Below are 136,528 nucleotides of genomic sequence, written 5' to 3'. Positions count from 1 at the left end.
CGGGACTGCGGGGGTTGTGCTGCAAACCCGCGCTGCCCCGCTCTGGTTTTGAACCTGAGGGTTGAATGGGTGCCTTGAACCTCACAGGAAAGGCCGTGGCAGAGGCCGCTGGAGAGGCCACTGAGGGATGGCTCCTTCCAGCCTTGGCAATCACGGGCACTTCCTCTGAGCGGGAGCCAAGCGCTCCGAGCAGCCCCAGGACTGGCTCCCCAGAGCTCCTGACGCACGCGGCCCCGGCCCGGCCGCCACGTCACGCTGACACGAGGCAGGAACAGCAGGAATTCTGTCCTTGGTCAGGTTCCTGGCTGCTCTGTGTGACCCTGGGCCGTGCTGGGGACACTGTGACAGCACTCAGGGCACGCTGTGAGGAGCTGAGCTGGCTCTGGGCCGGGCTGTGCGATCTCTGCACAACCTGTGTTTCCCAAGCACTCACAACTCCATCTCCTCTTCCTGCCTGCAGGTCAGAAATGGGCTGCTGGATGCTGATGGGCCCAAGGTCTGGGTTTGGAATGACTGTGTGCTGCTGGCCTGACAACAGGAGAAAAGCTGTGGAGCTGGGGAGTGAGCAGGCAGCAGCAGTGGAAGTGCTGCTGACGAAGCCCTGAGCTCGGGGGGGTTTCTTGGCTTTCTCCTCTCGCCATCATTTCCCCTTCCTGCCCCTTTCCTGCCATTTTCTGAGGGATGATTTAACAGGGTCAACCAGCTGGCAGCGGGGAGCACCCTGAGGCTGCTGCCAAGTGGGGTGTGTGGGGAACAAGGCACTGGGGTGTCACCCTGCAGCCCAGGGACCCGGCACAGAACTCCAGGCTGTGCCTCTGCCACTCACCTGGACCTGGCTGAGCTGAACTGGCGTCTCAAAGACGGTCCAGATGACACCCCGGTAGCAGTCAGGGGTGGTGAGGGACCCCTGATAGCGATAGTACCTCCCAAGGTCTTCCTCAGGTGGGAGGAGAGAGCTCAGTGGCAAAGGATCCACCTTTGCTAATTGCCCTGGAAAAACCACGGGGGAGGGAAAATCCCTTGTAATGCTTGTGGCTGCAGGTGTTGCCCACATTTATCCTCACCCCACACGGCTTGTGAAATCCCTTACCTTTGTATTTGATATTCTTTAATTCACTCAATAGAGTTTTATAGTTTTTGTTTTCTTCGTCAACCTGAAAGGGAAATATTTTCATTCCACGTCGTGTATTTCTCTACAAGTGGTTGCTTTTAATCAGTGGTGAATTTAACAGAAAAGGGCCACAAGAAGAAAGAACAGCAAGCAGGATGTAGAAAAGGGTAGAGGAACTCAGTGCTGGCTGAATGCCTGCAGAAGATAGGGAGGTTCAATCTTGGGCTACTGTAATATTGACAGAAACATAAAATATTGACATAAACAATCCCTCAGCCAAACTGCTGGCTGAGATTTGAGAGGGGCCGTGGAAAATTTCCCTGCCTACCTTTACAAAGAAGGCCAACACAGCCAAACCGTCTGGTTTTGTCTTGGCTTCTGCCACATCTGAAACATCTTCTCTTATGTGGACGATATGAAACTGGAACACAACAGCCGAGGACAATTATTTCCACCCTCAGACCTCCCCAGGGGAACTAGCCAAGAGTTTTTCTGAGCAGGATCTCAGAATTCCAGAGCTCTGGAGTGAAACCCGTGCTCCACGCACGGTCCCACCTACCTCCATGGGGTATTTCTCTCCATCTATGCTGTGCTCCGAGCCAGGGATGATTTGTGGCTCACCCAGGACTCCCCAGTGGAAATGGAATTCTACTGCCTTGTATTTTCTCTCCAGGCCTCCTCCTCCGATTTTAGGAGTTGTGTCTAGTGCCACTTTCACTGGGGAAAAAAGCACAAACTGTTTCAAAGGAGAAGAGCAGCTCCTGCATTAGCAGTATGTGAGAGCAGGGGTGTTCTGGAGATTCACATTCATCTCATTTATCTTCGAGTTCTCGCTTGGCTTTTCAGACCCAGCATTCCAGAAATTCTGCTCTGCAGAAACTGAACTCTCACCAAATCATGGCTCAGTTTAATGTGAGATTCATTCTAACCATTATGACCTCTGGAGTCAGAGCTTCTTGTACCTCTCAGAAGACCCTATATTCCTTCAGTTTTTTTCCTTTTAAAAACCCCTCTATCAAAGTAAATTTGATCCAAATTTATTTGGGTTTTAACTACAATTTTAACCTCCAGTTTTCTGCACTGTAACACTTCCTTTGGGCAGGGTTTAAAGATATCCTGTTTTAATTTAGAGTAGTGCTGCGATGTAAGCCTAAATCATACATATTTGAGATATACTTTAAAATTTTCCTTTTTGCGACCCCCACGTCAAGCACAGCACTTCTCTTTGCACAGGAAAATTCTGGATTGCAGCCCCAGAGATTTCATTTCTGTTCTGAATTCCAAATGAACTTGGAGAGTGCATGAGTCATTTAGTTCCTTTGCTTTTTAATCTGTAAATGGATGAGTCAGATGTCTTTGTGGGCTTTGTTTATTTAGCTTAAGACCTTTGAGACAGCGACCTTTGCTATGTGCCCATCACGGAACATAATGAGGGTCTAATCTCACCTGCAGCCTCTAATTGCAGCTGTAATTTAAGCAATAACCTCCTCATTTAGTACCGGAATTGGTGCCTTCGGAAGGGAGAGACTTTAAAAACCCAGATTAAACCCCTAATCCTTATGCGTGGCTGGGGAAGATGAGGAGCAATCCTCGTAAATATTAATTTTGATGTAAAAGGGACTGTGATTGGACATTCTGGAATATCACCCTGTAATGGGAAAGTCATTAATCCACATATTAATGAAAAGCCAAACCATTCCTTTTTCCGGTGGTCTGCCACGACATTAAAATCTCCCCAGCTGCCTTCCCCCCTTTCCCTTTTAAATCAGGAAATATTTGCCACTTGCTGCTTTCTGCTTTGAGGATTTGGCAGTTCAAACAACCCATCCAAGACTTTAAAAACACCTACAGGTAACTTTAACAACAACAACAAAAAATTGACTACATGTTTATTTTTAAAGTTGAAGTGATTGAACATAAATTTTTTTTGGAGCAGCATCCTCAGTATTGTGAAGGAAGGTGGAGGAAGTGGAACAGTTCTAAATGACTGTTAATTGATTCAAGGTTTACTGATTCACTAAGTGGCTGATCAACATCAGATAACTTCTGTGTGCAGAGAAAACAGGTCTGAATCTGAGAAGAATATAGCTCATTATTTAAAGGACGAATAACACACAGCTCTGGGAATGACTTTCCCACAGCAGGCTTTTCTCCAGCAGGATTCTTTGTGCAGGGGCAAGAGCTGGAAAGGACCAGCCCAGGAATGAAGTGGTTTCAGCAGAAAAAGATAAAATTCTGCCCAAATTGTTGTCCTGGACTCTGGGTTGGGGGGTTTTGGTTTGGAGCTCCTGTGACACCTCCAGCTCTGCTCCTGCACAGAAATTCCTGCTGAGATGATCACAAACCACGTCCACAACCCAAAAGCTTTGTCATTCCCACAAACCTCCTAAGAACATTTTGATGCCAAAAAGGTTCTGGGAGCTTCACTTTGAAGCAGAGGGGTGGGATCCCATCTGTGCCTCCCTGCTGGCTCCAGGGAAATCCCAAGCCCATCCCCAGGAGCAGCCTGGGCAGTACTTGCCTGTGTGGCCATTATTTTCCAGGTCCCACTTGGCAGAGCCCTTCACATCGTACCCTTCAAAAGTCAGGGGCTGGAGGCTCTTGTCATACACCACATTTCGGGTGACAATGTTGACAGGGGACTGTCTGTCCTCTTTGCAGTCCTGGTATATCTGATGCCACTGGGCAGGACCTGCTCAGGGATGAAGAAAATGGGTTTATTTTTTCCCCTGTAGACAGCAAATCCTCGAGGAAGCCAAACCACCCAAGCAAAACGGGGCATTTGAGACATCACCCCAGCTTCTGGGGTGGTTCTTACATTTGTGTATTTGATTTTTACACTTGTGAGTTTGATTTTTACGCTTGTGTATTTACATTTTTACATTTATTTGTACATTTCTACATTAGCCTTGGCTGACACAAAAGGAGCAGTTACCACGAACACCGAGGGCTTCAAAATAAAATACCCTGTTTGGCAGTGACACAAACAATGTGACCATGACCAAAGGCTGAGTGCTGTGAATTTTTTGCATTATTTCTCTCAGCAGCCCCTTTGCAAAGCAGAAGAATCACCAATGTGATTGGAAAGAGAAATTGCTTGGCAGTACCTTTACACTCTGGCAGCTCACACTTCTGGGACTGATAGCACCAGTGGCCCACTAGAAAACAATAAATAACACAGGTGAATGAAAATCTGTGCAAAACATGCCCCCAGAAAGCAGCAGGGAAATGGATTGGCAGCTCTGCCCTCTCTAGATCTCCTCCTGATCTCTCATAAACCACTTTCTAGCCAGTAATATCCCCCCAAAACCTGTGCTGGCAGGAATCTTTGGGACACCAGAATTCTGAATGGGTTGCAATGCCAAAGAATTTGATTTTCAGACCTTGGCTTCCTCAACTTCTTGAGGCAAAAGTTCCACATTTGAATAGATGCAGTGTTAAAGTACATTTCCTTTTATCAGCTCTGCACTTGCCAGCCTCTCGCAGACTTGTAAATTCACTTATGCAAGAGGACTTATCTCAGCCTGTTCCAGGAACTCCTTTGAAGGTTACCTGGGGAAGAATTCTGAGAAATGAAGGATCTCACTTCCTGCAGGATCCCAGGGATCCTTGGGCTAACTCAGCTGGGCCCTAGCCCACAGGGATGGATGCAAAGTTCTTCAGCAGAACATCTGAATTTCACTTTTTCATTGTTGAAAGAAATACAAAATTCAAAGGACAAGAGCTGATTTAACCTTTTGTGTTTGTCTAGTTAGGACAGTCGGGTTGTTCTGTTTATCCCAAGGTGCTTCAGTGGCTCTTGATTTATTCTAAACTTTAAATTGACTTTGACAGGGGTAGTTCTCTTTGGCCATTTCACTTCAATCCATAACAATTCAAACCCTCTTATAATGATGATTAATACCACACCTATTTGCTTGTGATTAGTAAATTATAGACACTTTTATAAATGGCTAATCAATTTTAAGGATAATTATGGAAGAGCCCTGTCAGTTGCCTGGTAATTACCTTAATTTGTAATTTATAACACTCCTGCTGGAAGGCTTTAACACCTTTATCTTGATATCAGTGGCATAACAATGCATCCATCTATTAAGGATTTAGAAGTTATAAATAGAGAATTGTTGTAGAACCTGAGCAGCTGTGACACAGAGGGAGACCTCGTGGCAATTAATATAACCTTCAAAAAATTACAGTTTCGGTTTTTCTTTCACAAAAACAAAATTTCTGCTGAAAACTGCAAACAATGTCGCCTCACTTTGTGCTTTAGCAAGACTGGGAAGAAAAGCAAATTTTGTTTTTTTTTTTTTTTTTTTTTTGTGGCAAGAACTGCAGGGATTTCTACGGTGTTGTGCAAAAACTGGGGTTGACGAGGTTTTATCCTTTTGGCAGATTTTTAACACACACAAAACTTCACTTTCCAGCACTGATTGTTGCTTTTTTTTATCTTTCCAGGACAGTGGCACCGAGCTTTTCCTCATCCCCACTGGGAAGCTGCAGAAGTTCCAAGCACAGGATGTCACCGAGTGCCTTAACCGATATTTTAATCAATGAATTGACATGATTAATTTAAATTTAGTGCCGAATGCCAGCGGAGCTGATCTCCACACCGCCTCCACGTGGGTTTTCACACGGATCACAGACTCCAGGTGTGTTTTTGGCAGCTGCCCTGGGGTCGGTGTGAACTTTTAACAATCCCAGCAGCCTGGGACCGGGAGTTTCGTGGCGATTTACACACGAAGGAACCTTCGGGTGTGAAAAACCCAGCAGGAATAACCTGGAAGGATTTGCTGCCAAATCTTTGGGATGGAAAGCAGAGGGGGAAGGTGAGAGCTCCAGGCTGGGCAGTTCCAGGGGGTTTCACATGGGAGAGGGAGCATGGCCTGGACATCAAAGCAGTTCTGCAATGAAAATCCGATTTTCCAGGTCTGAGGCACAGCTGGGAGCCAGGGCAGCAGGTTCAGGGCTGTGGAGATTTAAAACCTCTGCCGTGGAAATTCAAACAGAGCCACAGGGAGAAGGGGAATTATCCCCAGATTGTGCTGGTGCTGAACCAGGGGGGATGGAAATGGGTTATGTCCCACCCTTCTCAAACAAGAATCACTGAGTTTTACCCCCTGAACAGGTGTCTGGGAAGCTGTCTCAAATAAACCTGTGGGTTTCAATCACCTCTCAGTAAAATGACACTTGAGCACACCACAGATCTTCCACCCTGGGCATCAAAATGATGGGGAGAAAAAGTTGAATAAACTAAAATTTAATTTTGAAAATGCTGCCCTCAGTGGCTACAGCTGCCTCACATCCAGCTCTCAGGAGTGTTTAGTAATTATTGCCTGATTTTTGTATCTTCCCACCAAGTTCCCAAAGTCTCTGAACAAGGTAAGGATTGTGTTTTCTACCAAGTCCTTACCACGCTTGTGGTTGGATAATATCAGCGAAGTAGAACAGCACATAAATCCAGCATTTCATAAGAAACATGTCCTTGAAGCTGTTAAACCTTAAAGAACGAGCTAATTAAACATTACAGAATGCCTGAGCAAACAGTGGCTTTATGTTTAGTGTGAATTAGGGCTGGTTTTTTGGGTTTTCTTTTTTTTTAATTTGATTGGCAGCAGTGGAGCATTGGGGAACAGGAGCCTTTGTGTGGGTGCTGCTCAGGAGGAACCATTTTTCAGGAGGAAAGTTTGCATTTGGATGTGATCTGAGTGGGACGGGAGCCTCCCTCCCCGCAGGGACCTCGCATCACAATGGCTCTGTCTTCCCCGGAGCTTTGGGGCTTGCTTTCCGAAGCAAAAGGGAAGATCCTAGTCACATCCAGGCAGCTCTCGTGCTTTCAGGCAGGATTATGCCCTCAGGCACGCTGTCCGGGCCACTTTTAATTGTCCAGAGGCTCCTGCCACTTCCCTTGGAAGACTTTTCCACAGTGCATTAGGCCCCGCTGTCAGGAAATGTTTCCTATTTAATAGCTTACATTTTCCACTTCCTTATCTGCATCCCATCACTCCTAGAAATATCACCGAACCACCCCAAACAATTCTTTTCCCTCCCTGGTGTTTACAGCATCCAAACAGTTCCCTCTTCGTCTGGAATTCCTGTCCTGGCTTCATTCATCTTTTGGCCCATCTGCCAAGGCTGCCCTTCACCCTCCCGCTGTCCCCTCTTCCAAATCCCCCTCTGAACCCCCTTTTTATGGGGTCTGCGACCCCTCAGATCCCACCCTGCTCTGCTCTTCCAGCCAAACCTCAGCTCCCACGCTCTCTTCCCTGGAGCTCATTTTATTGCTGGATAAACACAGCACAAAGTGGGGTTTCAGTGTTCTAGGGATGGTTTTTTTTAGTTTATTTTTATGGTTGAGGTGCTGAAATCACTGCTGTGATTACAGATATAAAAATATATAGACACAGATGTAGATGATATAGATATGCACTCCTGGACTCGCTGTATTTACAATTATATCTGTCTCTTACATTTTATTATGGGTTTATCCTTGATTTCAGTGGTTCTGTACCATCCCACAGGTGTCACCTTGACTTTATTTGGTTTCATTTAGAGTAGGGCTGGACAGGGCTGGCTCTTCCTCCCCAGAGTTCAGGACAGTTCCATTTAGGGAGTCTCTCTTGGCAGGTGAGCAGTCCCACTTATCTCTGCCTCTTCCTCCTGGAATTTACAACTGCTTCCTGCCAAAGCTGCTTCTTGGCACGGCGGTGGCCGAAGCAAACAATACAAATTACGTATTGTTTTCATTTTATTGCAAACGTTTTCAATTGTTTTCGCTATCAAGCCTCGCTCGGAGGTCGAGGCAGAAAAAAATAAATTAAATATTGCTGCAGTTGAGACCTCCCTCTCCTGCCCAGCGGGGCGGGAGGCGCTGCTGGCCGGGGCCCAGGCTGGAGCAGCCCTGCCAAGGTGCTATTGTGAGATCTAGGAAAAGACCCTTCGGCTCTTTGGACCACGCTCAGAGTGTCCGAATCCCATGAAAGTTCCCAAATCTGCGTGCTGGGAATGCCATTCAACCTGTGTGCTCCAGGGACACTGGAACAGCCTGAACTGCCTCAATTCCTGCTCTGGCACAGTGGCTGTGGCTTAGCCAGCTTCTACTTTGCCTTTTTTATTATTCTTTTGCAGTTTTTATTATTATTTTTGCTGGTTTTGTTAACAATTTTGAGCCTCTGCGAGTGTCAATGACCTTTTTGCCCGGGACACCAGGAGTGTCCTGGGTTGATTTTTAATTCAAATCCTTTCTCTCTTTCACCTGAGTCCTTGGTTTGTCCCTTTAGCCTCCTGTCCCCCTTGCAGCCATCCTGCCTGGCCATTCCCTTTCTCCTGGTGGTCCCAGTGCCCATCCCAGAGCCCGGGGTGCCCCCAGAGCTCTCCCTGCTGTCCTCAGTCCTCGAATCCATCCCCAAAACCTGCTCTCATCTCTGCATCCTTTCCCCCCAAAATGGCAAAAGCTGGGTTTACATGGGATTTATTTTTAGGTTTGGCTTGTGTTGGGCTCATCCTATTTTTAGCTGGCTCTGTGAAACTTTCTATTTTTAGTGCAAAAGACAAAACAAAAGCAATTGTTATCTAAGCCTGTCTTTCTAATTAATGGGATTACTGAGCATAGAGGCATGAGGATATTTCTGCCTTCTGAAGCATTACACATCCTCAGGAAGCCCCAGTCACCCCTTGGACAGACAGAACCAGTTCCAAAAGTTCACCTCGAGATCTGCGTGTCTCTGCAGCATTCATTGCTCTTCACTTTTAACCTTCATTGGGTTTTCCCCGGGGACACACATCCTTGTGCAGGCATGTTGCAGGAGATGATGGGGAGTTAGCCCTGAAAATCAGCTTCGCTGGGTGGTGCAGCCTGGCAAGGCAGCACATCTGATGTTTATCATTTGCACACATAAATCACGGGCTGGACGAGGCCTTTGGAACAGACACAGAGGGACTCGGGGATTCTGGATATGCCCTGTTAACATCTGCAAACGACTTCCTCTGTGTCAGAGAGCAGGGGAAGGTTTTCAGCTGTGACCTGTGATACTCTGCTGCAGATAAAGTGCCCTCAGAAGTGCCCTGTGTCAAAGGCAGGGGCTGTAACAATAAACGAGCATCCAGGGCTAAGGTGATTTCCTCCTGTGAGGGGTTTTGCCTTGCTTTCTGCAACAAAAATGCAATTCAGAATTATTTATCTTAAAGTACTTTTAAAATTTAATTCAAACAAATCACTCGGTAGCTGTGCTGGCCTTTTGCAGCCTTTTACGCCGAGCTTCTGGTGGCTGATCCTGTGGCTAAAAATATGACTAAAAATCTAATAACAGGCCACTGGGCAGATGCTGGAACACAACAAAGCATCTCCTGCCACGCCACAAGCAGGGAAAAGAGCCTGCACAGAGACAGGCTCTGGACCTGGCAGCTTTTCTAGGAGACCTCAAGGTTTCTGCTGGCTTTTTTCAAAGTGCCAAAGGTTTTTCTGTTCCAGCATCCCAGTGGAAGGGCCAGGAGGATCCGTGGGGAGATCTTGGATAAAACTGAGCAGGATCATCCCTGGGGAAAGGGCAGCTTGGATTCTGACCTGATGGAGACTCCAGAGGTGACCTAGACCCCTCACATGGGTAATTCCATCATCCCTGTGGATCACTGCCTTTTCTCTGCGTTCCAGGTCTGACATTGCATTTATTATCCTTCCTTTCATCAGCTGAAAATGCAGCTTTTCATCCCAGAATGTGTCCAAGTGCGCCAGCATCCCAACTTTGCCAGCTCTAAAACGGATTTGGAGCCCAACCATAAACCTGTGTGCAGTCCACACCATTAGAACTGCAAAGGGAAGAAGTCACAGCATCTTTTTTTTTTTTTCTTTTTTTTTTAAGCTGCTGATGGAGCTCTCAGGGGTATTTTGTACCTGAATGGCCCTGAGGAAACCCCAGAGTGAGAATTGATGCTGACGTCAATGTCCACATGGTTATGTAAATGTAATGTTTGTGAAGGGTAAAAGCATGTGAGCAGAAATATAGAAAATTAGAGGCACCTAATCTCATCTAAATTAGAGGAATGTCCTATCAGGCATCAATCTTTCGGAGCAGCAGAGCATGGACTGCGGGAGATTTGTCTCCTCATGGCTGAGTCTGCTCTGTGATAAAGCAAAAGGTTAAAACGTGCTGGGGTTCATTCCATTCCCCCTGAAGAAAATTAATTTCCAGTGACTTGGCTGTAACCCCACCCCAGAGCTGCGGGAGGGAGGGAGGGAGGGAGGGATGGATGGATGGATGGATGGAGAGAGGGATGGATGGACAGAAGGAGGGATGGGTATCTCTCACTCTCAGGAGGTTTGGAGCATTCCTGCTGGAAATTGCAGACACTTTGTCTCTCTTTTCCCCCCAAACAGCACCAGAGGGTCTCTGAGCTCTCAGAGCAACCAGACAAGAAACCTGAGGTGGATCAGAGCAGCTGTAAATGGAACACACTGAGGCCTGGATGAGGAGCTGGGGGTGATGGTTTCATGCTGGGCAGGTGCCTGCACCAGCGTGCCTCAGTTTCCCTCTCCTACAACAAGGATAATGCCCCTCCCTTCCTTAGAAAGGCCTCTGAGGGCTGTAAATAGCGATTTAACCACAGGTGCTCTGCTGTTCAGACAAGGCTGGCAGCAGTTCCAGATTAGCAATCAGGCATTTGACTGTTTCAGGGTGGTGAGTTATCAGCTGCCCAGGTGGAGCTGGGCTCAATGAGCTGATCAGAGCCAGGCTGGTTCTGACAGGTGGCAAGACAGGAGGGAAAGGTTTATTCCTTTAAAAAAGATTAGATAACAAGGAGGAATACAACGAGAAGGAATTTCAGCTGATTCTTCGAAAGTGGAGTTTCTTGAAATGGGTAACTTTTAACTTAGTAAATTGTATCCTGTGGAGCTGCTGCCTGAGGAAAGTCTGAAGAAGAAGGTGCAGAGAGCACGTTTCTTGTGTATTAAAGACTGTGGAATTTGGTCCACATTCAGGGAAAAACGTGCAAACAACCAGGGGGGCCAAAAAACGCCCGCAAATTATCATTTCTGCATTGCCCATGTTACTTCCTTCTGATAGAGAGGCAAACCCTAATTATTGACACCAATCAAGCCACAAGGGTTTTCTAGATTGTGTTCAGGTTTGCCCAATGAAGCCCCTAATGGGGCAGTAAATGTAGCACAGTGCTGACAGCCGGGAATCAATCGGGAGCAAACACCGGGGGCAGGCTTTGGAAAAGCACAAGCTCTTTGTGTTTGTTTGTGTTTGTTTTTGTTTGTTTGTGTTTGTGTTTACCTGCCCCAGGTGTGGCAGCCCCTGCAGGGAGAGCAGCCCTGCACCAGGGGCTGAGCAGAGGGAAGGGCTTGGAATGCCAGCTAAGAATCTGGGAAAGCCAAGCTGCTGAGGGACAGGGAATTCATTGGGAGCAGAGGAATAAACGCAGGGAAACCCTTCAGGACTCTCGGAGCAGCTCTGAACCTTGATCTGCTTTACCAGCATGTCCCTTCAGCAGATCTCGGGGCAGCACTTCCCCTGATAATGCTGGTCCCTTTTCTCGTCCCTGCACTCTGCTCTATTTCAGTGCAAACAATGGACCCTTCGTCACTCCTAAGAGCTGCAGTGTTTAATTCCGAGGCTCGGTGCTGGTATTTGCATAGGAAAAGGGATTTGTTCAGTGCTGCTGAGTGAACAGAAGCAGGGGGAAGAATACCTCCCGCATTTTTCAATACTAATTATAGATCACTATTTCATTGAGCCATCCTAAGTGCACAGTGTACTTATAGTGCCCAGGGAGCAAAAATAGATGGGGCTGCTGGGCTGATGCAGCAAAGACATATTGTTCTTTCTCCCTCAGCAGAATTTCATCTTGGATCATACACAGCAAAGCGAAGGGAGCAGAAATTTCAAACAAGCAATTTCTTTCAAGTTTAAAGGGGTTTTAAAGATAAAGAAATGAAGTTTTGGTATTTTAAATGCACGCACATAATAAAATACAGAGATCAAGTCAAAGCTCATTGATTTTCCTTGGAGGAGGAAGGCAGATAGAATCTCTAAAGGTGAAAAGAAACCCCCAAAGCACTCATTCATTCATGAGAAAATCCTGTCCTTGATATTTTAACACAAATCATAAAATGCAGAGAGATAAATGAATCAATCATCCTTCATTTACCAGAGAGAACAGTCAGAGAGCCTGCACTGCATGTCCTGATAGTCAGAAACAAATCAGAAATAAGAGTAACCTTAAGGTGGGGTGAGAAAGAGCAGGGAAGGACTCACCTACTGCCTCTGTCTTGAGAATGTGCAGGCAGAACACAGCGAGGAGCAGCAATTCCATTCTCTAGTTTAAATAGGCTCAGTGTTGAAACCAGGATTGATTAGACTCCTCAGGATGTGATCATATTTCTGCTCTCAGTTTTATACTGGAGTAAGTAGTCCAGGACAGACCTGAAAGCCATAGCAGGAAGGTGAACTCCTCCCCTTTGTAATTTCTCCAGATTTGCCCTGCTCCTGATTTGCCTGAATTTATTCATTCTCCAAAGTGGATGGCAAAGGGAGTGAGGCTTTCTGGCACCGAGCGAGGAGCCTCCAGTGAATAACTGAGGTTTTGCAACCTGCACAGGTTCACAGCCCGACTGAAATGCTGCATTTTTATTTAGTGGGAGTTTTTCTCCTGGCAGCCTCATGACATTCAATTAAATAAGTGTGTTAATGTTTCCTTAAAAAAAAACAAACCCGGGAGACAAATAAAACCCCAACTCCCCCTCACTTCTGCCCCACAGCTCTCCAAACAGGATTGGAGTTGATTTGTGGCACTGGAAAATGGGAATTCCATGTGCAGCAACAGGAAATGTTAATTAGGTGACATACAACACCTTACGTATGTAATTAAGCAACAATACATTTTTTTAATTATCCTTTTTCTCAACTTTCTGCTTCTGCTGCTGTGGAATGATAAATACACAGATTTTTTTTTTATTTTGGACCCCTTTGTTTTCCCATCTAATTTTTTTTTTTTAAATTAAACACGATTCAGGGGCAACTCAGACTTTACATTCAACAAAGAAAAGCGACACAGCTTTATCAGACACAGCACCATCTCTGGGATTTTTGGGGGTGGGTTCTGATCCAGCTGAGGAATACAAACGACACAAACTCCTTCCCCAAATATCCGTGGGGGTACAAGCCCAGGGGTGGGTGGGAGGAAGAGCAGGATGCCCGTGAGGGATGGGCAGAGCGGAGGGATGTTATCCCAGCTGAGCTGGGCTTGCAGAGTCATCCAGCAGAGGCTGCATTCCAGAAAAGGGAGCTGAGGAAGCCCTGCCTGCCCTGCCGCTCTCAGGTGGGGTCTCAGGAGCTGCAGGCACCCCCAGAGCAGCTCCTTTATTGAGAAAAACGGGCTGGAAATAACATTCCCACCGTGCAGATCAGCCGGGGAGGGTTTCCCCACCCCGCACGTGGTGATGAGGTAAATAATTCCTGCAGGGGAGAACAATGAGGGCTCGGTGGCGTTTTGTCCCTCCCGGGTCCCTGCGGGGCCAGGTGGATGCTGAGCAGCTCTGCAGCTCCAAGGGCATCCAAGAGACAATTCCCCGCTGGGCTCTGTCCTTCCCTGGCTGCTCCTCACCGGGGAGCTGAACCCACATCTCTGTGTGCTTTTCCTGCTCTGTTTCCTTGAAATCCTCAGTTCAGGACTGAAGAGCTGAGGGTTAGAAATTCTGGTCTTGAAAATCAGGATCCTTGATTTATTTATTTTTTATTTTTCTTGCCTTTTTTTTTTCTTTTCTTTTTTTTTTTTTTCTCTTCTTTTTTGTTTCTAAGCCTTCCAGCCTGTCCTTATCAAAGTGGTAATAAACAGCACTGCAGTCACGTTAATTAAGCCTTCATCTGAGCTCAAAAGTGGAGGCAGGCTCAGGCAAAGGCATCCCTTTCCTTCTAAAGCCTGTCACCTAAAGAAGCAGGGCTGGCATAATTTGATCTCCTTATTTTTATTTTTTTTTCCTAAGGAAAGTCCCCTGACAGGTGCTTGGGTATCAGTTCTTGATGGCATCGCTGCACTTCAGGGCAGTTCTGATTCCTTTCCAAAACCAAAGCTGAGATGCCAGGATGCATTTTACACAAAGACTTCTGGACACTGAACCTGAAAACGTGAGAGCGTCCTGGTCAGAGGAGGTGACACAAAGTAAAGCAGCTCTCAATTCCAGGCTGGTTTTTCCTGGCAGTTACGGGGCAGGGAAGGCCAGCTGGGAATATCAAATCCAGTAAAAACTGCACTTGTTTTGTGGCCTGGAGAGCCACAGCAGCAAGGGCTGAGAGGGGGAGGCTGGCTGGAGTCCAAACCCGGGTCAGAGATGAGCTGACCCCGCAGGGATTGCCCTGCAGGGGACAGGGAAGCGCTTCCGAGGGATTTAAAACCCAGATGGGTTTCAGGATTAATGAGTGGGTGATTGGGAATCCCACCCTGCAGGGTGAGAAAAAACAGAGTGCTCTTCACTAAGCTGTGTGTTCCCATGCCCCTGAACAGGAAATCTGGAATTTCAGAGCTCTGGATGAAGCAGAAACATTTCAGCTTCATCTTCCATGGGCTGGCTCTGACTCTCCTGCGTGCTGCCCTGGGATCTGTCCCGGCACAAGGTGGAGCACTGGGAGCAGGGTTGGGATGTGCTCTGCCTCCCTCACACCCAGCTGATCCGGGACAGCCTTTGCTTGCCACACACCTGGCTCCAGGTGTTTGTCCCCCAAACCTGGGAGGCAAAAACTCCTCCAAGAGAGAGGCTGGAGCGGGGAGGAGCAGAGCTCTGTGTTTTCCAAACAGCTCCGAAAAATCTTGGCCGGAGATCACACACCCCCTTTGTGTCTCCCTCTCCAGAAAGGAAGGCTTTAATCTGCATTAATTGAAACATAAATTAGATAAATAGGCTCCTTATTTGTATCACTCCCTTTCCTGAGTGTTTCTTCCTCGCAGGCCTCGTGATGCCCATGGAGAGCCGGGCACAGGGACACTGTGATCCCACAGCTCTGCTGAGGGTCACGGCACTGAAACTTGGATTCATGGAATGATCCTGCTGAGCTGCTCACGTCATTTGGCAGTTTTTGGCCCAGGTTTGGTGTCTGCAGTGTGGTGACAGTGCAGAGCTGAGTGCAGGGACAACGGGGGGAAAGCAGAACCATCCCAGTTCCCAGGACCTGGTGTCAGGAATGGAGAATGTGACAGGGCAGAAGGCAGGGCACTGAAACCCCTCATCCTTTCTGGATTGTCCTGCGTGCGCATGGCCTGTGCTGCATCCCTTCTCCTCCCTGAGCTGTGGCACTCCTATTCCATCACAAGGATGCAGTTTTTCTCTGGAGTTCCAGCACAGAGGACACGGGGCTGCAGGGCCTCAGCCCAGCGTGAGGGTGGGAGCTGTCCAAGGGCTCCTGGGCAGGGCTGGCCTCAGCTCCTGGATGAATTCCCTGTTTTGGGATCAATCTTGGTGTGTCCCAGCTGGGGTCTTTCCTTCTGAGCCCTTGTGGGTCCCACTGGAGGCTGAGAGCTGCAGCTGGGGGCAGTTCTGAGGTTGCGAGCTCAGCCGGGTGAACTTGGGTTTTCCACACCTGAACCATCACTAAAAATTCAGCCTGAAGCCTCTGCTGCCTCTTTCTCAGTCTCCCCAGCCTGGTCAGTGGTTATTGTCTTTCCCCACAGGCACAATCAACAGATAATTCCACAAAATGAGGCCATTTTTTACACGTACATCAAAATAAATTGGGCATTCAGATAAAGACGTGTCAATACAATCACAGAACTCAAAGAGCAGCAATCACAGAACTAAAACAAAGTGTTACAGAAGGTGAAATCTCGGTAAATGCAAATCTAAGGCTGCCCACAGCAAGGCACAGTCAGCGTTTGAGGTGTCAGCCTGAGATGCTGGAGATTAGATTGAGCTCCCTGGAATCCTGTGTCACCTCAAACAAACAATGGGATTGTTCTTTCCCCATTTATAGGATGCAGATAACAATTCCTCACAATCGTATGGTGAGGTAAGCACAGGGAATGCTGCACAGTTCCTGGAATACAGGAATAGAAAAACATCCTTGGATTGAGGTTGTTCCATGAAGAGGTTGGGCTTTAAATTTGAAGTATTTTTCAGCTGGTTTTGGGAGCCCCAGCTGCATCACAGAGGGTTGGAACATACAGATCTGGGGGTTTCTGTGTGTTAAAGCCCACTAAAAAAGCAGCTTCCACACTATTGTCTCCCTTGATCCAGCAACATGATGGTAATTTGTATGCAATTCTATTAGGGAAATCAGATTACAAATCTTTTGTGGAGAGCTATTTATACCACTTGATATTACTTTAATTACATTCTGATCTCACAGCGTTTAGCGTTTGGTGCTCGAGCACCAAATTTTCAAATTAGAGCAACTCCAAGCAGCATTTTCAGGAATACCTAGAGCCCCCTTTGGAGCCCAAATTCACTGATAAATTCTTTTTAGCCACCGGGGTATTTTCAGGACCGTTTTGCTCTGCGGGTGTTGTGTCTGTGGGTGTCCTGTGCCCACCTGGGCTGTGCTGCCACCTCTGCTGGGAGGGAGAGGATTTGCTGGGCTGGCTCAGGGGTGGCAGAAATAGTGGGGCCCTTGTTCAGCAGCAACCTCACACCTGAGGTGTGGCTGCCAGGGCTGGCATTACAAAGGGAGTTTTATCTGGGACACTGGGAGAGGAATATTTTGTAGGGTGTTAATACACCCCCAGGATTGGCTGGTCAATTCTCAGCCCTTATTTCTGTGTTATCGTTCCCCTGTGGCCATCTGAAATGCTTATTGCTCTCTTAGACTTGTATAAAGTGCAATAATCACACTTAAAGAGTGTATTAATTAATTATTAAATATTCCTGGTACACAAAAATTGGGGATGCTGCCTGCATATCAAACTGAACATACTTTCATACACTTCAATGGGAAAAAAAAGCCCTAGAATTCCCCTTTTTAAACTCAAAATTGCAGCCTAAATTTCTTACATTTTAAATTTGGCAGGGCTATCAGAGCTCACAGATTCCCACCCCCGGGGCTGGAATTGCTGCTGTAATGCTCAGTGCTGAGTGTGGGAGCCCATAAATTCAGCTGAGCTGCTTGGGAAGGCCATGGTAGAAAACTGTGACCAACGAAGGTGAATCCTTTGTTAAGGTAACAATAAAGTAGGAATTGAATCAGAATAAATAACGTGGATAAACGGGTAATTTACCTGGGTAATTGTCCTGCTCACCTGGACTGCTCAGCTGGGTGAAATCTCCCTGCTGCCTCTGTACCCTGTATTTTATTCCAGCAGTGCCCTCTGCTGAGAGCATGGAATGTGCATCCCCTGAGCTTTTTCCCCTGCCAAGTCTCAGGTATTTTCAATCTTAGATCACAAAAATCATTTCCATTTAAAAAGATGGAGGAAGAGAAGCTACCCTGGTGTTGGTACTGGTTTATTAATGACCGAGCCACATGAAACAAACACAAAACATCCTGTGGCAAAGGCAGGGGTAGTGGTGTTGGCTGGGTTTCAGCTGTGTTAGCATGAAAGGATTAAGTGGGAAAAGGCATTTTCTGGGCTGCTGGGGTCCAGGCTGGAGACACAGCACTGATGTTTTATTTCAGCTCCCTCAGCCCTCCAAACCCACAAAACTCTGCTCCCCCTTTCCTGGCTCTCTAATCCTTTATGATCTAATTAATTTGTGAGTTCAATTGATTCACTCCCCTTCATTTGAGAACACCCCTGAAGAATTTAAACTGTAGGTGTGCCCACCCATCTCCCCAAGCCCCGGGCAGGTTTTGCTCTTGCCAAAGGTTGCTTCCAGCAGCTCATCCGTGTGGGAAACGTGTTCTGCAGTTTGGGCTATCCTAGCAACTCCCAGGGATCGGCACAGCCCCCAGCTGGCAACCCAAATATTTAAAAACACACCTGGTTAAAGTTTAACCCCTGTGCCGACGATGATGTGGCAGCAGGAGCTGCGTGTCGGGAGAGGATCCGCGCCCGGGGACCGAGGTGGGAGCTCCTGGGGAGAACGGGATGAGCAGAGCCGGCCGAAAGGAGCATTTCCCACCATGAATGGGCTCCTAAACTGCTCTGCCAACCACACCAAGATCTGGAGTCACTACTTGGTGCTGGCCCTGGGCATCCCCCAGCTGACCATCAACGTCCTGTCCATCATCTTCAACTGCACCGTCATCTTCACCCGCCTGGCCACCAGGGACCTGCACAAGCCCATCTCCATCCTCTTCTGCAACCTGGCTGTCTCCGACCTCTTCACCAGCTTCTCCGGCTTCTGGATTTCCATGCTGTTCATCACCAACCCCGACATCACCATCTTCGGCTCCCAGGACATGCTGGCTCCCTACTCCCTGTACACCACGTCCATCCTGTCCACCATCTACAACCTGGTGAGCATCGCCATCGAGCGCTACCTGGCCGTGGCCGAGAGCATGAGGACGAGGTTCAGGGTGGCCAGGAACCACTCCATCGCCGTGGTCTTCATCAACTGGGTCCTGGCTTTCTTCCTGGGCTGCCTGCCCCTGATGGGCTGGAACTGCCTGCACGCCGAGAGCAACGTCTCGGTGCTCTACAGCCCCTTCTGCGTCAACTACCTCGTCTTCATCGCCATGCCCAACGTGGCCGTGGCCTTCCTCGTGCCCCTCTTCACCTACCTGAGGATCATCATCATCCTGAGGAAGAGGAAGCTGAGGATGCAGGCGTGCGGCCAAGCCACGGGCACCTACAAGTCGGCGGAGACGCAGGTGGCCAGGACCAGCATCTCCATCTGGCTGCTGGCCCTGGTGTCCTACGCGCCGTTCCTGGCCGGCGTCGTCTTCGACGCGGCCAACCGGCGCTGCCACGGCGAGCTGTACCCCGGGGCGTACATCTTCAGGAACTGCACGGCCGTGCTGATCACCATCACCTGCCTGGGCAACCCGCTGCTCTACACGCTGCGCCTCCGGGCGCTGGGGGCCCGGCTGAAGGCGCTGCGCGGCCTCTGGGCCTGCCGCGCGCGGGCCTGCGCCGGCGGCCACGTCTGAGGGGCCCGGCCGCCGCCCCGGGGTGGCTTCGCCGTGCTTGTGTCCCCGGCTGTGTGCCCCGCTCGGGCTGGGTGCTCTGCTCGTGCCTTCGGGGCTGGTTCTGGGAGAGGAGGCAGGGAGGGGAAGCAGCAGGGGTTTGCCATCAGCCGGCGCTCCTCTGGAAGCGACGCTCCTCCACGCTCTGCGCCGGGCTGGGCTGTCCGGGACGGAGCAGAACACGGTGCTCCTTTGCTTTTTAGTTAGTTCAGCTAGCTGAGGCAGAGTTTTCCCTGGACTGGTTTTTTTTTTCTTTCCTTTTTGTTGGAACCTGCTGCAGACTGGGGAGCACGGAGAGCTGTCACTCTGTGGCCAGGGGGCTCTGCTCTGGGCAGCAGCCATTCCCGGTGCCCAGGGGCTGAGGACAGAGCCACCCCACAGGAGAGGCTTTCTGAATCTGTCATCCCTTCAGAGCGGCCGGTGACTTTTGTCACCTGGTATTGTTCATTTCGTGAGCAGGGGAGGGCTGTGCCTGTTAAATAAACAGGTTTGTTCCACTTCTCTCCGAGGAATCCTTCCCGAGCCACCCGTGGGGAGCGGCTGTGTGGCTTTGCTTTCTGGAGGGCCCTGTTGGAGTTTTCCCCCAAATTTGCCCTAAAGCAGGACACCAGCACTGAGCAGACACTGCGGGCCCCCAGCCCCACAGCGGGATGCCAAAACCCCTGCAGGGCGTGGGGTGGGAGCCTGGTGGGATCTCAGAGCTCCTTCCCAGCCTCGGCAGCTCCGTGGGTCCCTCGTGGGGAGCAGGTGAGGGATGGACCCTCCCAGGGTCCCTCACGGGGAGCAGAGCCATTCCAGGTGGGTTTGATCCTCCCAGCAGTGTCCCCAGGTCCCCCAAGAGGAGCAGGTGGGTTTGACCCTCCCAGCAGTGTCCCCAGGTCTCCCATGAGGAGCAGGTGGGTTTGACCCTCCCAGCAGTGTCCCCAGGTCCCCCATGAGGAGCAGGTGGGGACAGACCCTCCCAGCAGTGTCCCCAGGTCCCTCATGGGAGCAGAAGCTCCATCCCAGGTGGGTTTGACCCTCCCAGCAGTGTCCCTGCCGTTTGGAACTCCAGGCTCTTTCTAGCTCCAAGGTCAGGGTGAATAAAACTCAGGAGAGGTTTCTGAAGTCTCACCCTGAGGTTTGTTGTCCTTATCTGTCACAAACTCAGGAGATGGGAGCTCTCTGTAACCAGCAGAGAAACGAGCTAGGATGGTGTCTGCTCAAGGCTGTTTGAGTCCCAATTACCCAATGAACAGTTCACATCTCTATTATTTACGTTTCTAACTCGATTATGATCACCCCAAACCCACAGTGAGGACATCTTTCACCCAATTAGGAAAAAAAAAACATTCAGATTCCTGAAGAAGAAGGAAAAAGGTGTAAAAAAGACATCTAGCCCACCCCCCAAATTCTCCATCTCCCCTCCCACCTATCACCATCTCCCAAACCCCCAAATCTCAGTTCTTCCCCCTGTGGGAGCACACAGCACTACCCAAAGCACACACACACACAGGTCCTGTGCTCCCACTCCATTTCTGGAGCCAAACGAGCTGCTCTCTTGGGGGCTGGCACCCTTGAACCCAGAAAGCTCCAAGTTTGCAGCCGGCAGAGCTGCACCTCCCCGTGCTGCCCCTGGCCCTGGCCCTGTCCCCGGGGGCTCAGTGGCAGCTGAGCTGCTGTCCCCAGCCCCTCCAGCAGCCCCGCCAGCTCTGTTTGCCTCTGCTGGGGCTGGGGAGGCTGGGGCAGCTGGGAAATTCCCAGGGATTTGGGGAATTCCCAGGAATTGTGGGGCATTCCCAGGAATTTTAGGGCATTCCCAGGAATTTTAGGGAATAACAGCATTTTACTTTCTTGTCTAGTCAGTCAAATGGTGACTTTTGGCTGCCGGGTGAATCTTTGTCAGCAGGGGCAGCCAGCAGCGTCTCCCTGCTGTAATTTTAATTGCTGGATGAGGTGGCTTTGTGAGATATTTTGGCTGTATGTTTCTGTTTCTGCTTTTAAGGGCACTCTCAAGCCCCTGGCTTGTGAAATTGGTGCTGCTCCAGGTGAAAACCTTGGCTGGGCTCTTCAGGATCAGAGCTGCACTCAAATTGCCTGGACAGAAAGAAGTAAAAATGTCAAGACCAGATGTTTAGTAAAAGAAAAAAATGGCTTGACTCCTCCCTCTGAAAGGAAAAAGAGTTGGTTGCTGGATATTGATTTAGCAGATATTATCCTGTCAGGTCCCACGGGAGATGGAGGCTTGCTCTCGGTTACACTGGGACATTTCCCAGAGCAATCTCCATGTTCAGACTCCTTTGGGAGCCTGGGCTGGACAGATTTTGTGACAGCAGCTCACGCTTCTGCTTCTGCACTGCTCAGCTGCTGCTCTGTGGCATTTCATGGCACAGCAAGAAAGCTCCGAGGGAGCCCGCACAGCGATGGAGTTCTGACATCCGTCACACAATCCCAGCCACCCGCAGCTTCAGGGACTTCTTTGCAGTTTCTTTGCTTTGTTGCTGTTTCCTCATCTTTATCTCTACCTATATTCCCCTCTAACTCCACATTTCTCTATTTATTATATTTATTTATTTATTTACATATTTATTTATTTATTTTCTATTTCTATATTTTATATATGCCCATATCTACCCCTAACTCGATATATACATCTCTCTCTCCACTCCTCCTTCTTCCCCCTACACAGCGCTCTCTCTATATTTATTTATACCCATATATCTCTCTCTATTTATTTATATCCATATATCTCTATTTATTTATATCCATATATCTCTCTATATGTTTATACCCATATATCTCTATATATGTTTATATCCATAGATCTCTATATTTATATTTATATTTATATCCATATATATCTCTATATATATTTATATCCATATATCTATCTATATATTTATACCCATACATCTCTCTATATATATTTATATTCATATATCTCTCTATACATATTTATATCATACATCTCTCTCTATATATTTATACCCATATATCTCTCTCTATATATTTATATCCATACATCTCGCTATATTTATTTATACCCATACATCTCTCTATATATATTTATATTCATATATCTCTATATTTATATTTATATCCATATATATCTCTCTATATATTTATACCCATATATCTCTCTATATATATTTATATCCATACATCTCTATATTTACATTTATACCCATACATCTCTCTCTGTATGTTTATATCCCTATATCTCTATATTTATCTATTTATAGAAATATCTCGATAAACCGCCCTGGCTGGGGCTGCGCTCGGCGGTGGATTCACCGCGCCTGGCTGGCGGCGCTCGATTGGCAGCCCTGGCCGGTGGAGCGGAAGCGGAAGCGGAAGCGGAGGCGGAAGCGGAAGCGGAGGCGCGGCCATGCGGGCACCGGGGCCGTGCGCGGAGTGCGGGGCGGGGGGCGCGGCCCGGTACCGCTGTCCGCGCTGCGGCAGCGCTTAGTGAGCGAGGGGCGGGCTGGGGGGAGCGGGGGGCACGGCCCGGTGAGCGAGGGGCGGGCTGGGGGGAGCGGGGGGCACGGCCCGGTGAGCGAGGGACGGGCGGGGGGCGCGGCTGAAGGTACCGGGCTCATCTCTCCCGCCGTTCTCCCCGCAGCTGCTCCGTGCCGTGCTGCCGGAGCCACCGCGGTGAGTGCGGGCCGGGGCTGGCGGGGCCGGCCGGGGCTCCCCGGGGCTAACGCGGCTGTGCCCGCAGAGCGCTGCGCGCCCGGCGCCCGGCGGCGGGAGGAGGCGGCGGCCGGGCACGGAGCCCCCGCGGGCGGCACCGGAGCCCCGGAGGACATCCCGAGCGAGGAGGAGGAGCAGGACCGCGTCCCGCCGCAGAGACTGCAGCTGCTGGGTGAGAAGCGCTCCGTGTGGGGCTGGCCCCGGGCGGGTTGCAGATGAACGCCGCTGGGCTGGGCTGGGAGCTTTGCCGCGGCCATCTCCTTCAAGTGCTGTGTTCATCTCTTTTAAGCAGTTTAACGCTAAATGCAGTTTTTAGGCTATAGCATAATGTTGAAATAGAAACTCTGCCGCGTGAGGTACTGCGTGTAGCCAGCTCAAGGGATGGAAAAGATAATCAAGGAATTCTTTGCATGATCCTCTCTGGGTGGAGATAACAGACAGCAAGATCCCAAGAGGAGAATTACTGCCTCCCTGTCGGGAAAGCTCGGACTTTGAGCAACCAAGAAAATTGATTTACCAGAAGGGGGGGAGCTGGAATTGAGCAGAAACACCCTCGGGTGAAAGGAATGTTTGAATCCTGGCCGAGATCTGTGACTATGCAGCAGGCTGTTGCTTTAGGGGGTAATCCTTTGTCAGCAAGGGGGGCTTTGTGGCAGAGTGGGACCTCTGGAATTCTTTGCTTTTTATTGTCTCTTACTGTCCACATCCTGCCTGTCCAAATCCCTCTTCTCCTTCCTCCCTCTTCTCCTTCCTCCCTCTTCTCCTTCCTTCCTCTTCTCCTCCCTCTTTTCCTCCCTCTTTTCCTCCCTCTTTTCCTCCCTCCTTTCCTCCCTCTTCTCCTCCCTCTTCTCCTTCCTATTTCTCTTACTATTTCCATTACCATTTATTTATCTCCATTACTATTTCCATTACCATTTATTTATTTCCATTACTATTTCCATCCCTATTTCCATTCCTGTTTTCCTTCTGGCATTCAGCACCAGTGCCTGGGTTTCCCAGGGAGCTGATCTTTCCCCGGGAGCGCTGCCGGTGTCCCGGGGCGGGTTTGCCGGCCCCCGGCCCGGCTGGAGCCCCGTTTTTCCTCCCTCCCCGCTGCAGGAGAGTCGGCGGAGCTGCGGGAGCTGCTGCGGAACCCGCACCTGCGGCAGCTGCTGCTGGCCCTGGAGCGCGCCCGGGACAAAGGCTCCCTCCTGAGGCGGCTGATGCAGGAGCCGCTGTTCCTGGAGTTCGCCGACTGCTGCCTGGCCATCGTGGAGCCTCCCGAGGAGAAGGAGAAGGAGAAGGAGAACGTCCTCCCCGCGTGAGCTGCCGGGGAATCGGTCCGGTTTCATTTGCCCTGCACGGTTTTATTCTGGGAGCTTCGCCAGTGCGTGTGCACTGTGCTGTGCCCGTGTGTCAGGGAGTGCAGCCTGGGGCTCACAGACAGGGGCAGGGCTGTGCTGGGACTCGTTTTTACATCCTGGGGGTTGGACTGGGAGCTCTGTGGAATGCTTTGTTAGCACAGAAATGCTGGCAGCCACGGGGAAATGTGACTTCACAGTGACAATATTAAATACATCTGCATTTATTATAACCCACGACTACTCTGAAATGGTTTTGTTCACTAAAGGGTGCTGGGAAGGGTCAGACACCCCGACAAGGCATTGAGCAGTTTATTTTGAATATTCAGCAGTTTATTCTCCCCAGGAGGAGGAGAACATCCTCCCTGTGAGCTGCTGGGGAATGGGGCTCCTGTCATTTCTCCTGCCTGTTTTTATTCTGGGAGCTTTGCCAGAGCTGCTGTGCCGTGTCCTGGCCCCTGTGCCCGTGGTGTTGGGGCTCTGAGTGCAGCCTGGAGCTCACAGACAGGGGCAGGGCTGTGCTGGGACTCGTTTTTACATCCTGGGGGTTGGACTGGGTGCTCTGTGGAATTCTTGCTGTTGGCACAGGAAATGCTGCTTCACAGAGTCAGTATTAAATACATCTGCATTTATTTTAACCCACGACTACTCTGAAATGGTTTTGTTCACTAAAGGGTGCTGGGAAGGGTCAGACACCCTGACAAGGCTTTGAGCAGTTTATTTTGAATGACGTACAAAGAGCAGCTGAACATTTTCAAGATCCACGAGCAGCAAAGGGAGGGTTCAGAGCACTCCTGGTGAGCCCCTGGGCAGGGTGGTGCTGTCTGGGGAGCTCTGCACACACCTGGCAGCTGGGAGAGCTCACGGATTTTGGTCCTGTAGATAAAAGCAAGAGCCCAGCCTTGCTTTTCCCTGAGACATCTGCCCCTAGAGCTGCAGCTGGCTGCTCCTCACCCCCCTGGGGTCACTCGTGGTCAGTCAGGACGGTTGCAGGAATCAGGAATATTTATTGGCATTATTTGCTCGCTCTGCCTGCTGCAGGCAGTTCAGTTCAAGTATTCATTGCTTCAAGCACCTGATCTGTTGGAATTGATTTGTTCCCATAGCGTTGGTATTTCCTGTAACGTGGAGGGGGAGCAGGAGCTGCCCCCACCCACAGCAAATGCAATTTAATGTTAGTGTAAGGTTATTGTAATGTGCATTAGAAGGTGGATCCCTTTCCCTCTTGTTGTATGTACAAGGCAGCACTGTGGAAGCTCTGAGGTAGCAGCACGAGTGGACACTGAGTGATTGGGAAGCAGCAGCTTGCAGAGAGCCCCCCTGGAGGCCACAGGGGCAGAGCTACGTGGGCAGGAGTTGCTGTCTGTCCAGCAGGATCTGGTTGAGTCCCGTGATGGAAAACGCCTCCGTGTGGGGGCTGACGTTGGCAAAGTGCAGGGGGGACCTCCTGCAGTGGAACTTGACAGGGCCCTGCAGGGACAAGAGGGGCAGAGTTCAGCCAGATGTGCAGCTGGTTCTGTGCTCACATTTAGCTCTGGAGTGTACGAAGCACGGGGGGATGAGGACAGAGAACTCCAGAGGAGCCCCCACAAACGGACTGAAATGGTCACTAGAGAAAATGCCAGCACTGTGAGCTGGACTGAGATCAGCTCAGAGCCTGGAGGGTGCAGTGCTCAGCACCAGACCTGGCACTGTTGGCAGCACCCGAGTTTGATGCAAACACAAAAATGCTCCCCCCCAGCCCCAAGGGTGATTTGCGAGTGCACTTTCTGAGGGAAGGCAGTGCCAGCCAGTGGGAGATGCTACCCCAGCCTGTTCCCGAGCTGCAGCCAGCAGGGAGGGGTGGGTACCTGAGGGAGGGCTCTGATGGAGGTGATGCCACAGCCCGGGTGTGCCCTGGGGCCCTCCTGCAGCCCCCTGAGGCAGCCCAGCAGCGCCAGCGCCCGCCGCGGCCCCGCGGCCCCGCCAGGGCCGGCAGCCAGCACCAGCCCCAGGGGCCACAGCTGCACGGCTGCCTGCAGGGGCCACGCTGTGGCTGTGCCCACACGACAGAGAGCTTTGGCCAGGGCAGCTCCAGGGGCTGGCAGCTCCTCGCCTTCCCCCTCGTCCAGCTCCGCTGCTGCCAGCGCGGCCGCTTTTGCCTGAAAGACACAACAACAGCGTTGTCAGCTGTGCTGGGCACAAGTGAGGACTGCAAAAGTGAGTCTGTAGGAGTCTGGAAGGACAGCACTCCCCGATTTCCATGCAGGTAAGGAATGAGTTTATGCTGCAGCAGCAGCTGTACAGGACTGCCATCTGCTCTTCAGCTGGAGAAGGGTTTTCTGGAGCACTGGGTTTGTAGTTCTCAGAGTTATTACCCTTTCTCAGACCCCAAGAAGCCTCGGGCTCCTTGCAGTGCTGTCCTGTCCCCAGACTCACCTTCCAGCTCCTCCAGCCCCGCTGGACGGCGCGGGCAGCCCTGCGCAGCCTCTGGAAGCGCCTCTTGGCCAGCCAGGCACGAACAGCTGGGGAGTGGAGGAGAGAAACCTGAGTGCAGAGAATCTCAGCAGCTCTTGTACACTCTGGGAGATGGCACTCAGCCACTCGTGCCACTGGAATCCCCCAGAGTGACTGGAAATGTCCCCTGCTCTGTTATTTCAGCCCCACCCCACAAGTCACCTGCTTGGATGAGAGTTGCAGAGCGTTTCTCCTTTGCTGTTTTCTTCTCTTTAAATCTTCTCCAGCAGCACTGGATGCAAAATGCCTTCTCATTTAACACCTCTGCCCTCCTGGCTTCCAGGAGCTCCAGCTGCAGTGGGGAACAGGAGCCTGGAGTTAGGGGTGGAATTGTGCTCACAGCTCTTCCCTCTTTTCCAGCCTCTTGGTGTTTGCCAGGGGACCACAGCCTCATGCCAGTGTCCTGTGACTGCTGGATTGGGCTTGGGAGGTGACAGCACTTCACTGGTGCTTTTCAGGTGACATGGAAATGAAAATGAAGTTCTTGGGGAGGAAATTGGAGCCTCCCAGAGTCCCAGCAGCAGGTTCATACCCAGCTGCACTGAAGGGGCTGCTTCTGGGGCTGCATCCTGCAAGCTTGGCAGAAGTGCCTTTGACTCCTTCCTCTCTTTTTCCCAAGGCCTCTTGGAGCAGCCAAATGTGTCCTGTGGAGCTAAGGACAGCTGCCATCTTTACTGGGATTCTGACACAAGTGCAGCTCCTCGTCCATTGCACAAAGTGCTCTGCAGAGCTGCATTCTGATGGCTGCTTGATTGAGTTCAATAATTGGATGGAAAATGCCCAGTTCTGGTCACACTGGCTTGGCAGGAGCTGTGCCTCTGTCTGTGCCAGGATGGCTCTGAGCGCTCCAGAGGCATCAGCCAAGGAACAGCACTTACCAGGGAATTGGCCAGGAACACTTTGGTTTTGCCACAGAAGACTGAGGGGGTTCCTGCTCCATTCCCCGCTGCCTGAGCAGGGCTTTGTCCCCTGACAGCATCCTGAAGGATCTCCAGAACAGCAGCACGTGGTGCTTTGTCATCACCCATCGCTGCAGTCTCACCTGGAAGCAAAACATTGAGGAGAAGGCACCACAAAATTTGGAAATGGGGGCCAGGGCTTTGTCTTTGCACTGGGATTTCTTGGCCACTTAGAGGGGAAACACCTGCAGCAAGAGGGGATGGCCGAGAGCACTTGATCTTGCTGTGCTCAAGGCCAAAATGTGGCAGCACAGATTCCAGCAGGGGCCAGCCAGCAGAAAAGCAGCGTGGGGTGCTCAAAGTGGGCTGTGGCTGGGTGCTGCCCTCTCATCTGTTACCACCTCTGCTCTCCACAGGTCAAACTGTCATTTGGGGCAGATCTAGAGTGAACCACGGAGGCTCAGGTGTTCTCCCATTCCAAGCACCCCACGTGGAAGCAGGGGAAAGCAGCAATGCCATCAAGAACAGACTGAGCAGCTCAGTCCTAAGAAAATCCCGTTAAATACTCGAAACTCAAAGCTGTGGGAGCAAAGAACAACAGGCAGGGAACTGTAGCCATAATGTACTGAAAAGTGCAGGAAGGGGAAGCAAATTCTACACAATTGTACAGCTGTCACAGGGCACCGGGAGCAGCTCTGGGGTCCTGTACTGAGCAGGAATTTATGGCAGCAATTACAGGTTATTAAAGCCATTTCTGGGACACAGTGCACAATTTTTTACATTACAAACACGTCAGCCAGGTGAATCTCTTTGGAGATAGAGATAGACTTAATTCAGACCTGGAACGAGAGATTGTTGAAGGAGTTCCTGCATGCACAGGGCTGGATGGGTTTTGCATCATTCCATCCTGGATACTGTTTGCTTTTCTGCTATAAATATTTCTAAGGAGATGAGAGCATTTTAAGGTCCTGAAAACAAATAGAAGCAATTCTTGCTTACAGGAAGACATCTGGTGGCTCTGATGGTGTTCATGGGGCTGGGCTGATAAGGGAACCAAAAGCTTATCCCTGTATTTGGGCAATTGTTTTGCTTTGTTTGCAGTCAAGATAAAAAGGACTAAAAACCCATCACAAAGAGGCTTTGCAGTTAATGGGTTTGTAACTGAGGGGGAAAAGATCCACTGTGTAAGTAATTTTCCAGCCTGCACTGCCTTACTTCACCCCATTTCCACAGGGTGAACAGATTTCCACCAATTTTACTGATCTGAGCAGGCTGCTCCTGCTTCCCACAGTGCTGCTCGTTGAACTGACCCCCTGGGTGAAGAGGGGATTCATGTGGGGCAGAAAGGGGCTGCAGTACCCTTCAATATTAAATGTAACCACCTGATGAGCTCCTCTCAGCAGCTCAGAGCAAAGGCATTACCTGCGGGCTGGATTGTGTTTGTTAAAGTCCATCCTCACTCTCGCTTAGGAAAAGAGAAGTTTGCAAAAGGTGGAAGAAGCAGCAGAGTCCAGGTAAGCTGGAAGGTCAGTGATTCAGCAAGGAAACAAGGTGGGGGGAAAGAAAGGAAGGAAAAGGAAAATAAAGCAAAAGGTAAGTGGTTTTCAAGTCTACTAAAGAATCAACTCTAAATCAAATTATATTGGGTGAGGGGAACCCCAGCCAGCTCTGAAACTGTGACTGTTCCACCCAGGAGGAGCACAGAAAGCCAGCAGTGAGGGGTAAGATTTGAAGTGTTAAGCAAATTAGAAACTCGGGTTGGTGATAGGTTAAGGAAATATTTTGAGAATAGTGGTGAATACAGTAATTACTGCTCTGTGTGATACCAAACGGCTGCAGTGGCAATTTTATTTGATGGCAGGGGGACTACCTGAAGAAACTCACCTTTGTTCTCAGCAGGATGAGAGCTGCTTTTAGCCCACACTCTTTTTTTAGTGGAGCCCCAGGATTTCCTCAGTAGTTCGTAGCGCTCAGTGAAACTTTGGAAAGGGATCCTGGGAGACAAAATGTGCAGTGAATTCCAGGCAAGAACCTCCTGTAAATAACTGATCCTTTTTGCTGAATGCTAAATAACTCATCCTCTGAAGGGGGAGAATTCCAGAATGGCTTTGTGGATCCAGTGCATGGGATGCAAACAGACTGATGCCTGAATGCCAAACAGGCCAGAAAGTACAGAACTTGTAAGAAATTCAGATTTCCCAGTAACAGTAGCAAAGCTAGGACAGGAATTGTGCTTGGATGTGCTGATGGTGCAAAATATTTTGGTTTCCTGCCTTATAAGCTCTTCTGAATAAGTAAATGCCATTAATTGCTATAAAAATGGATTATGCTGAAGAAGCTGGACTTACCTGACTGGGAAACCTGCTGCACTGATGGAGATGGCTTCCACTATTCCACAGGCCTGGAGCTGGCTGAGAACCTGAGGCACAAATTGAGATGGTTTAGGCAAAGCTGACTTTGGTGGAAGCTGCTCCTTGTGTGCCCTGTCCTGGGCATCCACAGCCAGCAGGGTGTGAAAAGCCAGTGCTGGTGTTTCCAGGCTCAGTGCTGGTATTTCCATGCTCAGCAGATTCCAGGGGTGTTTAGAGCCTGATTGCCCAGGAGATGAGGTTCTCTAGTTACAGCTTTAGCATCTGCTGCTCTGCTCCCAAAGCTTCTCAGCTTCCTGGACTCCAGGAGCGAGCACAGTTTAGTTTTGAAGGTGTTTGTGTGCCCGGGGCTGCTCAGATCCCCTCCACCTGTTTGAAGGGCTGGGAGGGCAGCACCCCAAATCCCCCCAGCAACAAGCAAGGTGCAGCTGGGAGAGCTGCTGTGCTTAGGAGCTGATCTGGACAAGCACCTCAGTGACTCTGCAAGGGTGCTTATCTCAAAGGACAAGGAGCTGTTCCAAAATGTGCTGTGCAAAGAGCTTTGCAAGTGACTCAAGGTCCTAAGAAAGCCAGTGCAAAGCCCTGGGGAGAGGCTTGGGAAGAGTTACCTCTTCTCTCCCAAAAGTCATGGCCCTGCCAGAGTTACCTCTTCTCTCCTGAAAGTCATGGCCCTGCCAGAGTTACCTCTTCTCTCCTGAAAGTCATGGCCCTGCAGTCAGCGTTGGGCTTGATGCAGCGGATGTAATGGGGTGTGGTTCTGCTCAAAATCTCCATCAGATGCTCCAGGGAGCTCTGCAGGAACAAACACAGGGCTCAGCAAGGCTCCTCCTCCTCAGGGATCTCCCATCCACCCCATGAAGCTGCTCTTGGCAAGGATGGCTTTACAGACTCGGTGTTAGAGCACTTCCACAGGACAGCTGGAGCAAAAAATCCACTCTGTGGATGCATTTCATCAAATTGTTGATGGTAAATCCAGGAAGTTTCCAAAATTACAGCAGAAACCTGAATGGGCTGTACCTTGAACTTGGACACCACTGTAACAACAGCTGCTCTGTTCTGGGTTTTGGTGTTATTTTGGTTCTTTTCTGTCACAGGAAATAATTTTTGGAGCAAAGGATCCTTTGAGTTCTGCAAAACGTGGACCAGCTCTGGTGGAACAGCATCCTGCAAACAGACATGACCTGTCAGTGTCTGGACCTGGCAGGCACCTGCACCTCTGAAAATAACTAAGAATTCCACATACAGGGATAGAACAGTATTTCTGATGCCAAATTTGATGTGACCACAGCTGCAGTTTCAAATCTGGTGATGTGCATTCATTCACAGTCAGATTTAGAACAGAAAACAATGTTTGGCTGAACATTCAGCAAATCCAGGCAAATGTACAACTGCTCCCATCACTGCTTTTTACACAGCCTGAGTGAGCTCCAGCTCTCAGGACAGGTTTAATCCCTGAAGGACAGACTGCAGCAGGCACTAGAAATACTCCTTTGAATTAAAATATAGTGTTTTATTGCTAAATAAATAAAAGCACTTGCCATAATTGCTGGGGATGTCAGAGCTGAGAAGGGACCCTGCTCTCTGCAGACTATTTCACATTTCAGGTATTCCCTGATGCCCAAAATTTGAGTACTTTGAGCACTTTCAGCAGCTAAGCCCAGCTCTTGTTTCTCATAAATTTATCTGATTTTTTTGGGGGGAATTAAGTGCTGTATTTGTAGTTATAAAAACGCCCTGATGCCATTAACAATCCTGCATGCCCCAGGAATGGAAGGAGCCCTGATCTGGTGATGGTTCACTTCAACCCCAGCTCAAAGCTTGTGCCAGTGGTGGTTCAGAGAATCCCACCAAGGACATCACCCAGTTTCACAGGGCCTGAAGGATTCATTTGCAGCAAGGAATGTCCAGTACCCAGCACTGAATGTATTTGTTTGACTTAAATCACTTTGGGTCTGTTAAGACACTTTTAAGATTTTTTTTTTTTTAAACAGTTCTTTCTGCAGACACCTACCTTATTTTTCTCCACCATTGCTGCCAGCTGATAGCAGACTTTGCCAGCATAATGTGAAATGATAAAGTTGGGCTTCTTACTAAATTTATCTCGACTTAAACACTGATTACTGGACAAGGCTTTCTCAATCCTGGTCTGGAACAGGTCAGAGTTGGAGGCTCTGTTCAGGCGACACTCCTGCAAGGACACACAATTGCAGCATCTCTTATTTGTCCCAAAGAACTGCCTCTAAAAGCTACAACATTTAACATTCAAATTGTAGCAATGTTACCTTCAGAGCTGCTTTGAGTATGCAAGGCCTGAAATATTGGGAAGGAAGGGGGGGAAAGAGTAATTGAGGCTTCATATTTGAATCAGAACATCCAGGATCAGAGGGAAACAGAGCAGGAGGAAGCAGTGGCATGATTCTGTGAAACTGACACCCTGCAGAAATTTTATAGCTGACAGGTTTTCTGTTAATTTACTATTTGTGTTTTCTTTAGTGGTGTGATACAAGGGCAGGAACCTGGGCCCAAAAAATGAAGGGTTGAGATCACACTTACCTCATTCAGCAAGGAAAAAATGCTGAGAGGATTTCCCTCTATCAGGTCGAGGCAGCTCTGGTTATCCTGGTAGTTTATGAATGACCACTGCAGGCCCTCAGCTGCATATTCTTCCTGAAGGAAGAGGGAAGGGGTTATTCTGCAGCAGAGGGCACCAGAGCTCAGAACTCTGTGCCTTGGGCAGCTGATCCAGGTCCTGTTTGAGGAGTTAATCCCAGCTCAGCTGCAGGTCAACACCAAGCTTGAGAAAAAAAACAACCCACACGAGGATATCCTACCCCAGGTAGCTTTTGGGTGTGGATCAGAGCCTGCTGGAACAATTTATCTGAGGATTTGGGAACCCCTTGGATTTATCAGAGTGTGCTGCAAGGCTGCTTTAGAGAGCAAACAAAGGCCACAGTCACACAAAGCCTCTCCTGGCTGTGCTGAGATTTTCCCTGAAGGACAAGGAACAAGCAGAACTCCTTCCTTGGACTGGGACACGGCCCCAGCCCAACCTTTGTGTGCCAGGCTTGACTGACTGAGCTCCATTTAAAGCAAAGCCTGATCTGAAAGGAAATGCAGGGAGATACTGGTTGGAATAATCGGTACAATATTTATGCTGAATTACAGGACAAACTGTCAGCAGTGTTTAACAAGCACAAGCTCTGGGCAGTTATTTGAAAAGCCTCCTGCCAAAAGCTTGCTCAGCACAGCCACTAATGGCATTTAAGTGGTTTGGGGGACAGCCAGATCCAGAGGTAAGAGGGCAGGCAGTGAGTGGGAGGGGTGCTACAAACAGAGGTCATGGAGCCATTTCGAGCAAAGCAATTGTGTGCCCGAACTTGCTTTCCATCTTCCCTGACCATTAACCCCTGGCATGCTGACCAGGGCAGGCAGGGAAAGCAGCCTGGCAATGGCAAAGCACAAATGGCAGTCAAAGAAATACTTAACTCCTGAATAAATTGACAGAAGCCTGCTGCGAGGCAGGAGGTGCCAGCAGGCTGCTGCCATAAAGAAAATAATTTCCCTGATTCCAGTTAATGGCAAAGAGCATTTTGGTAATGGATCTGCAGTGGGGAGGAGCAGTGCAGCAGCCCTGGCAGGGACTCTGCACCTTGCAGGGCACTCAGATGAGAGCTGGAATTAGCACTGTGTGACCATGAGGGACTGCAAGGTGCAAAAAAAAAAATCTGTGCTGTGAAACAACAGCATTTGTGTCCCTTCTTACTCAAGGATGACAGCTGGAGCACACTGGGGCTTGGCTGGGCTCAGGGAGCTGTGCCCCTGTGGCAGGAGGCCTCCACAGGTCCCACGTGCTCAGGTGTGGGTGACAGGGGTCTGGTGGGCTCTGCCTTCACACCAAGCTCAGCCTAGAAGCTCCACTCTTTAGGGACTTTATGCTTCATGGCTGTAAGCAGAAACTTCCAAGAGAATCTCAATTCAGGCTGCACTTAGCCCAAGAATTGAGTCTCAAGTGTTCAGCTCTTTGAGGAGAAGCAAGCAGTCTGACAGGCAGAGATCCAGTGGGGCTGGGAACAGATTTCCAGTCCCCAGGAGACAAAGCTGGGTCACTCCAGCTGTCCCACACTCCCCTCTTCACAAAGGCACTGCTCCCTCCCACTGCTTTCTGTGGCATTACTGACTGAAGGTTCACCTGGCCATGGGCACAGCAATGCAATTAAGGTGACACAAAGATGCTGGTTTAAATCAGACATTGAGGATTTGATCTTCACTTTGGGTATTACCTGCTGTGCCTTCAGGTAGTGAGCGACAAAGTGCTGCTGCAGTTTCTCATTGGCATAATTAATGCAGAGCTGCTCCAAGTTGTTTTCAGGGAAGGCTTCAAAGCCATAAACATCCAACAAACCTGGGAGCAACGTGGCAGGACAGGGAGCTTTAGTTTAGGAGCAGCTTGGAGGGCTGCTGGCCCCTGAGTTAAAGCAGGGTGGGATAGCCATACCTATGAAGCTGGTCCACACTGAGGGATCCGTGTAGATGTTTTCATTTATGACCAAAACCAGCCACTCAAACAACCTGCAGACAGCAACAGTGGGATTAGCTGGAAGCTGCTTGCTGGCAATAATCAGGATTGTTTCTTTTACTGCTGTTTCCATCAGTGTCACCCGGGAGGAAGAGGAATTTCTGATGTGCTGCCATGAAACAGCAGCAAGGAAATCCCTCTGGCCTCCCCACTGCCTCCCAAAAGCCACCTGGATGAGGCCATCCTTACCTGGCATAGATGACTTTGGCCAGGCAGTCCCTCCTGGTCTCACACTCAGCTCTGGAGCACGGCTTCTTGAACACCTGCTGCTGTTTTCCAGCAGTGATGGTTCGAATCCTTAGCGATTCCAGGAGTTCCTCAATGGGAATCTGGAGCAGCTCCCCCGTGGTCTTCACAAACTCTTGTTCAGGAGAACAAACAGTGCAAGGTTACCTGGTGTGTTCACACCTCTGAAAGCAAGGAAGGGCTAGAGATTGTGTAGGAGAATGCCACTTCCATCAGCTCCCCAACTTGAATGTGGATTTTGGATCTTTCTACCCAAACTTGGGATTAAGTTTTGCAAAACCAGACTCTTTAATTTGGATGCAGAGTGCCCCTAGAATTCTGGGTCCTCTCTTTAAAGGGAATACCAGCAGAGGCTGCAGTTTGCCACACTGAAGTTGATTTTCTCTCTAGGTGTGTCTTTGTTACTTTTTCACCTTTTTTGAGCAGGGACCTCAAAATCCAGACAGACAAATCAAACAGTCATGACCAGGAAAAAAGGAGAGATTTGGGGATAGAAGGGAAGTGTAGAAGAACGAGTATTTGCTGACAAAGCCTTTAAGATCTTTCTCAGCTGAGCTGCATTCCAAATCATTTGAATATGAAGTAGTTTAAGTTCAGAGCACGTGAAATTGTAGCAGGAACCTTCACTATTGAGGGCAGTTTTATCTCTGAAGGAAATCCAGACCCACAAGCCTCCTGAAGACAGGCAGAACAACCTCTGTTTCTGCTGCAGTTTAACAGATTTGTTGTCACTGCCTTTTGGTCTTTATCATGAAAACTTCCAAGCTTTCATGTGAAAAGCTCTGCTCTCCCTCTGGGTCAGAGTTCTGCCAGCCCTGTGATGGCAGAGTAAGATTACAAACAAGAGCCCCAGTTCTGCCAACAATCCTCCTGAAATCACTGGGTAAGGCTGCAGTTGCCCTGACCTGTCAGGGAAGGATATTATCTCTCAGGGCAGGGGAGCATTGGGTTTTTGTTTGTTCACAGAAACACACTTCAATTTTGGGTTGCTCACAGCCTTGATCGTCTCCTATCAGCAGGAGAGTCATTGTTCAAATTATTTTGTTTAAAAAGGAATTCTTTCTGAATTGAATTAAGAAATTAAATGAATTTAAATTAAATAAATTTCATTTAAAATGCAATAAATTCAATACACTTAAAACAAATTTAATTTTCAAAATTACGTTATTAATAAAGTAATTAGACTTATTAGTAGTTAAAAGGAGTTAATAATGAAAAGTAGTAATAGTTAAAATTACTCAAGCAAAAATTTGGTAGATTTAATAAATTTTAAGAAATGTTAATAATGAAATAAATACAATAAGTAAATCTAAATTAACTAACTAAATAAAGGAAAGAATTCTCTCCATTCTTTTCTTTCTCTAATCCTTTCCCTTGGGCATCTGCACTGAACAAGGCTCTGGAGCACGGCATGGTTGTTGCCTCACCTTTGGTTTTGTCTTGCAGTTCACAAGGCTGAGATTCATCCACTGGGTTGGAGAACTGAACATTGCCAAGGTGCAGCAGGCCTGATAACACCTGGAATGCAATCAGGGAGTTTTTCAGGACAGGCTCCCCTGAGCCTTCCTTTAGCCTGGAACAGGCTCCTGCCCACTCCTGCACAAAAGGCAGCAAACAGACCCCAAAGTTCTGTGTTTCCCTAATGCTGTTCCTGAAGGCAAACTGAAATTCAGAGGGGCACACTTTTAGCTCTGCTCTAACTTCACCTGTGCAGCCTGATGCGGGGCTGAGGGCTCTCCAGTGAGGAGCAGCAGCTCTGCCCAGTGACAGGGATTTATCCCAGCAGCAATCCCACCCTGGGAACACATTCCCAACATCCTCAGCAGCCTCGTGCTGTGCCTGCTGTGGGGCTGACCTTGAAAATATTGCTCTGCGTGGTGCGGCCGATGCCCAGGTGGAACATTGCCTCTCTGGTCACCTCGAAGCAGTCCTCTGAAAAGCCAAACAGCGCTCTTGAAAAAGCCAAGCACACCAACAGAGGGGCAAGCAGAACATCTCAGCACATGCAATCCAGCTGGAATGGTCACTGGAGAGCAGGGAAGCTGTTTGCGTAAATCCCACACACAAACTGCAGAACCAACCCGCTGGTATTTTCTGTCAGGTGAAGCGCATGCAAAGACAAGACAGTTTCTAAACAAAGCCACAAAGATGCAAATGTGCCAGGCCAGAACCAGCTGGTTCAAGGCAGGTGACTGATTTTAAGCTTTAAGACTTAATAGTGCCAAGTGAAACTTAGAAAGAATCCCATTAATGCAGGTGGCTTTGCAGAACATCTGCTGTTGGCTGAGCAGGGGATGGAACAGGAGGTATTTCTGCCTGCCTCCCTTTAAAGTTCCAACCATTATTAATGCATTGATTAATTAGTTAGTGAAGCTAATCTTTACCATCTAAGTTTCTTTCAGAGTTTGGCAGCCAGTGGTACTCAGCCCCTTCTGGAAGGTTCCACTCCAGCCTCTCCTCTGCAGTAGCACCTTTTGTGATCTGGAGACAGAAAACGAGGTAAAAATTGAATTCTGCCTTTGGTGTTTACAGCTCTCAGACAGTGAAGAATAACATACTGGGAGGATGATTTAATTTGGAAGCCTGGCAGACAGTGAAACTGGTAATTATTAAAAGTTGCAACTGTGCTAAATCTGGTGATTCCATCCCCACTGTGTGTCAGAAATACTCAGCAAAATTAACTGTAGGCAAACCTGATAAAAAATATGGAAGTTTCTTTCATTGGGGGCCTGATAGGCAACTCTTGTTTTCTCCAGAAGGAAAGTCTGGATGGAAGCACCAGTCAGATGATGGAATCTAGAGGGGGAAAAAGAGCAAAGATTTCAACAAAACCTCTTCAGAGAACCCCAGAGGGGTTGAGTTGCTCTGAGACCAACTGACTGTGAATGCTTTGCAGTTCACCTTCAGTTTTGTTCTTATTTTACTCAGAGTTCTTAACTACGTCTCTGTTTTTCCATTGCTTTCTTTTAGAGATCAGGGTAAGAGCTTGCAGGAAAAAAAAAAAAAAAAGGAAAATAATAACAGTTTAAGTTGCCAGCAAACCAAAATACGCTCTAAAGACATAAAATATTCTATGGCAGATTTCAGAAATAAGCTTTAAAGGAACAAGATAATAAAGATTTAAAGGACCAAGACAACAGGTAAGGTTTTACCCAGGAGTTCCTACCTGTCTAGCTGGAGCTGGATGTATTTCCCAAACCTGCTGCTGTTGTTGTTCCGCAGGGTGCAGGCGTTCCCTGTGAAATTGCCAGTGGCAGACACGACAGTCAGAGTGCTCCCACTGTGCCATGCAGCACATGCAGGTATTTAGGGTGCTCTGTAAATAGCTCCAGTGTTTGAGGAGTTTGTTTGTAAGGAGAGGACCAAGAGATAGCTCAGACTCGTGTGGGAACAGAGGAAATTCCCACAGTGGCCATTGCTTTAGTTTGTTGTGAAAAAAGCCACATTTACCAAATGCCTCCATGACAGGGTTGGAATCCAGCACTCTCTTCTCTATCCTTTCCACGGTTTCGTTGCCTTTTGGGGAGATCACTGAGGCAGCAACAGAGGCATAGAACTTCATAAGGCAGCGAGAGGTCCAGGTCTGCAAGGGAGAGATGTGACAGTAGCTCTTTGTCCTTAACATGCCATCAGTTATGGCAGTGGAGCACTGCTGCCTTCTGGAAACAGAGTGTGCAGGTGGAGGGGAGGCTAAAGAAGGAACTGTGTCAGGTTCAGAGCTCTGGTTCAGTGCAAACTCAGTGCCACAGACACACATTGCAGGGCTGCTGCAGTGGGAGTGCTCCACCGAGGTGTCACCACCTGGAAGCTCAGCCACAATGAACAGCGACTGCCTTGGGATGAATGTGAATGGGTTTTGAGTCATTAGCATTCAGCAAAGCATCTTGTTCTTGGGCTTTAAAATACCCTCAGCATGGTCCTAGCAGGGACAGACCATCACAGGAGGGCCAGGGCAGGAGCTGAATCTCTGCTCTCAGTCTTTACAGAGGGTTTGCTGAGACTCACAGAGCTCCCTGACAGACCAGGCTGAGGCATGAACTCAGGTGCAATTCCTGCTGAATGATTCAAACCCAGCCCTCCAGAAATGACAGATGTCACCTGAAGAGCTGCTATATTAAGCAGAGTGTGTTTAACTGCAGCAATCACTTAAATGCTTCACACACATTTCAAGAGAGTCGTGCTGGGCAGATTGGCTACGTGCTGTGTCAGAGGGGATTTTAATTCATCTTTGCTCATTCACTGCACTACTCTGCACTACAAATCACTGGCAGAGCTCAAAACTTGAGAGCAATGTCACAGAAAAACATCTCCTTACCTTCCCAGCACCACTTTCTCCACTCACAATGATGGACTGGTTCACAGGGTCCATCTGCTTTTGGACATTCCTGTAGGTTTGCTCAGCTACTGCAAAGATGTGAGGTTTTAAATCCTGGCAGTGAAAGAGAATGTTCATATTTAAGGGTACAGTAACCACAGAGTTCAACAGCAATGGACAGCAAGGGTCATCTCACATTCACCTGAAAACAGCACTGCTCTTTTAACAGAACTAATATTTCTCAAGAAATGGGGTTTATCCTGTGGGAGTATTTTCTCAGATAAATTTGGAGCAGTTTGACACCTGGGCTCTGCAGGAGGACAGTGATCTCAAACACAAAGGTTACCTGAGGACAAAGTGCAACGTGGTACTCCCTCATGAGCTCAGGTGAGTAGAGGCAGGAGAAAGGCTGGAAAGGATTTAAAGCCACCAGGCTGCAGCCAGCATTCGTATAGAACAGGCTGACTCTGTATCTTGCTTGAAGACATTTCAGAACTGAAAAGCAACACCTCCTGTCAGCATCTTTGGCAAAGTGTGTTTGACTTTTGCTGTGCCTGTTGGTAACAAGAGTCTCAGGTGTGTTAGCTATCAGGTTTAACAGAGAACGAGGTGACCAGGAGAGTGCTGTAGGTGTAACACACATAGCTCCTGTGCTGATGCTGTTAATGCAGTGAGAGCAGGAGCTGCCACGTGTCAGTGGCCAGCAGGGCAAGGGATCCCCCTGGCTGCTCACCTGTCCTGGTTGTCACTGGGTTCACCTTGGTGAGGTCGTCAAAAAGATGCAGCTTCTCTTCGTCACCGAGGAAGGCTCTAACTTCTTCTTCAAATGATTCACTGAGGTCATTCTGGATGAGAGAATCTTCCCTTTGGCCGTTTTCCTGGAGGGGGATGTCAGATCAGCACCACTGAAAGGTGAACTTTGGACTTTCACCTCATCCCCCTGCTCCAGCTCTTCTGCTGCTTCCATGTCACCGAATTTCAGTCTCAGCAGGAGGCAGACCTCAGGATGTGAGAGCTACTCCTCCTCCTGCTCTGATGTTAGAAAAGGGTTCTGGCTGTGAGCAGAGGCACTCAGAGAACGTGGCCTTGGGCTCACACTGCAGCTCTGCACACACACACATCATGCTCTTGCAACTGGCTCATTTCTAAGCCTCTGCATGTCATGCATTCAATCCAAGCAGTGCCCTGGGCTCAGGGGGCAGGAAGGGCTGGCTGCAGGTACAGCTGGAAGCTCCTGCAGGCCAAAACAAATACAGCTTCCCCAGCAAACACTCTCATTTTTAGGGTGAGAGCTGCAGGGTGCACACATCACAGCCAGGGCACAGGAGTGGTGCTGGAGGAAGAGCTGCCCTGCCTTAGCTGAAGTTTTGTCCCCTTTGAATCACTTAAAATATTCAAATCTCAGCCTCTGGGCTCCCATGTCCTTGATAGCATTACTTGGAAGGGCACACTTGTTGTGTGTAATGGAAAACCAGCCAGAAGAGAGATTCCAGGACCTGTTTGCCATTGCTGGGGAAAGGAGAGGCTAGAAGAGAAAAGGAAGACTGGAAGAGATGCCAGTCCTGATTTCTGCATTCTGCACACTCCTCTTGTTATCTCCTTCTCTTTGACAGAAAGTTCTCCAAACTATCCCTGCTCACCTGTACCACAAGTTACCAATGAACAGCATCACCTTGTTTATACAGAAAATGCTGAATTTAGTCAGCAGCATTCCCACTGTGTGAGCTGAGCTCATTAATATAGGGAAAATGCACTTCAAACCCCACTTAGCATGCTCCTAAAAAAAAAAAAAAACCCAAAACAAAACCACTCATTTAGGAGCATTTTTATCTTTTGCAGACAGCATAAATACTTCATTTCCAGTAATACAGAATTTTACACAGTAAGGGGAAAAAAAAAAGCTTAGCAATGCAGTAAAGGCCTGCCCTCCAAGTGATTTCTGTTTTTCTCCTCTGAATGAGCATTAAGCAGCTCGCTGCTGTCAGAGAACACACACCACAATTAGGAAACACTGCATGGACTGAGGAGTTCCTGCCCATTCCCCTTTCTCCCCGTGCCCCTGTGTCACACCAGGCAAGTTAAACCCACTGTGAGACTGCAAGGCCTGAGGAAGGGCTTGATTCTGCTGCCCTGCTCAGCTGAGATGATGACTGCTCAGCCAAAAGTGAAAGAATATTTGACAATAAATCCCAACTTTCCTGTCCATTCACCTTCCTGAACAAACAGCCTTAGGATGTGCTTGCTGCCTGCACGAACACCTGCCCAGTTAGAGCCCAGGGCACCACAAAAATCACTGCCTGCTGTCTCTAATTCAGCTGAAACCCACAGTAAATAGGTCCAGTCAATTCATGAAGCAGGGGTGAATATTCATTAGTAGTTACCTAATCTTGACTGCATGGAAATAAGCCAAGAATTCTCTCCTGGCAGTAACATTTAATTAGCACACACAATTCCTGCTTTTCTTTTTACCTGCTTTGGCATCTTGTCCAGGCCTGTGGACGGGAACACTGGAGAGGGCCTTTACTTTAGGGTACTTCATTCAAATCACACTGGGGAATGCTTAAATAAAGAAAACAAAAAGGAGTTTAGATAAAAATAACTCTGGGCATGTCATTCTCCAGTGGATTCCACAAGCAAATCCCAAACACTTCAGACGGAATTACTGATCCCAGTGGAGCCCAGGTAACACTGGAGCTGGAAATCCTACCCAGAGTGATGGCCATGTGCTGCTGGCCCTACAAATAAAGCTTTTTTGGAGGGAATTGTGTATCTTCCCTTCCATCAGGAATAAAATGCTTTGCTTCTCTTCAATAAAGCAAGTTTTATTGGCAAGAAACTGCAACTACTTGTTAAATTCCTCCTGTTTGGAGAAACAGGGCCGATCTGAGGGTCTGACAGTGCCAGAGAAGCCAGAGCTTTGGGAAGGGGAGTGACCCGGAGAAGTTTGTGTTGTCCCCTTCCTGTTTCCTCTGAAAATCTCAGGGAGCCAGCCCAAGGTGAGTCAGGCCCTTTGAATTTCTGTGATAAACGCTGAGGTTCCAGTCACAGCGCCAGGAAGAATTCTGTCCTTCCTGCAGCTGAGGCTGCCATTACTTCCATTCCTTTTCTATTCTAATTCTATTCTATTATATTCTAATTCTATTCTAATTTTGTTCTATTATGCTCTAATTCTATTCTATTCTAATTCCACTCTATTCCATTCCTATTCAGTTCCTCTTCTTATTCCATTCCCCTTCCTCTTCCATTGTTATTCCTATTCCATCCCTAACTTCCTAACCCGGCATGAAAACACCACTTGGGAGTCAGTTCGGAGTCCCGGGCGCGATCCCATCCCCAACCCCCTGCCCGATCCATCCCTGCAGAGCCTGCTTCGGGGACACGGGGACACAGAGGACACGCCGGGGACACGCGGGGACACGGGCGGGCCGCGGCAGCTCCGGGCGGCTCCCCGGGGCGGCGGGCGCGGTGTCCCCTCAGGGCCGCGCGGTGCCGGGGCTGGGGCGGGCCGGGCCCGGTGGCGGTACCGGGCAGGGCCGGCTCGGGACTTACCGCGGGCGGCAGCGGGGCCGGAGCGGGGCCGGGAGCGGAGCGGGGCGGGCGGGCCGGGGAGGCGGAACCGGGGAGGGGCTCGGGCGCTGCGGAAGCGGCGAAAGTGCGGGCGGGGAACGCGGCCCGGCTCTACTGGGCCCGGCTCCACCCCGGGCCCGGCTTTACCCCGGCCCCGCTTCACCCCAGCCCCGTTTTACCGGGCCCGGCTTTACCCCGGCCCCGCTTTACCGGGCCCGGCTTTACCCCGGCCCCGGCCCCGGCTCCACCCGCGGCCGCCTCTCCCGCCCTCACGGCCGCGGGCCCCGCCGGCTCCGGCCCCTCAGCGCCGTCCGTGCCCCCGCTCCCGGTAAGCTCCCGCTCCGCCCGCGGCTGAGCAAAACCCCCGATTTATTCACGCTTTTTCCACCCCGCGGGTTCTCCCGCTGTAAAAAGGTACCCGGCGGCTGCGGCTGCTGGTTGTACTGAGCAGGCAGCACTAAGTTCTGTAGGGCCACGTTGTTACGTATCTGTGCCATTTGGACCATAGAGGATATGGCAAAGTGTGTTCTACCGAGCAGCGTGGTCACCATGTGAATAGTCAGTGGAGTGTTTGATGTTTAGAGATCTCCCTCAAAAATGGATGAATTGTCTTGTTGGAACACAGCAGGATGAGAAATGGTGGAGGTTCCTCAAGCCTGTGCCTGTCCTTGGCTTCCCAGGCCAGCTCCAGTGCTGCTCTGTGTTCTTTAAATTGAAAACCAACTCAGTAACTTCTGAAATCAATGTTGTTTTAATGAGCTGATTCATTTTTAAGGAGTTCAGAGACCCGTTTTACAAAGCTGCCTCAAGTACACGTTTTGTGTTTTCAGAGGAGGGAAGAAGAATGTCCCAAAAACAGCTGAAAGAAGCCTTTATCAGCAACCTGAACGGAACGAGTTTGCTGGAAATTTCTGCAGGCTTGTCCCTGCCTCCGCTGTGCCTGCTCTGCAGAGGGCTCCTCCTGATCCTGTACTACCTGCACCATGGAAAACCTGTAAGCTCAAGGAAGCACAGTCTGCTGCTGGATTTCCTGGTGCTGGTGTCTCCTCTCCTGTTCTCCTGCACTGTCTTGTCTCCAATCATCTTTTTCATACCAGTTATCCTTGCTGCCTTCTGTGCCGGAATATTTTCCAAAATATACGGCCAGACCAAACGGGAGGCCAGAGTGCCCTTTGGGCAAATTGTACAAGAATTCCAGAAGGCATGCTTGGACCCCGAGTGCATTCCAGCAATAACTGTGTTCCGTGTTTATGTCAACGTGCTGACATCCATCAGCATTTTGGCTGTGGATTTCCCGCAGTATCCCCGGCGATACGCCAAGGCCGAGACCTACGGCACCGGAGCCATGGATTTGGGGGTGGGAGCCTTCATCTTTGGAAATGCTCTCGTTTGCCCTGAGGTTCGCCAGAAGCCTCACACCGCACAGCCCAGGTTCTCCAGTCTGGCCAGGCAGGTGTTTTCCGTGTGGCCGCTGATTTCCCTCGGCGTTGGGCGGCTGCTGAGCGTTAAATCCATCGAGTACCACGAGCACACCTCGGAGTACGGCGTGCACTGGAACTTCTTCTTTACCTTGGCGCTGGTGAGACTTGCAGCCTCTCTGCTTTTAGCCATATTCCCCAGACAGAAGGCTTGGCTTGTGGCTCTAGCTGTGGCCGTGCTCTACCAGCTCCTCCTCAGCACCACCTCTCTGAAGGTGTTCATCCTGCACGGGAGCGACGGCCGGGGCTCCCGCCTCGGTTTCCTCGATGCCAACCGGGAAGGGCTGTTCTCCCTCTTTGGCTACCTGGCCATCTACCTGGCGAGCGTGCAGGTGGGGCTGTGGCTGCTGCAGCGCAGGAGCTCGGTGCGGGGCTGGCTGGAAGCCCTCGGGGGGCTGGCCCTGGCCGTTCTGGGGCTGTCGGTGCTGCTGCAGCTGTGCCAGGCGTGCGCCGAGCCCGTGTCCCGCCGCGTGGCCAACCTGCCCTTCTGCGCCTGGGTGCTCGCCCACTGCCTGCTGCTGCTGGGCTTTTTTGTGCTCACTGACCTCACCCTGGTGTTCACGAAGCTGCTGGTCAAGGGGTCCAGCGTGCCCTGCTGCTGGAAGGTTGTGCAGCCCCCTGGTTCTGGGAAAAAGCACGGAATGGAGGTCGAGCCGGTGGGAAGGCAAGACGAGCTGTCACAGCTATGCCTGATTAGTGCTATTAACAAAAATCAATTACTGTTCTTCTTGCTAGCCAATGTTATGACTGGTGCTGTGAACATCCTGATAGACACAATCCACAGCAAGGCTGCCTTTACATTATGCATACTGCACTTGTACATGTTTTTTAACTGTTTAATTATGTATATATTGCATGCCAGAAATATAGTATTAAAGTTTTGGTGATTCCGCTTTGGCTGAGTGGATTAGCTGGACTTTGTTTGCTGTAGTTGAATGATGGTATTTAATGGAAAAATTAGTATTTTTCCTGGATGTGTTGCAATAATTTATAATTTAGCAGAGCTTTTTATTATTTAGTGTTGATTACTCTTTAGTGGTTCATTTAACCAAATTATACAGTTGATGATCTTACCTGTTGGGAGCTGTTGCACGTTATCCTGAAAACTTAGGTTTGAAAATTGCTGAATATTCCTGCTGCTCCTGAGAGTAAATTGTATTTACAGTTAGTGAACTGTGCTCATACCCAAAGAATTAGATAACAAGGCAGAACAGAAACCAGATGAAAAGATGAGGAGTAATTATATGGAGAGGCCTAGCTGTGTCAAGATTTACCTAGTGAAGGCCCTTGCATAAATAATAGATAAGAATAATTCTTTATATAAAATGTATTGAATAAGTGGATACTTGAAAATGTTTTGGCCCCAGTCCTAGCAGAGACTTATGCATATGCTTGACTTTGATGGTAGTAATTGTGGAATGTTAATCATGCACTGAAACCTAAATTAGCCTTTGAATTAAAGCTAAATTTTACTTCCGTCCCCACTGATGAATATAAATGAAGACCTGAGATAAAGTGTGATGCTCTGAAGGATAAACTCAACTGCAGATGAATTCATAAAGCAGTTGTTGGAGGCTGTGGTGCAGATAGTAAGAGCAAAACTTGATAAGAAAATACAAAGATACCAAAGGAATTCAGCTCCAACCTGCAGACCAGCACATTGAATACTGTATTTTGCCAGCTGAGAGGTCTCCAAGGGGGGACATTTGGTATCAGTTTTTATTAGCAAGCAAACAGGGTGCGGATGGAAAGAAGTGCAGCGCACTGGGTCAGGGTTCTGGCAATGGCGTGAGAAGGGAACTGCTCAGTTTCTCAGTCTCCCTTGCAAGGCCAGAGCAGAACACCCTCTGTTCCCTTTCCTGACTGTGACAGTTCTTCCTGACCTCATAAAGTCGTTGGGAAGAGAAATACACTTAAAGACTGTGAGGAATTCAATAATGGGATATAAATACTTTAGGAGTAGAATACCAGTGGTAGTTGGTGATAGATGTCCAGCGTCGGTGGAGTTACAGCAGTACACATGGGCCATATTTCATATTTCTCCTTGTCTATCACAAGTGATGAATCATCAAACCTTTGGAGAATAAGCCTCTAAATCGGATTCCTAAATCAGATGCTGTGGAAGAGTCATACATTTATTAAGTTCTCCAAGCCCCTGGCCAGCAGAAAGGTGAAGTCTGAGGATTGCAGGCTGTGGCCATGCTGAGTTCATGCTTGTTTGCTTCCAACTTAAAGCCATGTAGTCTTGAGAATGAAAGCAAAGCAGCCTGTATTATGCTGGGGACAGATGCAAGAACTGGCAACAACCTCTTAGAAACAGTTGTCAGTTTATAGCAGAGTTCTCTGGTAACTGGTGGATGTGTTTATTTTAAAACACTTACTAGACTTGCCTAGGGAGGAAAGGTCTCCCTCGTGAACCAACTGGCACTACTCATTTATGCAAAATTACTCATGGATATTTATTTTTGAAATATTTAAAGCCCAGGACCTGCAGCGAGTTCTGCCTGTGAGCACAAGCCTGTCGGTGTGATTCAGAACGAGCAGGGTGTGACAGGCAGAGCTGTGTCTGGGCAAGCACAGGGCATCCAGGTGCCAACTGCACTGGCTGGAGCAGGGAGGACGCGGGAGGTCTGGTGGGCGAGCTCCACACGGGCTGGTGGTGCCAGTTCAGGGCTGCAGCAGATTTTGGTTGGCACAGCAGCAGCGAGCCCAGGGGATTGTGTGCACCACAGTGAGAACAGCCCTCTCACCAAGGCTTCTCATCCTGAGACTTCTCCTGGCCTGAGGAATAGGTTAGGGGTTGTAGCCAGGTGGCTTTGGTCTCTGCTCCCAGGCAGAGTGACACAAACAGAGGACATGGCCTCAGGCTGCACCAGGGGAGGTGCAGGTTGGACATCAGGAGGAGTTTCTCCGTGGGAAGCGTGGTCAGGCACTGGAAAGTGTCCAAGGAATGACTGGATGTGGCACTCGGGGCTCTGGGCTGGTTCACAAAGTGTGGATCAGTCACAGGTTTGGCTTGATGGTCTCAGAGGTCTTTTCCAGCCTAAATGATTCTGGGATTCTGTGGGCTGTTCACCACTGCATTGATGAGAGGCAATTCTCATTGCTGTTGTGGATAACAAATGCAGCGAGCTCTGCCCTGAAGCAGCTGGTGCAGTTCTGACTGCTGAGTGTTCAGCCTGTGAACACAAGAGAATTGCCCAGGCCTCCAAAAGAGCCCAGAGATGCAAGCGAGCATCCTCGGATCACAGGAGGAGCAAACAGCTCTGTGTGGGTTTGAAAAGATGTGGAAAGGGAACACCACTGCTGCTCTCACACACCTCCACAGCTGAAGGAACAGGAACTCTGCATTTCACTTCACTCTGGGCAGTGTTTAGACAAAGAACCCTTTGTACACATTAAAGGTGTGTTTTTTAAAATCAGAAATGTTTACTGAGTTGCTACAGAATGAGTAAAAGTTTAAGATATTTTAAGTAGGAAGACTAATGGTTCAACCATCTTGTCACCTATTTCAGCAATAGTAAAGCAGAGGAAAACAGAAATTGTTTTGCCTTTGCTGCCACAATTCCACCAAATGACCTTTCTGTAGGGCTGCAGGGTAGAAAAATGCTGGGATATGGTGGGAGAGTGGAGCTGATTACATTTATCCTTAACTTTTTATTAATCACTAACTCCTTAACACATCTCATTATTTTTAAGGATCAACTCCAGCATGCCTGCTCTCCCAGCTGCAGTGGTGTCTCTTTTGAAGTCAGAAGTTACCCCGAAGATTCCAGGCAGTATCCTATTTCAAAGCCACACTGTCCCAGAGAACAGGTATTTCTTCCAGGCAAGGAGGCCCATGCAAATGAGCACAGGAAGGGGCTGGCTGCCTCTCCACCGCCTTGGAGATAACAAAACAAGCCACGTGTTCCAGACTTAAAAAAAAAAATAAATTAAAAATCAGTGGACAGAAATCGTATTAATGTAATGGTGCTTTTTATATCAATTGCACTTCAAGAATACAGAACCTGGGACAATGCTGCTGTTGATGTGGGAGGGAGGAGTGACCCAGGAAAGCACATCCCTGCAAGGACCTAAATTCATCGTGGTTCAGAGTGCTCTGGTGTGAGGAACTGTCCCTCGAAACAAACCCCAGCTTTTCTGCTGCAGAGAGCCACGAACACACCGGCTGCTGTTCCCGTTACAGCTGCTGCACGAGGAGCTCGGGTAAATTAGCTCCTCCACTAAACATCGCTTTTATGCAGACACAAGAAAGAACCCTGCTCCTTTATTACCTCCCCGGCATTTTCTTGTGAGGGCTTCAGTGCCTATATCCATACACAACAAGAACGAACAGGCCAGCTGTATTATTCAGTAGTTCAAGAAAGACTTTGGGTTCGTTGTTGTATTTTTTTTTTGTTTTTGGCCTGCTTAATTTAGGCAGCCACAGGATTTCGGGCTGGCTGCACTGGGGTGCTGCAGGCGCCAAGCAGAGCTGTTAAATCCTGCCCAGCCTGGCTCGGCACCAGCGCAGCGAGCGCCGAGCTGCGTTTGATGCCGGGGCCGCGTCTGAGGCGGACAATTCAGCGAGCCCCAAGGACACCGAGTCCAGCGCTCATCCCCGCACAGGACACCCCAAAATCCCCCCCTGCCCGCGTCTCAGAGCGTTGAGCTCAGCGCGTTTTTATCAGCCCGCGCTGCCGGCGGGGCCGCTCGCACCCGCGGTAACGCCCGGCCCGGCCCCGCTCGTTGTAACCCCCAACGCCCCGGGGCCGCCACCCGCCCCCGGCCCAACCGCCGGCGCGGAGGCCGTTCCTGGCAGCGCCGGGAGCCGTTCCCGACAGCCGCGGGGTCGCTCCCGGCCCTCCCGGAGCGGCCGCTGCGCCCCGCGGCCTCGAGGCCAGGCCGGTGCCCGGGGCGGGCCCGGGCGGTGCCCGCGGCTCTCGCGAGAGCGGGGCGGGGCGGCCCCGGGGCGGGCAGGGAGGAGGCGGCTCCGGGACCCGCGGTGCCGCCCGCCTGTCACAGCGCCCGGGCCGCCCAGCGCCGCCAGCAGCCGGTAAGGGCCCGCGGCCGCGGGGCAGCGCTCCTCGAGGGGGGGGATGAGGGTAGAGGCGGCGGCATGGGGTCCCCCCCGCCGCGCCGGGCGGCTCCCCGCCAGCGCAGCCCCGCGTGGGGAGCCGGGCGAGGCCGCGCAGCAACGGGAGGAAGGGGTGGGTCTGCCGGGGCAGCCGGGCTGCAGCCCGCGGGGAGGCGGCGGGGCGGGCGCCCGGGGCAGCGGCGGGCAGGCGGCGGCTCCCCCCGCGCGGGCCGGGGGCGGCGGAGGAGCCGCAGAGCCGCGCCGGGCTGGGCGGGTCCCGGCGGCCGCGCTGGGCCGGTGGCGGGCGGGGGGTGGCGGCTCCATCTCCCCGTGGCGGCTCCATTTTCCCCCGCGGGCTCCATCTCCCCTCCCAGACCTCCATCTCCGCTCGGATGCCCACCTCCCCCTCTCCCCGGGGGTCTCCATCGCCCCTCGCCGTGCCCGCTCGCCGCCCGTGCGCTGCCGCATTCCCGGCCCGTTGCCGGCCCGCGCGGGTCCCTCCCGGCGGGGTGGGTGGGCCGGGCTCGGCGTGGTGAATCAGGCGATGGGGAGCGCAGGCTGGGTGCCGGCTGCTGGTGAAAGTGTGGCGGGGAAGCGCGGCGGGTGTTTACCTCCGGCCGGGGCCGCCCGCAGGCTGGAGCGGGGAGGAAGCGGCAGCAGCAGCAGCGATGGCGCGGCTGGTGGCGGTGTGCCGGGACGGCGAGGAGGAGTTTCCCTTCGAGAAGAGGCAGATCCCCCTCTACATCGATGACACCCTCACGGTGAGTGCCCGCCGCCCGCCCGGCCCGCTGCGCCTCCCGCGTGTTGCAATTCCCGGGCCGGGCCTTTCCGCCTTGCCGGGCCTCGCTGGCTCCTCCTCGGGCTCCCGCAGCGCTAATCTTTGGGACTTTGCGACACTTGGGGTTAACAGAGCTGAATGTGGCAACTTTTTTTTTTATCTGATGGCCGGCTCTGAGAGCGGGCGAGCCGCGTGATGAGGGAGTTATCGCCGTGCCGGGGCCTGTGCACAAGTTGTGCCGGAGCCACAAGCGTGGCTCGGTGCTCAAGGGTGGAGCAAAGCCATTTTTCTGCTGGGAAGGAAGGGAGCCATGTTAACGTTGAACCCGGCTTGAAACCGGCTGATTGTTCTGCTCTCCAACGGGCGAGACAAGGCTGAAGGCGTTTTGCAAAGCTTTGGCGTGAAGTCAGGGTTATCGAGCGTGCAGAAATGTAACAAATCTGAGAGTTCCCGTTTCAGGGTGTTGCTGGCAGTTGGAAAACGTGGTTTGGCCGTTTCCAGAAGATTCAGTGGAAAAATCAACTAAATGCAGCTTGGAGGTTCTCTGGTCCTTCTCCTCGTGAGTTTAGAGGAAGGTTCAAAAATTGCACTGTAGGAGAACACAAAAATTGCATTGTAGGAGAGCACGGAGCTAATGGAAAAAAATTCTCTAACCAGCCAGTTGCTCTTTGTTTTAATTCTTAAAGCAGGAAAATGCGTTGAAAATAATATTGCACTTAGTGTAATTTGGTATCTTAATGATTCATATTTGATGTCTCCTGATAGTGGGACAGTAACTGTTGTTACTTTAAGTGATGTGGAAATGGGGGTAATTTAAATTCCTACTCTAATGTTTAGGATGGCAGAATCCCTGAGTTTTATCAGCTAAGGAAGGTGTCCCTGCACATGCAGGGGGGTAGAACTGGATGATCTTCAAGGTCCCTTCCAACCCCAAACCATTCTTCCACCTTCCAGAACAAAAGTGTTGAACATCCTCAGACAGGCCCCATCTGGTTTTGCTGCATTTGAAGGAAGTCCTTTTGCTGTATTTTAGTTTTAATCAATGTGAATGGTGGCATATTAATAATTTACCAAATACAATCACTGGTTTTGGCTTCTCTCTGGTAAACTGTGCTCAGGTATTAGGCAAAGTTTCCCCTCAAGCTGTCCAAAGCAGTGTCTGCCTCTCCTAGGGGGCTGATGACCTGGAAAACTCAGACTGTGCAGGAATAGTGCAAGTTTGGGTTTTTTGGTGTCTTGGCCACACCTTGAAAGTTGTTTTGCCCATTCATTTTCCATGTGGTTTTAAGCTCTTGGATTTCTCTCTCTCTCTCTTTTTTTTTCTTTATTTTTTTTTAATCCTTCCTGGCCTCCTTATAAAAATTACCCATTAGTTTGTGTCATGTAGACTTGCCATGCTCTTGTTATTTTTGTTGTGTGTAATAGGTTGAGAGTGAAAATTCAGCTCTACCAGGTGGATGACTTCAGCAAACCTAAAATGCCTTTTGTGGTTTAGTCCCAGAATTTAATACCAGGCCCAAACTTTGTGTAATTGCACTGTGTTGTTGCTGCCCTTCTGCTTTTTACACCATCCTCGTGATTGAAAGGGTCCTCTGGCTGTAAATCAGTTTTATATCCATCTGGAGAAAAGGCATTTCTGCAAGTGCAAGTCATCCTCACCATGAAGAAATCTTACCTTGTGGTGTCCATTTTGTTGTTTGTTTGTTTGTTGTTTTTTTTTCATTCTGTTGCTGTTGTTACAAAGTATTTGGATTTCCAGGTGGTTTCTGGAGGCTTTTATTAAAAAAAAATCTGCAGCAGCAAGTGAATGAACTCTGAGCTTCCTTGTCTGTCATCTATAATTTATTTTTTAAATACTTAATGAGAGCTATTACAAGACATGCAGCTGTCTTTGAAACAGAATTTTACATCTGCAGCACTATGTTTAAAAACTAATGGTGGTTATTGATAGTGACTGGCTTCTGTTACCTCTTTGAAAACTCAAATTTTAAAAATAGTGGGACAGCTGAAAGAGTTAATCTGTACCTTAAATGTGGAATCAGTGATTAGTGATCGCAAATTAGGAGTGAATGGCCCATGTGCTCCTCATCTGGAATGCTGCTCGGGTGCAGGAGATGCTGCTGCCCTGGGTGGATTCTTCAGCACCTCACTTCCCTGTTCCTTCTGGCTCAGCCAGAATTAAAGGAGGTTTCAGTATTGAACCCTTTTCATTTCTTAAGCAGCTTTTATGGTTTCTAGAAGGCATTCCATTTGATGTGGTATTACAGGATTTTTTTTTTCCCTTCCAGTTCAGGGTGTGATGGTGGTTGATGTTTAACCACTTAATAAAATCTCATCAGACACATGAATTAATTTAGTCTTTGATTCTTTTGCTCTGTCGTACAAAATACCTCAGGGTGTTGTTTGATAGTGGGAGATGAAGGTGAGGGGGGAGAAACAGGCAGATTTATCTCTCGTCTCTGTTATTAGCAGATAGAGCTTTTACTTTTGCTTGTAGCTCCTGGCCCACAGAAACACCGCAGGAGTGGTGTAGGAAACCTGCAGATCTGCAGCAGAAAGTGGTGTGGATGGATCAGGAGTGAGGCAGCTGGGCTCAGGACCTGCCCTGCTCTGCACAGAGATAAGGCAGCTGTGCCAACGCTCAGATTGGGGCACACGGGACAGCAAAAGAGTGCCTTGTTCTCAGAGAAATGGTGTTTATTTTGGAGTGGTGCTCAGTGCCTGCAGAAGTGAGTTCTCTGCAGGTAGAGTTGGTAACCAGGCAGGCAGCAGGGAGTTCTGCCTTCCCTAGACAGCTGAGGGGAGCTGGAAGGAGGAGAAGGGCTGAATCAGACAGTTTTATTTGGTGTTCATTTGCATTGGGGTTATTAACCGAGGTTGTTATTTTGCCTTTCAGATTTTAAAGTGAACTTTCTGTATTCATATTGACAAATTCCCTGTTTCTCAGTTTGGACAGGGAAGAGAACTCAGCCAGGCTTTACACATTTTTCCAGTTGCTTTCATTTCTTTCCATGGTTGCATAGTTGGATTTTTGACTAAAAGTTACTTTCCTGCTTTCTGCCTCCTCCCAAGAAATTGCCCTCTTTGTTTCTCAGTAATTTGATAAGAAATGTTATTAATTACTTACAAGTAATCACATTGTTCTGTAGGCTTAACATTTTGCTTTGAGCCTCTTGAGAGTCACAGCTGCAATCACACAAAGCAAACTATGCCTTGGAGTACCTTGTTGGGTTAATATGGTTTGAAATTAGCCTTTGGAGGAGTCGACTCTGTCATTAAACTGTTGTGACTCTTTCCTCAGAGCTTTATAAATTGAGTTAAGCTGTTGGTCCATTTGGTTCTCAGTGTGTTGAAGTATCTTTTTATATTTTATTTTTAAACTGAAGCAGGGTCTCAAGTCATGCAGATGATGATATAAACACTGATGGTCCATTTAGCAGCTTTTGCTTTCTAACAGCTATTTAAGAGTTGTCATTTATAAACTGCCTCTAGAACATTATATTAATGAAGCATTTATTACTTTGCTGAAACATTCACTATCTAAAACAGATACTTTTATCCTTTCCCAAGCTCCAGTAATTATGTGAAAAGAATGAGCATTTAACATAATTTCAGTCTTATTTCCCCCAAGAAAGTAAAACAACTAATGCTCTGTTTGGCTTTTTTGTTTGCTTGTTTTGTCTGAAAGCTCCTCTTTAAATTGTTTTTTCCTCTCTTTTATAGATGGTGATGGAATTTCCTGATAATGTGCTGAACCTCGATGGCCATCAGAATAACAGTACACAACTGAAACAGTTCATCCAGGTAAATCACGTTTCCTAAGAAGTGAGATTTTTTTGCTTTCCTCAGGTTTGTGTTTTTTTTGCTTCTCCAGGAGGTCGTGACTCCTGGAATGCCTCAGACACGTCAGCACCTGGGTGCAATCACACCTTGGTACCAAAGTGCACTGGGCTCAGTTGTGCTCTGGATTCCTCAGCGTTTATTGCACGTTGTCTTGTCAGGAGGCAATTGCTGCATGTCTGAGAGCTCAGAACTCCCAGTGGGAGCTACAGCTTCTCAGTACATCCTGATTTTTATTTTGCTGAGCAGTTTTGAACTGCCCTTTCGGGTGGAAGCGTGGATTGCTCGAGGCTGGGTTCTTATGATTGGTGCCCATACCAGGGTAGAAATTGTGTGCAAATTTGTAGATTTTATGGACATAAGTAGTGAGAATTGGTTTTGTGGTACCCCAGAAACTTTAATCTTAGAAACTGACCTGCCAAATTCTGGCAAATAACTGTGGCACCTGTAGCAGAGTGATGTCCAGAGGGGCAGAGGCTGCTGCTCTGCAGTTGCACTGTTGCCTCTCTCAGGGCTGACAGCAGCAGTGCAGACATGTGCTGCATGCCAAATGCAGCTTGTGAAAATGGCTCATTGCTGCTGCAGTTACAGGAAGCAGGGTTATTGCAGAGTGATAGTGCTTGGCAGGTGATTGAATGGGCCTTCCTCTAGGAGCACAAACCTTCCATGTTTCCTGATGGTACTCTGCTCTCCATATTGCATAGAAGGAGCTGAGAGCACTTTCTCTTTCCAGTGGACGGGAGTTCTGCTTATTGTGTGGTCTTTTCTTCCTTTCCCCAGAAGCTGTGGCAAGTCCTTTGTGCATGGGGAGTGTTTGATGGTGTGATGTGACAATAAAACAGAGAATTCTCTGGTGGTGTGACATTCCCTGTGCAGATACGACTCAGGTGTGGGTTTGTGTGTTGGGCTGTGAGGAAGGGACTCTGCTCTGCACAGCTCTGCTGGTGGCACTCCAGTGCTGCTGAGAGCCAAGGCACTAATTCAGCAGTGAGGACTAGAAGGGAATGTGCTTTTTGTGAGGACGTGTGCCTCGATGTGTTTGACACAGGGGCCAGGAGACACATCTACATTTGTTTATTGACGTCAGCAATATTAGAAAGTGTTCTCATTAATGTTCTATTAATAGCACACATTGGATGTTCACTACTGAAGCCCAAGGCTTCACCCTGAGTAGTGTGTGCTTTCTTTAATTCTAGCTAGTAGGATTGTAATGGAGAAATGGCATTTAGCCTTCCAGGGAAAATAAAAACTGCTAAATTGTGATGGTCCGAGCAGAAGGAGCTGGTTGTAAATGAGATTTCCATAAATGCCAACGAGCCTTCGGGAATTTCCTTTCCGTGTGCCAAAGACAAAAGGAGTGTGAGTAGAAGATGGAAACTTGCAGTTGGTGTGTGTGAGACCTTTTTCCTACAACACCTGTGCTGAGGTGGAGGCAAAGAATTTCGCAGTTGGGACGGGATGGTTTTTCTGGGACTGTCCCGTTCTTGGGACAGTTATTCTGAGGCAGCATTTGTGGTGAAAGGAGGCAACAAAGAAGAGAAAAAACCCAAAGAAGAAGCGTGGAATGATTTGATTTTGTGGTATTTTTGCAGAGACACAGCATGCTGAAGCAGCAGGACCTGAACATTGCCATGATGGTGACGTCGCGGGAGGTGCTGAGCGCGCTGTCGCAGCTGGTGCCGTGCGTGGGCTGCCGGCGCAGCGTGGAGCGCCTCTTCTCCCAGCTGGTGGAGTCAGGGAACCCTGCCCTGGAGCCCCTCACCGTGGGGCCCAAGGGGGTGCTCTCAGTCACCCGCAGCTGCATGACTGATGCCAAGAAGCTTTACACGCTCTTCTACGTGCATGGGTCAGTGTCTGCGAGCTGCTTGTGCCATCCCTGCTCTCTGCGTTGCCTTCATGGTGATGCCGAGTTGTCACAGCACATTCTCCCCTTCAACATCCATAATTACAGCTGCTTGTTGCCTAAACTGGGGGAAAAGCAAACCTAATCTTTGATAGCACCAGTTGCAGTGCCATGATTGCAGTTGGAGGATGCCAGTATTTAATGTTCAGTCCTTAATGTGATGCAGGCGCTGCGGGGTTTTTGTGGTTTCTGGAAGAAGAGTGTTTACCTCACTAGCTGGTGTGTAAGAAAATTAAAGCGTTAATTTTTTTCCACCAAAGTTTGCTGCTCTTGGGTAGAAAGGTAACACTGAGAAAGTGAAATCTTCTGGGCTTGGTGAGCACAATAAATAGTGCCATTAGTTCCTGAGCTGTCAGCAGAGCAAACAGGGAGTGCTCAGCACAGTGTGTCTTGGCCTTCCAGTTGGCTTCAGCTTGTTCTTCTTGCTCCAGTTAGCAGGAAAAGTAGGGAAGGTTAGTGCAGAGTTGAGATGGAGATGGGGAGAGTGAGGGAGTGTAACCTGATCCAGGTTTTCAGAATACAAAGAAGTTCCTCACATTTTTTTTCCATAGGTCCAAACTGAATGACATGATTGATGCAATTCCCAAAAGTAAGAAGAATAAGAGGTGTCAGCTACACTCCCTGGACACACACAAACCAAAACCTTTGGGGTAAGTCTGTGTTTAACATGCACAGTTGAAATATTTTAAGGAAGCAAAGTATTGAGACTAATTTATTTTAAGCATTGAGATCAATTTTTATGCTCTGATCTGCTTGCCAGTTGGATTGTAGCAGACCTAAATAGTTGTTGGGGAGAGGAAGAGAAGCACCAGGAGTTTTGGGCATGCTCAGGGCATGGATGGCTTCTGCACTGTGATATAAACAATGCTCTAGAAAGACAAACTGGTTTCTGTGCTCTAGACCAAAATGGTTGCTCAGCAGATTTTCTCACACTGAGGTCAAAGGGTACGTGCTAAATAAATATACATCATTTTGCTTGGGATTATTAAAAATGCCTTGCACAACTGTTAACCAAGGGCTTTATTGTGGTTGGATGCAGGGTTAAAACTGGAGCTCCATAAAATGTATTTTCTCAAAAGTGACAGCGTGTTTTGAATACACCACTGAGCAATATGCATATATGCCTCTGTCTTGAAGCTGAAATGATTTATTCCAGCTGGTTAAGCAGAAAAACACTCCCTGTAAATCTGTTGTGGATTTTGGGGAGGTTTCTTGTTTGTGGGGTGGCTCCTTTTATTTTTTTTTTTTAATATGAGGACAAATAAATTAGTCTCTTGGGCTTAATTGGAGTGTCTGGACCATTTTTACTCAGCTGTGTTCTGCTGCTGCTTAAGCCTCCAACCTGTGAAAGCTTGCTCATGGTTTCCAGTTACAGGACATGTATTTTTCTATGCAGATTGGAGTCTCTCTGGGTTTAGTTAAATCCCCTGGGATACCAGGCATGTGGAATTTGACACTTGATTTTTGCTTGTGCTGCTTGAGGATACTGGGAACTAATCATTATCTTCTATTATATTTTGGTTACAAGCATTTCACAAAATTAGTTTAAAGCTTGTGTTACACAAGATCCTTAGAGTATAGGGGGTGTAGATATATAGATTTCTTTTTGAAATGAAGCAAATTCATAGCATCATGGAAGTGGGTTTTGGGGTTTTTTATATTTAGTACGCTTAATCTTTTCTGTGTGAGAGCAGATGCTGTGGAACCTGCCGTTAGCACTTTGGCAAGGTGGAACAATTCCAAAGCTGAATGAACAGAAAGGAAAATGCTGCTTTTATTTCCTCAATTCATGCCGGAGTAAACCCCCTTTGGATGTTGGCAGGTTAACAGGGAATATGAGGAAGAGCAGTATTTTATACTCTGCAGGTAAAACCTTGGGGTTATCAGAGAAGATGGCCTGTGGACGAGCAGTGCAGGTTGCTGAAGAAGCAGGACTTGCACTCCCCTCCTCAGCTGAAACCCCTGTGTTCTGTACAGAAGTGCCCAGAGTGCATCAATATTGATATCAACTCAAATAAATGTACCTGCAGTGGACACAGGCTCTGGCTGGGCTGTGCAGGCACCCAGCTGTCGCAGAGCAACATTTACCAACGTAGAGCTCCTGCTCCACATCCTCACAAGAAACTCCTTCCGATGAGTTGCATCTGTTGGGCATTTCCTGCACACAAAAAAGGCTTTGAGCTGGAGCTGTGTGTTTAATTAGAGGAGTTATGTAAGCAGCTAATGCCACTCGAGGGTTACTTGATGTCCTCAGTCTGTGCCTGGCTTTTGGCTCCTTGGCTCCATTTGGGGCTCAGGAGCATTTGAAACTCTCCTAAATGCAAGCCCTATGACCTGGCAAGCTGGGAAATGGCACACAGAGCTCCTCTAATTAGGAAACACGGCTGCTTCTTCCCACTTCCCTGCTCTGTTGTGTCCATGAGACAGAAATGACCATTCTGACAAAGTGTCAAATGTAGACAAGGCTGTAAGTAACCATGACTTGTTATTTAAAGTCCATTTTTTCCTCACTTTTAGCACATCCAAATGTGAGTTGTAAAATTATTTCGGTATTCTAACAAATTTTTGAAATTTGAGGTGGGATGTTTTATGGTGAAAGTTGTTTGGGGTTTTTTGTTCTGCTTTTTTCTTTTGTTATTTTACCAAATTGTCTTCAGCTGACGAGTATTTAAAACTCGTATTATTCTGAAAAATCACAACTGGTTTGCAGCTGTAACATTAGAAAGTCATGGTGAGTCTGGGTTATAAACATGGACAGAAAAATTTGCATCTCAGTTCTGACCCAAACTTTCGTAGATATTAATGCTTAACCTATAAAGAATTCAAATAAAATTAAGGAACAGAGCAGCATTTTCCGTAGGATTTGTTTAGGAAGAATAACTAGCTGATAATATATATGTTATAGGTCTGAAAAATGTTTGGTAATACTATGTGACAGTGAAAGGAGCAGTAGCAGACTCAGTTCAAAGAAATTAAGAGCAGTTAAGAAAAGTAGAGAAGACAGGAAGAGGAAAGAGAACAAGTGTAGCATCATTTTCTGCTATGGACCTTCCCAGGGAGCAGTCAGGTAAAGAACGAGGCTCTGCTGGGCTCCTTTGCTGCCCCCCAGCAGGACCAGGCAGAGTTTGGTGTCGTTTCCACGCAGGGGTTGCTGGATGGATGTGTGGGAGCTGATGTCCCAGGAGTGCAGGGATGAAGTGGTTCTGATCGACTCCAGCTGCCTCCTAGAAACCTTGGAAACCTACCTACGGAAACACAGGTACGTGAGGGGGCAGAGCCCCTTCCTTTGGGGAGCACTTGGCTTTTGTGAGGCCAAAATGTTCAAAATGTGGAGGGTTTTTTCTTGGGAAGCTGAAGATCTCAGCTTGGTGGTGATGGGAGACTTTGCCATGTGGTTGATGAGACAAAGATGGTGGAATATTCTCTGTGTTTAATGGAAGGGAAAATGTGGAGACCTCTGATGAAGTCATATCTGCTTGTCTTTTTTTTTTTTGGCTAGGATTAAATGATGATTTACAGTTTAATGTTTAGAAACTGTGTTCTCATTCACTGTTTCACTGCTCTTGGGCTGTGCCTGTTTTCAGGCTTTCAGGGAGTGTGTGTCCTTTCAGAATCCTCTGAGCTACACTAGTGCAAGCAGATTTTAGGCTTGGAGTTGCCTTTAAAGCACTGTTTTAAACCACTTGTTTTTGCCCGGTGCTGTTAAATCTCTCTTGCAGGGCAGAAATAAGCCATTAAATTATAGTTGCATGTGCACAGGACCTGCCGTGCTGATTGAAAAGTTTTAATTTCCAGCAGTCTCAAGGTTCTGATATCAACTGTGGGGGCACAGATGGGCGCGGGGGTGGCGGTGCTGTGGAAATAACACTTTGGAAACAAAATAACTTTAATCTCCTGTGACATTAAACACTGCCTTGGCTGCCTTCCTGGTGCTAACCTGCAATAATACTGCTGTTTTCTCTCCTTCCACCACAGAAAGCAGACAGGTATCGTAGGTCTAACAGCAAAATATGTTTGATTTAGTGCTGTCAAATGGCTGGAGACACTAGGAAAGGGAAAAACACCACCCAGAGCTGGCATGGGGAGCCAGCTTTGAGCTGAAATGTGAGCAGCTTGTCTGACTTGCATTTTTAGAGTCATCCAGCCAGAGATCTCGTAGGCTCTTGAAGGTTACTCCTCTTATGACACAGAATGAGCTTAATTTGCTTGTATTTTAATTATAAGTATACTCCTGTCACACATGAGCCATCACATGTTTAAAATGAGTACGTTGTGTTATAAATAACCCTTGTTTGGCCATCAGCACAGCAATCTAATAATTCAAAATATGTTTGTAGTGGAAACAAGGATCACTCTTGTACTGCAGGCACCAGAGGATACTTTGCCTTGTTTCTTATCACTCACTTGAGTGCACTTGAAAGGATTGCTAGAAGGTGATGTGGTATGTGTTACTTGAGAGAGGGATTTTGCCCTGGTTTGCAGTACTTGCTCACTGCTGGGATTTCTGATCTTTGAGTTGAATTCCACGTGGGAATTTCTTCAAATCAAGGAATCGCTGGGTGGGCCCCGCTCCGTGGGTCGGAGGGCAGAAGTTTGGTATCCAGGTTAGTAATGTAGAATAGATGGGATAATTCTTGGTCAGTTTAGGTGGCTCATAGCCAGAACACTTTAATAATGGCACTCCTGAAGCAGCACAGCCCTCCTGTACCCCAGCTCAGACGCTCCCCCAGCGCCTTTGGGCGAGCCCAGCCTTGACTCTGTGCTTCCCCCCAGGTTTTGCACCGACTGCAAGAACAAAGTGCTGCGTGCCTACAACATCCTGATCGGGGAGCTGGACTGCAGCAAGGAGAAGGGCTACTGTGCTGCCCTGTACGAGGGGCTGCGCTGCTGCCCCCACGAGCGCCACATCCACGTGTGCTGCGAGACCGACTTCATCGCGCACCTCTTGGGCCGGGCCGAGCCCGAGTTCGCAGGAGGGTATGAGTATGTAATTGGCTAGAGTGGGCTATCTAGCGCTTTGCTTCTTTATTTGACTCCTCAATGTCTTTGCCCAAAGTGGCTTTTTGCCTCTTTGCTGTGTGATGAACTCGTGGTTGTGGATAGCTGTGCTGGTGTAGGCTCGGAGAGAGCGCTCGGAAGGGTTCAGCTGTGCTTTGGAAGGAAAGAGTGACCAAACCAAATCACAGTTGGTTGTTCACTCCCTAGAGCTGCCCGCTTGCCCACTGAGGCATTCAAATATGCGAAATAGAAAGAGAGCCTTGGTTGAGTTTTGCCAAATGCCAGTATCCAAGTTAGTTTTGTTGCTGTTTGTGTATTTCTGAACCTTTTTTAAAGCATCTTAAAACCGTCCAGTGAAAAGTTCTGAGCTCAGCATTGGAGAATCATAGAATGAGTTGGAGGTGACATTAAAGATCATCTAATTCCAACCTCAGTACCTTTAAAGCTCAGTTGTAACTGTTTAAATGAGGAGGGTTAGTCCTTTCATAGTAGTTTTCCCTTAACAGATTGACCAGATTGATAGATAATAGATGGATAATGAGCAGATTAATACTGAAATGTTTTTACTCTGCACGGTAAGTAATGTACAAAATTCCCTGTGTGTTTATTCAGCTTGAGCTAACTGATGGTGAAATAATTGCTGTGAATTCCAGCAAATTTTAGGACACAAAAGAATGCATCTCTGGCATTTAAACTCTTGATCCCTGCTAGGAAGAGCAGGATATGTGGCACCTGAAGCCAGAGGTGACAAGGCACAGTGCTGCTTCACAGTGCTGGCTTTGACCTGTTCCTTTCTATTTTGCATCTGCATGCAGCACAGCGGAGCCCTGCCAGGCTGCTCCTGCAAACACAGCTGCAGCTGTGCCTCCAGAGAACACGTCAGCCCTGCTTTGATCCCTTGCTTGGCTTCTAGCTGTTTAACAATGCTCTGGTTCCCCTTTCCCCCAGACGGAGAGAGAGGCACGCCAAGACCATAGACATAGCCCAGGAGGAGGTTCTCACCTGCCTGGGCATCCACCTCTACGAGAGGTTGCACCGGATCTGGCAGAAGCTGCGGGCTGAGGAGCAGACGTGGCAGATGCTCTTTTACCTGGGGGTTGATGCTTTACGCAAGAGCTTTGAGGTAAAAACATCCACTTTTGTCCAACTTGTGTCTGAGTCGCTGGGCCTGTTGTCACTGTAGCTCATTTTCTGCTTTTCAGCACTGGGCTGGAAGGAGTGCCAAGGGTGTTGCAGTCAGTCCCTTGTTGGGTTGTGTGACATCCATGCACGGCACTGCTGGAGTGTGTTCCCATGTGGAATAAAATGGAATATAAAAGATTGAGGCTTGCTCTTACTTTCAAGCTGCCCCTTTCGCTACACTGAACCTTCTGTGTTATTAATTCTGTTTTTCTACCTGATTGCATTTCAAGTAGCTCAGGCTACAACAGGTTTTGGTTGGTTTATGAGTAAAAATGGAGGATGTGGTTTTGAATTACAAAAGTGATGGCAAACTCTTGCGTTCACCTTGCTCCATCTGCACTCTGATCCTGTGGGATCCTGAGCTTCAGACAGAACTCCTTTACCTTATACCAATACTTAATATTAATCACCAGTTTATATGACATGGATATCTTTTTTCTTATGTTCATCTTTCATTCATAATCACTGCTCTCTCTAAAACACCAGAGAAGGAGGAGAAAAATCAGTTTGGGAAAGATCATAGTGGAACCTTGAGCTGGTTAGTTCTTGGAGTTTTTTTACTCCCACAAGATCAGAGGTCACAGATCCAGCAATGCATTAAAATCTGCAGCTCTTCAGTGAAAAATGTGAATCTGGGCCATAGGTGCAAGCCAGAGCTCCCCCACCATGAGTTTCCAGCAGTCTAAACCAAGTGGCTGCATCTTGGTGGGCATTTTTCTCCTGTAGTCAGTAGTTGTGATACTGGGATTTTATTCCTGGCTGTTTTCCTCCTCCTGTTTTGTAAATGAAAAAGCTTGAGCTGTGATGACTTCTGTAACTGGATCTAACCTCTTGTAAACAGATGGCTGTGGAAAAAGTGCAGGGCATTAGTCGATTGGAGCAGCTCTGTGAAGAGTTTTCAGAAGAAGAGAGAGTGAGAGAGCTTAAACAAGAGAAGAAACGCCAAAAGCGGAAGAACAGAAGGAAAAATAAATGTGTGTGTGAGATCCCTGCTCCTCTGCAGGCAGCAGAGGAGAAGGAAATCAATCAGGCAAAGGTAAACAGGGGTAGCTGGGGCTTTTTGGGGCTTCATCCATCAGCTCACTGTTCCGTGGCAGAATTCTTGAGGGATTTTCCTGTGTTTTGGTCCTGGTGGAGTTGAATGCTCTTTCAGATGAGCAGAGTCTTTGTAAAGTACTTACCCGGGACTCCTCAGCTTGTGGGGTTCTTTAAAATCATAAATCTGAGCTTCAGGTGGTGCCAGTCACTCAGAACCTGGGGATTCAAATGCTGCTTGTAGACAATTACCACTGGGTTTTTGGAGAGGGGGAATCTTTAAGTGCAGTGATTGTTCAGGATCTCTTGGCTGACCCTGATGGGCTGTGACTGTGGGTCAGGGTAAATTGGTTGGGGTTTTGTTTAGTTGTGCTGTACTTGTGAAGAGTTCTAAGCAATGCTGTTATCAGTCAGTGTCAGCTGGTTTTTCTCATGGAAAGAGTATCCTTTAGAAAAGTGCTGGCTGAGCTGCTTCCAGTGCCTGCAATGTTTTTTGTTTCTGTTTGAAGGAGAGCTCAAACTTCACGGAAAGCAGCTGCAAAGCCTGTGGTAGCACCGAAGAAGCCAACAACTGTGTAGAAGTAATTGTTACTAATGAAAGCACTTCTTGCACTTGTCCTAGTAGTGGTACCCTATTAGGCTCACCTAAAATCAAGAAAGGTATGTTAAATGGCAGTATTTTTCATTTTTAAAAAGCATTTGCCATTTATGGGGTGAACAGCGCTCACCTGTTTTTAAAAAGGAGTCCCTGAGGTGGAATTGAGGGGATTTTTAAGGACACTTCCAACCCAAACCTGTCTGGGGTTCTCTGAATTCTCTCTTGTTAGAGGCATAACTAAAGAATGTGCAGCAGTTCCTACAGATGGCAGTAATTTTGGCCTCTGTCTCAGGTTTATCTCCACACTGTACTGGCAGCGACTGTGGCTATTCCTCGAGCATGGAGGGCAGCGAAACGGGGTCCCGGGAGGGCTCGGACGTGGCCTGCACTGAGGGCATCTGCAACCATGATGAAAATGGTAGGTTTGGGAAGAAGATGATGATGCTTGAATATCCCCAGAGCTGCAGCATCTCAAAGGAAGCTTGGCTGTGTGTTGCAGGGGACGATGCCTGCGTCCATCGCTGCGACGACAAGGAGGAGGATGGAGACAGCTGTGTGGAGTGCTGGGCTAACGCAGAGGAGAGTAACACAAAAGGCAAAAACAAAAAGAAGAAAAAGAAAAGTAAAGCTTTGAAGTGTGAGAATGACCACGTAAGGAACATGGCTCTGCCAGATGCTTCTCTAAGTGCTTACATTTGGGAGTAGTTACAGAAGGATTTTAAATTCTGATTGAGACTTTGCTGAAAATGGGACAGCAGGGATCTCCTGTTCCCTTGTCATCCCAAGTTTTGGAATTGAGGTCCTTCCTCTAGAGTAGGTTGTGGTGGAGTCTCTTCTGTGTTCCTAAGCATGTGCACTTTTACTCACTCTCAGTGGACGTGCCACCCCACAGCTCCCCAGGCACGTGTTCAAGTATAAATATCTACCCTCCCTCACCTTTGAACCTTCCTCTTTTCCCTCTGCTTCCGTCTCACGCTCAGATTTTCCCCCATTAAACCCGCTGGCAGTTGATTGCAGCCTCTTTTCCATTCCAGATTCAGAAACTTGGGAGCTGTCTGGCAGATGCAGGTAGCAGAGAGAGCTCAGGAAATCTCACGCACACAGAGTTTCACCGCGACAAGACCAAAGACACACACGCTGAGAGCTGCTGTAGCGCAGACAAAAGCGGCCAGCAGTTGCCTTGGTTTGAGCACATGAAAAATGTGTCACAGTTTGCAGAACCTACAGAAATGTCACTCGTCCCTGATACTGGAAAAGGTGCCAAAAGCTTAGTGGAACTCCTTGTAAGTAACCGCTGCATTCGAGTTTTGGGTTGTAGCATCTTGCTTTAATTTTCGGGGCTGAGAACTCAAGTCCCAGTGAGGAATTGAATCCCAGTGTTGAGTTCAGTTCCTTGTGCACGTTCCCTGAGAAGTTTATAATTGAATGCTGTGCAGAGGAGGAGAAATGGTCGCTGGAATGCGGTGACAGAACTTGTGTTGCAAGTGCTCATTGTCAAGGATTGCATTATTCCGTAACATGAAGTGGGCATTATTGCTGCCTTCAGGCCTCAAATGTGGCTTCCCACTGCAGGCTCCCTGGGCAGCTTTCATCTCTCTCCTTTCCTTTCCTTCTCCTTCCACTTATTTAGATCCTTTGCTCTCTTTCCCTGCTTTTTCCTTTTCTTTCCTTTCTTTTTTCATCTTCCCTCTGCTCATTTTTCTCTCTTGCCCCAATCCTTTTTTCCCCTTTTTCTTTCCCCACCTTTTCCCCAAAACCCTTTAATAAAATCCATCCTCTTCCCATGGGAATATGCTAAGACTGAAACAGATTTGGGTCCATTTATTGACTGAATTGGCTGCTTCTCACCCCAAACCACCCTGTGTGAGCGGGGTGTGTGGCTCAGCCAGCTGGGCTCTGGGCTGGGCTCAGATGTGCTGCTCGGGAGGGCAGTGCTGGAGCTCTGAAACCCCCGTTCTCATTGCAGGATGAGTCAGAGTGCACTTCTGACGAGGAACTGTTCATCTCCCAGGATGAAATCCAATCATTCATGGCAAACAACAAGTCTTTCTACAGCAACCGGGAGCAGTACCGGCAGCACCTGAAGGAGAAGTTCAACAAGTACTGTCGCCTCAACGACCACAAGGGGCCCGTCTGCAACAGCTGGCTGGCAACAGCTGGAGCCAACTGAACCCAATCCAACTCTGTCTGTCACTGAAACTCGAGATGACTACTGCGCCTTCTCCTTCCAAACTTAATTTAGTGACTTACGGCAAAATTTTATCTTAAATTAATGTGATTCTTTTTTTTTTTCTTGGTTTTTTTTTTTTTTTTCAGGGGGAGGCTGGTGGAGGTGATTTCCTTAATTTTGTTCTTTCTCCAGGCTTGTATCTTTAGTTGAGTAGCTGTGCAAGCCTCTCTTCTAATTTAAGCCATCTCTTTTCATTCAATGTTTCTCTTCCTGTGAGACTTACAAAAAGCAAACTAGTGGCAAAGTAATGTTGTACCTATAATTCTGTACAGAATGACAAGGAGCTGAATATAAGATTTTACAAAGTAGACATCCATTTGCAAAATGTTTTGGATGTAATATGTTAAAGCGCAATGTGCAAAAATTTAAATAAAGAATATTTATTAATATGCATAGTAAAGGTGAGTGTCTATGTTTGTACTCGGAGTGCTCGGATCAGGGGGTGGAGGTGGGGGGTAAGGTGAGGAAAGCTGGTCTGGGAAAGGACAGAGCCTTGAAAACCAGGCTCTGTGCTCCTCCAGGGATGGTTTTTGGGATGTGGAGTTGCTGCCAGCCCAGCAGGGACCGTGAGGGCCCAGCTCTGTCGGTGGCACGGTCCCAACTGGCAGTGCTCGGCGTCAGGTGCCTGATCTGCTTCCAGGAGCCGGGATAAGGGATGGCCAGGAGCTGGCAATCCTGGCCTGAGGGCCATGCCCAAGGGCAGCACACTTTGGGAAAGGGGTTGGATTTGGAGGGTGCAGCTTGGGCCGTTTTGGGGGCACTGTTAAATGCCACCCTTTACTTTCATCAATTCAACACCTGTCCTGCCTCTTCGTTCCAATTAACCCATTTCCTCACACATTTCTGGGAATTATTTGAGCACCTTTACCCTTGAGGAGGGGGCTAACACCCCCTTCCCCACTCTGCCCACCCTCTGCTCCCTCCACACCCATTTCACCGCTCTCCAAACCTCGCTTGGCTGCTGCCTCCCTGCTCCGTGCCCCCACGCTGGGGAAAACCCCAAACCATCAAAACCCCAAACCATCAAAACCCCAAGCCATCAAAACCCCAAACCACCGACCCCCCAAGCCATCAAAACCTCAAACCACCGACCCCCCAAACCATCAAAACCTCAAACCACCGACCCCCCAAACCATCAAAACCTCAAACCACCGACCCCCCAAGCCATCAAAACCTCAAACCACCGACCCCCCAAACCCGCTCCTCGCTGCGGCTGAGCCCCGGCAAACTCCGCGCACGGAGGGCGTGTCCCCATGGGCGTGTCCGGGGGCGTATCCCCGTGGGCGTGGTCGGGGCGTGTCCCGTGGGCGTGCCCCGTGGGCGTGTCCCGTGGGCGTGTCCCGGGGCGGGGCCGGCGGGCGGGCGGCGCTTTGTGCGCGGCGGCGGCGGCGGGGCCGGGCCGGGGCCATGGAGCGCTGGACCGGCCGCGTCGCGCTGGTCACCGGCGCCTCCGTGGGCATCGGCGCGGCCGTGGCGCGGGCGCTGGTGCAGCACGGCATGAAGGTGGTGGGATGCGCCCGCAGCGTCGACAAGATCGAGGTACCGGCGGTGGCGGCGGCGGGGCGGGGGCCGCTCCCCACGAGGCCGCGGCGGAGCGGGGCCGCTCCCGGCCGGGCGCTGGGGATGCCCGGCCCCGCTGCTCCTGGCTACAGAGCCCCTGGAGCGAGGGGAAGGTGCCCGAGCGAGGAGCGGAGTCCGTTTTGGGGTTTGTTTGGCTTTTTTCGAGTCGCTTCTTACCGAGGTTAAAAATAGCATCTCCCCTGTGGGAGCGGGATGGGGCTGCGGGCGCTCCGGGATGCGGCTGCTCGGGAGGCAGGGTGTTCCTGGGAGTTCGTGTTAAAACGGGCTTCGCTCCTGCCAGGAGCATCTCCACAGCCCCGTCAGAAACCTGCCGGAGCTGGCTTGAGAATAAAGATGCTCTAAAGAAGTGTTTTCTCGGGATCTTGTTGTGCGTCGGTCAGCTGTGCCTCGCAGGGGCTTATTTGCCATTTAGGAAGTTTCCCCTGAGGGGGGAAATAAGTTTTAGCCATCTTCAATATTGCCATGCAGGGTGTTTGGAGCTGCAGGAGAGCTGTGCAGTAGCCAGGGTTGTGTTTCCCCAGCCAGGGTGCTCAGGGCTCTGCACCGCTGAGAATAAATGGTCCAAAATTCGTGGAAACCGAGGCTTGACATCGGCGGCGTTGCTGAGCGGGGTCGAGTAGAGAAATGCTTGGGAAAAGCCGAACTTTTCCCTTTTTTCGTTGCGTATCACGGAGGCTCTGCTTGCGGAGGGGAGGGAGCACCAGCGTGGCTCGGTGACCCGTCCTTGGGGGCCGCTGCTAATTTGGGACTGGCCGGTTCTGGTGCTGCGGTCTGCAGGGAAGGCTGAGCTCTCCCAAGGCTCTCTCCCACCTGCAGCTGCCGGTGCTGGATGTGCTGGAGCCTCGGGGAGCCTGGCAGAGGATGCTGCAGAGGATGTTGTGGCTTCCCATTCCCCTCCGGAAAGTTATTTGCAATATTGCTGTTTCCCGTAGCGCCCTTATCTTGGATTTTCTTCTGGAATCTTTTCATTTGGGAAAGAAATCAATGCAACCTGTGTTTTCCTTCGGCGCTCGCGTGGGTTTCCTTCCTCTCTGAACCTTTCCTGGCCAAAAATACAGCGTGGCTTTAAAAACCAGCAGCGCCGTCAGGCTTTGTGCTTTGGTTTGAGTGTGCACCAGGGCGATCACTCCTGTATTATTGATTGATTGATTGATTGATGGGGTTTGCAGATGTGCTCCCCAGTGTCCCGGGCTGTCTCCACACGTGTTCCCACAGCAGCTGGTGTTTGTCCCTGTTCTGGGACCCGAGTGTGTCTGCAGCGCTGTCATTTGTTTTGGTGGGTGTCTGGACTGTGTTTTGCTCCGCTGCTATTCTGGGTTTATTTATTGTCCAGCATGTTTCCTTAACGAGGAAGAAAATCCCAGTGGTGCTGGAGCGTGGGGGGATCCAGGGTCACTGTGGGAACAGCTCTGTCACCTCCTGGCTGCCAGGGATGCTGTGGGAACTTTGTACCCAATCCTGCCGTGCTTCAGAGCGGGGCTGTTCGTGCGGCTTTCCTCCAGGAGATTCACCTTGAGGCTTTTCCTTTAAAAAAAAAAAAAATTAAAATAAAAGAGGAAGATATCCAGACTTGGAAGTGCTGAGCTGGGAATTGGACTGGGGGGGATTTGGGGGCTGGAACACAGTGGTGGAGGGAGGAGACAAGGGGAATGTGAAGGAGCTGAGGGTTCGGTGATGCCAGAGCATCGCAGCTGTAGGTAACAGAATTTATGGAATCCCGGGTGGTTTGGGCTGGAAGGAACCTTATAAACCATGCCATTCCAAGCCCCGTGGGCAGGGACACCGTCCACCATCCCAGGGGGCTCCAAGGAAGCTTGGCATGGAAAGAGGGCAAACAGCAGGGTGTAAAACCTGGAATCCAGAGCTCGCTCTGCAGCACAACATCACATCTCATCCAAGTTCATGAAGGTCACGGGTTTTAAGGTGAAACGGCTGGAACCCTTGTGTAAGGGGGTTTTGTAACCTCCAGCTAACTGAAAGAGCAGGTTGTCTGGTGGGGATTTAGCCGGGGCAATAAATGCTATGTCAAGATTTCTTAATCTCTTGGAAAATCAGATAAGGGCTTGAGGCAAGATAACGAAGGATTTGCAAAGTTGCGTGTTTGGCATTAGAGCCGTGTCACAACTCCAGTGGTCTTTATTTGGCTTTTGAAATAAAAATGTTAATGGCTCACAAAAAAAGCCCCGAAAAAAGCAAAACTGCAGAAGGATTTTTTTTTTTTTTTCCCTTCCAGTGGCTCCACTGGCCACGTTTCCCTCTCTGCTCCCCACTCCTGCTGCTTCTGCTGCTGCAGCCTCTTCGTGTGGGTCATCAAACAGGAGCTTTAGCAGTCAGACATCGAGGAATAAAATATAATTAAACTGGCTGCATTTTCCTTCTGCATGCCAGGAGGTAATTCAGGTTGAAGGCTTGTTTTAAATGCAGAGCCTGGAGGTACTAACAGCTGTCAAGGACTTCTTGGCGTGTGCTCAGAGAGTGTTTGCTGCTCTCCAGACACCGCCACGCGTTCCAAGCCAGGAGCTTTAATGAAGCAGCCAAGTGTTTCTAGCAGCTTGGAAGAGCAGGCTTTTGGGGGGAAAATGCTCCTTGGGAGATGATCACCCTCACAGGGACCCCCTTGCTGCTGCTGGGGTCTCCAGGGTGCTGAGATTCACAGCCACTCCTCAACTTCCCCCTGCTCCTGCTCGTGTTTTCCAGGAATTTGTGTTTGGTGTCTGGCTCCTTGCAGCAGCACAAAAAAGGGGAGAATTTGCACATGCACGGGACAAAATGTTCCTGCCCTCCCAGCTGGCAAAGCCCTCTCTGGTCTTTTATTCAGCGAGATATGTGAGTTTTATTTTGCAGGGTTCTTCCCCAGGGTGGGGAAGAGCTGGGAGGGTTTTTCTGGCTCCGAGGGACTCTGCAGCTTTTCTCTTGCAGCACAGGGAGGCAGGGAGCTGTTTCCACGGGGTTTGCAGTGATGCTGGTACTCTGCTTTTTTTATAATTAAAATGGATTCATTTTGTGTTTCTAGAGAATGGCAGAAGTGCTGGCAGGTGCTCTCCCTCCATCCACGGTGTCAGAGCTCTGATCTGCAGCGCGGCTGGGGCTGTCACTGCTGGGAGATGCTCCAGGTGGGACACTCCCACCTGCTCCAGGTCACTGGAAATCTTCCAGCAGCTTGGTTGCCTTCCTCTGGTGTGACCAGGGACACCATGGATGCCCTGTTCCAAAGGAAACCCATTTTTTTCCCCCCATCTTTGTTGGCGTGCTGAGAGCAGAGCCGTGCAGGAAGCAATAAATGCGACTTAAGAGACAAGGTTTAACCAATTAATTCCAATGCATTTGTGACAGGTATTGATCAAAGGTAACATTTATAACCAGGGCCTGCTTTGTCAAGGTTAGATCTTGCTCGGGAAACAGCCTTTGATAAGCTGAGCAATTGATTGCAGCTTGGAGCAGCCCAGGCTCTGGGGAGGCTCTTGGGAGGAGGAAGAAGGAGCTGAGTCTTCCTCGTGGGATCTGAGCATCCATTTTTGGGCTCTCTGGTCACTGCCATGAGCCCTCGGGGGCTCCTAGGAGGGTAATTAACAGCTGATTGCTGAGCGTGGTGTTTAATTCCCTGCAGGCAGATCACTCGATGGTTTAGAGGTCGCCTAATTTTGGCATTTTGTCTGTCCCTGGTGGGTCTGTCCCTCTGCCCAGCAGCTGGGGTGGCTTTCCTGGGCTGTTCCCACAGGTTTCCCCAGTCCTGAGGCAGGAGAATCCCGAGGCACGGTGCCTGTGGAGTGAGTGACCTTCAGAGTGTCCTTGGCCCCCGGCAGGGATTGTTGTGTGTCTGGCCACTCGGGGATGGGGGGCTCAAGGCCCCTGGGGTGCTTTTATTGCCACTTGTCCCTGGCCAGATCCTGTCCTGATAAACAGCAGAGATCCCATAATTGCTGTCAGGGTGGGGGGAACAAATACTTCCCTGTCCTCGCGGATTTCCTCAGCCTTGAAACTCAGGGGGGTTGGGTTTGGATTCCTCCTTTTTCTCCCCCAAAATGTGCTTTAAGAATGTCACCTTGCAGCAACCCCTCCTTCTCTGCTGCTCCTCCGTTCCTGGGGTTTGCAGTAGAGCAGCAATACCGTGCTCAGAGCCCTAAAAAGAAATTATAACTGATATAATAACTGAAATAATAACTGAAATAATCCTTTCCTGGGGTTTTGGAACTGGGATGGGGTGTGTGTGCTGCAAGGAGGGTTGTGCCGTGCCTCAGTTTCCCTGTGTAAAACCTGTCCTGGGAAGGTGGGAGGGCTGTGCAGAGATGGACACAGAGGGGACTTTCTGGCTGCCCTTGGGTTTAAGGGGAAGGGAAGCAGGGGAGCCTGTCCTGGGCAGGCTGGGCTCAGGGGCAGGCAGGCTCTGTGGGGCTGGGTTTGGGGCAGGCTGAGCTCTGTGGGGCTGGGTTTGGGGCAGGCTGAGCTCTGTGGGGCTGGGTTTGGGACAGGCAGGCTCTGTGGGGCTGGGTTTGGGACAGGCAGGGGCTCAGGGGCAGGCAGGCTCTGTGGGGCTGGGTTTAGGATAGGCTGAGCTCTGTGGGGCTGGGTTTGGGGCAGGCTGGGCTCTGTGGGGCTGGGTTTAGGACAGGCAGGGCTCTGTGGGGCTGGGTTTAGGACAGGCTGGGCTCTGTGGGGCTGGGTTTAGGACAGGCTGGGCTCTGTGGGGCTGGGTTTAGGACAGGCTGGGCTCTGTGGGGCTGGGTTTAGGACAGGCAGGGCTCTGTGGGGCTGGGTTTAGGACAGGCTGGGCTCTGTGGGGCTGGGTTTAGGACAGGCTGGGCTCTGTGGGGCTGGGTTTGGGACAGGCAGGGGCTCAGGGGCAGGCAGGCTCTGTGGGGCTGGGTTTAGGATAGGCAGGGCTCTGTGGGGCTGGGTTTGGGGCAGGCTGGGCTCTGTGGGGCTGGGTTTAGGATAGGCTGAGCTCTGTGGGGCTGGGTTTGGGGCAGGCTGGGCTCTGTGGGGCTGGGTTTAGGACAGGCAGGCTCTGTGGGGTTGGGTTTGGGGCAGGCAGGCTCTGTGGGGCTGGGTTTAGGACAGGCTGAGCTCTGTGGGGCTGGGTTTAGGACAGGCTGGGCTCTGTGGGGCTGGGTTTAGGACAGGCAGGGCTCAGAGGAAGGCAGAGATATTGCTCTAATGAGCTGTCACAGCAGCGTTTCCTCCTCCCCCATGCCAGCCTGGAGCAAGGAGTGAAAATCCAGAAGTGCCTTGCCGTGAGTGAGGAGGGACCGTGTGAGTGCCTGAAGGTGGCAGGGACCCCCAGGGCCTTTGGCTCGTGTGTGACAATGGAAATTGAATATTGAGTGAGCTAAGAACATATCCCGGGATGTGGAACTGCTGGGAAGGTGCAGGGAGCAGGGAAAAGGGCAGCGTGGCAGGGACAGCTCCCAGCTCCCAGCCTAGCAGGAGCCTGGGAAGAAATGGGGAGTGAGATTTATCCTTGGATCAACCATATGGGCCAAAAGGGACAGCTCAGAGTGTGATTGTCTCCATGTGACAGTGGGGACACAGCTCTGAGTCTCACTCAGTGGAAATAAATAACTAAGCCTCACCCTGGTGCTTTATTCACTGCACATCTCTATGTTGCTGTTGTGCTGGTATTAAATCTTAATTAAAGCAGCTTCAGACTTGCCAATCAGTGGAATGAAAGGGTTTGTGAGCCCCAGTTTGCTTTCACAGCTGTGCTGCTGTTTGTTACAATTCTTCTCCTTCATTTCCTTCAGATAGCAAAAGCTATTGGGGTGACTCTGGTGCTTTTCCAGTTGGGTTCTTGGTGCAGTTCTGTGCTCAAGCACGAGCTCAGTCAGTAGGACACAAGTTCCTGTGGTGAGTGGCAGGTTGGATTAAAAATCACCTAATGGCTCCTGCTGGCTTTCATCTCTGTGAACTAAATGTGTCTGAGGTTAACGGGAGGGTTTGCCAAATAAAGCCCCACTCGACTCTTTCCTTCCTTTCCCTCCTCTCTGGAGTCCCTGAGCATTTTTATATCCATTGATTCTGTAAAACCATTTTACAGGGCTGGATGTGGATGCAGGGCACTGTGCCCCCCGTGCACAAAGAGCATTAACCCTTTCAGGGGAGGAACTGGAGGTTTCTGAACGCAGCAAACCCATCCCATAAATGTGGGGCAGCCTTTCAGTCTGGGGAGCACCTGCTGTCCATTTCCAGGCATCCAGAGATAACGGTGTGCTGCAGAGGGGCTGGCACTGTCCCAGGCCAGGCTGGACAGGGCTTGGAGCCACCTGGGACAGTGGAAGGTGTCCCTGCCCATGGCAGGGGGTAGGAACTGAATGATCTTTAAGGTCCCTTCCAACCCAAACAATTCTTATTTCAGATTTCCATCTCCGGCTGCTGGACTTGCACTGGCCTTGCCTGTACTGCTGTTGCATTACCTGTCACTCTCAAATTGTTGATGAAATCTGGAAAACCAGCTTTTTTTCTCTTTTTTTTCTCTTTTTTTTTCCCTTTTTTTTCCTCTTTTTTTTCTCTTTTTTCACTTTTTTTCCTCTTTTTTTTTCTCTTTTTTTTTCTCTTTTTCCCTCTTTTTTTCCTCTTTTTTTTTCTTTTTTTTTCTTTTTTTTCTTTTTTCCTTTTTTTTTTCCTTTTTTTTTTCCTTTTTTTTTTCCTTTTTTTTTTCCTCTTTTTTTTTCCTCTTTTTTTTTCCTCTTTTTTTTTCCTCTTTTTTTTTCCTCTTTTTTTTTCCTCTTTGTTTTTCCTCTTTTTTTTCCTCTTTTTTTTCTCTTTTTTCTCTTTTTTTTCTTTCCTCCTCGTGCACGTGGTGTGCTCAAAGTGGAATGAGCATCGCTTGAGTGACTTAATGGATGCTCTGAAAAAAAAACCACTCCACCAGCTCGGTAGCTCAGAGTTGCTTTTCAAAAGTCTCTTGCAAACTTGCCTGCAGTCGATGTTTCTTTGAAGAGTCTGTGATGACTCTTTATCTCCAGACGGCTGGAGCACAATCCATCCCTGCCTGGATGTCAGCAGCGTTCAGCACTCGCTTTTCAAAGAGAATTTGTTAGCACAAGTGCAGCCTGAGAGATGAAAGGACCTGTGTTGGAGGCAGCCCGACACCAGGCAGGGAAAGAAAGGTTTTGAGAGAGATTTGATTTCCCAGCTCAGTTGTGGCAGGGAAGCTTTCCTGCCAAGGTGAAAGTCCTTCCTCCTGGTGTGGCTGGGAGCAGAGGATGGGCAGCTCCAGCCAGGATGCTCAGCTTGGAGGGACCTGATGCAACCTGGGGCACCTGCCACGACCTCCCTGCTCCGGCAGGCTCACCCCAGAGCAAATCACACCCCTGGTCTCCTCTGCTCCTTCACCTGGGTCTCCCCTGAGAGGCTGCACTGAGCAGGGAAAGGTGGAAGTGGCAGCTGGACATGGAGACAGAGCTGTAAAACACAGCCCTGTGTCCCTCTGGGCTGTCAGTCAGCTTGTGTGTCCTTTCCTGTCCGTGTTGGTGGGTCTCTCTTCCCTCCAGCCAGCTCTCCTGGCACGGGCCCTGCTCTGGGACATTCCTCCAGCCCCTTGTGCTCGTGTTTCTCATTTTTGAGCATCTTTGCTGTTGCTTGATTCACACTCTCACACCAGTTCATGGTCCTTTTGCCCCTTTTCCCCTCCTGCATCTTTGCAGGAGCAAGGCCCCATCCCTGGAGCAGTTTAGAACCTTCCAGCAGCCCTTCCTGCTGCTGGGGATTTCCTAAATGCTGCTCTTGCAGATTCCCCCCCTCGACTGTTCTGTCAAGCGTGTGCTCCGGTGATGAAAAGGAATATATTCTCCCACTCCTGTCAGCACATCACCAGCACGGTTACCTGCATGGCAAAGGGCAGGCAGCCCCAGGAGGGCACAGAGAGCTGGGATTCAGTGCCAGGGGCACCTTTGTTCAGGCAGGGATGCTGTCAGCCCAGCCCCAGCAGGGCTCCCTGGGGACGCTGCTGGCAGGGATCGACCTCCGACTCAACTCGGCTCGTCCGTCCCCTCCTGGTGCTGTGAGAGCAATAATAATAATCATTCTTGTGTTCTGCAGGGCCTTCCCTGAGCTGGGGATCAGGCAGGAGAGCAGCTCCTGCACCACAGCTCTGCTGGCTTGTGGTCCATCAAAGCTGCTGGGGTCTGGGGAAGGTAAAGCAGCAAACTGCGGCTGCCTGCTCAGGGCCTCGGTCCAGCTCTGTGGTGGCCTCAGCTACTGGGAAAGGCTGAAAATCAAATTATTTTCCTCGTCTGATTACCAGACAGCCCCGGAATGCTTCAAGAGAGTGTTTGGGGTGCAGGGAGGAGCTGGCGTTTGTCCCTCTGCAGGGCAGGAGCTCGGAGCTGCCTCCATGTGCAGTCACTTCCAGGAGATCCCTGCACTGGGGCCTCGCTCCTCCTTTTCTGCCAGGCTGGGAATTGCCGTGCCTGGAATGCAGGGAGGAGCTGCTTGTGGCAGGAGCAGGGCTGTGTTGTCCCCGCTGAATGTCACTGTCGGTGACGCCGGCGCGGCCGCGCGCCCCGGTGATTTGGTGGACATTTGTAGCCAGAGTCCATCTCCCCTCAGGAGCCAGACATCATGTGGCTCCTGCCTGGCACTGGGAGCTGTCACTGTCACTGCTGTGACACGTCGGGGGAGGAGATGCTGCTTCTCATTAGTGTCAGGGGTGAAGGGCATCCTCGGAGATGTGCTGGCAGCAGCTCCTGGCCTTTCCTTGGCTGCGTGTCACCCAGCCTGACAAAAGGTTGGGATATTGGAGCCATCCTTGGTCATGCTAACGAGGAATTGCCCGGCGTGTCCCTTGCCAGCGTGGCAGACTCTCAGCCTGGTGCCAGGGCAGCACTGATTTGTATTTTGCCAGCGCTGCTCCCCCTGAGCAGGATTGCCCAGGGTGGTGGACGAGCACTGAGCGTGTCCTCAGCTCAGGAACTGAGAGGCTGAAGCTCTCAGCTTCTCCTGGATATTGATATCTCCTTTTTCTTAGTTAGCATCGCAGTGATTCTTCCCCAGTGCCTGCTTTCCAGGCTGTGCTAGCCCTGAGGTGTGTTTCTCAGGAACTGGCTGGATAAGCTGCTCTGTGGGGAGAGGGGCTGATGGCTCTTTCCATCCTTCCTGCTGGCTGTTTTTCCCCCCTTCCTGCTGGCTGTTTTCCCCTTCCTGCTGGCTGTTTTCCCCCTTCCTGCTGGCTGTTTTTCCCCTTCCTGCTGGCTGTTTTCCCCCTTTCCTGCTGGCTGTTTTTCCCCTTCCTGCTGGCTGTTTTTCCCCTTCCTGCTGGCTGTTTTTCCCCTTCCTGCTGGCTGTTTTTTCCTCTTCCTGCTGGCTGTTTTCCCCCTTCCTGCTGGCTGTTTTTCCCCCTTTCCTGCTGGCTGTTTTTTCCTCTTCCTGCTGGCTGTTTTTCCCCCTTCCTGCTGGCTGTTTTTCCCCCTTCCTGCTGGCTGTTTTTCCCCCTTCCTGCTGGCTGTTTTTCCCCTCTCTGCTGGCTGTTTTTCCCCCTTCCTGCTGGCTGTTTTTTCCTCTTCCTGCTGGCTGTTTTTTCCTCTTCCTGCTGGCTGTTTTTCCCCCTTCCTGCTGGCTGTTTTTCCCCTCTCTGCTGGCTGTTTTTCCCCCTTCCTGATGGCTATTTTCCCCCTTCCTGCTGGCTGTTTTTCCCCCCTTCCTGCTGGCTATTTTCCCCCTTCCTGCTGGCTGTTTTTCCCCTCTCTGCTGGCTGTTTTTCCCCCTTCCTGCTGGCTGTTTTTCCCCTCTCTGCTGGCTGTTTTTCCCCCTCCTGATGGCTGTTTCCCTCCTGCCTCTGTCTCCCCTAGAAGCTGGCAGCTGAGTGCCAGAGTGCTGGCTACCCGGGCACGCTGATCCCCTACAAGTGTGACCTGTCCAACGAGGAGGAGATCCTGTCCATGTTCTCGGCCATCAAGACCCTTCACCAGGGTGTGGATGTCTGCATCAACAACGCTGGGCTGGCCCGGCCCGAGCCCCTGCTCTCAGGGAAGACAGAGGGCTGGAGGACCATGATAGATGTGAGTATTCCTGGGCCACTTTTCTGTGTCTTCTGGCCACCATCTCCTCATTCCAGAGCTGAGGATCTGCTCCCCAGCCTGCTCTGACAAAGCCCAGTTGTGCTGCTTGGGGATCCTGCCCTGCTGAGCCCTCACCTTGGAGGAGCATTTTTCACACAGCAGCATTTTTCCTTAGCTCACTTGCTTTCTGAAAGGTGAAGAGCCTCCCTTTTTATTTTTTTTTTAATTTTTTTTCTTCAATAAAGCAGGAAATAGAGTGCCAGGCGCTGGGTTTTGCAGCTAATCCTGTTAATTGTGGCAGTGGTTTGTAGAAATGGGCAGATTCTTTTTGGCTTAAAAAGCTGTAATGCTTTTTGTCTTTATAGCCTAATTTTCTGCCTGTAATCTGGTTAGGGCTGGATGTGAATGAGGGTGTTTCACGTGCTGAGATGGGAGTTGTGCACATGGCCCATCCCATTTACAACTTCTCCCTGGGTCCTCCTGTCCTGAGGTGCTGCTGGGCATCTTCTGTGACTTCACCATTTTTGTCATTATGCGGGGGCCCTTTTCTGCACACAGCAGTGGCAGCCACAGCTGTGGGCCCTCAGGATGGTTTGGGTGTCCCTGCAATGTCTCTGGCCAGCGAGGTGCTGAACCAGGAGCTTTTCATGGCGTGACTTCCCCTCCTGTGCCAGCTTCTCTCGTGCACGGAAGCGTTCTCCTCACACGAGCAGGAGCGGAACTCATGGCTGTGAGCAACCCTCGTGGCACCTCCAGCAGCTCTGGGAGCTTGTCCTGGTGAAGGGAAGGACCTGTCTGGGAAGCTGTTTGAAGCTGCAGGCTGTCCAGCAGTGGAGTCAGCTGGGAGGTGTCAGCTGCTCCTGCGCTCTGGGGCCGCGTAAAGCCAAACAGAGAAGCACACTGAGACTCCTGCTGCCAGCCCAAGAGCTGCCATATCCTGCCTAATTAAGTTCTTGTTAGGGTTTTGGCCCGCCTGCTGGCTGCTGTGGCTGCAGCCCAAGGCAGCTGAGCCCAGCTTTGTGTGCCCAGGCAGGCTTTTGTGGCTGCCCAGCCCGGGTCAGCGCACAGCCGCGTCTCCCGGCCCCCGTCGCCGTGGAGGCTTTAAAGAAAACGAGCTGAAGGGGAGCTGAGGCTGAGCTGCTGTCCAGCAGGGCACTGCCCAGCCCTGGCGGGCTCTGAGCCAGGCCCTGGGGGCCACCTGGGCCTTGGAGACTCCCCGTGCTGGCGCCAGGGGCTGCGTGGTGCGTGGATCCTCAGGGATGCTGCGTGTCCCTCGTGCTGCTTTGTTTCTGTCAGCTGGGCAGGCCTGGGGGGACTTGTGGCTTTTCCCAGCTGCCCCAATCCATATTCCCTTTCCTGGCTGCTCAGCTGGAAGTCCTCCCTTTATCTCACCTTCCACCATTTTTAGGGAGAATGATTTTGGAGTGGGATTTTCCTGTATGAGACCCTCCAGAGTTGGTGGCTCAAAGTTTGGGGGCCCTGTGGGGTCCCCCTGCTTGTGGGGGCTGCTTTGGGGTGGGATGGCTGGGGAGGAGAGCCAGGGTGGTGACCCCACAAGGGCAGTGTTAGGAAAGCAGGCTGGGGGAATGTTTTATTCCCAGGGATGACCTGCATGGCTGTCTCTGCTCTCACCGCCTGGCAGAAATGCTGTTGCAGCCCGAGACAGCCCAGCTTTCCCCGTGTGCTGGCAGATATTTCCCTCTCAGATATTTCCCTCTCACCATCCTCCAGCAGCTGCTGGCTTGGCTCCTGGTTGCTGTGTTCACTGAACAACCCTCCAGCATCAAGGCAAAGCCCTGGGATGCTCCAGAGCCCACAGCTTCACCCAGCCCGGCCTGGGCAGCCTGACAAGGCTGTGCTTTGCTTTCCACGCTGCTGCTGAGGGGTAGGAACAGCTCAGAGGAGTTTTCCCTTTTGTTCTGTGCCCCTGCTTTGTGGCTGCATGGCGGTGTCCCCTGGCAGTGTCCCCTGGCAGTGTCCCTGTGTGCCGGCGCCGTGGCAGGCCTGGGGGGGCTCTGCAGGGCCAGCCCCCCCTGCCAGGGCACCCCAGCCCCAGAGCAGCCCTGGCCAGGCCCCTTTCCCTCCCAGGGAGGGCTGCCAGCACCTTCCACGGGCCACTGGGCTTTGCAGAGCTGTGTGGCAGCAGGGAGCCTTCTTCCCAAGCTTCCCTGCCGAGCTGGGAGATGCTGTTGGAGAGTTCCAGGGCACCCCTGGGCTGCAGGATGGGAAAAGTTTCCCAACAGCCATTGACCCATTGATTTAGGAGGCATTAGGGCCTTAAATTAAAGGCTTTTTTTTTTTTTCCTTTTTGGTAAATTGATTTTTGCTTCCATGCATTTTTTATGAGCTTTGAGGCTCTGTGTCCTTCCAGATTCCCCTCTCAGTACCCTCCTTCTTGCTATACATCTAACAGTCAAAACCATCTTTGAATTTACTTGTTCCTCTCCTTTTCTAAAGCTCTTTATTGTCTGGCATTCATTCCCAGGGTGGGAGCTGCTTCTCCCCGGGATGTTGGGGATGAGGGATGTGCTTTCCAGCAGCGCAGACCCTGCCTTGCCAGCCAGCAGATCTGCAGTGGCTGCAGGAGGGAAGGTGTCACCTCAGGCGGGTTCTGAGCCCATCCTGCCTCGGCTCCCAGCTCCCCCCGTTTTCTCCCTGGTTTCTGAGGCTGCAGCAAAGTCCTGATGTGCAGGAGGAGCTGGGGCTGGCTGCCGTGCTCACTCTGAGCCTCTGGGGCTGCAGCAGCTCCTTCTCTCTTACCCGCTGACCTTTCCAGCCAGGAATTCAAGCTGAACTTCCCATTTTCCCTGCTCAGGGCACTGAGGGCTGCAGCACACATCCTCTCCCTCCTCTAGACACAGAATGGGTTTGGTTCTTGGCATTGTTCACTGACAAGCCAGGCTCTGTTCTTCTTGCTTTTCCAAACCATCTGTGCAGGGATCTGTCTGCTGTAAGCTGTGCTCCCATATGTGCTCTGGGGCTGGGGCACTCCTTTGGAGCCCTGGAAAAGGCTGGTTCTGGGAAAGGGAAACGCTGAGCACTGCTAGGAGCAGGATCTTTTGTGTCCTCTCCTCTGGCAGCTGGAGCTGGCTCATTGCTGGGAAGTGTGGCACGGTGGTGGCTGTCACAGAGCTGCTGCCCGTGCACTGAGCAGGGCCCAGGTGTGCTGCCCTCCTTGCCAAGGCTCCTCTCAGCCTTTTCTCCCTAAAATGGGAGCAAGGCAGAAAAATGTCTGATTTCTGGTCTGTACCAGCAGCCTCGGGCTCACACAGACTTGCTTGTTTGTCTCATAGGTTCCTCAGTGCCTGTTCCACGTCTTGAAATGGGGTTTCACCCCAAAAACCAGTCTGTGCTGGTGGGAAAAGGCCATCCCAGCTCAGCTGCCTCCCAGCCAGTTGTTTTGTTGTACCGTGGGGTTTTATCTCGGGGCTCTGGACTTTCCCATGTGGCTGCTGATTGGGATCTTGCTCTGCCAGGAGCTGTCAGAATGTTGTAACTTTGCCCACGCTGCTCCGTGAGTCACTTTGGGATGATGTTACCCTCTAGTGGCCTTTGGAGAGGGACTTGGGAGTGGCTGCTCCAAAAAGGAGCTGCCCGGTGGGCTGAGGGAGGCAGGGATTTGTTTGTCATGAAGGGTTTTACACCAGCAGGTGCCCGGATCCATATCCCAAAGCCCAGGCTCAGGCTGCAGCAGGTGACTCCTGCTTTCCCTGCCCACCCTGCTGTGGAATCCCCAGTCCTGCCTGCTCTGCAGAGCTCGGGGGCCCTTGTGCTGCCTTCTCTGCTCATTTTCTTCCTGGCACAGCCCAGGTGGATTCCCAGGTTAAAGATTTATCTCTGGGGCTCCAGGTGTGATGGTGAGGAGCCCAGCAGTGACTCTGCCTGTCCAAAGGGCACTTGGCTGGGGGTGGTGGCTCCACTCGTGTTGCCTGGGCTCTCCCAGGGTCAGATTAAAGCCCTGTTTATCTCTGGCCAAGACAAACCCCTCAGGGATGGCCTCTGGCAGTGAACGGGGAATAATGACCAGACAAAAGCAGTGACAGAGATCTGACCCCGCTCCTCTTTGTGCTGCTCAGTAATTGCATCTCCCAGCCCCATCCCTTTCCAATCGGTGCCCCTCTCCTGCCTGTCCTTTTGTGCCAGCAGGTCCCAGTTATTCTGCCCCATTCTTGTTCTTTATTTTCCCAGGGATGATCCCCAGCCCTCTCCCATCTCCATCCCTGTCCACGTGGTCTCCTTCCTGCTGCTCCACCTGCCTTCTGATTCATCAGAAAATCACTTCTCCCTGGAGACTGCACCCTCTGCAGTGTGTTCAGACCCTGCTGGGCTGCTCATTTCGCTGCCAGTGTGACATGCTGTTACACAGGACCTGCCAGGGGCTGGTCACACCCTTTCTGGAGGCCTTCAGCAAATCCCCTTCCAAATCCCAGCCTCCTGAGCCATCAGCACTGCTGCTGGGGTTGCTGCTCTCCACTGCTGCATGTACCTCTGGGCCCTTTGTATTCCAGCTGGGAGAATTTCCTCATCCCTATCTTCCCAGCAGCGCTGGCTCTGTGTTTATGGTCAGTGAATTGATGTGGAGGTGACAGGAGTTTAACCGAGCCAGGGCACGCTGGGAGGTGCTGGTCCAGAGAGCAGCAGTGCTCTGGGTGCTGTGGGACAGGGGAATTGCCAGCTGGTGCTGAGGCTCTGGCAGCAGGCAGTGACAGGTCGGTGGCTTCCACAGCCCAGCCCGAGTTGCCCGCTCTGGGGTTCCCTGTGGCACAAAGTGAGCTTTGCTTCCCGTGCCTGGGAGCTCTTCTGGTGCCTCCTGTGAACTGCTGGCGCTCTGGCAGGCAGGATCTGGGGATTTCCTCGTTAACGAGCTGACCTAATTACCTGCTGTTAGTGCCCTGCCAGCTGCCCCAGCCCCGGGGTGCTCCGTGCTGGGCAGAACCAGGGGCTCTGGCTCCTGTCCGCAGTGCTGCTGTGGGGACGGGCTTTGCTCCCCCTTCCCCGGGCTCTACCCTCACCCCTGCCCCTAAAACAACCAAGTCTGTTTATTTCTGCTCCCTCTGGGTGTCTGTGCACCCCCTGCCCCTGTGGCTGCAGCCCCCAGCTCAGCTGGGGGGTGTGAGGATGAGCAATTCCCTCTTTGGGTTTTCCTGGGATTTGCCTGGGGACAGGGACTGGAACTGGTAGCCCAGATTTTGGGCACACAAGGGGCGAATCCAGGGGTGCCAGGCAGGGCTGCTGGCCTTCATTTCTTCTTCTTTTCTCCCCCCTCAGGTCAATGTGATGGCCGTGAGCATCTGCACCCGGGAGGCCTATCAGTCCATGAAGGAGAGAAACATCGACGATGGGCACATAATTAACATTAACAGGTGAACAGAGCGGGCTGTGGGATCAGCCTGGGGGCTTTCTCCTCCTCCCTGCCTAACAGGAAGGGTTTCAGCACTGGAGCTTCAAGCTTGCTGTGGTGCTGATGGGGGTTCCTAAGGATTGTGGTGGTTGATGCTTCAAACTTGATCTGTGCTGGTCTAAAGCAAGGGAAGACGAGGGAGAGGAGGACGCCCCAAACGAGGGAGAAAGGGACACCCCAAACGAGGGAGATGGGGACACCCCAAACGAGGGAGAAGGGGACACCCCAAACGAGGGAGAAAGGGACACCCCAAACGAGGGAGATTAGGATGCCCCAAACGAGGGAGATGGGGATGCCCCAAATGAGGGAGAAAAGGATACCCCAGACCAGGGAGAAAAGGACACCCCAAACCAGGGAGACGAGGACGCCCCAAACGAGGGAGAAAAGGATACCCCAGACCAGGGAGAAAGGGACACCCCAAACCAGGGAGAAAAGGGTGATACCACCCCCTGCTGATGCAGCAGGGCTGGCAGTTGATTTCTGGAGCTGCTCAGGGCGGTTTGGCTGTGCCAGAGGTGCTGCCTGTCCCCGCTGCAGCCCCATGCCAGCCCCTGATGGGTTCACGGTGGTGCCCTGAGCCCCCCGGGGTCCCTCCCAGCTGCCAGCAGCGTGCCCTGTGCTCTGTCCCCAGCATGAACGGGCACAGCGTGGTGCCCCAGTCCGTGGTGCACTTCTACAGTGCCACCAAGTACGCGGTGACGGCGCTGACCGAGGGGCTGCGGCAGGAGCTGCGCGAGGCCAGGACCCACATCCGAGCCACGGTGAGCGCCAGCCCTCCTGCCCCCTGCCCTGCTGGGGCACAGCTCTGCCCTCGGGGGAGCAGCCAAGGGGGTGCAAAGATGGGGCTCAGCACACCGGGGATGGTCAGGGAATTGCTGCGTCCCAGGCAGGGCGCAGGCCTGGGAAGGGTCACATCAACAGAAGGAGGCACTCAGCTGGGCTGTTGGTGCTCATCCCGAGCTTTCGCATGTTGTTCTTTGCTTCTCTGCCCCTCTGGCTGTGAGGAGGGAAGTGCCCTCCAGAGGTGCCTGCCACAAGGAGCAGTAAGGCCTGCTCGCTTCAACTGGTGCCTTAAAAACGGGTGGGAAAGGAGGATAACAGAATTTTGGGGTTTTTAAAAATTCTTTTACTGAAGGGGAATTACAAACCCTATTAGGATGTGCTCTGCTTTTTTTTTTCCAGTGTATATCTCCAGGACTGGTGGAAACAGGATTTGCTTTTAAACTTCATGATAATGACCCCGAGAGAGCTGCTGCAACCTATGAGAGCATTCGGGTAGGACTTGGAGGAGTGCAAGCAGAGGGAAGTGGCTCTGATTATAACTGAACAGCCTTTCTCCTGGCTGATGGTTCCAGAGAGTGCCCAGTGCTCTCCAATCTCAGCCCTCAAACTTCAGATTTTCCACTGGTATTTACACAGTGTAGGTTTTCAGTTGGGTTCAGTTTCCAGCTCCTTTTTTTTCCTTTCATTTTGATGCTTCTGTAAGTAAGTGTCAGTCAGCTTTGCCATTTTGCAGGCTGTGACGTCTTCACTGCAGAGAAGATGGGACAAGCAGAGGTGCCAGCACAAGGAGAAGTGTTGTCTGGCAGGGGGCAGGGGATTCCCTGGGGGAATTCCTGACGAGGATGGCATTGCCTGACCTGGCAGAATCCCTGTGCCAGCAGTGAGGTTATCCACAGCAACCAAAGGATGCTCAGCACAGACACATCCCTTGTTACATTTGCAGTGCCCTGGCTGTTTCCTGCTTGCTTGCACCTCCTGCACATGCCCCGGGGACACTGCCAGACCTCATCAAGGATGGGCAGGAGAGGAGGGATCTCGTGGGGGGCTTTGTGGGTGCCCTTTGACCCAGAGCCCCTCTGCTGTCGTTGCAGTGTCTCAAGGCTGAAGACATGGCCAATGCTGTCATCTATGTCCTCAGTGCCCCCCCTCATGTACAGGTAGGCTGGGGCTGGGGCTGGAGCTGCCCTGGCCTGGCTGATCTGCTGCTGGATCAGCTGGGAGCTTAGGGAGCCTGTGCTGGGGATTAGCAGGGATCACGTTTGTTTACACTTCCAGCCCTGGGATGGCACTGCTGGGGCCCTGGGATGGCACTGCTGGGGCTCTGGGATTGCTCAGGGTGTGGAATGGCACTGCTTAGGGTGTGGGACTGCTCTGGGATGGCACTGCTGGGGCTCTGGGATTGCTCAGGGTGTGGAATGGCACTGCTTAGGGTGTGGGATTGCTCTGGGATGGCACTGCTGGGGCCCTGGGATGGCACTGCTGGGGCCCTGGGATTGCTCAGGGTGTGGGATTGCTCTGGGATGGCACTGCTGGGGCTCTGGGATTGCTCAGGGTGTGGGATTGCTCTGGGATGGCACTGTTGGGGCTCTGGCACTGCTCAGGGTGTGGGACTGCTCTGGGATGGCACTGCTGGGGCTCCTCACATCCCTGTGGATTCACAGTGAAGGCTTAGCTGGCTCTGATTCTTCCCCCAGAGGGTGCTGGGGCACTGCCCAGGCTCCCCAGGGAATGGGCACATTCTCAAGGCTGCCACAGCTCCAGGAGTGCTTGGACAGTGCTCTCAGGGTGGGGTTTTGGGGTGTCTGTGCAGTGCCAGGAGCTGGACTGGAGGATCACTGTGGGTCCTTTCCAGCTTGGGATATTGTGTGTTTCCATGAGCCCAGAAAAGGTCTGTGCAGGGCAGGGGGTGTGAGGGACAGGGGCACACTGCCCTTTCGGGTGGTGCCATCTGAGATTTGCTGGGAGTCTTGGCTGCTGCCAGTTGCCAGATGAGCTGTTGGGCCTGCTCCCCCCGGGGTGAGCTGCCAGAGGGACTCTCCTCCTGAGAAACCAGGAATGCTTGGCCAGCTCTGGGGAGGGAGGAGCAGAGTTCCTGCGGTGAGAGCAGACTTTGGTCACGAGAGCTTCCTCAGTGCCTCGGCTGGACTCTGCTCCCTGCAGCAAGACGTGTCCCTGACCCTGTACCCCTGGGGATAACTGGCTTTCCTTGGCTTAAAAAGATCAGAACTCTGCCCGTGGCAGCTCTGTGAGCCAGAGCAAACTGCAGCCCTGAGCCCTGGGCTGTGTAACCAGGTTCATGCTGCCCCTTCCCCGTGTATATCTGGGCTTTTGCTGCCTGCTAAAGGCAGAGCAGGTCCCTTCACCTCTGCTTTCCTCCCAGCTCAGGTCACCAGGCTCATCCCTGCTCACAGGCTGCTGCAGCAGGGCAGGGCTCCAGGGCAGGATCTCAGTGCAGGGCTCCAGGGCAGGATCTCAGGGCAGGGCTCCAGGGCAGGATCTCAGGGCAGGGCTCCAGGGCAGGATCTCAGTGCAGGGCTCCAGGGCAGAATCTCAGTGCAGGGCTCCAGGGCAGGGCTCCAGAGTAGAATCTCAGTGCAGAATCCCAGGGCAGGGCTCCAGGGCAGAATCCCGGGGCAGAATCCCAGTGCAGAATCTCAGTGCAGAATCCTAGGGCAGGGCTCCAGTGCAGAATCCCAGGGCAGAATCCCAGGGCAGGGCTTCAGTGCAGGGCTCCAGGGCAGAATCCCAGGGCAGGGCTCCGGGACAGGGCTCCAGTGCAGAATTCCTGTTCCATCCCACCTTGATCTCTTGCAGATTGGGGATATACAGATGAGGCCCACGGAGCAGATCTCATAGCAGGGCAGGAGGATGAGGAGGATGAGGAGGACCACGAGCAGCACCGTGCCCACTCCACCTGGAGCCCTCTGGCAGCCCAGGCTTCCCTCAGCTGGCTGGCAGCGCTTTAATCGAGTACCAAGGATCGTGTTTGAAGAATTATTTTTCTCTCCCTCTCTCTGAGCTGGTGCTGGTGCTGAGCCAGTTTGAAAAAAAAGAAAAGAAGAAGAACCACAAACTCCTAGTGGGTCTCTTTCTCCCCCACTCCTTTCTGAAACTGCTTAAGAGTAAAAATGTGTTTGAGAATAATGCAGGGAAGTGGTTTGTGGAAGGTTGTTTGTCTCCAGGCTGGTTTATTCTTCATTTTGCTTTCTTTTCAAGGTTTGTTTGATCTTAGTTGCTGATGCTGTGTGTGGACCTAGGTGAAGTGGCACGAGATGTTTGCCAGCTTCAGTGCGCTTAGGGTTTGAGACTTTCAGTGCACATGAATCCATCTAATATTCTGAGTTTATTTTCATCAGGTTGATTACTGATGGTGGTGATGCATGTGGTATTTTCCATTTCTTTTGTACTCCACTGCCCTAACCCAGTGTACAACCTCCCCCAGCCCTCCTTTCCCCTTCACTTGACTCATGCCTGCCGAGTTTGAGGAAGTGTAAATGTGTGTGCTTGATATTTCTCTTTTTTTCTAGGTAGGTAAATAGTTGGAGGAAAACCTGTCCCTGTGCAGGTTAGGATGATAATCTAAGTGGCATAGTTACAGTAAGAGTGAGTTGTTTGGTATTTTTAATAAAAACTAAACGTGTGCTGTCTTGTGACCACCTCTACCCTTGGTATCATCTCCCAGCACTCTGGATGTTCTGTATGTGATGTTTGCATGCATTGACACTTTTTTTCTGGAAATGTGGATTGCTCTGGTGCTGTTGGAATGCTGGTGCTGAGGAGCTGGAAATGGTGGGAGTTTATTTTTACGTAGAGACACAAACTCTGAGAGAGAGAGAGAGATGGATAGAGTGGAACGAGCCGTGCTGAAGGTGTCTGGAATGAGGAGGGATTTGCAGGGACATTCTGGCTACAGAAAGCAGCAGGTGAAGGGTCTGGCTGAGATCTCGTGCTGGTGCAGCCCCAGTGTTTGGCTCTGGGTTTACTCCGAGTTCAGGGAGAAGAGAGTTGGCCCCAAAGCAGAGCTGGAGCTGTCTGGAGACTCTCTGCAGGGAGGTCTGTGTGTGTCCAGCTCTCCAGGGAGCTCTTGGGCACGCTGCCTTAAGATTGCAGACCCTGTCCAGCTCCTGCTGGGCTCCAGAAGGTCAGGGATGGTCAGCTGGTCGGAGCAGAGGACAGAGAGCCTGGGAAATTGGGGTTGGATTGTTTGGCTTACACCAGGAGAGCCCTGGGAGTTCATCTGTGTTAGCCCTGCACAAGGGAGACCGGAGCTGGGCCACCAAGACACGAGCTCAGCTCCCTGTACAGCCTTGGGCGAGCCACTTTACCTCTCTGCCTCAGTTTCCCCGTCTGGAAAATGGGGATAATAACACTCACCTACCTCACAGGGGTGTTGTGAGGACTCACAGGCTTTCGTAAAGCACTTTGACAGGCGCTGTGTAAGTGCTGAGTGTGGATATTGAAGTATTATTGTGAATTAAACCTTGTGATACCTAGAATTCCTTGTGCCAAAGGTGAGCAGCTGGAGGAGGATACAAGGAGAGAACTGGCAAACTGTTCCTTTCATGATGGCAAAAACAAAAGGCAATTTGCCCCTTTTTTTTCCCCTCTTTATTGACACATGGTGTGTTCTGTCCATTCTGTCCATTCACCGGTTTCTACTGACAAGTGCACCTGGATTTGGCTTTTTAATTTATGGTGAGTGAAATCCCTGCCCCTGGGGAAGCCTTGCACTGCCCTGCTCCAGGATGCCAAGGCAGTGCCTTTGTGTGGATCCCCAGCGGGTGCCCCGGGCAGTGTGTGCCATCTTTAGGAGAAGGTGGTTGAACTACTAAAGAGGCCAAAAAAAAAAAAAAAAATTGAGAAATTAGGAACTTCTAAGCAGAAAAAAAAACCAAAAAAAAAAAAACGAGCAGGGATGTGGGTAGCAGTGGTGAAACATGGAATTGTGGCAGCAGCTGTGTGCAAAGTTCAGCAGATGTTGAAATGTGTGGCTGAGGAGGGCCTTCACATCTCCCTGTGCTGTGAAAGGAGGATTTGCAGAGAACTGCTTAAGATGCAGAACCCTGACAAAGGGTTTGTCCGGGTAGTTGCTCCCTGCAAATACAACCTGGCAGCCCTGCAGCCCTGGAAGTTGTTTTTCTTTTTCCCCCCAGAACATTTGTAAGTCTCTGAAGTCACCTCGAGGTGACGTGCAGTATATTTTTCCATTTGAAGTGTGGTTTCAGGGGATCACCCCTGCTGCCTGTGAGCCTCCCCCACCCAGGAGGGCTCCTGGGGTGGCCTTGGTGGCACCTCCTGCCACCTTCCTGGGGTGAGATGGGACCCCAGTCCGAGGCAGTGAAACCCCTCAAACACGAGGATAGTGAACTGTGTAACTTATCAGTAGGTTTCTATTGTGATCTGTAAAATAAAGAATAAAAAGAGAGGCACATCGTGGCTCGTCTGTGCTGTGTTTTGTTATTTTTGTGTTTAAAATACAGCCTTTTTGCTGTTCACACCCAAAGTTTGGTTTGGGGAACGATCCAAACAGAATCCTTCCCTTTGGGGTTTTTATGAGGAAAAGCAGGGTTTCTTTCCAGAGCTGGACAGCATCCAGTTGTCTTGGGGGTAACCTGTGGAGGTCTGGGGTAACCTCTGGAGTCTGGCTGGGGACAGCTCTGGGATGCTCCATTCCCTGGCTGATCCTGGTACCTGGCATCACTGGGGTTCCCCGTTCTGGGGTCTGTCCAGGGACTCTGGGGTTCCCCATTTCCCATTCCCAGGGTCTGTCCAGGGACTCTGGGGTTCCCTATTCCTGCTACCCAGGGTCTGTCCAGGGGCTCTGGGGTTTCCCGTTCCTGGGCTCTGTCCGGGGTCACTGGGATGATCCGCTCCCGTTCCTGGAGTCTCTCCGGGGCTCTGGGATACTCTGTTCCCGAGCTGTTCCCGGTACCCAGGGTCACTGGGATTCCTCGTTCCCGTTCCCGGGGGTCTGGCCGGGGTCACTGGGATGCTCCGTTCCCGTTCTCGGGGTCGCTCCGGGAGCTCTGGAATACTCCGTTCCCGGTACCCGGTGTCACTGGGGTTCACTGTTCGCGTTCCCAGAGTCTCTCCGCGGCTCTGGGATGCTCCGTTCCCGGTACCCGGGGGTCTCTTGGGATGCTCCGTTCCCAGTTCCCGTTCCCGGGGGTCTCTCCGGGGCTCTGGGATGCTCCGTTCCCGGTATCCCCGCCGGCCGCCAGGGGGCGCTGCCGCGCGGGGCGTGCCGGGGCCGCCGGAACCGGAGCGGGGCCCGCGCGCGTGCCCGGTGCTCCGTGCCCGGTGCTCCGTGCCCGCTGCTCTGCGCGCGTGCCCGTGCCCGCTGCTCCGTGCCCGTGCCCGGTGCTCTGTGCCCGGTGCTCCGTGCCCGTGCCCGGTGCTCCGTGCCCGGTGCTCCGTGCTCGTGCCCGGTGCTCTGTGTGCGTGCCCGGTGCTCCGTGCCCGGTGCTCTGCGCGCGTGCCCGTGCCCGGTGCTCCGTGCCCGTGCCCGCGGCTCCGGTGCCCCGCCGGGATCCCCTCCGAGCCCCGTCCGTGCCCGGGCTGCGGAGCGCGGCTGGCTGTTTCCCGGCCCCTTGGGCAGGGACTCCCCGGCATGGAGCGGGCGCTGCTGCCCCGCCTGTGCCAGCGCGCCCTGCGGCTGTGCCGGCCCGGCCTCCGGTTCCGCTGCGGCCGCGGGGCCGAGCGAGGGGCGCCCCGAGGCCGCGATCCCCCCGCGTCCCTCCCGGCGGCCGGGCGGGGGTCGCGCACCGGGCGGGAGCTGTGGCGGGCACAGCAGGACTCGCCCCGGGCCGGCGAGGGGAAGGGGCCGGAGCGAAAGGCGCCGGCCCTGCCGAGGAGCCGAGGCTCCGAGATCCTGTTCGGGGTGGCCCCGTGCTGGCTGGCGCTGGCCCGGGCGCGCCGGGCGCTGTTCCGGCTGTTCCTGAGGGAGCCGCGCGGCCCCGGGCGGCCCCTGAGGGCCGAGCTCGCCCTGCAGGCCGCGGCCCGCGGGGTGCCGGTGCTGCACGTCCCGGGCCGGGCGCTGGACGCGCTGTGCCGGGGCCGGCCCCACCAGGGAGTGTGTCTGGAGGCCGCCCCGCTGCCCTTCAGGAGCCTGCGGGACGCGGAGGAGCCGCGGCCGGGGGATGCGGAGAGCGGGGCCCGGCAGCCGCTGTGGCTGGTGCTGGAGCACATCCAGGATCCCATGAACCTGGGGGCCCTGCTGCGCTCCGCGTACTTCCTGGGGGTGGACAGAGTGGTGGCGACCCACAGCAACAGGTACGAGCCACAGAAACGGGTATGAGAGCCACAGAAACAGGTATGAGAGCCATAGAAACAGGTATGAGCCACAGAAACAGGTACGAGCCACGGAAACAGGTATGAGAGCCATAGAAACAGGTACGAGAGCCACAGAAACAGGTATGAGAGCCACAGAAACAGGTATGAGCCACAGAAACAGGTAGGGGCCACAGAAACAGGTACGAGAGCCACAGAAACAGGTATGAGCCACAGAAACAGGTATGAGCCATAGAAACAGGTATGGGCCACAGAAACAGGTAGGGGCCACAAAAACAGGTATGAAAGCCATAGAAACAAGTATAAGCCACAGCAACAGGTACAGGCCACAGACAGGTACGAGCCACAGAAACAGGTACGGGCTCTTCCAGCCCCCCTTTTCCTCCCAGACAGGTTTGCAGCCTGCATCACTCAGCTGTTGTTTAAAGAGATTTCTGGGGCTGATCTGTGTAGAGCAGGATTTGGGATGCTGCTGCTTCGCAGGCAGGCTGTGGGATGTGGGATTCCCTGGACTCCCCTTGTTTAACCCATTTCTGTTGCGCTTCCTGTGGCCCGTCTCCTGGGTTAATCCCTGAGCCCTCCTGTTCTCCATAGGAAAACACATCCGTGTAGCGAGTGGGATGTTAAAATTCACCTGCATTTCCTCTTGTGTGACCCTTTTCCACTCTTTTCCCCTTGCAGCTGCCCCTTGACTCCCGTAGTGAGCAAAGCCAGCGCTGGAGCCATGGAGGTCTTCGATGTGTACAGCACAGATGATCTGCAGGGCTTTCTGAAGGTACAGTCAGCCACTTTCATTTTTTTATCTTTTTTTTTTTTTCAAGAAAACTCAAAACGCTGCAGGTACGGCACAGGGGGAGCCCTGAGTTATTTGCAGTGTCTGTGCTGGGACACCCCCAGCCCCGTTCCATCGGGTCGGGGCAGAGGGTGGTTGTTTTTTCTGGGAGCTGGTGGTCCCAGGATAATCCTGCAGCTCTGGGGATGCCGGGGTTTGTCTCCCTTCTCCTCGGGATGTGTGGCAGAGCAGCATCCCGGGGCCCAGGCACACGATGGCAGCATTGGGCAGCCTTTGGAGCAGGGAATGGAGGAGGAACCAGGGCTGGGGGGAGCTGCTGGGAATCTTTTTTCCCTGTGCAGCGAGGTGTGAGAGGCAGCCCTTAGCAGGTAAAAATTTAAAGGATGCCAAAAAAACCCCTAGACAGCTTAACTGAAAATGTAAAAAAAAAGAGTGCTTGCATACATGAGCTCTTTTTGAGCTTGAGTGTTTGGCAATTCTTGATTTCTTTCCTTTTCTAGGCTAAAAGTGCAGAAGGCTGGGACGTGGTGGGAACAGCCAGCAGGCCTGAGGACGTGGAAGATATTCCTGTCGTCAGCTGCTCGGAATTCCGGTGGGACAAACCCCTTATTGTAGTGATAGGTATTGCCATTTCCAGAGCTGTGTGCCTGGGGGATGCCTCACTCCAGGGGTTGTTGCAGGTCTGGAAAAGAAAAGCTGGGAGGGAGCCATGGAGTGGTGTGGCTGCGAATGAAGCTGGGAGGAACAGGGGAGCTGAGGGGGCTCCCAGCAGGAGCAGTTTGTGGATGCACTCAGAGTTCAGCAGCTGTGGGGGGGCTGGGGGGCAGTTTTGGTGCCAGGGTGGTGTTTGCATTGTGTTCTGTGTTTTGCCCTGTGCTGGAGCCCCCGCTGTGGATTTTCTGTGGTGGTGAGCCCCAAGCTGAGGGAGGGCCCTGGAGGTGTTTGCTCTCCCTGCACAGAGCTGCTCGGGGACAGCTGGGCCACATTTCCCCTTAAAAACCAGGAATGTCTGGTCTGGGAAGAACCACCAGGGGCTGTTGCTGGGCATGGTCTGGGTACAAAGCTGGGCTTTGCAGCCACACCTGGGGGCAGTCAGGGCAGGAGGTGCTGGCTGTGCAGCAGCAGCAGAGGAATCTGCTCCCTGTTGGAGCAGTGGCTGCCACTTCCCTGAGCACCTGAACTGGGCAATTCCTGCAGGGAATTCTGCCCACTCTCTCACCTTTTGTGGCACAGTTTGGACCTGTGCAGCCTCCCAGAAGGTGAAGGGAAGGGGAGTAGCAGCTTTGTGGCAGCTGGAGAAAGAAATGTCACCAGGGATGCAGCTCCAGGCACCTGTGTGTGGCCGTGCCATGTCCCCCGCTCCGTGTCACCTGGCACAGGAGCTGGCTGCAGCTTTGACACTTGGAAGTAGAGTCGTGCTGGCCACGAGCCAGGGAGGGGCTGTAATCCCTGCCCCGTGCTGGGGCTGGCTTGGCTCGGAGGATATTCCTTTAATTAAAATGTTTATTGAACTCCTGGAAACACTGACAAGACAACGCTGCAAATCTGGCATCTCTACAAGATGTGTGGAGCTGTATTCCAGGGGGAGCGGGGAGGCTGGCAGCTCTGCTGATTGCCCACAAAGAAATGCATCCCACAAACGGCGACAGCACCCGGAGAGAGGCAGGGGCTGGAAGCGGCAGCGGCGTCGTTACCTTGAGTTATGAGAGATTTCTCCAGGAAAAAGTCCAAATATCCTTTTGTCAGGGGAGATTGGAGGCTGATTGGTAGATGCATGAGGAGAGCTCCCGGACCTTGCAGCAGTAATGATTTCAACTCTCTGCTGAGCACTAACTCTTGGCTGAAAAGAAAATTGAACATTACGGTCGTCTGATGCTGGGCTTGTTGGGAGAAACGTCCTGGATGTGAATATGGAGCGTTCCTGCAGCTGCAGGGAGCAGCAGAGATAATTCAGCCTAGGATTGAGCTCCCTGGCACCACACAGATTGTCTTGTAAGTTAAGCATTTGCAGGCTCCAGTTCCCCCTCCTGGCATCCTCGCTGGCTTGGCAGAGAGTGATTTGGACAGTCCAGCTTAATGTTGTCTGCACTGGAGTCGTTGCTGGAGGCGACAGACAGCTCAGACTGGGAGCCTGGTGCACACAGGAACAGATTGGGAGCACTTAGATGGCTGAGTAAGAAGAGTTTCTGGGCAATTTGTTCTTCTTAGACCTTCAGTCTTTAGCTCGGGCTTTAAGGCTCTTCACAGAGCTGGTGGTTTTATGGAGATGTTAATTTTGCATATTTTTCTGCTGCTGGATCTGAATTTCCTGCACTGGAATCTGCAATTGTGAGTGGTGGTGATTGTAAATGGGGCAGGAAATGTGTTTTGTCATTTCACCAAGCTCTGGTCTTTGAGCTCTGTCAGTGAGGGACGGAGCTGAGAGGTGGAAGTTAAAGATCTGAAGTGGGAAGTGTTTTGTTCACCAGTCTAAACGAGGATTTAATCTGATTCTGTCAATACTCCCTCCCTTGTGTCACACTGTGCAAATCTTTTTGCCCTGAATTTTTCACCCCTAATTATTTTAAGTAGCCAGGGCCATAAAAAGCTTTGTAAAAGCCAGAGGCAAAATTGGTGCCTTTATTGGGAATTGTAAGACCCTTATCAGGGGCAGGAGAGGATTTCTCCAGGAGCCATTGCTGCTGTCCCAGATGGAGAGTCCTGTGGGAGTGTGGTTTGAGAGGCTCAGCAGGCAAATGCTACTGGAAGGTGTAAAACTTTCCCAGGATGCCACTTCTGGGTTTTCTGAGCATCCCTGGAGTAGTGGTGAGGAGACAGGCAGGGCCATGGGAGCCTGGCTTGGATTGCTGGTGCCACCCTGTGACCCTGGATCAGTCCCCCAGGCCTTGTGTGCACTGCTGGCTTGCAGCAGGAGGGGAAGATTGGTCAGGATGGGGCTTCTGAAGGCTCTGACCCCAGCCAAAGGGCTTTTGCCATGACTGATTTCATCTGGGAATGTGATGCAGGATGCATTACCCAAAGCATCCTTTTCTCACCCAAAGTGCAGCCCAGTAAAACACGAGGGAAAAACCCAGCTGGGAGTGATGGCCCTTCCCTGCCTGTGTGCCCAGGGGGATCGGGGTGCCCTGGCAGTGCCATCCCACCCTGGTGTGGGGCTCAGCCAGGTCGGGGCACGGCTGTTGGAGGGTGCCACACGCTGGGCCTGTTTGCCAGAGGTGTTTGGGATGGGCTGGCCATCCTTGCAGCCCCGGAGCTGCCTGTGCCGCTCGAAATAACAATGTGGAAGAGTTCTTGGGGGAGCCAGGCGGGCTGGGAGGTCCAGGCCCCTCTGCCTTTTCACCTGTCTGCACACAGCATTGTTTAAAGCCTCTCCCTTTCCATTTCCCTTTGTGACAGTGTGAGTCAAACAACTGCTAATGACCTGGGATAGATTTCAACTCTGTTTCACCAGTGTATCAGCCCAAACATATCAGGGCTGCTGCCTGGTTTAACAACTAATCAATTGAAGCCTCTGGTTAAACTGTCTGCATGCACAAGCTGCACCCAGCCCGTGGGGGGGAGTGTGTGTGTGCTGGGAAGGCTGGAGCTGCCGCTGGCAATAGGGACGTGGCATTTGCTGGAGCAGAGCTGGCCTGTGGCCCCTCGCCTGCCTTGTCCCCGTGCCAGCAGCCTGTGCCCGCGGGGAGCTCTCTGCTGGCACAGGGGCTGCTCCCTGGGGCATCTCTGTGCAGCCCTGTTGCGTGGATGTTCCTCAAAACCACTTCAGATGCTGGAGAGCAGATCCAGGGAGGGACGGGAGGGACAGGAGGAAGGTGGCAGGCTCCCCTCTGGGGCTCAGTTGCTGTGTGGGAGCTGGTGAGGTGGCTGAGCTTGGGGAGAGAGTGTCACAGAGACAGAGCACGAACAAGAACTGCACTGAGGGGGGGAAAGGACTGGGAGTGCTGGGAGCTGAGCTGAGCGGTGTCTCTGTCCTGCAGGCAGTGAAGGGGAGGGCCTTTCCCTGGAGACTCAGCTGCAGTGCCAGCAGATGCTGGCCATCCCCCCTGGCAGGGCGCTGCACCCCGGCATCGACTCCCTCAACGTCTCTGTGGCTGCAGGTGAGAGCAGTTCTGAGCACCAGGCACCAAACCCCAGCTTCTGCATGTAACAACCAAACATCCAGGCCCACTGAACGATTTTCCTGTGGTTTGGAAAAAAATAAAATCCCTTCATGTTTGTTTTTGCTTTCCTACAGGAATCCTCCTGCACTCCATCTGCAGCCAGAAACGGAGGCATGGAGATTGAAATCCTCTTTGTGTGGCGGAGGAAGCTGCTCAGTGGATATGGAAATGCTCTCCCCAGGGTCTCCACCATCACTGTGACTTCCAGGGAAAACCCCAGTGACCTGAGCTGCATTTTGGCTGCTGCAGAAGCCACCAGATCCCTGCCTTACCACCAAAGGCACACACCTGATGTCGTAGGTAACACCCGTGGGAAGGCAGGCAGGTCTGGGAGCAGCCAGGAAAACACCCAGGGATGGCTGCCAGCACTTGTGCACTGGGGACTTTGTGCATCACTTGAACTGTGGGGACAATTTGGGCTGTGGGTGAAAGTGCCACTGAAGGTGCCCTGTGCCCTCCCCCTGGGCAGCAGCTGCAGCTGTGCCAGCTGTGCCCGGGAGCCACTGGAGCTGGTTTTTCTGGTTTTGGATGTAAACCAGGTGTGCAGCCCTGCCAAGGTCTGGCAAACAGCTGGAGGGGGGGAAGGTGGAGCCCGTGGAAATAAAGCTTTTGTAAAGATTGGTTGTAGACTCGAATGAATCCATTTTGTGTCATTTAAATCCAGAGTGTGATTAGTCCTTCAGGTGGGGAGAGGGATCTAGAGCTCGTTTCCTTCCGGGGAAGTTTCCATTCCAAGCTGGGCTGATCCTACTGGAGGCTGAGGTTCCCCAGGAGCACTGTCCTGCTGGTGGCACTGGGGTGGCTTCATTTGCAGCTCTCCTGCTTGAAAAACCAGGCTGGCTGAATTATTGAGAGCCAAAAGAATGTTATCACTTAGCACCTTAATTATTTTATTTAGCTACCGTGGCCCTTTGCATAGGATTCCTCATTAACACTTAATTTACAGTGCCCTTTAGGGATAATTTCAAACAATTCCGTTCAGTCTGCCCCCTCCCCACTTCCAAATGAATAAGTAAATCACTCTGAGTGACTAATTAGGACTTTCCTTTGAGCTAAATGAAGTCTGTAAAGCCTGGTCTGTGGGTGTGGGGGGGTTCCCTGTGTGTCCCTGGCAGGGTCTGGCTGGTGGCACTGGGGACACTCCAGGTGTCTGGGATGGGGGACAGGGCATGGAGCTCCTGAGAGGTGTCAGGGCTCCCTTCTGTGGCTGTGATGTGGTGCCTGGGGTGGGGACACGTCCCTGAGCAGTGTCCTGAGGAAAAGGACAAATCCCAAATCCCTCTGAAACGACACCATCAAACAAACAGGGCTGTGTGACCCAAATGCACAGGGAGCTGGAGAGCCCTGAGCTGGTGCCTTGTGGGCTGAGAGCTGGTGCCTTTTGGGGGCTGAATTTGCCCTTCTTTCTGGTTTAAAGCTGAGAGGAAAAGGCTGCAGGCCCAGAGGCAGCCCTGTGGAGCTGCTCAGCAGCCCAGGCTGCCCCAGCAGAGGGTGCCCGTGGCTCAGATTTGCTCGTTTTCCAGAGGAAAGAGTCCAGGATTCAGCCCTTGGCTAACTGAATCCTCCCTCTGGAGCAGCAGGCATCAGGGTAAAGCCATTTCTTCATCCTTCACCTACAGCTAAGCATATTTATTTCCCATCTCATAGGAACTGCTCTTTCTCCCTTTTTATTTCTATTTTTTTAAGTTTGTCTCAGCACTGGGGAGGCCCTTCCTGGCTCTGTGTGGCTGGGAAAGCTGGGCTCTGTCAGGCTGTGCTTGGCCATCTGCTCAGCCCCTCGAATGAGGAGGCAGCAGAGGAGCCCTGCAGCAGCTCCTTTACTTCTGGAAGGCTCCCAAAAAGCTTTGGAACCTCCGTGTCCGCTGGAGAGGGAGGAGAAGCTCCTGCTTGGCCACCAGTCCAGCGGCCATCTCCACTCTCCTGTGAATTCCCCAGTCCTGTACCCATGGAGCGCCTTGCCTTGGCACTGGAGCATCAGACACGGCTTTCTGGGAGTTGCTTGAGCTTGAATTTCAGGATTTGAGTGCAGAACTCAGGCTGCAGCTTGGAGTTGGCTGCTTGTGAGGGCACTGAATCCCACCCTGCATGGCTCTGCTGTTCCCTCTGATCCCGTTTCCCTCTGTGGTAAGCTTTAGCCCTGTCTTTTTTCCCACTGGGATCCACCTGCAGTGACTTTTGGATGGAGCTGATGCTTTGTCCTCCTGCCCCAGCCCCATCCTGAGACCCTGAGGAGCATGGGGACCTCTGCACTCTCCCACCTTTGGTGCTGGAGCTTTGTGCTGTGCCATTTGCCCCTGATCTAATAAATGCAATCCATTAATTGGATCGTTGCCCGCTTCTGCAGTTAATTTCCTGGATATTTTTAAATGTTAAAATGTAGTTTTTATAGTCTTTCATTATTTTTAGCCTTAAGCTTGACTATAATCATCCCTGTAATGTAACTGTAAAAAACTCCCAGCCTTACATCATAAAGGGGGACATTAATTGTCATTTTTTGTGTACATCAGCAAGATCAAAACACGTTTCCTGATTACTTCTGTTTGTACATAGAGTCTCTTTGATATTTAGATATGAATAAAGTGTGTGTGTGTAATTTGAAAGTCAATTCTTCCCTCCCTGCTGCTCGTCATGGATTCCTTTCAGAGGCTTATTTACCAAATTGATTTTAAAATTTACTAATTGCCCTTCCAGAATGATTTCTCAATAATCAAAGTGTCTCTAAGCACAGTGGCAAAATATTTGTCCTCCTTGATTCACAAGATGAGTTCGGCACTGCCTTATCTTCAGCCAGGGGAAATGGCAATCTTCCACCTCCCAAAATCCACCCCGGGGGCTCTGGCTGGGACAGCAGCTCTGCCCCTCATTTCCCTTTGGTGCTCGGGGTATCCCCACCACTGGAGAAATCCCATTCCACACAATCCAAAGGCTGGAGAAATCCCATTCCACACAATCCAACCACTGGAGAAATCCCATTCCACACAATCCAAAGGCTGCAGAAATCCCATTCCCCCAGTTCACTGCTGGTCCTGCTGGTGCTTTGGAGGCTGGAGTGGCTCTGGGACAGGGGACACCTCTCCCTCTGCACAGGCCAGGCTGGTGGCAGGGGAAGGGAGCAGCCTGGGAATGCTGCTGGAGCTGGGAATGGGAATGCTGCTGGAGCTAGGAATGGGAATGCTGCTGGAGCTGGGATTGGGAATGCTGCTGGAGCTGGGAATGCTGCAAGAGATGGGAATGCTGCTGGAACTGGGTTGGGAAAGCTGCTGAAGATGGGAATGCTGCCTGGGTTGGGATTGCTGCTGGAGCTGGGAATGCTGCTGCTGATGGGAATGCTGCTGGAGCTGAAGATGGGAATGCTGCTGGAGCTGGGAATGATGCTGGAGATGGGAAAGCTGCTGAAGATGGGAATGATGCTGCTGGAGCTGGGAATGCTGCTGAAGATGGGAATGCTGCTGGAACTGGGTTGGGAAAGCTGCTGAAGATGGGAATGATGCTGCTGGAGCTGGAGCTGGGAATGCTGCTGGAGCTGGGAATGATGCTGAAGATGGGAATGATGCTGCTGGAGCTGGGAATGATGCTGAAGATGGGAATGATGCTGCTGGAGCTGGGAATGATGCTGAAGATGGGAATGATGCTGCTGGAGCTGGGAATGCTGCCCACGAGGCGCCTCCGGAACGCGCAGCCCCGCTCCCGGTTTGTAAATGTAATCAACCTTGAGGTCTTGTTCCTTCCACAGGTGCAATTAGCATCACCATCTGCTAATCCGTGATTAACGATGTTTACAAATACGCCGCAACGCGGGGAAACGGGCTGGCACTCTTTGGGGCTTCTTTCCCTTTATTCCCTTCCCCTCCCTGCTCCGGCACTGGAGCTGGGCACGGGAGGGATTTGCCCCGTGGAATGCTCCCCCTGCCCCACCATCAGCTCACAGACATTTCCCATTTTCCTTCTTGAAAAGCGCTGCTCAAACTCCAAACCAGCCGCGGGAACTGGCGGGTTCAATCAGGAGGTCAGTGCTGCTAAATGGGGTTTAATTGCACGGGGGTTGAGGTACAAACTGATGAATCTGAATAATAAAACTTTGTGGGGAGCAACATATGGTGCAGTTTAAAGTAAATTTTTATCGATCATCCCACAACTGGTGTGTTAATGGGATGGCAGCCTTTGCTTTGGGTCTGATATCGACGTGGAGTTTTAATAATGTCACACAGGAATATTGTGAAGGGGTTTATAGTTTAAAATAATAAAAAAAAAGAAAGAGTGTTTTCTATTAACTGCCTTCTTCTTTTCTAGGAGAGAGGAATACATTACAAGGCTGCCGTGTGTCCTCCAGATCTAGGTTACGTGTAATTGCTCAGTAATTGGTAGAACCATGTAAAAGCCATGGTATTTGCCAGTAAACCCTCCTAAGTTACCATGAAATTGAAGTGTGATATTTATTCTCTACAAAACCGCCTGCCCAAGTGCTGTGTGGGATCTGGTGGTCAGCGCAGAGGAGCTCCTGCAGGAAGGAGGATCCTTTAACCTCCTTGGGTCTCAGGGTTATCCACCCTAAATGATCCTGGAATGGTTTGGGCTGGGAAGGGACCTCAGAGATCATCTCCTTCCACCCTGTGCCATGGGCACCTCCCACTGTCCCGGGCTGCTCCAGCCTGCCCTGGGACACCTGCAGGGATCCAGGGGCAGCCCCAGCTTCCCTGGGCACCTGTGCCAGGCTCACCCCCCTGCCAGGGGACGATTTCTTCCCAATATCCCATCTAAATGACAGCTATTAATAATGGAATATATGTGGATTAGAAATAGTAATAATCTAATAACCCTCTAATTATTACAGCTCTGCCAAGGCCCAACTCAACATGATGGAAGCCTGAAGTTCTCATGTTTTCAGTGGGCAGGGAGCAGTAATTACACTAATGATGACTTCTGGAGCCTTTGGAGATTAAATATTTGTCAGCCCACTGGGGGCACCTCCGTGGGTCACCTGTACTTTACCTCCTTGTTAAGCAGGACATCCAAAGCTGTTCCCAGCAGGGCAATTCCCATGATTGAACCACAGCTCTGATCTGGAGAGCTCCAGCCCTGGGGCCTCACTCGGAGGAGCCTCCTCAGGGATTTTTCCCTGCCAGGTCAGCGATGGCTCCGTGGCACTCCTGTGGGCAGGGCAGCAGGGGTGCCTCTGCCATGAGCAGTTTTCCACTTTACAACCGTGCCAGAGGCTGGGAATCCATGGGAAGTCAGAGCTGGCCTGGATTGGGAGCTGAGCAGTGATGTGCCCGTCCCATCCTGCACATCCCCTGCCAGGGCACACCTATGGCAGGGTTTGGGATCCTGGCAGGGAGTCACAGCAGGGACAGTCACCCTTTTCCCTGAGGATCATTGCTGGCACCCCAGCTCCATCCCAGGGCAGCATTTTGGGGTGACCTGGGCAGTTTTCATCCCTGCTCCCAGCTCTGGCACAGCCTCATCCCTGCCTGCCGAGGATGGAGCAGGTTGGTGCCACAAACCCACCTCGGGGTGGGCACCCGAGTGCCCAGGGAGGCCAGGAAGTGGGAAGAGGTAAAGAAAAGGGGGATGCAGGAGTGGCTGAATTCCCTGGCAGAATGAGGAGGTGTTGGTGCTGCCTCCCAGCTTTGCCAGCCCCCATTAGCACCTCCCAGCCAGGCACAGCTCATTCCAACTGCATCCCGACCTTCTGCTGGAGATTGCATCTGTGCCTAATATGCATTTTTATATAAACAAGGGTACTAAATGGCCTTTCACTTCCCTCTGTAATGTCTTTTTTAATGGAAGGTCCTGAATTAAGAACATATATATATGACTCGAAGAATTTTCTAAGTGATATTGAAAACCTATTGTAGAGTAGGATTTCTCCTTGCAAAATTATTTTAATGAGGTTCCAGTTTATTTTCTGGCTATATTTTACTTATTTAATCCTCCAGAGGGGCTTTTCAGAGGCAGCATCTCATTTTCAATGCAACTATTCTTAACATTAGGGAAAACTACCTTTCTGAAATGCATGAAGGGGAAAAAAAAACCCCGAACCAGAGGAAGATGTACGAGATAAGAATAAACTTGAAAAGCTTTGAGGTGGTTTATGGCTTCTCTGGAAAGAATAACAGTTCATGTATTTTTGTTATGGTGTGGTTTAATGATGCTTGCAGAAAAAAGATAAGGTAGGAATAGAAATATAAAATTAAACCAGCAAAGTGAATGTGATTATTTTAGTTACCAGTATTACCTGGGGAAAACGCTCGGGGGGGTTTTATCTAGACTAAATATTTGCTTTGCTGACAGGAAAGGGCCCTCTGCATCTCCTGGCACGAGGATGGGAAGGGGAGTTCTCCTGGGGTCCAGAGGGAGGATGAGGATGGATGGAGCCCAGTGCTGGTGTCCTGGGAATGGGATTGGCACGGGGCCGTGCCAGTGATGAGGATGAGGATGAGATGGCCCCAAAAGGGACTTCCCAGCCTCACCCTGTGCCTTGTGGCACTGTGTGTGCCCTGAGCAGGGCATGTGTGCACCCAGCATGGGGCTGAGCTGAGCATCCTGGATCCTTCACTGGGATCTGGGAGTGGCTGATTCCCTGGGAGGCATCATCCCATCCCCATATCCCCATCCCCAATCCCATCCCCAATCCCATCCCATCCTCATCCCATCCCCATCCCAATCCCATCCCCAATCCCATCCCCATCCCATCCCATCCTCATCCCCAATCCAATTCCATCCCCATATCCCCATCCCCAATCCCCATCCCCAATCCCCATCCCAATCCCAATCCCAATCCCAATCCCAATCCCAATCCCAATCCCATCCCATCCCAATCCCCATCCCAATCCCCATCCCATCCCCATCCCATCCCATCCCCATCCCAATCCCATCCCTGGCACAGCAGGCTCCCAAACATCCCACTCCAGCCCCCGGGTCACGAGAGGCAAACCTGAGCTGGACCTGGCGTGTGGCCTTCAGCCTCCCTGGGTAGTTAATTTTTCAATTTCTTCCAAGGATCCAGAAGAGCGAAAAGTTTGTTTATAATTAAAATACTTGGAGATTTATACTTTAATTCAAATAGCTGAAAAGAAGCAGTTTCTGCGTAGGTTTCTTCACTACCAGAATCTAAACCAGATTATTATGTAAATCTTCTCGATCCTAAATTCATTACAATATTCAATTTCAGGAAATGCTCTTGACCATCTGCTGCTGCTCCAAGAAATGAGTCTTGGAGATTGTTTGCTACCAGAAATGTTGTAGGTATTGAGGGAAAGGGCAATGCTCTGATTTCTGAGCCTGGTTATTCAGCCTGGAGCGCTGAGGCCACGAGCTGAGCTGGGGAGGGCACCAACAGCAGCAGCAGCTCCTGCTCTGGCCCTGTCCTGGTGCCACCCCTCCCTGCCATCCCCGGCAGAGGCTCGCTGTCCTTCTCTGGCTCCTGGCAGGCACTCTGGGTTCACTCCTGCTCTCCACACCTGCAGCTGGAGAGCCCCGGCATGAGAAGGATCTGGGATGTCCAGTTTGGTGTTTGTTGTAGCCCCAGAGGTGCCCAGAGCAGCCTGGAGCTGCCGCAGCCTTCGGCCTGGCTGCTGAGGGTGAGGAAGGTGAGGGAGGTGAGGAAGGTGAGGGAGGTGAGGAAGGTGAGGAAAGTGAGGGAGGTGAGGGAGGTGAGGAAGGTGAGGTCCCCCGAGCCCTGCTCAGCTTTCCCCCTGAGTTTCGCTGGCAGAGCTCGCTGCCAGCTGCGGTGACAGTGACAGTGACAGTGACAGGGCTGTGCCCCAGCCCCGGCTCTGCCATCCCCAGCCCCGCACGGTGCTGGTCGGGCTGGCTCTGGGAGGAGGAGGAGGAGGAGGAGGAAGAAGAAAGAAGAGGAAGAGGAGGAAGAAGAAAGAAGAAAGAGGAGGAAGAAGAAGAAGAAGGAGGAAGAGGAAGAAGAAGAGGAATAATGATAATAATAATAATAATGATGATGATGATGATGATGATGATGATGATGATGATGATGCCGGCCCCGGCATTGCCGGAGGGAGCGGGGCCGGGCTGGGGAGCGGCGGGAGCGGCCCCGGGGCGCTGCTGCTGCCGCTGGAGCCCGGCCGAGCCCCGAGCATCCTCCCGGAGCGGGGCGGGCTCCGGTTGGTGCCGAGCTCTGGGCACACCCGGGGAGAAGAGCGCTCCCCGGGAAGGAGCAGCAGGGGCTGGGGCTGCCCGGGGCTGGGGCTGGGCACGGGGGATGCCCGGAGCGGCAGCAGAGGTGACGGGGGCTGGCAGCACCTGGAGCAGCCTCTGCCAAGGGCTCCTGGCAGCCCTCTGAGTGCAGCCGGCAGAGTAACCCGGGAGCAGGGCACGGAGTAAGCTCGGAGCAGAGCCTGAGGTCGGTTTTAGCAGCCCTGGTTTCACCACAAGGCTCCTCTGTGCCCCTAGCAGGAAGGGAATGTGAGTGTGGATGGACAGGACAGGGACCTTCAGCCGTGCTTGGATGGATGTTGGAAGATGGAGTGGGATGGAGAGGGGTTTTCTTCCTGTTCTTCATTCGTGGACAAGCTGGAACCGGTGTTTGCTTAGCTGGAGCTGTCCAGGCTCCAGCATTCCATCCCCAGCCCCTGGTAATCTCCTTATTCCCCTCCTTCAGGGAAATTTTAACTCTTGTCCTCTGCTGCTGAGTAGATCCTTAAGCTGGCAATGCCGTGAGACAGAGGGGAAGGAGTGGCCCTGTCCTGCCGCTTCCCCAGCTGAGAACCACTGCAGAGTCCCAGGAAAGCTCTAAAAAGGTATTCTAAAAATTTCCCAGGAAATGTAGAGCTTTCCCAGGAAAGCTCTAAAAAGGTAATTTGCATTCAAGTGATGCTCCTGCTGCCGAGGGGCTCTGTTTGATGGGGTGCAGGGCACTGTGTAGGCACCTTGTGCCCTCTCCCTCCCCTTTCCCCTCTCTCTGAAGCCCAGCAGCTCCTGTGCCCGAGGGTTTGGCTTTGGGGACAGGGACCCCGTGGTCCCCGTGCCCACATCCCTTGGAGCGCCCAGCATGGCATCCCTGCAGCCAGCACCCCTGGAATGTCCCAGTGAGGGGCTGAGGGCCTGAGGAGTGTCACTCTGGGGGGGGGGACACGCGGAGACAGGGCCACGCTGGCCTTTGTCTGCCTGTGCCAAACAGATGTGAGCAAACCCGAGTTCGATTTCCGAGACCGCCTGGGGAATATCGCTAACTAATTATAGAAAACAGAAGATGCGCTCCCCTCCTCTTGCATTTTTTTGATAAACATTGTCTCCTCTCAACAGCTGAGTATTTAATTAGTGTTGATTGTTGTTGCCGTGTTCAATAACCACTCATCAGGAGGGGGGTGTCCGCCGGGGCGGCGTGGCCTGGAGCGCGGCGGAGCCGAGGGTGTTCATAATTAAGGATGCAATTTATTTGAGCAAGTCATGTGTACAGCACCCTGTGTTTTAGGTTAATTTTCAAGGTTAAAGGGGAAAAAAAAAAAAAAAAAAAAAAAAAAAAGCTCAAACAACTTCAGAGGGCGAGGAGAGACGGCTGGAAACTCAACAGTGAAAACTGCAGGGAGGGATGAACATATAAATAAATCTGTGTGTACATGTGGACATGCATGAGGCACCCAAAGCTCTGTGAGTGCTCCCACGGGGCCCTACAGCTCCCTGAGTGCTTCCCACCCTCTTCCCTCACAGACTGGGCCTGTTCCCAAGCTTGGCTGGAAAATGTGACCTGGAGCAGGACTCTCCAGCTGTGGGAAGGTTCCTCAGGAAACAGGTGCAATAACAACAGAAAAGAACACGAGAGCGGCTTTTTCTCGCGCTGCTGGCTGTGGGAAGGGCTGAGGTTCACCATCAGCGTGCCTGTATCCATTCCTGCCTCAGGTTTGGCTGTGCTTTCCCAAGGAATAACAACGGGTGTCCCTGGAGCATCCCGTGCCTGGCGGGCAGGGGTCGGGAGGAACATCCCTGCTGTGGGGACGTGGGGGTCCCTTCCTAGAGGTTTAGGGACATTACCTCCAGGCAGGGCTTGTCTGGGTGCCCCATGGAAGGAGGAGAAGCTCTGGGGACCATCCCTGCCCTGCCAGGCCGGGTTTGTGCCTGGGGAAGGGGCAGAACACTGCAGAAGCAAACGCCTGGCTGGTTCCCCTGCCTCTGCCTCCACGTTGCTGCTGCCGTGGCCCTGCCAGCAGTGATGGAGCTGTCACACTTTGGTGGCCACGGGCTGGTGCTCCAGCACCTGCTCTGTGCTAATCCCTGTGCTCACAGGGGGACCCCACACCACCCCAGCACACAGAACGGGCAGAAAAATCAAACCCAATTACATGCCATTGATTTCCTTCCAAATTTGCTTCTAATACACTTTTTGACTACTCCTTGATTTTCTTTTTTTTTTTTTTTTTTTTTTTAATTTTTTCCCCCGCTTTTCCTTTCTCTTCACCTCACACGGCAGCAGCTCCTCCCGGGAAGAGAGCGCTGCCTTCCCTGTGCTGGACACGCTGGAGCAGAGGAGAGCAGAGAGCAGAGGGGCTGTTCTGGCTCTTCGTGGGTGCTGGGGGTGATCCGTGTGCCGAGCCTCCTCCTGAGGGACAGGTAGGTCTGTGCAGCTCCTGCACTGCCTTCTCCCTTCCCCTCCTCTGGGTGTTTTCAGTGCCGGCCCTGCTGTGGGCAGAGCTGCTCAGGAGGCAGCAGAGGGTGCCCTGGGTGGGCACTGGGGGGCTGGTGCTGGCCCCAGCCCCTGGCACTGGCCAGCACGAGCACAGGGAGGGCTGTGGAGCTGCCCCAGGGTGGCTCAGAATGAGTCTGCTCCGGGCTGGGCTGGGGGCTCAGGGGACACAGCAGGGCCTGGCTGGGGCTGGGCAGGAGAGGAGCTCCAGGCTCCCTGGTGACAGCAGGGGATGGCTGGGGGTGGGCAGCATCAGGTGCATCAGGAGAGGAGCTCCAGGCTCCCTGGTGACAGCAGGGGATGGCTCAGGATCAGCCAGGCGGGTTGAGGTGGGGCTGAGGTGGCTGGCTGGCAGGGGCTGAGGTGGCTGGGTGTCCCCAGCTCTGGGGACAGCTCTGCTGGGTGTCACAGGGTGCTGTGGGCAGCAGCTGAAGGGTTAAAGGCGCCGGGATGCAGAGGCACACTCCCCGCAGCTCTCTCTTGCCCATCGATATATTGAACACCTGCTAATCCGGATCAGTGGCACGGGGAGGACCCGGGGACAGCCACGGCTCCCTGCGCTGGCCCTGCTGGCCCCAGGGGAGGGCTCGGGGGCTGCCTGGGGCAGGGCTGTCCCCGGGCTGGGGGACATGGCACAGTCTGCTCAGCCTCGTCCTTCCCCGGGCACCATCTGACCCAGTGCCTGCACGCCAGAGTCCCAAACGTTATCAGCTGTGACAACCAGGGAAAGAAACCCCAAAGAGAGAAAATCCCAAAGATTGCTCCATCCCCTCCTTCTGAGGGGGACCTCGAGGCCACGTCCTGGGCATGGCCACCAGTGCCACCCACACATGCCCCCAGTGCCACCAGGGCCAGGGGGGACACCCCACACCCACCCTTTGCAACACCCACTGCCAAGAGAGGCCAGATTTATAGCAGAGGAGATGTATTTAGGCTCACGGCAGTTCAGTTGTGTTAATTATGAAAATCTAAAGATAATCTATATTTAATGTCAAATTTTTCTCAAATTTGCTAAAGGAGGAGGAGAATATATGCACATGATGACATTTAAATGAAGAACAAGGTGCAATTAAACTCCGAAACGTACAGTAGACTAATTGGGGAGAGGATGACAAATATAGTTATCATCAGCAACTAATTAGGGCCCTGCTTTAGCTTTCCCTGCTTGATTAATCTTGACTAGGTGTTAATAAGTTCCGTGGGCCTGGCCAGCAGTTGGGGACGGGCAATTTGTGGCTGCAGCCCTGGGCCAGGAGGGACGCTGGACCATGAGGGGTGTTGGTTGAGGGGGTTGGATTTATTTTTGGAGGAGGATTCCACTTTTGGGAGGTGGAATTGTCCCCACGGAGCCTGGGAGTGCAGAGAGAGGAGGAGGAGGAGGAGGAGAAGGAGAAGAAGGAGGAGGAGGAGGAGGAGGAGCATCCACAGCCAGCCCCGGTGCCACGTCCCCTGTCTCCCGGATTTACACTCTTATCTTTTTGCACTGAAAGGTAAGAATAACAGCAAAATGTTCCTGCTGTACTCCACATCTGAGGCTGCACGTGAAGGGTGACATGACACGGGAGGCAGATAAATCACTGCTGAGCTCACACAATCCTCCCTGCCAGACACAATGACACACGAGCTCTCCCAGCTCAGGAGTGTGCTCGGGACAAAGGGGGCTACAGCCCAAAGCCCTCTGGCTCTCACCACTGTTGCAGTTTGGTTTGATGACCTCAGAGAGATTTTAAAATTTGCTGCTGTTCCTCCTGGAAGTGCTTGCAGTGACTGGCTCTGGAGGCTTCACTGCCATGAGGATGCTGAGCTGGGCATCGAGCAGAAACGAGGAGGCAAAGAGGCTCCTGGGCACAGAACTCCATCCCTGGCGTGCTTCTCCCGCCGGGTTTGCAGCTTCCTGCAGCTCTCCTGGACAGGTGAAGCCTCACAGAGCCCCGGCTCCCCTGGGGAAGGTGATGGGGGAAAATCCCCCCAGCTCGGCCGTGTGAGGATGGGGCTTCACAGCCACCCTGCAACCACTCACCACCGTCCTACAGCCGTCCTAAAACCACCCCAGGCTGCTCAGAAGCCAATCCCTTGGCTGCTCCTGCTCCTGGAGCATCATTCCCACCCGGAGAACCCCCGGAGGGAGCTGTGCCATGGGGGGGGACAGCGCCAGCACCCTCCAAACGCGTCCCCAAACCCGCAGGGGGGTCGTCCCGGCGGGATGCAGCCCCTGACGGAGCCCAGCTCTGGGTTTGGGGGTTTTTTGGGTGTTTTGCCCGGCAGCAATCCCGGCGGAGGAGGGAGAGCAAAGCCATTAGGATGGAGGATGAACTTGGCTCGGTCGCCATGGAAACGCTGGCCGGGCCGGCGCCGCTGGCGTGTGCACCGGGCCCGTTGACCTCACTTAGAATTATTACCTTTAGCCAAATAAAATAATTTGTGTTAATAAAGAGACCATTTTCTCTCGGCTTCCGAGCGAGCCTTCCCCAGAAGGCAGAGTGACTCCTTAATTACACTTTTACTGCAAGGTGATTAATGTTCAATATGTGATACTCCGTTTAAATAAGTCGCTTATTAACACCTTTAATATATTTAATTTTTTTTTCTCTTTTTTTTTTTTTTTCCCTTTTCCCCCCTCCTTGCCGCTGGCCCTGGAGGGGCTGAGCAGCGCTAGATGGAGCTCTGATATTGGGCATGGGGGGTGAGCCCAGCTTCTCCTGGAAGGACAAAACGATGGCAGAAGCAGGAGGGGAACCCCGAGTGCCAAGGGCCGGGGGTGGCAGAGCTGCAGCGGGGAGCAGGGTGGGGAAATCGCTTTGCTTTGTGGGTTTGTGGCTGCGGGCAAGGAGGGGGAGAGGGCTCAGCCCTCGGGCAGCTCTGGGACGCCAGGCTGGGGGAGCCACAGGAGTCTGGGGGCTCCAAAATGACCCAGCTGTGCCCATGTCTGCAGCCCCTGTGAGGGACACAGGGACACACGTGTGTCCTGGCACACATCCCAGTGCTGGGCAATGGGGAAATGCCTCCTTGGGCCGTTACAGGGCTGTTCTTTGGGGCTGGGCGACAGAAGCTGCTGGCTGGTGTTTAAAAGCAGAAAATTGATACTGCCTGAAATGGATTGCTCCTCCTGATTGCAGCTCAACTGCTAAATGAAAAAAAAAGTAATTTTATTTTATACCGGATTTCTTCCTTTTAGAACCATTTTTATTCGTGCAGCCACAGCTGTTTGTAAATACATGTTGTTATTTGCCACGTACAGAACGTTTTATTCCCAAAATGGGAACTCCCAGAATAAACAGCTGGCATTGGTGCAGAGTTTGGAGATGGTGCTGGAAGCTTCTCCTGTTGGAGGCCTGTGAGCTGACAGGGAAGGGGCAGAGCACACCTGGGGACAGGGGGATGGCACAGCCCTGATGTCACTGTCCTTGCACAGGAGCCCTGTCCCCTGTCACCCAGCCCCATCCCAGCTTTTCCTTACTCATTTATTAGCAGCAGCATCTCCAAAGGACAAACCCAGCGGATTTGGCATTTCCATGGCAGGGGGAGCTGCCTTCCTGGCTGGGCTCCTCCTACTTTTCACCATCAGTTCTTTATCCCTGAATTTCTGCTTGGAGCCTGCCCAGAGCTGGGTGGAGGAGATGTTCCAGCAGCCCCAAACACACAATTCCAGGCCAAACTGCCCCAAAATGCAGCCCCACCTGGTTGACTCCATTTTCCTCCCTCTCCCCTGCTTTCTGCTGGAAGTGGGGTTAGCGACATCCACCATCACTCATGGAGAAATACTCTGTGTGTTATACAGAGAGAAATATTCCAGGGAACTTTTAAAGGTCTGCCCTGGCTGCTGCTGGGGGTGTGTGTGCTGGAACTGCTGCAAAGTTGAATAAAACTGCAGAGAAACAAATGATTTCTAGAGGAATTTGTGCCTGAATCCATCCCTGAGAGCTCCTGAGGAGGGCTCCACTGCTCCCAGCTACCAGAGTGGGGAGTTTTCCTCGGGAACCCCATTCCCCAGGCAGGTTCCAGGGGGGGATTGCTGGAGGTTATAAATACCTGAAATGCAGGTTAACTCCTGCATTTGATTTCCTGCCCTCAGCTCGGAGCCTCCTGAAGGGAATTCCAGGTTTGGTGTTGGCAGGGTGGGCTCTGCTCCCCTGGTTTTGTTCCACTGCCTTCCCCTTTTCTTTCTTCCTCTTCTTTTCCTGCAGAAAGCCATTTTTACTGGAGGGATACCTCTGAGACCCCGGCTCCAGCTGCTCTCCTTGCCCTGAATTCCTCCACTTTATTAAAATTCCATTAATAGAAGATGCCTTGTAGAGCCCTGTAAGGGAGGCAGCACCTCTGCTTTTCCCTTGCTCCGTGCTTTTTTCTGGCGTGGGGGATGTGGGCTGCTCTGGGTTTAGTTTCTCATTTCCTTGGAGTGGTCTGAAAAAAAGGCAAAGAACTTGGCCTGTGTGAAAACCTAAAGGAATACTGGAGGAAATGCTGCCTAGCTGGTGCAAATACTGAGCCCCCTGCTAATTTCAGGGCTAAATTAGACATTTTCTTAATTGTTTATCCTGCAAGCCCCACTCTGGCAGAGAGGCATCAACCCCCTCGAGCTCTGCAGGTGTTTGGGAGCTCGCTGGTCCAGGGGGCTGAGCTGTGCATCACCCGGCATTTCCTATCAGTCATCTCTTTCAGGGCTAATTCCCATCGAAAATGAGCTTTTATTGCATTAAATAAAGCTTCAGGTAATTCTGAGAATAATATTTCTGCAGTGTTGGAGGCCCAGGGAGAGGCTCCAGCCAGGCTGGTGCTGTTCAGTCCTGGGCAGGGCTCTCCCCTCTCTCTCTTGTTTCCCACCTTGGCTCCTTTTGTATCATTTTTGCTTGCAGCTGGATATTTTGCTCTGTGATTTCTGCCTGATCTAACAGTGCCTGCTTTTCCTGAGCTGCACCAGGTGAGCATAAATAAAATGAGGCTTGTCTTGGCTGTGGGGTGGCCACACGAGCCAGGGGCTGGTGCAGACCCTCAGGGACCAGTGGGGTGAAAGGAGAGGATTAACCAGGCCAGCACACCCTTCCTAAAAATATAAACCAAATTTCTGAGGGGTGCGGGAGGCTGTGAGCAGCGAGGGGACCCACCCTGTGCCACCAGCAGCAGTGCCAGGGCTCAGTGCTGGCCATGTCCCCGTGCCACCCAGCCCTGCCCTCCCCTGCACCCTGAAAAACTCCTCTGAAACTTAACAGTGGCCAGTAATGAACCAGCAAAGGTTTATTGCCTATAAAGGACAGAATTAATGTGAGTAATCCTCATAAAGCCCCTGATTTGTGCTGCTCTGGCTGCGGGGCTCTGGCTCCTGCTCTGCCCAGCTAATGGGGCTGATTAAGGGTTAATTAGCGAGTGCCAGGCCTGCCTTGGGTGGCCCGTGTGGGTGCTGCCCTGGCCTCTGCACCCAGGAATTCCACCTCTCCCCACCGGGAGCTCTGATCAATGTATTTTCCCAAAGGCTGCTGCATCCCAAAGGTGTTTTTGCTTTCCACTGAGCAGCTGCTCTAAAATCGCTGTGATGTGAACAATTCTTACAAAAATTAAAAAAAACCACGCCTCAGTTTTCCTCTAATGCTGCAGCTGAACCAAAATGAGACATTCAGAGGACAAAACCACAGGAGTTTGTACCTCTGAGTCTGCACTGGGTTTTTATTTTCCCCGAATCGATGAGGCTTAAAGGGGAAGTTAAACTTTTCACTGATACAGAGGTGAAATAATATTAAATTCCCATATTAAAGATCATCATTAACCTGTTTGGGTTTTATTGCACTAACAGTAAACACAACAAGCTGTGAACAGGGTGCTTAATTATTTCAATGAATATTCATAATGTACAGGACCCTTAGAGGAAATAAAGAGAGGAAATTGTTCTACAGCAGTTGGGAGGGTGATAGGCAAAGATTTAAATTGAGGGAGGAAAATGAAATACACCTGCACTGTAAATCCTTGGTGCATATATCTACATTTTTATTTATTTTTATATATGATAGATTTTAAATAAAGGAATACAACTCTTACTTATTAGAGAATAACTTGTTTTCAATGGACACTAGGTGTGTTTAGAATAACTGAAAATAAATATTTATTTTGGAGCCTGATGCTGCAGCACCACGACTCAAAATTCAGACATCATCACTGATTTCTGTAAAACCACAGGATTTTGGCTGCAGGAGTCCCTCTATTTCCCTGTTTCCCTCCTTCTGCTGTATCCTGCAATGACTCCAAAGGTGTTTTCTGCCCGTGCCAGCTCTTTTGGGAGTTGGTTAAATGAGAGAAATCACCAAGTGATCTGCACAACTTCTCCCCGAGACTCTGGAAGAGCCCCAGATCCTTTGTCCCACATTTCCTGTAAGGGCAGGTGCATTTTGAACTGTACAGGAAGGTGGAAGCTGCAGAGCTTCTGTACAGACAAGGGGACTGGCTGCCATCAAGGGGCGTGTGACTGGTGAATTCAGACACTTGGTAACTTGTGGAATAATGGCTCAAAATGACTTTATTTTACGGCCAGTTTCTGCCGTCCGAGTGATGCTGCATGTATTGGCTGTATTTATAACTTAATAGCTTTTCTCAATTTTATTATACTTTTTATGAGACCTGTGGCTTTATGGTACTTCATAATTTTCCTCAGATTCATTAAACCCCGTGCAGGGTGGGGCTGGTGGCACTGCCAGTGCCACGAGAGCCTGGAGCCCGGGCTGGCTGGAGCTCGCCTGGCCTGAGGAAGGTGCTCCTGCCCGTGAGTTTTTCCAAGGTCCTTTCAAACCCAAACCAGTCTGGGATTCTCAAACCCCCCCTGGGATGAGGAAGCAGCTCCAGGCTGAGCTCAGACCGTGCGAGGTGAACCTGGGCTTGAGGGAAAGGATGGAGAGGGGGGTGAGAGCTGAATTCCAGCTAGTGACAGATCCTGTGGGGTTTCTCCCATTCCTGCACTGACCTTGTGCCTTGTTTGCTGCAACCTTTCTGCTCCTCTACCAACGCCCACATTCCAGTGCTTTGGGGGCTTTTTTGGTGTGGCATCCTCCCCAGCCCAGGATGTCCCCTCGCTGTGGGCACGTGGAAAATCCTCTCTGCAGCTTCCTGCCTGTGGTGCCTCCTTGTGTGCCTGGGACTGGCCCAAAACGGTGCTGAATTTAACAGAACGGGCTGAGATGAGGGGCCTGGGCTGGGCCTGGTGCCACAGCAGGGCGAGGGAAGGGGAAAGTTTGGGACACTCGTGGCAAGGGCTCAGAGGCTCTTTGGGATGGGGGCAGCTCTCCTGCCATGGGGCTCCAGCCCTGGATTTGGAATATCTGGAACAAAACCAGCAGCATCTTGTTCTGTGGGGAGTTTCCCCATGTTTAAAAAAAAAATACAACAAAGGGAAGCAACCTCAGGGACTTCCACAAGTGTCTGGTTCTAAACAAAAATGTCATTTTGGTTGGTACCAAAATAGAGAGTGAGGCACAGAAAAGCTGCGTGCCCTCGAGGGCAGAAGGCACAGGAATCCCCCAATTCCTGAGATCCTGAATTCCCGAATTCCCTAGCTGCCCAATTCCCAAGTTCCTGAATTCCTGAAATCCTGAATTCCTGAAATTTCCGAGTTCCCCAATTCCTGAATTCCTGAAATTCTGAATTCCTGAAATTTCCGAGTTCCCCAGTTCCTGAATTCCTGAAATCCTGAATTCCTGAAATTTCCGAATTCCCCGATTCCTGAATTCCTGAAATTCTGAATTCCCGAAATTTCTGAATTCCCCAATTCCTGAATTCCTGAAATTCTGAATTCCTGAAATTTCCGAATTCCCTGATTCCTGAATTCCTGAAATTCTGAATTCCTGAAATTTCCGAATTTCCCGATTCCTGAATTCCTGAAATTCCGAGTTCCCCAATTCCCGAGCCGGGGCTGTCCTTGTGTCGGGAACACCTTGAGCAGGAGATGCTGCTCTCTCTCTCTCCCCAGAGGCAGATCTGCCCTTAGAGCATCCCCGGGGGACTGGAGACGCCGGGATTGTCCCTCCTGTACAGCTGGGAGCAATTTCATTCCGAGTTCCACTTTCGGGAGAAGGGGAAAGGATGGAGTTGACTTTTTCCCGGGTCCCTGCAGTTTGGGAGGGGGATTTTGGCCCCCTCACCTTGCCTGCCTCTCCCTGTTTATGATCCCCAGAGATAAGGAGCTTCCCACCTCGCAGCAGCTTCATTACAGCCTCTTGGGCTGCGGGCCTGCAATGCATTTATAATTTTTATTGTTATATCTTTTAATTTTATTTTGCTTTCCTTGCTGTCTGCGAGGAGGGGAGATAGGAGTCCATATTTATTACAGAGCAAACGATCTACCTCTGCGAATGTATGTATCAGTTAATTTAATCTCACCAGTTTTATTTAAACTGTTTTTCCTTCCTTTCTTTACTCCCCTCCTCCCGTCTCCCCCCTTTTCCTCCTCCTCCTCTGGGCGCAAGGTGATCAGTTTGTTTAAAAAAAATAAAAAAGAGAGAGAGAAGGGAGGGAGGGGAAAAAAAAAAAGCTGGAAAGTAAAACTATCCCGTGCCTTTTATAATGTGGATTGAAAAGGCTTTTTCTGGTTGCTACGGCGTCGCTGTGCCTTTCAGTGCTCACGCCTGTGTGCCTCCCGTGGCCCCCGTCTGATTGACATTTACAAATTACCAAGCTGAGAGTGTTCAATCTTTGACCCGTGTGTTTCTATTCAGCAATGAGTGAGATTTGCAAGCATTTTGTCATATAATTACTGCAAATCCCTTGAAAATTTCCACAACAACGCCTAGATGAATGGTAATTTGTGCAGACAGCCGCCGGTGCCTTTACAATACACTCAGATGCAAAACAGTCTAATTTTTTTTTTTTTCACCCTAAGATTTCTGGGGAGGGGGGGGAAATGTTCTGCGTGTGAGCGTGTTGTAAAATATTTGGATTGTTAGATTTATTTGCTTACACAACCTATATTTGTGCTGATTTTATTGTATTGACTGTATGCATTTTTTTCCTCCCATTCTACAGTTTTATTGTGCCTTGGTCATATGCATACATCACCCTCATTGTTCTCCAGGAAATTTATTCCACCTTTCAGCCTGCTCTTGATAGGACTTATTGCATTACTAGTTAAGTGCTGAGATTTGCTACTACAAAGATTTGAAACAGCCCCTTGTAATGTTTATTTGCCAGACAGGGCTGGGATCATGCGTTGGCATCACACTCGGAGTGCATCTGCATTTTGGGGCTGGCAGGGCCCAGCGGGTTTGGGGTTTGGTCCTGGGGGATGCTTTGGGCACCTCCCCAAATTGGGTGGCCAAGGGGGAGAGCATCAAAGAGCCAGAAGGAAGTGGGTGTCCGACACCTGTTGGAATATTCACGTTTATTCAGGGAATACCCACGGAATCAGGGAATTGTTAAGGTTGGGAAAGATCTTGGAGATCATCAAGCCCAGCCATCAACCCGGCACCACCCCCACGTTCGCCACTACACCTGTTTGGAAAATCCCAGAATCATTCAGGTTGGAAAAGACGTTTAAAACCATCAAATCCAACCATTCCCCCCACACTAAACCACGTCCCAGGTGCCACATCTGCCCTTTAGATCCCCCTGGGAATGGGGACTCCAGCACTGCCCTGGGCAGCCCCAGCAGCTCCTCACCTGACTCGCAGTGCATGGAGTGCAGCTGCTGCCTGGAACTCTGCGTTTGTGAGCTCTGGTTTAAAATCAGCTCTTTTGCCAAATAATGTTTTGGTGGAATTTAGTATTTGCCTTTAGCAAACGCTTTCAACTCACCTGTCCAGAATATCCCTGCATGGGCACATGTACATATTTATATTTTTATTTTTATATATGTGCTGTGGCAGCAGGAGCCTTCGCTGGCTCTGGCTCTCACAGGCTTGCTGCCTGGCATGAGAATTGCCATCTAGATTTTGTTGTTGTTTGTTAAAACAGCCCTGAGAGAATTTAACAACTAAACTGAGTTTTGGGATTGCTTTTGTTTTCTGCCTCCTGATGCTGGCTGAGCTCCTGGCCCAGGCACAAGGGCAGAAACTCTGCTTTCTGTGGTTTATTTGAGGCGAGGGTCGCTGTGCCCGGTGCTGGTGCTGTCACAGGGAGGGCACAGAGCTGGGGGTGCGTGTTGGGGTGGCTGATGGGGATGAGCCTGCCCGGGGGGGCTCTGCTGGACCTGGAGAGGGGCTGCTGGGGAATTCTGGAGGGTGATCCCCAGTGGGAGGCATGGTGGGGTGAGCTGGGCCGGGAGCTGGGGCTGTGCTGGCAGCGGGAGGCAGCTCATCCTCCCCCAGGCTGGAGTTTGGTTCCCTGCCCTGCACAGCACCTTCCACAGCCCACGGGGGATTATTTATCATCCCCGTGTGCAGTTCCTGCCCAGCCAGCCCTGCCTGCACTGCAGCATTTTCCCTTGGCTGAGGAATTTCCTCTCTTGCCTTTCGGGGTGATTCTCTGCTGGGTTCGGAGGGGTTTGCTCGGAAACCATTTCCAAACCACCCTCAACCTCGCTCTGTGGGGGCAGGAGGAGTGGGATGGGAGGGGATCTGTGCTAGTTCTGGGCTGAGGGATGGAGCAGAGCCCAGGCACGGCAGCTGGAAAGAACCAGGGCTGTCATTAGGCTGGAAATGCAATCTCTGCCAGGGAACGGCCGTGGGAGACTCGGCGGGACCCGCTCCCGTTATGGGAATTTAATGCACCTGGTGGAATCTAACTGCAGGTCATCAGCTTTTATTGGCACAGTGCAGACGTGCAGGGTGATGGACTGATGTGGCAAAACATTAACAAAGATAAAAAATAATCCCGGATCAGGTTTTGTAGTGGGTATCACTGAAATCAGAGCAAATGCTGCTCTTCAGGTGCTCGTGTGCTCATCCCAGGTGATTTCTGCCTCTGTGCTGCTGGTGTAGATAGTCTTTTATATGGAGTTTGCAGATAAATTTTTGTCTGACACATATCTAGAACTTATATAGTCACCTACTAATTTAAACCAATTTGCCCTAGGTGATGGGTGAATACACTTGAAAATTAAATGGGTCTGATTTAAGCATCCCTTCTCTGAAGCCAAAGATTATATAATTAAATTAAAAGAAAATGTGTTTTATAATAAACTGTATTTCCTCTTGGCAAAATCCAATTTTGAAACAAGATTGTAATATCATATCTAAAAATGTTTTCCCATGGGTATTACCAGTCTATTTCATTTAATTGTTTTCACCCATCATATTATGTGCTTTCAAAGTAGTGAAATGAGTGTGGTTTTTACGAAGAACAAGGGAGGAAATGGCAGGGAGAGGGAAGGCTGGCTCCTTTCCCAGGAGGAGCTGCTGGAAAACCAGGGGTGGGCACTTGGTTGCCTGCCCCAGGCTCTCAGTTCCTGACCTGAGTGGTGGAAGGTGATGCCATGGCAGTGCCAGGCCCTTGGCATCTCGGGTTCCCCTTCTCTGCTGAGGGTCTGGCACAGGAAGAAGCTCGAGGAGCTGCACTGTGAGGATTTTGCACTCAGGCAGAAAATACTTCACACTTGGAGCAGCAGGGAGCTCCTTGCCCAGCGTGGCTGTTTGTGTCAGTGCAGAGGGGTTTGGGGATGCCAGAGCTTTTCCAGGGTGCTCCCCAGCAGGCTCAGACCCCGAGGGTGAGAGGGACCTGCTGTGGGACCAGCAGCATTTTGGGGTGGGGATCCCTGTGGGTACCACGGCCACCCTGCCATCCCACCAAGTGCTCAAACCTGGGGTCAGGGGAAATGCCACATAAATACAGGACACATTTCAAGGGAATATGGGCAAATTCGCCCCTAATTAACATGCTCCTTTTCCTCTGCCTGCACTCATCTGTTTGTGCAGTGTCCCTGTGTGCCACCAGCACTGCAAAGGGAGATGGGTCACTGCCATCCCCCCCCTTCTGATTACACTCCTGATGGACATGATGATAACTGGAAGCCAGTGCTTCTGATTCTGCATCGATTTGGCAAAACTCTTTGGCAAAACACCAAGAAGAGCTGGAGGTGCGTGCCCATCCTCTGCTCCTGGAGAATCCCAGGGGATCTGCTCGTCCCCAGGGCCGGAGGTGCTGAGAGATGGGGGCAGAGCAGCAGCTTGGTGTCTCTGCTGCTGCTGTCCCCATTTATTTCCTGGCTGGGACTGGGCCTGTGTACCATGACCAGCAGCTCCTTAATGGGGGCAGAGGAGTGGAAGCAGTGACGAGCAGCACAAATGTCCATAACCCTGCTGGGGAGGAAAACACCCTCCCACCCTGAGAAAGGACACCTCTCTCATCCCACGCACCTCCTTTTGTATTTGTTTTGGAAAGCCTTGATTCTGTTTTTATGGTTATTTTTCCTCCAGGGGTGCCTGGCAGCTCTGGGCATCCCCCCGGTGCAGGCAGGCGTGGGTACCACCATCCTTTCCCTCTGCATCTCTCCCCACCTGACAAACGGGGAAAAGCTTCCTAGAATTCGCTGTTTTTTTAACGCCAGCAGGGTTCCAAGCTAAGCTCAGGGGCAGATCGAGCCTGTTGCAGCTTCTCGCCGACATCCCGGGCGCCCCCAAAAGCCGAGGCACGCTCGGGGTGCGGGAGGGAGCAGCGCGGGGCCGCCCCGCAGATCCCCGCAAGCCTTGGGCAGGAGGGCAGGGCTGATGGAAGCAGGGGCAGCAGCAGCACTGGCAGGCTGGCACTGCCGGTGTCAGCGCTCCCGGGCCCGGCCGGCCCGCGGGGGATGGCAGCGCTGCGCCCGGGGCACCGGCGGCCAGGAGGAGCGGGGGGCTCGGGTGGGAAGCGCTTTCCACGGGCGTTCCGCTGCTGTCAGCCATTTTAGCCGCTGAATCCTATTTCCCTGGTGCTTCCGAGAGAAGCTTTTGGGGGAGTCCCCAGCTAAAACTCAAATTTGCATTTAAATGGAGATTTTTTTTTTTTTTTTAATGAGCAGGATGCATGGGAGACTACGACTATTAGGTTTCCTTGTGGGAGAGTGCAGAATTCTCTCACCTTTTACATCCCACCCCCTCCCCAGCCCCTTTAATGCACACTTTAAATTAGACATAAAAAAAAAAAAAAAAAGGAATGGTGCGTCTTTAAGGAGAATATAATCATAAACAAATAAGTCTGGTTGCCCTTGCAGCAGAACTAATCTTCCCTCAGCTGAGCTGTGATATAGATCAGTAACAAGAGCCACGCGCAGGGGGTTCCTTTGAAATGCATAATACCTCCTCGTATAAATTGGAGTTGGTGTGATGGAGCTGTGAGATGACATATTGTGGCATGACCCCTCTCTACTGATTGTGGGTGAACCCTGCAAAGGTAAATCTAACACGGCGCACACATCAGACAATTTCATTTTCATCACCCAGGGACAAAAACATGGCAACAGAATCTTTTCAAATGATAATCTGCATGCTAGGCGGAATATTTTCCCTTCCTCCTTTCCTTTTTTTTTTCCCCCCCATCTTTTTTTTTCTTTTTTTCTTTTTTTTTTTTTTTTTGCATGTTCAATTCATGATGTAAGTGAAAGGAATTATAAATTGCTTCCAAAGTTCATTCATTCCCTTCTTCTCATTCTTCCCGTTCTTTTCCTCCTTCTCCTTTGGCTTTTGTTCTCTCTCCCCTTTCCTCCCTTTTTTTCCCCCCTGCCTTTGTCTCCTTCTCTTTCACTTTTTTCTCTTCTTTATCTCTCTTATTTCTATTTTCCTCTTCTGTTTCCCCTTTCCCCTCCTTTTTCTGTTCTTTTTTTCCCCTCCATCTTTAATATTTTATTTTCCTTTTTATGTCTCCCCCCTTTTTTTCCTCTCTTCTCTCCTCTCTTCTCTTTTTCCCCCCCCCCCTCTTCTTTCTCTTTTTTTCTTCCTCCATCTAAAAGTTTGGCATTGTGTGTGTGTGTGTAACTGATTCATTCTTCTCATCCCCTCAGGGACATCCAGTAATAATGATTTATAGGAGTGCAAAAATCTCAGCTCTGGCTGTTACCAACTAATATCCCTCCTACCCTCCAAAAAGGGAGTTTTCTGTACAAAACCTCCTCCCTCACCTCTCTCCCCTCTCCCCTTTGCCTTCCTGCACTTCTCCAGTCAAGCATCAGGGGAATTCAGCTGGTTTGCCTCACGCCAACCAGGAATATTCAGTCCTGCACCCCTCACCCGATGCCAGGGCTGCTCTTTGTTGTGTGTCCAGCTGGTTTGTGCAGGGTTTGACACTTTGAGGAAATGTAAAAACCCCCTGTGACGTGGTGTCTCTGGGGCACCGTCCCCTCCCAGCCCCAGGTGTGTCTGCCAGCTGGAGGAGCTGCCTGGTGGGATGGGAACTGCCAGTGCCCATCCGAGGGCAGAGCAGAGGCTCTGGGCAGGCCTGGAGGGTTTGTGGTGCCAGGGCTGGGCTGTGCCAGGGCAGCTCCAGAGCTTTGCCTGCAGCAGGCACAGCCCCTGGGCTCCTGAGGCCAAAACCTGTGCTCAGCGCCAGACACACCAAGGATACTGAGATACTCCAGAACCCTGCCCTGAAGGCAGAGAAGAGCTTGGAAGCTCGGGATTGACCTGGTAAGAGATGCCAGTCCAGGCTCTGAATGCTCCTGTCTGGCCATTTCTACTGCTGGAATTTGCACTAATTAATTGCTCTGCTGATCACCACGCTGGCAGTGCCTTGGGCTGGCTCTTTGTGGCACTGGCTGGGTGCTCGGGGCCCTGCTCCCCTCCAGAAGGAGCTGGGGACAGTTCTGTGGGGTCACTGACACCTCTCCTCTTCCCTCTGCGGGGTTGTTGCTGGGGCAGCTCTGGGGGTGGCACAGGGTGGGCATTGCAGAGCAGGGATTGTCCCTGGGTGTCCATCTGTCCATCCCTTGGCTGCAGGACAGCCTTGGAGGGAGCAGGGCATGGCACTGGGAAATCTCCATCGGCTGTCTGTGCCTCAGTTTCCCCATCACAGACCCTCAGTTTGATTCACAAAGCGCTGCAGAGAGCTCAGAGTTTTACCCCCTCCGGGAAGAGTTCTGTCAGGACGCAGAGAGCAGCAAGACTTTGGATGAACGTGCTGACAGCTAAACAATCCTGCCCTGGCCAGGGTGCAGTGGGAAGGCTCAAAGCTGCTCCCGTCACAGCCCTGATCCCACCAGAGTGACACGGTGTCCCCCGTGCCGAGTGACACCGCTGCCACCGCCGCCGTCAGCCCGCGACTCCCAGATGAGTTTGTCGGTTCCACGTAGCGTGATTGCCACCTCCTCCTCGCCCAGCACGGCAGCCAAATTGAAGGAGAAAAGGTCAGAAAGGCCTGGTCATCCTCTCCCTTTCCCCCACGTCACTCCTGGCCCGCGATGGGAACGAGAAATGACAGGTTGGTGTGGCACCTGGGAGCAGGGGATGGCAGCCAGCGCTCCAACAGCCTGCACAGGCACCGGGCCTGGGCGCTGCTCCTGGCACCTGCTGACACCAAAGTGACAGTGACAAGTTCTTTGATTAGAAGAGGTCCCCAGCACCGCCTCCGCCCTGCAGGAAGGTTTGTAGGGAGCACCACCCTCTGCTTAAAATGCTCGAGGCAGAGGGAGGCCAGCTGGGGAATGGATTCTCTTCTTGTCTTCTCTTTCGATTTTGGTGCAGCTCAGGTCCAGGAGAATCTCAGCCTGGAAGTGCTTTTTGTTGGTTTGTTCATTTTTGTTTTCCCCTTCTTTTCCCCATTCTTCACATGTTTTTTTAGAGAAGGAGCAATATTGATAGCACCCATCCAATTGCTGGCCCCCCTGCAGTTGTCCCCTGTGTGAAGAGCACTTCAGTGCTTTCCCAGAGAAGTGTAATCACTTCAGGCTGTTTTGCACTGCTAATTGTTTTTCTGTTTTTATGCAAATGTGAAAATCCTCATTTGATCCTTCTAAAAAATACTATTTTTATGACCAAGTGCTTCTATTTGGGTTTCAGGGAGGAAGTGCTGCTCTGAGAAGGCTGGAGGACATCACAAAAGGAAAAAGGGGAGATCCAATATTTGCCACAGATCTGCAGGACCTTGTGGCAAAATGGGATGGGGAAGGAGATGATGACAGGTAGGGAAGGTGAGAAGTGCCTGCAGGATTGTTTCTGTCGAGGCAGGTGAGATAACCCAGCTCTGTAATGCCTCACCCAGCTGCAAATTTGCCCAGAAAATTCATATTTTCATAATATTTTTATATGTACAGCTCTTCCCCAAGTCCCCCTGGGATGTCTTTAATGGGGTGCATGGGATTTTTTTCTTTCTTGTTTGTAGAAGAAAAACTTTTCCACAGGAAACATGGAGAAGCAACCCTCCCTTTTTCTGGTGGGATAATAAGTGCCAGTTTTGTTCACCTCTATTTCTGTGTAAATGGGGTTGTTAGAAAGAGAGCCTGTGCCTGGGGTATGCAGAGCCTCACCTGCCTCACAGACAAAACCCATCACGCCTGACAGCACGGATTCGATGATTTCCCCACGATTCCAGTAGGAGAGGAGAGCACAGAAATGAGAGAAAGAGAAATGCACACTGTCCAGGTGGAAAGTGCTTTCCCAGCACTGTGATTTTTCCTGGGGGCTGAAGCCAGCAGACTCCACGGCAGGGCTGTTCCAGAGGCAGGAACTTTTCCAGCTGCTCGCCCTCCCCTCCCTGGGTGCTGCTGCTTCTGTGCAGTTATAGATTTTAAGATAAGGTGCTTTTGTTTCCCACTTGTGCCTGGGTCACCGTTTGGAACTGATATGACAGGCCTAAGGCTAGCAGAGAAATTTGTTACAAGTTCCCATTTCGGGGACGTGTCTCCAGTCCAATAGCCTATTTACTCTCTCGGGGATCTATTTTTAAAAGTTATTAGCAGATTACTGGTTTTCTATCAACCTCAGGCACCAATCTCCCAAAGATACTATTGTACTTTAATAAGGTGCATTTGATAATCCTCAGATAAAGGCATTTGAAGAGGGGGGGAGGAGAGGGAGGAACTCTCGAGTAAGGGACACGCAGGCCAGAAAAGGGTTAAATACACTCATGTTTCTAAATGGCTGAACTACTGTATGTTGTAGTTTTCAACTGCAAATCATCTTTAATAGCAGACATCACGGGATGGCTCATTACATTAAGCTATTTTTCATGCTATCTCCTGTAATATCCTTTAATCCAATGCGTTTCAAATCACCTCAGGCTAAAATAAGAGACATAGCGATGTAATAGCCTAGTGTATTAGTGGGTTAATTGCCCTGTTGTACTCTCTAGCAGATATCTCTGGAATGAGTTCTATATTAATTGTAAATTGCTTAATACATTTAACTCCTTGAGCAGCTTGGCCCTCCGCTTTGTCTTTAATGAACAGGAAAACTTTGGAGTTGGGAATAGTTGGGATTTTTGGTGGCCGAGCCCGCAGGGTGCCCGGCCCTTCCCCACCAGCTCCCAGCACTCACATCATCCTCTGGCACCAGGGGAGAGTCAGCCTGAAGCACTAAAAGGAAATTACTGCTGTTTTTCCTGGCAGGTGCCAAGTTCTGCAGCCTGCAAAGCCACACCACCTCGCTCAGAGGGAGCTGAGAGCCAGCTCCCGGAGCCAGGCCCTGCCCAGGAGCAGGGCTGGCACTGCAGAGCTGCAGGACATTGTCCCTGACCTGGACAATCACAGGAGGGGGAGAAAAAAGGGGAAGGTTTAAATAATACATAAGATTTTGTCTTGGCAGAAAGGGAAGATGGATGAAGTGCTCTGCAGCTCTGCCAGAGGATGCAGCAGTGGGTCACTGACACACACAGCTCACAAAGTACTGCCCATAATGTGCGGCAGCTAGCTTTCTAAAATTACTTCTGCAGCACCAGGCAGATTTGCAGTCACTTTTCTGAAGATTGGAACATAAGTGTCACCAGGCTACCAGAGGGTAATGTCACTAATTTCTTTGGATTGCTCCCAGTGTACATCAGGGGGGTGCAGAAGGAACGGGCACGGTGGAGGTTGGAGAGGGTTGTATAATTTTCAGGTGAGACATTCTTTATTAATTTCTTTTGGGACATTCTGGATTCTAAAACTCCTGGCAAAAATGTTAGTGTCAATTTAAAGGCAAGGCGTGGAGGAGGAATGCTGCAAAGTTTCTTGCTTTGAAACTTTAGAAGACATTCTTCTCTGAAGTGCCACCTTAAGCCCAGCAGGATGGCAGCAGTGGGGGAAGAGGACTGGGGGCAGTGGTCTGAATTTAACCTGTGTGACCCAAAATCCTGCCCACCTGCTCTGGCCTGTGCAGCTCAGCCTGTTCCCAGCACAAGGTGGCCGTGGAGCAGCACCCTGGGTGCACTATGGATCCCTTTCTTTACACCTGACAGCAGTTATATTTTATATATTAAATATAATACCTTTATGTGTGACATATAATATCAGAAAGGTGCCATTCAGGACACCTTTTGTAAAGCTTTAACCTCAGATTCCAGTGGTTCCAATGGAGGGTTTCACAGAAGAGCTGCTTTGCTCCAGGTTTGTAACAGGGGGGCTCAGACAGGTCCTTCCCACCCCTGATTCCCTGTGCTTTACATGGATAGTCTGGGCTAAAAGAAATATCATCCCTCTCTTTTAAAACCTTAGGTATTTGTGAGACAATGTGCATGAGAATTTCATCACTTGTGAAGGAAAATGCCTGTGGAACTAGGGAGCCAGTTGGGCTTGGAAGGGAAGACACAAAGTGCTTAGACTGCTGGAAAAAAATCCATCAAGTAATTCTCTACCTATAAAATAGGTGGTAATGCAATCTGAGCTTAATTTTGATGGCACACTGTACTTCATAACAGCGACAACACCTTAAAAATGTAATGAAAGGGCCTGATTTATTGCTGAAATAATCCATTTAGCACTCCAATAAATAAAAGGAGAAAATACAACCAACGTTTCGTCAGAAGGGGTAAAAAAGAGAGAAAAATTGCAATGTGTAGCAGTTTTCTGTAAATGCATCCAGAGTTTTGGGGCTGATTATTTTCCTGAAGACAAATATAAATTCCCGGTTAGATTTTAAGATTTAGAGCTGATGTCCACTCTGCATTCTCTTGAACTTCAAGAGCAGCAGCCCTGTGACACAGCAATGCAGGGACCATGTTTGACTGACAAAGGGGAGGAGAAAACACTGAAAAACCACCAACTCACTGCCTTACAAATATTTGATTTTGAATATGCTCTCGTAGCCATTAGGAAGTGCAGAGCAAACATATTTTCCCCTCATGCCAAATTTGTTTTAATAACATGAGGTTACTCCTGCAAATGTCAGCTCCACCCTCCTTTCCCCGTTTCACTTGGCCCACGGTGGGGCCTGGTGGGTTTTACACTCCCTCTACATCACTTCTATTAATCTGTTTAATCTGCTCCAGGGCCTGGCAGAGGCAATGACAGGAAAAGCAATAAAATGCTCCCGTGGCAGATGTCTGTGTTCAGGTGTCCTGAGAGCAGAGCTGCTGCTGCTTCTCCAGAGAAGAGGAAAACTTCCCGGTGCAGAAACACTCTGCAGGAGCAGACTGAGGGTTCTGGACGCTGACACCAAAGGTTTTAAGGCCATAAATGCTTCAGGGTGACCTAATTGTGACTTTTCAGCACCTGAAGGAGCTGACAAAAAAGATGGAGAGAGACTTTACAAGAGCCTGGAGTGAGAGGACAGGAGGGAACGGCTTCACACTGACAGAGTGGGTATCAGGGAGTTCTGTTCCCATCTCCCGGCCCAGTGTCAGTGCTTGCATCAGCCAGGGCTGCTCAGTGTTTCAGCCATCACCAAACCGAGTGGGAAGGAGCATGGATATAAAAATGAGGGGAGAAAAACCAGCAAAATGCAGCCACACTGCCCATTTTGGGGGCTATTTTGCTCCGAGGCCTCGGAGCAGCTTTCCCTGGTGAATCCATCCCTTGTGGCCCCTCTCAGGCTGCAGGAATGGCCCCAGTGCTGGTGTCCCACAGTGCCCTGCCCGGCCCTAATTGGCCTGTTTGTTTTGCAATAAGTGATTCCTGCCTGTCTTGGGGTGGATTGTTTTTCACACCATTAAATGAAGTTCTGCTGTATTGATCCCTGTTTTTCCAATTTGAAGCCTGAAAAGTGATGAAGACATTTTCTTGTTTTCTCATGTACTTTTCCCTCAGTTCATTTAGGTGACCTGTCTTTAGTTCCTTGCTCTGCTCGCTGTAATTGCTTCTTCAGAGTAATGTTACACCGTGAGCGTGGCACTGCAGCCGGGGATGGCTTCCTGGAGTGATAAGGACAGCGGCACAGAGCAGCGTTTGACTCTGATAAGGGCAGGAGAACAGCACAGCCTTGCAGAAACAGATAAAGGATGGAAGCCAGGCAAACAGGAGCCATGCAAAACGCAAGCAGGAGGCCAGCCCGGCTCTGCAAGGCCGGCAAAGCAGGAGCTGTGCACAATAATGATGATATTGTGCTCGCTGAAAAGCAGGGGTTGAGGAACAAGGACACCGAGCGTGAAAAGCCACTCTAAAGAACCTTATTAGGACTTCTGCTAAGGGGTGTGGCTATGTAAAATAGATTAATACATATGCATGACGTAAGTGGGGATGGCTCATGAATATGTAATCAGGGTGCGTGATTAAAACTTTGCTACCTGGCGCTCGGGGCCCTGGAGCAGAGGAAGGGCTCTCTGAGGACTCAGCACAAGGAGCTTTCTAACACCCAGAACTGTCAGGAAGTTTCTGTCTGGCTGATTCCGATACCGGGTTGAAGTCATCCTGCAATATTTACTGGGGAAGGTCTGTCACAAATGACACCCAACAGCAGCACCTCTTGCTGAAGGCTTGGTGGAACAGGGCAGAGGGTGACAGCAGGACCACTGGACAGCTTTGTCTCTTCAGGGTGCTTAATATTTTGCTCAAGAGATGGAACATGATCTTTGGACACAAGTCATTGACGTGCTCCTTGTCTTTGTGAAGAATCTCAGTGCTCCAGTGCTTGCATTCGATTTTGCCAGATTTTTGTTAGGCATTAACGGGAGGGGTGGGTTTTTCTAGAAGAGGTCAATAGAGTGAGTGCTGAACTCAGGTTTAATTAAGGAGGGAGCAACATGCTCCAGCTCAGCCTCACTTGCAATTATTGAATGTGTGAGGTCTAAACAGGGCCCATGCACACAGAGCAGTTTGCCAGGGGCTTTGGTAGGCTCCAGACTTGCAGAATTTCCTGCTGAAAACCAGAAGTGCAGCAAGCCTGGGAGGCTGGGATGGTTGCCTGTATCCCTGAGCTGTTCCCACTGAGCCTGGCACAGCCTGGGATGCTCCAGGTGGAGGGAGGGAAGGCAGAACCACTTTGCTGGCTCGCCTCAGTGTGTGGGCAGGGACTGAATTTACAGTTTGAGTTGTGAAATGTCTCATAGCAGCATCCTTGGTACCTCTGCACTCCCCAGGCCGCCTCCCCACGTGCTTGTATCAAGAGGGTGATGCAGTAGACATAGTACACTGCAGAAAATCCACAAACAAGGAGGGTTCGATGATTTCTTTTTTTTCCCTTTCCAAATCCTTGGAAAAAAAGCTAAAAAATTAGGTGGTAATTTGCAGAAATCTTCAAATCTGCTCATTCCCTAAGAGATTGGACAGGACTTAGGGTTTTTAAATTTTTTTTTTATTGTAAACTACCTTATGACAATTGGTGATAAAAGAGCTGAGCCTTTCAAAATCCATTTTAATAAAACACCGTATGACCTCATAGATATGCATAGGATTTAGAAATAACATGGATTTTAATGAAGGTACTTGAAAGGTATGGTGCCATATTGCAATTTTATGGAAGATCTTAGATTAATGAAATTAAACGTGAACTGCATTGTTTAGATGATGAACTTAAGGTCATATCTGCAGCATTTGAAAGAGAAACCTTGAGTGGAGGGTGTAGAATCATTGATTTAGACCCTGGTAGACAGCTGAATAGCAAGCACTGAAGCATGAAGGTAAATTCCCATATTTCATTGTTAGAAGGTTAGCTGGTGGCTGCCAGCTTTTCAGTGATAATCACCAACCAATTCCACCCTGTTTCAAAAAAGATTTTGCCTTTGTGTGCTAAGACACTTTTAAAAACCATTACTGCTCAAAGCAGGGGCACACTGTTTAAAGGGGAGCTATTTCTGCAAAATGCAGGATGGCGATGAGTTGATGCTGTCCTTGGATAGTGATGCTATTAAGTTCATTAGGATCATCATGCATTTAAAATGCTTATAAGGAGAATTGCCACTGTTTTGCTGGAGACACCAGAGGCACCTCCTCCTGCAGCCCCCAGTGATGTGTCATCAGTGATTAGCTCTCTTGTTCCCTTTAATTTTTGGCAAGACAAGGGCCCTTTCAGGTTGCAGTCCCGCCTGCACCCTCAGAGGCACGCAGGGAATAAATGCACGGACATGCACGTGTCTTGGACTAATAGACGTGAATGTGTACAACAGGAAAATTGCAAGGGACGAAATCCTCAGGCCTCAAGAATAAGTGATAATAGAATGATACTGCCAATTACTGCTGGAGAACAGTGTTGTCACGGGGAGCAGCTCCTGGAGATGGAAGGACGAGGGGCGGAGAGCAGATTCCCTTCCGACAGTCTGCCGTTAAAGGGAATTTGTCAGGGGTGTTAAAATTAGATCTAACTGGGCCAGATCCTCCGATGACATAAATCAGCCTGTAGACTTCAAACCCTGATCTGGCTGCATGCTCCTCTTTGTTCTTTTCCCAATCTTTATAATCCGCATCCTGACCCTGCCTGGGTGCTGCTCAAGCCCCAGCCCTGCTGATGAGGAATATTGTAATATTTACAGGGAGCATTTAGCTGCTGGGGTTCAGGGCTCTAGCTGGGGACCAGAGAGAGCAAACCTGAAAAAGATGCTCTCAGGTGGGAACTGAGGCTTCTGTGTCTAATGTACTTCCTTGTATGTTCTCTTCCAGCCTGAATTTTTGGCAAGCTAAGCTAAACTCTGCCGCATCATGAAACCGTGTGAAAGCTGCCAGTAAGGAGATTGAGTAAGAAATAGTGTTGGATAATGGCTGTAAATGCATTATGATCACTCTTTTCATTAGAAACTTCTTTGTTTTCTCCCTGGTGTATACCACAAACAGCTTGCACATGATTTATCTGTGTGTGCTTGGGAAGGAGAGGCAAAGGGAATAAAGTCTTTGCCATGAGATGTTTTAAAAGGCAGTTGGGACACTTAGAGACATGATGCTTATTAAAATAAATGGAAGCTGAATGTCTAAATCCCCAGGTCATCCTTGGAAGCCTTGTCCCTCATGTTTATCTTGCAGAGGTTTCCAAAAGGGGAATTGCACGTCCCATTTCCAGGGTGTGTCAGTGCAACTGGACACCAAACTGGGATCACACGGGGGCCAGGCCCAGCCCGTGCCATGGCATAAAGCTTTGAAATGGGCCAGAGCACTTTCTGGGAAACTCTGTGGAAAAACAAGTCCAGGCTCCACAGAAGTAATGGGAATGTGGCTTCCCTCTTCCTTTTCCAGATGTTACAGCTCTGTGCTGGACAGACTCACCCTGCTGTGTCCAGTTCTGCAGAGCTGACTCGCTGAGTTCCAATACGTTCATAACTTCCCACCCTACTGTAAATCTTCTGAAAAAATATTTCTTAATTTTTAAAGGAAAAAACTCTTGGCATTGTCCACTTTGGAAATGCTGGCCCATTAAGTCTAAACAGGGCATGTTAAATATCAATTGATTATAAAACCCATATTAATTGATGTTCAGCAGCCCTGCTAATGGAGAGGAGCTCATTACATAGCAGTTAACCCTCAACACATATATATTAAATAATCAATTAGTATTTATTTAACATACAATAACCTCCCTATTAGTGCTAAATTAAAAGCCTCTTTATGGAGGCCTTGCAGAAAGCCCTGCACCGTGCTAACCTGGAGCCAGGAATTTGCATTAAGAGCTTCAATCTTTGTTACCTCTGGTGCCCCCAGGGTGATTTTGAGATATTAAGTGAAGGAGGTAAGGGGCTGTGTTTGTGTGTGCCAAAAAGTTAGTGAGTTGCTGCCCATGTGGTGACAAGGAGATGCAGAGACCTGGCAGGTGATGGGTGAGAGGAAAACAGAGGGATTTGTACTCCAGTAAAAGAAGTAGAAGAAAAGAATTTTCAAATGGAAAAAGAAAGGAGAATGAGCAGAGAGACAGACAGACAGCAAGACAAGATAAAAGCAAAGAAGAGGCACAGCTGGGTAATAGAAACAGGGCAAACTGGGGAACTCGGAAAAGGAGTAGTTGAACTAAATTGCCCAAAATGAGTCTCTCCTGTGCTACGTCCTGAGCTGCCATTTATATCTGTGTGCTGTATGGAATATTAGCAGGTGGATTCACTCCCATCTCTGTCTGGCCTGAGTGTGACAAGGAGGGGAATAGAAGGGAGCTCTGCTGTTTTCCTTGGAGCCTGGGTGAGTTTTATATTGGGGTCTAATAGGCCCAGACCCTATTTGGAGCTGAATTACATCACATGCCTATGCAATAATCTCTTTTCTGGTGGGGGGAAGCTGGGAAATCAAGCAGCTTCTCCAAAAGTCAATTCTGGTACTCAAAATGGAGCCAGCTCAAGAAATTGTCATTGATCCACTTCTGAACTTGGAGCAAATTTCCATAAAAATAATCAGATCCTCTCAGCTGCAGAAGTTTTAATGCCATGTGTTTCACTGGGTGGGATGGGCAGGCTGGGAGAACAGGAGCTGAGCAGTGATTTGGGTTCATTTTCCTCCTCTTCCCTGTACCACTTCTGAACAGGGAGCTACGGGGTGAGGGGGATGGGAGACAAGGCTGGTCTCCTTGCAACTTCTTGGCAAAAGGGAGTAAAAACCAGCAATTTGTTTGGTCTGCTCCTTAGTGGATGAAAACTGGAACAGTCCTTAGTAGGGCTTTTAAAAGCTTGATTAATTTAGACTCCTGGGAATGTGGCTGGCTGAAAACCCCTTGGAAACCTGGGGAAGCTCTGACAGTGGGGCAGCCAGGTCCAGGCTGGAGCAGGTAATGACAGCTCCATCTCAGAGGTGTGAAGAACAGCAGGGAGCCTGTGGAGCAGCCCTGGTGGGATGGGGGGTTTCAGACATGTGTGAAGGTGGTGGGTGCCCCCCTTCTCTCACTGCCCCCCTCCAGAGGGAGAGGGAGAATCCTGGGCAAAGGGAGAGAAGGAGATCTGGGGCTGACAGAGGTGGGGCAGAACAGGTAAATAACCACGGATTTGAAACATCAACAGGCAGAGTTTAATGAAGGGATAAGCAAAATAAAACTGGAGGTGAGTGCCAATACTGTCTGAAGGGTAATAACGAAGCTGATGGAAAAATTGCTTTAACCATTTTGGATCTCAGGGAAGACCCAAATGTAATTTTACTGAGGAAATGTAATCATATTTCAGGCTTTTCAGCCCTGCCAAGGAGCGTAAGGCACGCACACATCAACGCCTGCTCTTCCTGGAGCTCAGGAGGACTTTGCTGTTGGCTGCTCGCTGTGGTAGAGAGAGACCTTCGAGGTCTTTCCCTCCAAGGACAGCGCCAGCTGTTTGAGCAAGTGATGGTCACCTGTATTCACAGGTGTATGATGTATTTGTAGCACTTGCAATAAATTACTTCTTTTTCTCCTTACAGCTTCTGGAAGCATTCCCAGTGGCTGGCCTATTCATCAGGGCTGTTACATTGCTGCTGCTGCTGCTGCAAAGAGGGAAGTACCTTTTTCTCTTCCTCTTTATTAGCATGTGCCATGGTGTGAGGCACTGCGCCGGGGAGGGAACCCCGCTGTGAGCAGCACTGGGTAAACACAGCCGAGGTGACAGTGACAGTCCTCATCACTGAGTGTTAGCAATTCAAACAGCCACGTCAGTCAAGGAGTTGGAGAGAAGGGAAAGCAGAAGGGAGAATGTGACAGTTTGCAAACACTCTGCTGCATGATTTTGTCGTAGGTGTGTTCATCCTGGAAGTGTCTTGGAGGAAATGCAAATGAATTCTGTGCTGGACAAGTCTGTGTGCGAGTGAGGACTGCTGGGGCTTTGTTGGGTGTGGAGAAATTTCTTCCTCTTGTAGATTGAGATAATCAAAGGGCTTTTGGAAAATTTCAGGAAATTACCCAAGACCAGGTTTTGCCTACAGGACATGGCAATCTTTATTAATCCATTAAAAATAAGCAGGAGAAAGTAGTAAAACAAAAGCAGTGAAGCAAAACCAAACCCCAGAACTCCACCAAGCAAAACCTGATTATTTTCCACAGTCAAATTTTGGGGTGTTTGAAATGTATTGACGTTTCCTAGAATCACCTATTTAATCCCTCCACACTGCACTGGAAATATCAAACCTAAGAAATTTAGGAAATTAGGCTGAAGATTTTCTATTACCCTGAAATTTTGCCTTTGAGAATTGATAACACAGATGGAATTTCCTTGGGAAATAATTGAGTAAAAGATGCTGAGGAATTATTTTAGTTAAACTGACTGCAATGCTAAAAATGAATCCTGGAGTGGGACAGTAAAGAAACTCATACTGGAATATTAATTCTGCTTCCAATCATCCAAGGAATTCAGCCACTGAAGTCGGGAGTGAATTCAGTCTGTCTGCTTTCCAGAGGCTTTAGGGAGGCCTTGCCAATACTATTCTTTCCTGCTGGATTTGTCTGCAACTCTTCAAAGTTATTAGTGGAAATAATTTCCTCTCTGAAGAAGCGGCCGCCTCTGTCCTGCTGGTCTGTCTCTGCTGTGGATTACTCCCTCACACATCAAATCTCCCCTCAGTCCTGAGGGGCAGCTGCGCCTGCAGGGTGTTGCTCAGCCCTTTACCCAATTATCCAGGCACAGAACACCCATCCCAAGCTCATCAGGAAGGACAATCTTCTCTGGGTGAAAACGCTCTCTGAGGACTCACCTCTGCCGCGCTGCCTTCAGGGAATGAAACCACTAATTATAGGAGAGGAGTGTTTGCATTATCTGAGTGATGGTAAGAGCAGAAAGGGAGACCCCAGGGCTGAGAGCCCAGGTCTCAAAGCCATCCCATGGCTTTGCTGTGCTCTTTCTGTACGGGACTCCCCTCTTGGAAAATCCCAATCTAAACACAAATGTGCAGAACTTTATCGAGTGTAAGAACAAGGAATTTCAGTCTGTAAGGAATAATTCCTATCTGTAAGGAATAGGTAATTCCTCTCTGCACCCCATTAGAAATCGTCAGCCTGCAGGCACCTGGGCTGAGTAAAATGGTGATTTGAGCTGCATTATCTCTATGATTTCTTGTCCTCCATCATGGCCCTGCTGATTTCAGCCTCCAAAAGTTCCAGAGCTGCCTCACAGCACTTGCCCACAAACTGTGCAGTTTGAGGAAGATGTTGCCTGTTTTCTGAAGGACAGGGTGAAATCACCCCACATATGTCCTCTATCTATTTCTTCTCTGAGCAGGGAAAACCAAAATACCTTTCCCACCATTTTATTTATTGGCTTTCATCTGTTTCCAGGGAAAATCCCTTTTTTTTAGTACTTTTGTGTGTGCGTGTGAGCCTGTGTGGGGTAGGCGTGTGTGTGTGTGTGTGTTTAGGAGGTTAAAAAAAATTTCTTGCTGTCAGCAAGTGATGTTACAAACCTGCTCTGACAAGGCTGGTTGTATATTTACAGTTGGTGAGAGCGAAGGCTTCATCAATCTTCACGCTTTGAAAGGGACAGGCCCGCTCCCATGAGCACCTGCTCCGGGAGAACAGCTGAACTGTGACTTTCCAGGGAGCTGGCTGTAAATTTTAGCCATTCCCCCCGCAGCCCACGCATGCTTGAGCTCTTTAACCTTCCCAGGCTGGCAGGAGTCCCAGCAATCAGTTTAGTGCAAAGACTGGGGTTCTTTTTAATTAACCTTTTGTTTCCCACTGCAGGTGTTTCAAAGTTTTAAAAGGAAGAGGGGGGGGAAATGCTGTTTGCAGAGGTGCATCCAGTTTTTCCATGCTTGGTGATCAAGGGGGATCAGCCTTTCTCGTGTTTCCCCTCACATTCACCTCTTGGATGTGTGTCTGTGCCAGCATCCGCTGGGAATTGGCAGCAAGGCTTCCCTTTGGGCACCTGCAGAAGGTATTTCTGCTGGCAGAAAAGGGAAGAACTGCCCTGTTTGATCAATAGAATTATTGGTAGGACAAGGACCTGTTGTATTGCTAAGAAAATTCATGTGTGGGAATTTATCACAAGGAAAAAAAAATGCATTCAAGCCCCACTTAAAACAATAAAACATATCTTTGAGGGAAAGTTTCAGACTTTCTTCTATAAAGGAATAATGGTTTCTATAATTTAATAGGTGGTAAATTTGGTGAGGACTGCCAGCAAATCCATTTCACATAATGATATTTTATCTCCCTGGGTATGGTCATTTTCATGAATGTCTTTTTATTGGTTCCCTTGTCCCACGAAGTGTCCAAGGTGGTGCTGCTCATCCTCAAACGCTGAGCACATACAGAGGCAGGGATGGCTGGAGAAAACTATTAATAACGGTGACACAAAAAATGGGCAGGAACTGTGTGACAGTTAAATGTGCTCCCTATAAATAAAGAACATTTCTATTTGACCCTCAGGGCTGTGGCTTTTCAGCACTTACTTTTGTAGGAGTTAAGGTGGTCACAGCTATTAAAAACTAGAGATAAGCTGCAAGGAAATTCAGCTGAGGACACCAGGGGGGGGAAAAAAAGAGGGTTTCCAAAGAAGACTTCACTGAAAGTTGCAGCTAGGAAAAAAAAAATCTGAAATAGCCTTTGGTGAGGGATTTTGTTTACATAGGCCAGGGCAATTTGCTTCTTGGGAAAAGGAGTGATTTATTCTCTTGGTATCTAATTGCAAATTCACAGAGCCAAACCTTTTCCTCATGTAGCTCTGCTGAGAGGGATGGGAGCATTTGTTACGGAGGTTCACAGATTTTTAGAACCTTCACAGTGTACATAGAATATAAACTAAAACTCACCGTTATGGTTTCATTCTGGCTGGTACTTTATGCTGACTAGAGGTAGCAACCACAGTCAGTGACTGCTACCACACAAAATAAACTGAGTTTCAGGAAAGGGAACTGAGAAATTTATCTTGAGGGAAGAAGAAGCAGCAAGTTGGAAGAAAATCAGAATAAAATGGAAGGAAAAGGAAAATATACAAGAGTAGATTTCCAAGAGGCAATATATGGTATTATCTATGTGATATATGCACTTGGTATAAAATGGTCCAGAACAGCTGTGGCTGCCCCTGCATCCCTGGCAGTGCCCAAGGCCAGGCTGGACAGGGCTTGGAGCAGCCTGGGACAGTGGAAGGTGTCCCTGCCCGTGGCAGGGGGTGGGATGAGATGGGCTTTAAGATCCCTTCCAACTCAAACCATTCTGTGATTCTGTGTTTCACAGTCAGCACAAGGTCTTTGCTGCCTTCCCTCTCATGTGCCATACATGTATGGAATCCAACCTGTCTGAATTTTGCCTTTGGATTCTGCCACCTTGCACGGCTGGTTGCCTGCCAGGGAGATCTGCAGACCTGCCTGCCAGGAGGAACAAGGATGTGCCAACATGTGGTCCTGGAACTGCAAATTCAGAATGAAGCAAGGAGCAAAAGAAGAGACGAGATGAGCCGTCATGGGAAATGAAAGGAAAACGGTGAAAATGGTTATAATAAATAATAAAGAATGTAGCATGGGCCAAAGGAATAATAGATCAGCAGTGGGAAGATTCTAAAAGCTGCTGAGAGTTATTGATAGACATTGTGTAAGGAAAAGAACATAAAAAAAAGAAACCCCTGACAGTTTTGCCTTCATGTTCACAAAGGCGGGTGGCAGGGCAGATGCCAAAGTGAAAGATAAATATCCTTTTGCATAAAGAAGAAATATTGGAGGAAACTGGGCAGAGGTGACGGAGAAATTAAGAGTGTTAAAAGACCCTGAAAGCATGTGGTCCATGTCAAACCCCCTTCAGGATTTTGAGCCAAGTCAGCAAAACATATGAAAAATCTGTAGAGGGAAATGAGAACCTCTTTGAAGACCAGTAATGGAGAAATCCTACAAATGTCAAGTCCAAGGAAGCTTTCCAGAAAGGAAAGGTGGTGGTGGTGGTGGTTCAGAAGAAGGTGCCTTGCACGGCCAGGAGGCCAAAGTGTGCTTTAATCTGGGGTTGCACTGGAGAAATAGTTAAGAGAAATTATGAGCTTAATTAAGGAAAACCATCAAGGATTTTAAAAAATTGGGATCCATGCCAATAAAGGGAGAACAAAACTGACAGCAGCTTTCTGAGGAATTAATGCAAATCATAGGCC

General features: G+C 50.6%; 8 protein-coding genes across 14 annotated transcripts in view; 6 read left to right on the top strand and 2 right to left on the bottom strand.

The window, feature by feature from the left end:
* Positions 1-12,595, bottom strand: part of CA4 (carbonic anhydrase 4) — a 14,210-nt gene extending 1,615 nt beyond the window's left edge. Inside the window, exons 1-7 of the mRNA XM_038158326.1 lie at positions 12,367-12,595; positions 4,219-4,269; positions 3,633-3,803; positions 1,671-1,828; positions 1,440-1,532; positions 1,091-1,154; positions 827-990 (exon numbers count right to left, since the gene is read on the bottom strand). Coding sequence (XP_038014254.1) covers positions 827-990; positions 1,091-1,154; positions 1,440-1,532; positions 1,671-1,828; positions 3,633-3,803; positions 4,219-4,269; positions 12,367-12,424 — 759 coding nt within the window. The 5' untranslated portion in view covers positions 12,425-12,595. The remainder of the gene's footprint in view (positions 1-826; positions 991-1,090; positions 1,155-1,439; positions 1,533-1,670; positions 1,829-3,632; positions 3,804-4,218; positions 4,270-12,366) is intronic.
* Positions 12,596-18,083: 5,488 nt separating this feature from the next.
* LOC119709849 (lysophosphatidic acid receptor 1-like) lies at positions 18,084-19,798 on the top strand. Its single transcript, XM_038158116.1, has one exon. The coding sequence runs from the start codon at positions 18,157-18,159 to the stop codon at positions 19,123-19,125; it is 969 nt and encodes a 322-aa protein (XP_038014044.1). The 5' UTR covers positions 18,084-18,156; the 3' UTR covers positions 19,126-19,798.
* A 2,682-nt stretch (positions 19,799-22,480) lies between these two features.
* On the top strand, positions 22,481-24,410 carry ZNHIT3 (zinc finger HIT-type containing 3). Its single transcript, XM_038157925.1, has 4 exons — positions 22,481-22,608; positions 22,763-22,794; positions 22,862-23,005; positions 23,932-24,410. Exons 1-4 carry the CDS (start codon positions 22,529-22,531, stop codon positions 24,135-24,137), a joined length of 462 nt encoding a protein of 153 aa, XP_038013853.1. The 5' UTR covers positions 22,481-22,528; the 3' UTR covers positions 24,138-24,410.
* Positions 24,411-24,605: 195 nt separating this feature from the next.
* On the bottom strand, positions 24,606-42,681 carry MYO19 (myosin XIX). 4 transcript variants are annotated; one of them, XM_038157917.1, is made up of 25 exons: positions 42,624-42,679; positions 41,544-41,633; positions 39,808-39,952; positions 39,421-39,569; positions 39,075-39,188; positions 38,210-38,342; positions 37,926-37,995; positions 37,453-37,555; positions 37,144-37,240; positions 36,615-36,691; positions 36,187-36,277; positions 34,703-34,874; positions 34,433-34,506; positions 34,218-34,339; positions 32,491-32,604; positions 31,949-32,125; positions 30,955-31,101; positions 30,622-30,729; positions 29,917-29,987; positions 29,453-29,562; positions 27,548-27,711; positions 26,832-26,961; positions 26,592-26,677; positions 26,024-26,314; positions 24,606-25,643 (listed from the first exon to the last, which is right to left on the bottom strand). In XM_038157917.1, exons 2-25 carry the CDS (start codon positions 41,553-41,555, stop codon positions 25,515-25,517), a joined length of 2,886 nt encoding a protein of 961 aa, XP_038013845.1. In that variant the 5' UTR covers positions 41,556-41,633; positions 42,624-42,679; the 3' UTR covers positions 24,606-25,514. The 4 variants fall into 4 exon arrangements, 3 of the variants coding, with proteins under 3 accessions (XP_038013845.1, XP_038013846.1, XP_038013847.1); XM_038157918.1 differs by lacking the exons at positions 24,606-25,643; positions 26,024-26,314; positions 26,592-26,677; positions 26,832-26,961 and adding an exon at positions 28,991-29,087 and having other exon boundaries at positions 27,586-27,711; positions 42,624-42,681; XM_038157919.1 differs by lacking the exons at positions 24,606-25,643; positions 26,024-26,314; positions 26,592-26,677; positions 26,832-26,961; positions 27,548-27,711 and adding exons at positions 28,437-28,536; positions 28,991-29,087 and having other exon boundaries at positions 42,624-42,681.
* PIGW (phosphatidylinositol glycan anchor biosynthesis class W) lies at positions 42,013-45,010 on the top strand. Of its 2 annotated transcripts, none has more exons than XM_038157924.1 (2): positions 42,013-42,070; positions 43,472-45,010. In XM_038157924.1, exon 2 carries the CDS (start codon positions 43,486-43,488, stop codon positions 45,004-45,006), a length of 1,521 nt encoding a protein of 506 aa, XP_038013852.1. In that variant the 5' UTR covers positions 42,013-42,070; positions 43,472-43,485; the 3' UTR covers positions 45,007-45,010. The 2 variants fall into 2 exon arrangements, with proteins under 2 accessions (XP_038013852.1, XP_038013851.1); XM_038157923.1 differs by lacking the exon at positions 42,013-42,070 and adding an exon at positions 42,817-42,969.
* Positions 45,011-49,062: 4,052 nt separating this feature from the next.
* GGNBP2 (gametogenetin binding protein 2) lies at positions 49,063-66,142 on the top strand. 3 transcript variants are annotated; one of them, XM_038157922.1, is made up of 14 exons: positions 49,063-49,157; positions 49,812-49,939; positions 53,680-53,760; positions 55,389-55,642; positions 56,251-56,349; positions 58,845-58,958; positions 60,473-60,682; positions 61,646-61,820; positions 62,721-62,915; positions 63,424-63,574; positions 63,805-63,930; positions 64,012-64,163; positions 64,547-64,795; positions 65,479-65,714. In XM_038157922.1, the coding sequence occupies exons 2-14, from the start codon at positions 49,847-49,849 to the stop codon at positions 65,680-65,682; spliced, it is 2,103 nt and encodes a 700-aa protein (XP_038013850.1). In that variant the 5' UTR covers positions 49,063-49,157; positions 49,812-49,846; the 3' UTR covers positions 65,683-65,714. The 3 variants fall into 3 exon arrangements, with proteins under 3 accessions (XP_038013850.1, XP_038013848.1, XP_038013849.1); XM_038157920.1 differs by lacking the exon at positions 49,063-49,157 and adding an exon at positions 49,173-49,311 and having other exon boundaries at positions 65,479-66,142; XM_038157921.1 differs by lacking the exon at positions 49,063-49,157 and adding an exon at positions 49,174-49,311 and having other exon boundaries at positions 60,473-60,676.
* A 942-nt stretch (positions 66,143-67,084) lies between these two features.
* On the top strand, positions 67,085-88,938 carry DHRS11 (dehydrogenase/reductase 11). The gene is made up of 7 exons (XM_038158294.1): positions 67,085-67,281; positions 77,109-77,318; positions 82,587-82,681; positions 83,351-83,480; positions 83,902-83,994; positions 84,594-84,659; positions 86,317-88,938. The coding sequence occupies exons 1-7, from the start codon at positions 67,150-67,152 to the stop codon at positions 86,356-86,358; spliced, it is 768 nt and encodes a 255-aa protein (XP_038014222.1). The 5' UTR covers positions 67,085-67,149; the 3' UTR covers positions 86,359-88,938.
* A 1,032-nt stretch (positions 88,939-89,970) lies between these two features.
* Positions 89,971-97,056, top strand: MRM1 (mitochondrial rRNA methyltransferase 1). Its single transcript, XM_038158409.1, has 5 exons — positions 89,971-90,774; positions 91,474-91,567; positions 92,086-92,206; positions 95,563-95,682; positions 95,820-97,056. Exons 1-5 carry the CDS (start codon positions 90,113-90,115, stop codon positions 95,867-95,869), a joined length of 1,047 nt encoding a protein of 348 aa, XP_038014337.1. The 5' UTR covers positions 89,971-90,112; the 3' UTR covers positions 95,870-97,056.
* The last annotated feature ends 39,472 nt before the right edge of the window (positions 97,057-136,528 follow it).

Source organism: Motacilla alba, chromosome 19 (genome assembly GCF_015832195.1).
Source record: "Motacilla alba alba isolate MOTALB_02 chromosome 19, Motacilla_alba_V1.0_pri, whole genome shotgun sequence".
Lineage (NCBI taxonomy): Eukaryota > Metazoa > Chordata > Aves > Passeriformes > Motacillidae > Motacilla > Motacilla alba.
This window is presented reverse-complemented; position numbering and strand designations above follow the sequence as displayed.

Bases quoted from the DNA above. Each gene is read 5' to 3' on its own strand.
- LOC119709849 (XM_038158116.1), top strand. From the start codon at position 18,157: ATGAATGGGCTCCTAAACTGCTCTGCCAACCACACCAAGATCTGGAGT.
- MYO19 (XM_038157917.1), bottom strand. The intron at 29,563-29,916 runs GTAAGTCCAGCT...TTTGTCTCCCAG, and splicing joins GCAGCAGGTTTCCCAGTCAG to GATCCCTTTCCAAAGTTTCA. The intron at 25,644-26,023 runs GTACCCACCCCT...TTGTCCCTGCAG, and splicing joins CCATCAGAGCCCTCCCTCAG to GGCCCTGTCAAGTTCCACTG.
- GGNBP2 (XM_038157920.1), top strand. From the start codon at position 49,221: ATGGGGTCCCCCCCGCCGCGCCGGGCGGCTCCCCGCCAGCGCAGCCCC. The intron at 55,643-56,250 runs GTCAGTGTCTGC...TTTTTTCCATAG, and splicing joins ACGCTCTTCTACGTGCATGG to GTCCAAACTGAATGACATGA. The intron at 60,683-61,645 runs GTATGTAATTGG...CCTTTCCCCCAG, and splicing joins GAGTTCGCAGGAGGGTATGA to ACGGAGAGAGAGGCACGCCA.
- DHRS11 (XM_038158294.1), top strand. From the start codon at position 67,150: ATGGAGCGCTGGACCGGCCGCGTCGCGCTGGTCACCGGCGCCTCCGTG. The intron at 82,682-83,350 runs GTGAACAGAGCG...CTCTGTCCCCAG, and splicing joins CACATAATTAACATTAACAG to CATGAACGGGCACAGCGTGG. The intron at 84,660-86,316 runs GTAGGCTGGGGC...GATCTCTTGCAG, and splicing joins GTGCCCCCCCTCATGTACAG to ATTGGGGATATACAGATGAG.
- ZNHIT3 (XM_038157925.1), top strand. From the start codon at position 22,529: ATGCGGGCACCGGGGCCGTGCGCGGAGTGCGGGGCGGGGGGCGCGGCC. The intron at 22,609-22,762 runs GTGAGCGAGGGG...TTCTCCCCGCAG, and splicing joins CCGCGCTGCGGCAGCGCTTA to CTGCTCCGTGCCGTGCTGCC. The intron at 22,795-22,861 runs GTGAGTGCGGGC...CTGTGCCCGCAG, and splicing joins GTGCTGCCGGAGCCACCGCG to AGCGCTGCGCGCCCGGCGCC.
- PIGW (XM_038157924.1), top strand. From the start codon at position 43,486: ATGTCCCAAAAACAGCTGAAAGAAGCCTTTATCAGCAACCTGAACGGA.
- MRM1 (XM_038158409.1), top strand. From the start codon at position 90,113: ATGGAGCGGGCGCTGCTGCCCCGCCTGTGCCAGCGCGCCCTGCGGCTG. The intron at 90,775-91,473 runs GTACGAGCCACA...TTCCCCTTGCAG, and splicing joins GTGGCGACCCACAGCAACAG to CTGCCCCTTGACTCCCGTAG. The intron at 95,683-95,819 runs GTGAGAGCAGTT...GCTTTCCTACAG, and splicing joins CAACGTCTCTGTGGCTGCAG to GAATCCTCCTGCACTCCATC.